Source organism: Ciconia boyciana, chromosome 23, assembly GCF_034638445.1.
Source record: "Ciconia boyciana chromosome 23, ASM3463844v1, whole genome shotgun sequence".
NCBI classification, from domain to species: domain Eukaryota; kingdom Metazoa; phylum Chordata; class Aves; order Ciconiiformes; family Ciconiidae; genus Ciconia; species Ciconia boyciana.
The window spans coordinates 5954559-6055579 of record NC_132956.1 but is presented as its reverse complement, the minus strand read 5'-3'; the positions used below and the strand labels follow the sequence as shown (position 1 = coordinate 6055579).

The following is a 101021-nucleotide window of genomic DNA, read 5'->3' as shown; positions in this document are numbered from 1 at the left end:
AGGGTCACTGTCCCCAGCGCTGTGGGGTCCCCTTTGCAGGACCTGTCCCTCGGCACCCCCAGGAACATCAAGGAGAGCTCTGGCCCCAGTCTGTGCCCCCCGGCCGGGGGACAGTGGGTGGCCACGGTGTGGTTGGTGCTGGCCGGGGGTCGTGTCCGTGGGACCGGGCTGACCCGCTGGCCCTCCTTCCCTCGGCACAGCGAGGTGGGTTTTGGGTTCATTTTGAGCCTTTTGGCTTCTCTGGGCTGGTCCTGATGCAGCTTGCGGGGGATGATGGGTTGGCTGGGCTGTGGCCACTGTGTCCCCAAGGGTCCCATCTGTGCCCCCAGCCCCGCAGGCTGTCACATCCCGGCTGACCCTCTCTCTCCGTTTTCTTACCAGGTTTTTGGGCCAAACTGGTCCCACTGCAGAGGGACCCCGGCATCGCACCCCAGGGCATCGCACCCCAGGGCATCGCACGGAGCAGGCGGTGACGCCCCTTTGGGGGTGCTCGGGGACCGTCGGTGGACAGGTACGAGCAGGGCCGGGGGGGGCTGGGAATGGCCCCAGGGAGCGGGGAGGGGGTGTAGGGGTTGGGGTCGTGCCTCAGTTTCCCCATTTCAGGGAGGGGCAGGGTGCAGTCCCACCTCCGGCCACCAGGGGGCAGTACGTCTCCACGTCACCCGGTGCCCAGACGTGTGACACCCCCCAGATGTGTGACCCCCCCAGATGTGTGACCCCCCCCAGATGTCCACCCCCCCATATGTCCCACATGTGCAGGGTCCCAGATGTGCCCGGTGCCACCCCAGGTCCCGCTGGCACAGCCGACCCCACCGGAGTCCCTGGTGCTGGGGACATCTGGGTGACACTTCTCGAGGGGGGGGATCCAAGCGGCCGCCTGTCCTGTGGCCTCACGCTCCCCGTGGGAGGTTTGGGGTTACAGCCCCCCAATAGCTCAGCCCCCCCCCAGTAGATATACTGCTGTGGAAGGGAATTGGGGGGGGTCCCCTGACATGGTCCCCCTGTCCCCTCCTCCTTAGGGACCTGGCACCCTGCCTGGAGTGGGGAGGGCATGGGGAGGAGTTTGGGGAGCAAAGGGGGGGGTCTCTTGGGATATGGGCCAAAATGCCCCCCCCAAACCCCTCCCCCCCGAGGGCCCTGTCCTGCTCCGGAGGGGATTTCAATGGCATTTGGGACCCATTTAGGGTCGTGGGTGCTGGCTGGACGGAGGGTGCTTGTCCCTGTGCTGCTCCCCACTTCACCTAGTGCCACCCGCCAGCCAGCGCTGGGCCACGTTGGGGTGCAGTGCCACCACAGCACCCACAGCACCCGCGGGGAGCCAGGGCCCCCAGCCCCCTTACTGGGAGCACTGGGGAGCGGGTAACTGGGGTGCCACAGCATCCCCAGCTCTGCTGGCTCCCTGCACCGCCCAGGGTGCCCGGGTCCTTCCTGGTGACAGTCCCCAGCACCGGGGTGGCCTTGAAGGTGTGACGAGCTGCGGGGAGGAAGCCAAGTCCCTGTGACAGGGACGACAAACCCCGTCAGGCACTTGTTAACCGGGGACGCCGGCGGCACCGGCTCAACCCCAAATTGTGCACCCGGGGGTGTCCCCGGCCACCCCAAGCTCCCCCCGCACCCAAGCCATGTCCTGAGGGCTGCACCAAGGCACCCCGATGCCCCCCGCCCCAGCGCTGCCGCAAGCTCGGCTGTGCCTCAGTTTCCCCAGCCGCATCCCGCCGCCTCTCCGGGCTTGGCTGTGGCGCGGGGGCTACGTCAGGCTGGAGGAATCCGGCTCCTTCCCCGCCTCTTTATGGCACCCGTGGGTGTGGGGTGCGCTTGATCCCCCCCTGGCAGCACCCACGGCATGGGGAGGCCCGTGGCCCATCCATGTCCACCCCTCCGCAGGGACAGGGTGCTCGCCCCGCCCCTTCCCAGCTCCTCCCAGTCACCCCACTGGGTAAGCTGGGAATGGCGCTGGCTGCAGAAATGTTATTACAAACCCATTTTTATTTTTTTTCCCCTTGATTCCCGGCCAGAGGCGACACCTCCCTGCGCAGCTCCTGCGCTGCCGAGCCCCCTCACCCTCCCCAGGCTCGGGAAGTCCCCAGGGGCCACCAACCCCCTTGGGAAGAGCCGGGAAGGGGCTCGGAGGCTTCTCCCACCCCTCCCGCCCGGGGTAACGCCGAAGCCTTTTGCCATTTCAGGTTTAGAAACCCCCGGCATCAAAATGTGCTAAATCACTGAATTGACCCCAAAACGCAGCTTTTCTGGGGAGGAAAATGGCCTCATCCTGCACCCCCTTTTCTGCCCTGTGAAGCTCCTAGGTGAGGGGACACCCACACCCGCCAAGGGGACAGCCCTGGGTACGCAGCCCGATGCCCTGCACCAGCCATCAGCCACCCACCCCGTCCCCCCTGGGGACGCAGGATCAGGCCCTACCCCAGGGGCAACATGGGGTTGGTGCAGATTTGGGGGTACCCAGGCACAGGGGGACTGCGGGGCCACCAATTCCTGGAATTACCGGTGACACATCGCTCCCGGCCAGGTGCCACCAGGGTTGCAGTGCCGGAAAGCAGCTGTGGCTCTGGCTGCTGGGTGCCAGCCAGCGGCGCAAACCACCGGCCAGCCTGGATCCGTCCCCACGTCACCAAGGCGAAGCGCGGGGCGGACGCGGTGTACCCAGACCTGCCACCTAATTGCTGGGGACCAGCGGCTCCCCGTCATTTTGGGGACACGTGGGGATGGTTTAACCCCTTGGGGGCTGGGAAACTGTGTCAGATCATTCTCCTCGGGCTGGAGGAATGGCATGGCACGGCACGGCACGGCATGGCATGGCATGGCACGGCAAGGCACAGCTCCCCAGGGTCAGGATGTCCCTCTCGGTGATGCCCAAATCCACAAGTCCTTCTGCCCGCCGTGGGATCTCTTTGGTGGTGTCGGTGACAAGCCGATGTCCAAACCGTCACGGCAGCCAGGCTCAGATGCTGTTTTGGGGTGACAGGGGGGAACAGACGGAGACCTGTCACCCTGCAGCCCGCTCGCTGTGTCCCCGTCCACGGTCACCCCGCTGCCTTGTCCCTGCCTGTGGTTTTAGACCCGTCTCCACCGAACGAGTGGGGCCGGAGCCGGAGCGGGGGAGTCCCAGGTGGGTGCTCGGCCGTGGCGGTGCCTGGGGGATGCTCCTGCCGGCACTGGACTGGGGTCGCATCCTGCCAAGGGGCTTAGCACTCGCCTGGCATGGCCACTGCAGGAGGGCATCACGGAGCTGGTGCCATGCCGAGAGCCACCGCGGGGTCCCTGTCACCCTGCTGGGTCTCTTTGCCGTGGGGGCTGCGTCTCCCCCTCCGCCATCCCCGGAGGTCCCAGCTCGGTGCCGCCACCAAACCCTTCGCTTCCCCAGGAATATCCTGGGGGTCACCCAAAGGGAGAGGCCCCTTGGGGTCCCAGCCCCAAGCCCAGTGCCCCGAGCTCCGCGGCTGTGGGGTGTCCTGGCCCTCGTTGCTCTGGGTTATCCCAGTTTTGCCAGCGTGCCGCTGAATCCCATCTCTTCGGCAGAGCGGGAGATCTCTGGGGCTTTTCTAGCCCATCGGCTTTCCAAAATCGCTCCAGCAACATCCTTGAAGGCTTTTCAGAAGCAGCACCCCAGAAGCAGCACCATCCTTCTCTGCTTCTTAACCTGCTGCTGATTTTTTTTCCCCCTCTCTCATTTCTGGAGGATGATGAAGATGCTGGCGAGCGGGTGATGCACTGGGGGTTACGAGGGCGGCAGGCACCCGTGCCTGGTTCAGCTGGGCATGCCCATGGCTGGTGGCTCCCAGCTGAGCTGCAGGGACCTGGCTGGAGACTGGTGACCTTCGTACCTTGAGGTTTTTTGCTTTGAAGAGGCTGAAATGGAAAAGAGCAGCAAGGGAGCTACCCGTGCTGCAGAGCATCGGGGATGCAAGCATCACATGGGTCCCTCCAAATCCTGAGCCATCATCCCAGCCCACGGACAGGGCAGGAGCCCCGTGGAGGCACAGATGGCCACATGAAAAGCTTTTTTACCTCCAGAGAAGCAGCCGGCCCCATGGCTTTGGCCACAAACCTGCAAAAAGCATCTTGCTTTTGGGGTGAAGAGGGAAAACTGGCATTCCCGGGGCCACCTCTCTATGCATGGGACCCGTCCTGCTTCACTCCCCACCACGTCTCATCCTGGTAGCACAGCCCAGCCATGGCCCGGGGATTTCCAGAGGTGGTGGTGGCCAAAAGGGCACTGGCAACACACATATTTAATTAGAGGTGATGAGGGCACACAAACAAGCAGGTTACAGCCTGTTCGGTGGTGGCCGCGTTGCTGCAAATCCCTGGAGGCTTTGGAGGTTCTTCTCAGTGTTTCCCATGCTCTGGATGCCAGGGGAAGGATGGTTTCGGGGTAAGCACCGGCTGGGAGACGCGGCTGGGGGTGGGAGAGGGCAGGGGGGTGGGTCGGGGAGGTCAGACCTCCAAAATCATCCCTGCCCGTGGACATGTCCCTCTCCGGGATGGGGAGTGGGTCCCTGATGGGCAGAGTGCAGGGAAGCCCAAGCAGCCCGGGGACCCCAGCGAGCCAAAGGAGAGCTTGGAAAGGGGTTTATTCTGCTCCGGTTTTGGCATTTGGGATGAGTTCCCCCATGGGAAGAGCTGGTGTCTCCATTGCCCCGGTGCTGCCCCTCCACCCCGCTTCCCACCCCAGCCATCCTCATCATCGCTGCCCAAACCGGGGGTGAACCTAACCTGAAAGCTGCCCAATGTGCCCTGCCAGAGCAGCACCCTCTCTAGCAGCAGGATCTGGCCCTTGGAACTTTCCTCCACCCCTAAAACCCCACAAATTCAGGGGTGAGCAGAGCTCAGCCACCAAATCCCTCATCCTGGGAGGCTGAGGGACCCGACGGGGTCTGGGCACGGCAGCAAAAGGAGCTCAGCAAAGCCCCGGAGCCCCAGCTTTTCCCTCAAAGAAAATGAGCTGAGTTTCTCACCTGGACGGAGCAGCCAGAGCCGGTTGGGGACCCAAACCCATCACCATCAACCGGTGCAGCTGGGCTGTGAGATTTGCCTTTAGATATCAAACCTGGGGCCACGACGGAGAGGAGGACAGGGTCAAATGGCGCAACTGATGGTGTTTCCAGGAAAAACACATTTTTACCGGCATCTTCCCAGGGAGGGTGATGAAGGTGGTGAATGAGGCAGCCCACGGGTGATGGCAGCACATGATGCTGAGCTGGTTCGGGTGCAGAGGGCACAGCCAAAAAAGGCCGCGGTGGGTTGTGATGGGTGGTTCCCTTCCCGAGGTGATGTGCTGCTGAGTCAACGTTCAAAGAGACCTCGTGGGTGGTGGCATCGATTTGGGAGCCACCCGTGAGGTCCCTGGCCGGGGACAGGCGAGGAGCATGCTGCCGAGCACGGGTTCATGGTGTCTTGCTTGATGGAGAAGCTCGGAGGAAATTGTGAAAGGGTGACCGGATGCCATCTGCATGGGGCGGTGGAAGACGCAGCATGAGCTGGGTGGGAAAAACCCACAGCAGGAGGTTCCCAGGGCATCAGATGGGGTGGGTTTCTCCTCACACGTCATCAGATGCATCCTCAAAGTAGTGTCTTGGGTCCTTCCTACCCTCGGGGGTGGGAGCTGGGTAAAAGGTGGTTGCAAAAGGACGCAGAGCTGGAAAGGGGGGAATTGGAGCAGGATTAGGAGCACTATGAGGTGTTTTAAGCAAAATCCCAACTGCTGCTCCTGTCATCAGGTGGCATCTCCCACACTTCCCCATGCTCCCCGGTCCCACGAGAGACACGGGGCTGGAGTCTGGGTGCCCCAAGTCCCCCAGTGCTGTTTCCAGACTGACACAGTTGGGGCTTGCTGAGACACAAGCGGCTGGTTTTTCTGCCAGAAGGCAACTGTTTCCTGCCAGAAAATGTTGTTCCATCGATAAATAATTGGAATGGAAAGTGTTTGACCTTCCCCATTGTTTGGCTCCAGTGGGAAGCTGGCAGGGGAGGAGAAACCATTGGCTCGCCCATCTTATTCAGCCCAGTGCAGCTTCTGCTGGACACCGGGAGGGACGTGTGCCTGGATGCCATAAGCATCTAGGACTGTTTGCCAGCTGGCAAGGGGTTGATCAGGTCCTAAAATTGCTCTGCGAAAGCTTGCGGAGAAGAGTATCCAAATCCCTGAAGGCTTGGACACACTCTTTCTTTTTTTGGCATGCCTCTGGTCTCTTCCTACCTGCAAGCCCCAGGCGGCACCTTCAGCCTGAATTCAACCAAAAGCCAGTGCCTTTTTCTCCTGGTTTGGAAGGTGTTCCATGAGCATGCCACCAACGGATGCGGCAAAGGTAGGGGAATAGCAAACGCAGGTGATTCACCGATGGTTTTGGGAATAACTCATCCCTACGAGTCCTCAGGTCCCCCATCAGCAAGGGCTGGAGAAGCCAGCGGGGCTGGGGAGAGGAGCTGCAAGGCTCTGCATCCCCTGTGGGTGATTTTTGCCATCTGAGCATCTCCCAGTGCTTAGTTCAGCCTCCAAAGTGGCTTTTAAGGGACAGGCAAGAGACGAAGGCCAAGGTCCATGAGGCTGGGAGATGGCTGATGCCTCCTGAGATGCCTCCAGCAGCTTCCTGGGGTCACATCGCTCATACGGGATGTAGATGGTCCTAGAGGGATGTGGTGGGTCTGAGCTGGTGCCTGCAGATTTAGACCTCCTTGGTCTTGGCTGGTCTGGTTGGAGACACCTTGGCCAAGGCCAGTCTATGGCACGTGAGGGAGCTGAGTGTCTCTGAGCCATCTCGGGGTCTGGCAGATGGAGATGTCGATGGAGGAGCTGGGGTTCGGCTCGCTCCAGGTGGGGGCTGGTGCGGTGGTGCAGGACGCTCATCAGGTCCTTCCGAGGAGGCCACGGTGAAGGGCTGGACCTGGGGCATCCTGAACCGGGATGGTTCAGGCTTGTAGGCACCCCGGCCCGTAAAAAGGGACCTTCTGGCTCCAGATGCTGAAATCGGGCAATTGCTTGAAAATGTCAGCTTGCATTTAAATAAAATAAAATAAAATAACAAAGCAGCATGCTTCTGGCTTTCAGGGTGGTGCAAACCCAGACATCAAGAGCAGACTGCAAAGACCCGGGGCCATGGGCAAGTCTGGGGCAGAGGGAGAAGAAAGCCCTGCTCCGCGGTGGCTCGGACCCCGTAAGGAATACTCCATACGGCACCGTCCTCGCCGTTGCCCCTGCAGCTAGGTTTTTTTGGCTATTTGTTTTGGTTATTTATAACTTTCCCCCTTTTGTTTTTAATTTTCCAGCAGCATCTCGCTGCTCCGGGGAGGACTGAGATACACCCGGCCCCGGCATGCAGGCGGTGGCTGCTTCGCAGAAGAGCAGAAATGGGGATTGCAGGTCCTGGGGGACCTCCTGGGGTGCACAGCACCCGCCAGCACCTAGGGGTGACCCCATGCCAAGAGAAAGGGGCTCGGGAAGATGCATTTGAGAAGGAGCCTAGCTCACTGGAGGGGTTAAAGCTCTGTTCCCGGGAAGATCCAGCTCTTTTCCAGCCTGAGTAAGCCCATTGCTCCTGCCAAAACCCGGCGCTGAAGGCCGTTGTGGGGTTTTTTTCGGCTGTAAGCAGCATTGCTCGATGGTGCCGCACGACCCACGGGGCCGGCACCGCTCAAACCAGAAGGCGTTTTGATAACATTCGTTAATTAAGAGCTGTCAAGAGGTGCTACCCAGATGCTGGGATGGGAACCTGCCATGGAGGAGGCACTGGGGGGCTCTGCAGCCGCCCCGTCCCCGCCACCGTTTTGGGGTCATGTTTGGCAAAACCCCTCGGAGGGACGGTGGGGATTTGTGGCTGCAGCGAGGACGAGAAGCACCACGGCAGCGCCGGGCAGTGTGTCTGGCCAAACCATGCTGGCTATTTTCAAATGCCCATGTGGACCACCCGCCTGGCCCCAAATTTTTGGGGCATGGAAAGCAGCCGGTTGCATTGCACTGGGAGGGGGGATGCTGGTGTCACCTCCGGTCCCTGGCCAGCGCCGCGGGATGGGCATGGAGAGGCGAGATGGGGGTGGCCGGAGGGGTTAAATCTTCCCTGCTCCCGGGAAGGGCCGGCTCCTTTCCAGCCTGAGTAAGCCCATCACCCTGCCAAAACCCTGCTCAGCGCTGAAGGCCAGCGTGGGGTTCTTCCGCCTGAAGAACGATGCTCGATGCCTGACGCACTGGCTGCAGGGGCACGGAGCAGCACGGGGTGAGGAATACATCCCGGCATAACCTGGCCTTGAGCCAGCGATGCCAGCACTCCAAAATCCCACCGGATCTGGCCCCAGGGCACCACCCAGCACGCAGGGTACCTGCCCTGGCTCCAGCCTCCGTGGCTCCATCCGGCAGCTCCGGCACAAGCTGCACCGTTATTATTTACAAGAGGAGTGGGAGTTTCGCCTTTGCTTCCCTTTATTTTTAAATTTATTTATCTTTATTTTGGATTTCTGACTCATCTCAGACTGTTGCCGGGAGGAAACTGGAATAAAAAGTGTCCCAAATATCGTTTATATCAGCTAAATAAAATCCTCCCCCAAATACGCAGGGAGGAAAGTAAAGCAGCAGCTCCCCAGGGCCGCCCAGGACCCAGAGCCACTTCTCCTTCCCCCAGTCTCATTCCTACGGAGGAGGAAAACTCAAATTTTCCTCTTTTTTTCCAAACCGCAGCTGGTTTCCGGCTCTGCAAGCACAAAGCCAGACCCGGAGCTGCTCACACGCTGGGGGGACAGAGAGGTGATGGATGCTCCCCAGTCCCCGCACGCTCTGGCTGCCTTTGGGGTACCCGCGGGGGTCCCAGCCCCAATGCCCACGGGATGTTCCATGGGGATGCAGCACCCTTGGGGCTGCCGACACAGGGCGTGGGTGGGAGTGGGGGGATGCTCTGGAAGTGGGGGTGCCCAGGAGGGGAGGGTGTCACATAATGAGGGTGCCCAGTTACTACTGGTGCCCAAGAGATGAGGTTGCCCTATTAATATGGGTGCCCGGTTAATAAGGGTGCCCCAGAGATGCTGCTGCCCCTGAGATGAGGGTGCCCCGAGGTGAGGGTGTCCCAGAGGTGATGGTGCCCTATTAATGTGGGTGCCCTGTTACTAAGGGTGGCATGGAGGCGAGGGTGCCCTGGAAATGAGGGTGCCCCGGAAATGAGGGTGCCCCAGAGGTTCGGGTGCCCCAGAGGCGAGGGTGCCCCATTCATAAGGGTGTCTTGGAGACGAGGGTACCCAGAGGTGAGGTTCCCCCATTAATGTGGCTGCCCCGTTAATAAGGATGCCCTGAGATGGTGGGTGCCCCATTAATGAGGGTGTCCCAGATATGCTGGTGCCCTATTAATGTGGGTGCCCCATGACTAAGGATGCCATGGAGGCGAGGGTGCCCCAGAGACAAGGGTGCCGCGTTAACGAGGGTGCCCTGGCGACGAGGACACCCCAGAGGTGAGGGTCCCCCATTAATGGCTGCCCCATTAATAAGGGTGCCCTGGAGACGAGGGTGCCCGGTGCTTTTCCTCCCTGGAGTGGTTTTGATGAGTCTCAACTCGCGAGGGGGGGCAGGCGGTGGGAGGGTCCCTTGTCCCCTGTCAGGTCCCTTGCTCCTCCACCAGCCAAGTGTGATTCAGCAGCCGAGCCCGGCTGGAATGTGTGAAGATCAGGGAAAACAGCCCAAAAGCAGCATCCTGGGGGGGCGTGGGGGGTGAGTTGTGCCTCTGGCAGGCGAAGCATCCACCCAGACACCCCCAAACCCAGCCGCCCGCCCCGTCCCTCCGAGGGACGTATCCTGCCCTGTGACAGCAGCAGTCCTGCTGCATGCACAGCCCCGTCATCCAGCCTACGGGAAGGAGGTGGAAGACACGGTGCCACCGGGGAGGCTGAGTTCATCCCCCCACGGTGTTCCTGTGCTTTGCCCCAGGAAATCCCCCTGCTCAGCCCTGCGGCAAGCCTGGATCCGCTTTTCCCTTTCCAAGGGGAAAAAACTGCTTGGCTGGTGCTCGGCCGTATCCTGCACGGCCGCCCTGGGCTGGGTGAGCTCTGGGAGCTGAGAGAAACCGGCTGCCAAGTGTTGGCCCTGATATCGGGGAGGATAAATTTACCACCCCGGCTCAATAAAAGGGTTTTGGAGGGATGGAGGGAGGCTGATGGGCTCTCATCCCAATCCCAATCCATTTTCTCTCTATTGCAATAGCAGCTCAAGTCCTGCTTGCTCCCAGTGCCAGGCGCTGTACAAAGAGGAGCTGGCAGCTTGTTTGCACCCTTGTAGGTAGGGATTAAGCTTTTTTCTTCTTAAATCCGCAGCCTGGAGGTGATCCTGCTGCCAGTGCCTCCTGCCCTGAAATAGGGGGGGATCCTCTGGCTTTGGGGGTGGCGGTGGGTACGGCACAGGGCAGAGGCGCTCGGAGCCGTGTTTGTCCTCACAGCACCCGGGCTGGGGTCTGGAGGTTTGGGGACAGGGATGAGGGCAGCGCAGTGGCGGAGGCCCTGAGGTAGGGATGGGGCACGTGCTCCCTCCCTCCCTCTGAGTCACTGGGATCACCCGGTGTCACCACATGGCTAGTGCCGGGGTGGCTCGTGGGGTGCTTCTGGTTGACACTCAGGCTCCGTCTGCACCCTGAGGTGCTCAGCCTGGGAGGTTTGGGCGAAGCGAGATCCCCCCCAGGACAGGGGCTGGGGCTGCAGGGAAGCACCCCACGTGCTGCTCAGCTCCCCTTACTGTAAACCTCCCCCCAAAAAAAGGGATTTCAGCCCATGAGCGGCTCCAGTTTCATTTTTCCATGCTGGGAGGGCTGCAGGGCAGCCGCGGCTCCAGCCACTTCCCTGGGATTTGGCTCCTTTTCCCCCTGCTGAAGTGAAGGTGCTGCCATTGGGGTCAGGTACTTCGCGGTGATGTTGAGCCTCATCTGCGAGGGGAAGGGCTGAAGTGAAGCCAAACCACCCCAGGAGCTCCCAGCCAAGAGACCTGGCGCTGGGCAGGAGGAATTAGCAGCTCTGAGTGGTTTGGGCTTTTCCCAGGGAGCTGATCCCAGCTTTTCCGCAGCGTTTCCAGCAGCTCGGGGTAACCGAGGGGTCCCCGCTCCGAATCCTGCCCAGGTCCCTGCTGCAGCCAGGTGTAATTTTGGCATCCCTGGGGACGGAGGTGGGCTCCGTCCCAGCGCTGTGCCACTCTCGCCAGGAGGAATTAATATTTTCCTTCTTTTTAATTGGCATTTCCCTTCCTGTAGCTGCTGGTGGCTCCAGCATCGGCCCTGGGGTGGGATGGGGATTCAGCCGATGGCTCTGCCCTCCATGAGCCGAGCCCTGGGGGACATCACCATGGAGGTGGGAGGGGGAGGATGCGACCCATGCGGAAACCACAAACGGTTTCGATGTGTTTATTAGCCCAGGCACAACTTCCCCTGGCCTCGTTTCCCAACACCAGCTGCTGCATTGCAAAGCCGCTCAAGCTCGCCTCTACACGCATCAGGGACGTGCAATGGGTGGGGGGTTTGCAGCACCCATAGGTGCACAGTGACGACCCTGTCCAGTGCCTAGCGTGGCCCTGAGGGGTGGCTGTGCCCCTGGGACAAGGCAGAGGTGGGTCTGGGGAGGTGGATCGCAGCTCCAGCATGGCTGGAAGTGACGTCCCTGTGTCTGTGCCCACGGCCTGGGGACGCGGGAGCGGAGCTGGAGCAGCACGTGGGCTGGGAGGGTTTGCCGTCACCCCGGGGTGATGCTCGCTGTCGTGGAAAGGGTGAGTGGTGCTGGCTGTGGGTCACACTCTCTCCCCCAGGAAAAGCTCGGGCAAAGATTATTCTTAAAAAAAAGATGTTTCCTCTTTTCCTTCCTCATTGGAGGCACGTGGTGGTGAGGTCATGGAGCGCCTGGGCTCGCGGCAGGACGTGCTTCCAGCTCGGCGTAATCCCATCCCCAGGGCCACGGCGAGACTGTTCTTGGCAGGGTCTGGGCGAGTGGCGGGGCGAGGTTTCTCCTGCCTCTGCCCCATCCAGCCGCGCTCCCCCACTGCCCCTCCAGCTCCACTTTCCTCCTGGTCAAGCGACCACATCCTGAGCCAGCCCTCGGGCTGTTTCCTTTGCTCCCGCGGGGTTTCCCGGAGCAGCTTCTGCATCCCAGAGACAAATGTGGCTTTGCATGGAAAATCGGCCCCAGATGTGGCTGAGCCGCTGCTCCGCAGTGCCATGAACAGGGACGGGGCCTGGGGAGGGCTTGGGGACACGGGGACAGCAGAAGGGACCTGTTGGGTGGCTGGGACCTGAGAGCCAGTAGCTCCTGGAGGGGTTTATCCCACCCATCGGGGAGCATGGACAGGGGGACAGTGTCCCCTCTGCAGCTGGGTGCTCCCCAGGGAGGGGTTATGGGGGCACCCAGGGGCTCCCCCACCCTTGGGGACAGTCACTGGGCTGTGGAGCAGTGCCACCAGCATCAGGCTGAGCAAAGCCCTGGTATTTTGGCTGCGTGTAAGAGCCTGGCGCAGCCTCCAGCTTGGCCGTGCAGCCCTTGGCTTGGGAGGACGTGGGGCAGCTCCCCTTTGATCAGATGCCGATTCCCATCCCGGGGTTGTTTTCTGGGAAGCGGGATCGCTTGCTGGCAGGAGGCAGGTCCCCATCACCGTGCCACCACCCTCCCCGGCAGAGCCACTGGGAGCCGGGCTCTGTCCCCAGCCAATGGCACAGCCATACCGGGGGGTCATCATGTATTTTAACAGACCAGGAATGTTTGGGGACCCCTGGGGACATCGTGGCCAAGGTCCCCGGCTAAGCGTGGGGCTGCTGGCCCCGCTCGGGGCAAACTGGTGGAGGGCTCTGGGGTGGGAACCGCACGCTAATCAAAAGAGGATGGAAAACTCTTGTGGTTGCTTAGAAATGAAGCACGGATACGAGCAGCCCACACCAGCCTCCAGATGGGACAGCAGTGGCTGCGGGATGAAATTCCACTGGATTATACTTAATTATGAGTGCTGGGGGGGTGGCAGCAGCAGACTGGCCCCATGGCATCGCCGGGCAGGGGGAGCAGCGTGGAGCCCCTTCCCCATGGCTGGGAGCAGGTTTGGGGATGGATGGGCCCCGGCTCACGCCCGGGTCTCCTTGTTGAGCTGGGACTTGCCTGGCTCATCTCAGCCCCTAAATTTAAGCCTTTCCAAGATCTTCAGGGATCCTTGGTCCATCCCATTGCGTGGGGTGGGAGGAATCTTGCCAGCGGCTGCCGATTCTCTCCATGACTTGGAGGCACTCAGCATCCTGGCGCCCATCCTGCATCCTCCCTATGCAAGGACATGGAAGATGAACCAAACTCAGGGTCCAGGCGAGGGCCCCCCCCCAGCATCGCCCGCTGTCCGGGGCCACAAGCACCCTTGCAGGTTCCCTATTGCGGTTGCGTGCTCTTCAGCCTCATCGGGTACCGTTTCTGCCCACCCTGTTGCGACAGCGTGTTGCTCCACGGGGTTTCGAAGGGGCCGTGGGGCTGTTTTTGCCGGCGGTCCCACGGGCTGGAGGGCTGCCGGGTGGGACGATGGGCGGAGACACAGCACCGCATGCCAAAATGCATCAGCCTGTGTTTTTCTGGTGGCGGCTGAAGGTTGTTTGTGCTGTCTCGGGGATGATACAATACTCTTGGCGTAGGTGCACGACCCAGCGGCCGGGCACACGCCGTGCTATCGGCTGGGAGAAGGGTGATCTGGGCTACCCTGCGGCATCTCCTCCTCTAAGTATGAGCCGCAGCCCCTGCAAAACTGTTGTGGGACCCTATTTTTGACCAGCTTTGTTGCATGCCTGCATGAGCACCCCACTTTTCAGTTCTGCTCAACCCCCTCCTTGTATCCGTGGCACGGCCGATGCTTCCCGGAGCGGGACGGGGCGTTGGCTCCCTGCCTGAGCAGGGCAAGAGTTCACCTGCTGAAAGGACCGTTAGTTTTCTTGGAAAAAGCAGCAAATGCATCAAAATTGGAGTCTCCAACCACGGGCAAACAGCTGGAGTTGGTTCGCCCCATCGCTGGGAGCTGCTCGGCTCCGCTCTTGGATGGGGATGGAGGTTGCGATGGGTGGGAGGAAGAGGATGGGGAAAAGGGTGAAGGTGTCAGGATGAAAAACGTCCCCTGGGAGGGAAGCCGAGGCGGCTGGGATGGAGGCAGGAGCATCTCGTCCAGCTGCGAGGGAGATGGGAAAGGCCTGATTTAGCATCAGCGTTGGCCAGGGAGCGTGGGAGCAGTGGGAGCGGGCTGCGCTCGCCAGCCAGTGGCTTTTCACCAAGAGATGCCGGCACGATGCCGGCTGCGCTCGGTCCTGCCGCGTCCCCTCTTGTGATGCCGGACCCGGGCTGCCTGGGAGCAGGGGGTTGGAGTCGATGTTTGTAACACATTGATTTGGTTTCCCAGAGCCCAAAAGATGCTTTTAATAAACCCGAGTGGATTCCAGACCCTTCCCAAACGCAGAGTTTGGCCGGAGAAGTGCGAGGCTGGAGAGCTTTTTGCAACACCCCCAAACTCCTCTTCACCTCCTTATCGCCACCTTCACCCACACCAGCCATTGCAGCGGGTCCAAATCTCCTGTTTTCAGCCCAAAATGAACCCACTTGGCCCCCGGCCAGGGCACGGGGCTGCCAGCGCAGCTCAGCTGGGCTTGCAGCATGTGTGTGCCGCAGCATCGGTACACCCGGCACCGGCATCTCTCCCAGCACCACGATCCCTCCGAACAGCCGCCTGAAATGCATCCCTGCGATGGAAAAGGGCCGGATCCAGGTGTGGAGCCACAGGGAGCTCTCACGGCCAAGGCTCATTAGGGCTAAACCACTGCTGGCTTCCCTCGACCTGCTGTCGGCATCCCATCCCCCCAGGTAGAGCTCGGGCACTCGGGGGCCAACCCCGAGCCGCAGGCAGGAGGGAGAAGGCAGCTTTACGGTGCTAAAACCTCTGCTGCTAATGAAAAACAGGTTCTGCGCAGTCAAAACAGCTGATCTGTGGCCGATGGGCTGAGTAATGCCTCGAATTCCTGGCAGGAGCCACTTCCTTTCGGGAGGCGAGGGCTCCTTCGCCGGCGAGTGGGGCCCTTCGTGTCCCCCCCGGGCACGCGGCTGTCCCAGGAGCTGAGCCCCGCTCGGGGACCAGTCACCCCCAGCCGCCCCTCGGGGATCAGGGCTGGTGTCAGGCAATAAAATTGCGGGGTTTTGCACGCTGCAGGGGGTCTGGCGGGTGATGGTCCACCTGTCTGTCCAGCCCCCTGCCCATCCCTCCATCCAGCCGGCCCCACAGGCACTTGTCTCCGTCTGCCTCCATCCGCAGCAAGGAAGATGATGGGGGCTGAGCCCCGCTGCACCCTGCAGCACCCGGGGACCGGCCCTTGTCCCCCAGGGAGTCACTTTGGCTGGCAAGGATGTCCCTTGGGACTGGGGGTCCCCTCCCGATTTCAAGGACGGATGCAAGCAGGGGAAGGGGCTCTGCAGCTCCCGGGGACGGATCCCGTGCAGGGGAGAGCTGCTGCCGGCGGCGGGGCAGGACAGCCGCTGGGTGTGGAGCGGGACGAGGCCGTGACTCAGCCCTCGCCAGGGCTCTCGCACACCCCAATCTGTCCCCTCTCCCCCTCCTTCCCCGGCAAAGCCTCGGCGGCACCTGGGGACCCGGGGACGGGGCCCTGCGTGTCTGCATCCGTGGTGGAGATCGGGGCCAGTCGCTGATGTAAACAGCTCCGGCTGCAGATAAACAACCAGCCCCGGCGGGGAGGACAAACAGCTCCTCTGTTTGTGGCCGGGGTGGCTCCAGACCCTCCTCACGACGCCCCAGCAGCATCTCCATCGCTCAGGGTCGGTGGCTTGAAACACCCCCTCCATCCCCGCATTTGTGGGTGGCACAGAGCTGCCACCCTGCCGGCCTGGGGCTGGACCCACATGGGGTGCAGATGCCCAATTTGGGGGGGCAAAGGAGGGATTTAACCACCCGGACATGTGCCGAGGTCAGGGATGATGCTGTCTCCATCCATCACGGCAGCCCGAGGGCCGTGGCATCCCGGCGAGGGTTTGGCAGGAGCTCGTGCCCGGCCCCGGCGGCAGCCAGGGACCCCCCAGCCGTCCCGGGACGGGTGCCGCTGGCCCCCCCTGCCACGGCGCCAAGGCCAGGCTTCCCTGGAGCGCTCCCAAGCCCTTTGCCCATCCTGCCCCTGGTCCTGGCACAGAGCCGCGCTCCCCCCGCCGCCGCTCGGCCGCCCGTCCCCACCTGTGCCCAGCTGTTCCCGGCGCAGCCCCCGGACCCCCTGTGGGTCGGCACCCGCTTGGCTCCAGCCAGGCTGAGCTGGAGGGTGCCGGGGCTGCACCCACGCGGCACCGTGCCACGAGCACCAGGTGATGCCAAGCCGGTGGGCGCTCCTCGTGTGGGGCTGAGCAGGGGATGGGGCACACTGGGGGCTGTGACCCCCCCCCAGCGCTCTGGTTCAGGGTATACTGGGGGTGCTGGGGAGCCCTGGGCACCCATGGGTGCAGCCCCCCAGAGCGTGGGCACATGGAGATGCCACGGGGTGGGCAGCCTCCTGCCACCACCCCGAAAGTGCTGCAGCCGAGGGGCTGCCGGTGGCACCTCCTGCCCCCCCTTGTCCCCCCAGCCTCGGTGGGTGCCAGCAGGCAGCCACCCGGGAAGGCTTTTGGCTCCGGCTCCGGCTCCGGCTGCATTCCTCGGTGGAGGGAGGAGCGGAGCCGGAGCCTGGTGTGACTCAGCCGAGGCTGCGAGGGCTGGGGACGCGCTGGTGACCCATGTGGGGCCTTAACCCGTCCTCTGTCCCCCCTCACCGCCTGACATGCACCCCTGGCATGGGCGAACCCTCCCCGAGCCAAGGAGCTGAGCTTTATCCCTGCCCAGGGACCCCTCAGCATGCGCTGGGGGGGTGGCAGGTCCCCCGGGAGCCTCCGCGGTCGAGGACAGCCAGACCCCGGGTTATGATAACTCTGAAAAGGGACTTTCTCCGCAGGCGCCGGACACGACTTGACCCTGCGGTTCCCTCGCTCCCAGCCTGGCCGGCTGACAGCCACCGATTCCCCTGCACCCGGATCGGGCCAGCGCTCCCCTTCCATGGGTGCCCACCCCATGGGGAGGGGGCTGCTGCTGGGGCACCCCGAGCATGGGGGTGATCGGGGCTGGACGAGGGGGTCCAGGGCAGGACAGAGGGTCCCGGTCTGGAGCAGGCAGCATGGAAGGGACGGAGGGGAGGAATCAGCGGGCTTGCTGCGGGATGAAGGCTCCAGCCTCATCCTGCCGCCTGCTCATGACATCTCGAGTCCCCGTCGCTGGCAGCGGGCTGGGGGGAGCGCCTGCCACCCACATTCCTCCGCTCCTCAAGGAACCAGCTCGGGACCTTCCCACGGGGATTTCCAGCCTGGGCACACACCGCTCCAGCCCGGATCGTGCTGGGGGGGCCCTGCGGTCCTGGCTCCGCTGCAGCGCCCGGGGAGACTCGTCCACCGGCTGCGGGGAGAGCGTCCCGGCTTCGCGGTGAATCACCAGGGAAGGAACTGATTAAGAGCTCGCAGCACTTTCTTGCTGGAAATAACTTTCTCCGCAGAGGCTGTTTGCAGCCCAAGGCTGGTCCCCCGACACAGCCGGGGGGGCCTCGGATGTGCTGCAGCTTTTAGACCCCCTTTGGTGCTCGCTGGCCTGAAACAGCCTCCCAAAATGAGGCGTTGGGTTGGGATGTGCTCCTGCTCCCATCAGGGATGGGAAGAGAGGGAATCGCTGGAGCTGAAGCTGCCCGACCAGCGTCCCTCCAGCTCCCTGAGCGGGAGGGTTGAGGTCCAGGGATGCCCTGACCTCAGACATGGAGGAGATGTGGTTGCAGGTGGGATGGTCCCGGTGTCTGGTCCAGGCCCTCGGGAGCATCCTGCGGCCCCTCTGCCTGCATCCCTGTATCCCCCTGTGCTGGGGGCCAGCAGACCTGGGGACCCCCCTGGGATGCCCACGAGCCCCCACGGCCTCATCCTGCCTTCCCCCCATGGGTGACAGCCTCAGGGCTTGGAGATGGCCGCGGGGGAGATGGGGACAGCAGCCCCCAGGCAGCACCAGAGCGGTGACAGCACCACTGGGCCCAGTTTGCAACTGGGAGAGGGACAGCCAGGTCCCCCCCACCCCAAATTTTGCCTCATTGAGGCTGGCCATGGTGCAGGCACTGGGTGCTGCCGCTGCTGTCACCCATCGCTGCTCTTGATGTCTCTATTTCTGCCGCGTGACTCAGGGATTTCGGCAGGTTTGGGAGGGGAGGAGGGGCAAAAGCCACTTCCCTGCCAAAAAAGAAAGAGGCGGCTGCTGCTCTCGCTGTCTGTCACCCAGGGAGTGAATTATTAACCCAAGCGCTGCGCCGTCCCTCTGTCCTGCCATCCCTCTGCCCCCTTACTCGCTTGTCCCATGACTTGGGGATGTGACACTTTTCCGGTCACTTAAAAGGAGGAGGGGGGGAATGAATGTGCGGGAGATAAGAAGGAGCATGGTTCTCAGCCGGTGTAAAAGAGCCTCACGCGCTGGCACGGGGTCCCCGTGAGTCACCCTCCGGGGCTGGTGTCACCCAGCTGTGTCCCTTGGGTGCCCACCCCGGCATCCTCCCACTGCCAGGTGCTGCTGAGGCTCCCAGGACAGCTCATCACAGAAAATGAAGACAATCTCTCAGCATTTGTGGGGAGAAAGGGGGTTATTTTGTGAGTACTGCTCATTTTTAACCCCAGCGTTCTTCCTCCCCCCATCCCATCGCCCTCAGTGTCAATATTTATCCATGTGCAGTTGCTAAGAGCCACCCATGGGTGATAAGGACACACGTGGCACCCATAAACCAGTGCAGATTTGATGCCGTTGCAGGGCTGTCACTGCTGTCCCCATCTCCGGATGGCTCCCAGCTCTTCCCCAACCCCAAATCCCCATCGTTCCTCTGCCAGGTCCCCGATCTCGACCCTCCGCTTGCTTAGGGTTATCTCAGCTCCAAGAAAAACCCTCGGCAGCTTCTGAAACCCCGTCGACATTTCCGGCCCCGGGGAGCAGATACCGCTGCTTCCTCGAAGCTCGGATGTGGCGGCTGTCACCGACACGCGGTCCCGTTGTCACTGTACCCTGGTCACAGCTGCAGCCCGGGGCCACCGCTTGCATCTAGTTGCGTTTGAGGAGTATTTTGTTTTTCTGCTTCTGTTGGGGTGACGAACACTTTGCAAGGCAACAGTTCACTTCGTGGCAACTAATTGTTTCCAGTCGCCTGCAAACAAACAGGCAGCAAACAGGAAAATCCCCAAAGCAGAGGACGGGGCTTTCTGCATGCCCAGCGCCTCAATGCCAGTGGTTTTTCTGTCCCCACATCTGTCCCCAGATCATAGAGTCATAGGATCCACCCGTGCACTCACAGATCCCTTTGTGCACACCCATGCAAATGGATCTGTCCACGCACACGTGGATCCATCCACGCACACGGATCCGTCCACGCACACGTGGACCTGTCCACGCACACATGTGCGCACAGATCTGTCCATGCGTGCCCATGCAAAGGGATCTGCTTGTGCACATGTGGATCCGTCCGTGCACATGCGGATCCATCCACGCACACGGATCCGTCCATGCACACCCACGCACACGGATCCATTCACACACCTCTGTGCCTGCTGCCTGCCCGGCACCAGCAATAGGACAAGGAGCCTGAATTGGCCGCTGCGGGAACACCCTGGGGCCTCTCACCATCCTCTTGTCCCCGACGCCTCAACTCCTGCCCTGCTCCCACACGCTGACACCCCAAATTCCCCCCCCGCCGCTGCTCCCAGCACCCAGTGCACCCACGAGCCCCGGCACGGCGAGGGCACCCCGGTCCCGAATCACCCGCAACCCTCTGCACAGCAGAAACGTCTCTCGAAGGCATTTCGGCTGCGGTGGGCTGCAGGCGGTGGGGTTTCGGGGAGGAACCGGGCACGTGCTGCGAGGGGAAGGCTGTCAAACCCATGCGGGATTTTCTGCAGGAAAACTTACGGCACGGACCAGGAGCAAGGCACAAAGTTGCAGCGGGGCTGCGCGTCGGCATCGGCATCGCCGATGCACTGGGGTGTGCGTGTGAACGTGTTTGCGCGTGCTGCATATGGGATCGTGGGTGCACCCCTGCGTGTGTAGGGGGGGTGCGTTTGTGGTTTGTGCGCAAATATGAACATGCAACCCTGCGTGTGCAGAACACATGCGTGTGGGTGGGCATGCACAGCTGCCGGGTTACACAAGTGTGCGTGCATGTCGGAGTTTATGCGTGCGTGCACTTTGGGCGTGTGTTTGTGCGCACACATGCAGTGTGTCTGTGGGTGGTGGGCGTGTGCGTACGTGCGTGGGTGTGCCTGCATGTCTGTCCATGCAGGTGTGGGGTCTGTGCATGCACCCACATGTGGTGTCATGTGTGTGTGTGCATGTGCCTGAGGGTAAGTGTGCACACATGTGTGTGTGCAAGCCCCAGGGCATGTGTGTGTGTGTGTGCATGGGTATAAGTGCCCAGGCGTGACCATACACATGCACGTGGGCAAGCCCCAGCGCTGCGCATACACTAGCGTGTGTGTGTGCATACGTGCAAGCCCCAGCGTTGTGCATACAGTCACGTGTGCGTGTGTGCAAGCCCCAGCGCTGCACATAGTCGCGTGTGCGTGTGTGCAAGCCCCACCACTGTGCAGTCATGTGTGCGTGTGTGCAAGCCCCAGCGCTGCGCACACAGTCGTGTATGCGTGTGCATGTGTGCAAGCCCTAGTGCTGCGCAGTTATGTGTGCGTGTGCATGTGTGCAAGCCCCAGCACTGCACACACAGTCATGTGTGCATGTGTGCAAGCCCCAACACTGCACATACAGTCGTGTACGCGTGTGTGCAAGCCCCAGCGCTGCGCACACAGTCATGTATGTGTGTGCATGTGTGCAAGCCCCAGCACTGCACAGTCATGTGTGCGTGTGCGTGTGTGCAAGCCCCAAGCGCTGCGCATGCAAGCGTGTGCGCACATGTCCGTGTTCCAAGGGGTGTGCGTGCACATGCGTGGGGCTGTGTGCGTCCGTCCGTCCCTGGCGCGTGCACATATGTGCAGATACACGTGTGTACGTCTGCATGTGCCCAGGGGCACGCGTGGACATGCAAGCGCGTGTGCCCAGGGGTGTGCAATGCGTGCGTGCGTGCGTGCGTGTGTGTGTGTGATGGTGCAGGGGGTGGGGGGGTCGCGCACACAGCACCCAGCGCTGCAAGGCTGCCGAGCCGAGCCGAGCCGAGCCGGGCTGGAGCCGAGCCGAGCCGAGCCGAGCAGGGCTGGAGCCGAGCCGAGCCGAGCCGGGCCGGGCTGGAGCCGAGCCGAGCCGAGCGGGGCCGGGCTGGAGCCGAGCCGAGCCGAGCCGAGCGGGGCCGAGCCGAGCCGAGCGGGGCCGAGCCGGGCTGGAGCCGAGCCGAGCCGGGCCGGGCCGGGCTGGAGCGGAGCTGAGCCGAGCCGAGCGGGGCCGGGCTGGAGCCGAGCCGAGCCGAGCCGAGCGGGGCCGAGCCGAGCCGCGGGCGCTGGCCGGCCGCCAGCCCTTTCTCATAAACCACATGCTGCCGCGGCCCTATAAAGGCGAGCGCGGCGGCAGCGGCGGCTCAGCCCGGCCCCGCTCGGCCCCGCCGCCGCTTCGCCCGCACCGCCCGGCCCCGCCGCAGCCCCGGCCCCACGGCAGCCCCCATGCCCCGCCTCGGAGCCAAGGTACGGCGGCCCCTCCCGTTACAGCCCCCCCGCCCGCTCCCCCGCTGCCACCTGTGCGGGGTCCCCGGGGGGAGCAGCCCCCGCCGCTCCGTCAGCCCCGGTTCTCCTCGTGTACCCCCGCCGCGGTCACGCAGGGGGACCACGCAGGGGGACGTGGCGAATCCCTTCTTCGGGGCTCCCGGCGGGGTGGTGCTCCAGCCCCGGCTCGGTTCCCGGACCCGCGGGTTGAGGGTCCCGTCCCGGTTCTCGGTTCCAGCCCCGGCCCGGCTCCCGCCCCCGGCGGGGTGAAGCCCCGTCCCCGCCCCGGTTCTCGGCTCCAGCCCCTTCCCGGACCTGGCGGGGAGAGGCTCCGGCTCCAGCCCCGTCCCGTCCCCCGGCTCCAGCCCGTCCCCGGCGGGGTGAGGCTCCGGCCAGCCGTGGCCGCGTCTCGGCGGTGGCCCCGGGCGGCATCTTGGAGTTTCACAAGAGGGGAGGATTTCTGGACAACCTCCAAGGGAAATTTCCCCCCCCCACCCCCCCCGCCCCATCACCCAGGCACCCTCTCGGTGCCAGTGCATCGGGGAGGGGGGGGGGCACACGCACCCACCCCGGGGGTCTGCTCCATCCCCACCCCGGGGGCCCTTGGCCCTGGGACGAGCCCCGTTGCCCACCGGGGTCCCACCACGGTTCAGGGCCTCCCTGCTTCTTTGCAGGGGGATTGGGAAGGGAATTTGGGGTGATGCCAGAGCCGCTGCATGGAAAGAGCCCGGTGGGTGCAGGGACTGGAGGCTGGGGGGGTCCGGAGGGTGGGAAGAAGATTTTTAGGGATGGGTGGGTCAGTGTGTCAGATAGCTCCCTGGAGCCAGGGCGGAGGAGAAGACTTGCAGGAGAGACAGAGAAATGGTGCGGGAGAGGGAACAAGGACTGGATGGGGACTGCGGAGGTGGCCGAGAGCCATGTCCAGGCTCGTGCCAGACCGGGCACCAGCCACGCAGCCCCCACGCCGGGCACTGGGAAATTCCCTGCTGACCTGGCACTGCTAAAAATAGCAGGATGGGGATGGGCGTGGGGTTGGACGACTGTGGTGGGGTTATCCCACTGGACCGTGGTCAAGGCCTGTCCACCACAAAGGTGGCCGCTCTGGGGGGTGCTGGGGAAGGGCAGGGGCCTGGGGGGGTGTTAACCCTGCTCCAAGCCTTTGCTCTGCCGTGCTCAGGTGTGCCTGCTCCGCTGCACCCTGCTGTCATCCCTCCTCCTCCTCCTGGTCTGCAGCATCCATGAGACGGAGCAGAACAGCTACTGCCAGCAGATCATCACAGAGAAGCACCTGGCCGAGCTGGAAGAGCTGGTGAGTGCCCTCCCTGGGCTCTGCCGTGGGACGAGGGCTCGTTCGGGGCCGGGCAAGTGCCAATCAGCCCTTATTTAGGGCTGAAAATCAGCAAATCGGCTTACTTTCAGCTCCACCAGCAAAGTGGTGGTACCCAGGAGCCGAGCATCTGTGGGCATGAGGGACAAGCGGGCGCCGGGGCGGGGGGGTGACGGACCGTGGTGGCTTTAGCAAGGGTGGCCACGGAAAAGTGCCAGTGGGAGAAATGGAAGAAGAGGGGAAGCGGGAGCTGGCAGGAGTGTGGCTGAGAAGGGAGCACGAGTGGGGCTGGATGGGTGCAGGGGTGATGGGGAAGCGGCAGAGGGGACCAGCCGTGGGGCCGTGGTGTTTTCCGGGCGGCTGCGCAGGGGTTAAGCCGAGGAATCCGGCTGCATTCCTGAGTCCAGCTGCTTGCCTGGAAGCTGGGCTGGCAATGGGGCTGTGGGTGGGTGGCAGGCAGCAAGGAGGGCCGCCGGCCAGGCTAGCCCCGTGCTGGAGCCAGCCGGGCTGGGGCAATGGGTGCCTTCATCCCGCGTGGGCAGTTCCGGGTCCTCGCACCCACCCCACAGGGAGGCAAATCCTGGCCCCATCCCAGCTCCTGGGGCTGTATCCCGCCCTGGCCCTTGGCTCACCTCCGAGCGGGGAATCACGCGGATGCTTGGGAGAGAAACGGGAATCGGGGCACACAGGGATTTGCACAGTTGTCACAGATTAAATTCCGCTGTTGCAGTGAGCGGGGTACGTGGGCGAGAGGCGATAGCGGCGCCTCCGAATCCTCGCCACCCGCTTGCTTTGCATTGCTGTGTCCGGGCTTGCTTTACCTCTTCCTCTTTAAGCACTGAGCTGCGGTGCCGGGAGCTGGCAGATGTGTATGCAAGCTCAGCTTCCTCTGCCTGAGCTGTCCCCGCAGCCCCAGCACCCCACATACCCAGGGAGCCTTTGCTTTGCAACCCCTGGGGATTAAAAGTGGGTGCGTGGTTGGGGGGAGAAAAGGGATGGAGCAGGTTTGAGTGGAAATCGTGGTTTCCTTGCTGGGGATTGCAGCCCCTTCCCGCTGGCGGAGGAGCTGGCCCTCGCTCCAGCCCCTGCGGCATAATGGAGCAATTGTTTCCGGGCCGGCATCCCAGGCTGGGAGGGCGAGGGCTGCCAGAATTGCCGGCCGGCAATTCTGGCAGCCCTCGCCCTCCCAGCCTGGGATGCCGGCCCAGAGGCAGGGGGCTTGTTTGGGGTGGGTTTTCACCTCCATTGGAAAGGGTTGTGGTATGGGGGGAGCCAGCAGCGCTGTGTGTGGGACCCCAGCGTTGTGTGATGCTGGGGGATACGTGACCTCGGTGTCACGACCACCTCCTGCATGGCCGGATGCTCTTTTGCAGCCCGGCTTTAGTGGAGCGAGCAGTGCAGGGGAGATCCTGGGAGAATCAAGGAGGGCTGGGCTCTGCTGTGGTGCTGGGAGGAGGAGGAGGAGGAGGAGGAAGAGAGGCGGGGTGGGAGCAGGCAGGGGGAGGCAGGCATCCCTGGTATGGGGAGCAGGGATCCTGGGCTCACCCTGCCAGAGGTTCAACCCTGGGGAAGTGTCTGTGCAAGGAGGAGGATGGTGTGGGATGAAGCAGGGGTGGGAGCAGAACCCCCCAGCCCTGTGGATTCGGGGGGCTCAGGCACCCCTTCGTGCCCTCGCGGTGCCCGTGTCGGCTCCGCTGCCCCTGCCCGCTGTGTTATCCCCCCAGGGCCGCGGGGTGACATCCTGCTCTCTCCTTCCAGGCTGACACCCAGATGCAGCACCCGGGCAGGGTCTCCTTCAAGTTCATCAATAAGACGCAGTTGGTGAGTGGCTCCTCGCTGGGTGCCGGGGGACAGACGGGGACAGGGACCAGGGCTGGCTGGTGCACGGGGGGGTCCCCGGGTCCCCAATCTCCCCTCTCCTGTCCCTCTTTGCGGGAGGCAGCCCAGGAGGGACCCATCCTGCCTGGCCAGGTGGCTGTCGAGTCCCAGCTTGGGCAGCCCACAGGACTGTAGAAAGGCATTTTGTGGCTCTGTGCCTCAGTTTCCCCCAGGCCGAGCGGAATGGGTGCTGCTGCCTCTGCCCAGCCAGTAACCAGTCTCACTTTTTGTGGGGGTCTGTGTCCTCGCAGAATGACTCCGTCTGCTACGTGAAAGCCGCCTTTCCTCTGCTGGGCAAGATCCTGGAGCGAACGGAGTTCAAGGAGAACTCGTCCAACGCCAAGAAGATGCAGATGGTGCGCAGGATGTACAGCCGCATCGATGAGAACGTTGACCCCTGCATCAGGGAGGAGGATGATGAGGAGAGAAAGGTACGGTGTCCCCTGCCTCGTGGGGTGCCAGATCTGCAGGGCTGTGGGTCTGAGTCCTCATCCTGGAGTGAAATGGGGTGTCCAGAGCATCCCGGGGTGGGTGCGTGGGCAGGACCTTGAAGTGGAGTGGAGATGGGGTGTGCATGGACACAGGGAGCCATGGCGGGGGTCAAACCCTGCCCTGGGTGCAGCGTGGTACCCTGTGGCGGTGACACCGGGTGCCCGGCACGGTTGTGGAGCCGATGCTGAGCCTGGCTCTTCCTCCAGCTCTCGCAAATGTGCTTCGAGGAGTTCACCACCTCCCCCTACGAGATGCTGGTGCTGGTGAAGCAATTCTTCCAGGACATCAACCAGCTGCTGCAGAACCAGGAGACCTTCGAGAAGGATTGCAGCCAGGTCTACCGCAGGACCTGCTTAGGACCCAGGAAGGCCGGATCCTCACCAGGTGAGATGCCAAGGCTTTGCCTCTGCCCGGCAAACCCATGCCGGGCTGGGGGGTTTGGGCTTGCCTGCATGGAGCAGCTTGACAGCCACGTGTCCCCGTCCATGGGCACACGTGGGCACCGTGGGCACGGCATGTGTCTGCATTGGTCCCCGTCTCTCTTGCTCGGCTGGTGGCCATCCCCGTGGGGTGGCCTTGGCGGTGTGTTGGCGAGCTCTGCATCTGTGTCTGGGGAGAGCCGGGGTTGGGAGAAGGGGCTGGCCACCCTTTGGAGGTGGGATTTGGGCCGAATCCTGCTGGAAACAAGGCCAGAGAGAGATGCTGAGGGGGAATAAGGAGGCATCTCCATCGGCCCGGCTGGAGGCGTCAGGCTCGGCTCCGTCTCAAAGCCCCCGTGCCCGGCTTGGGCGTAACACGGAGAAATCGAGGTGCTGGGACCACTCTGCCACCAACCTGCTGCATGACCTCAGCCGTGTCACTTCAACTGCCCCGTGCCTCAGTTTCCCCGGGGAGAGCATTGCCCACCGGGGTGGAAGAACCCGGGTTGCCGTCCATGCTTTTGCAAGCGCCCGTGCTGTGTGTTTGCATGCCTGCGGAGGAGACGTCTCGCTGTTGTCCGTGTGTCGGAGCTGTGCCGTGTCCCTGTGTCATGGGGGACGTTAAACGTGGCTGGCTGGCTCCTGCCAGTCATGGATAACCACTGCCATCAGCTCAGGGGACCTGGTGATTCGAGTTTGCTTCATCCTGCCCACTGCTTGTCATCTTTGTGCTGCCACGTCCGTCCCTGCCTGCTCCCTGCTTCACCTTCGCTCTCCCTTTTTTTTGGGGGGGGCTGTTTGACCCGCTTGCCCGGGGCTGCGGGGAGGGACGGGGACACTGCCCCTGACCTCGGATCTGCTGGCTGTGCCCCTCTTGGAGGCTGGTGACCCTACGGCCGTCTCTTCTCTCTGCTTCTTTCAGGTGTGGGGACAGATCCTGACTGCAATTGCCTGTCCCCTGCCCTCCCTTCTGCCACCCAGCCCTCCCTCTCCGCTGCCACTCATGCTGGCAGGGAGGTGGCACCCGCTAGCACCCAGGTCCCTTACAGCCTCCTCCATGCCACCCTCGCTGACTTAGACACCCCATCTCAGCCCCCCAGTAGCACGGACGGTGGCTCGGGGACCGAGGAGGTCCTGGGTGCCGGGGTAGGTGACACGGCATCGGTGCTGTCCCCCGTGATGCAGCAGACAGCTCCAGCTGACAGCACCAAAGCCCTCCTGGATCCGGCCAGGACCGTTAGCCTGATGGCGATGGATGTCTCCATCCTGCGTGGGGATGGAGAGCTGATGGAGGGGGGCACCGAAGAGGTGGCCGGCCACCCGCCGCAGGATCCGGCCCAGCAGCAGGGAGCCTCCATCCTCCCGGATCATCCCGGCGGGCTCAGGACCACCACGCCGGCAGCATCCCCCAGCACCGGCTGGGCAGGCGGCAGAGCCAGGATCCGTTCCGCCAAGGCATCCGAGCCCATCATGCAGCTCCATTTCTCCAGGACGGCCCCAGGGATGTGGGGCCGAGCACCGGGCGGCCCCGGTGACGGGGCGAGGGTGCGAGGCTGGGGGCTGAGCCGGCTGCGGGAGCCTGAGGACGGCGGGGCCGGCCCCAGCTTTGACTCTGGCTTTGTTCTGAGCGCAGAGCAGCGCAGGAAGGAGCCGGCCATCAGGGAGGGCCGCTGGGAGCCCCTGATATACATCACGGTGGCCAGCGTGGTGGCTGTCTTACTGGCCATGGGAGGGCTGCTCTTCTACAAGTATAAATCCAGGGTAAGGATTTACCCCCCGCCCCCAGCCCATGCTGCCCCCTCCCCGGGCGCGAGCATCCTCTCCTGCCTGAGTTTCCCCACTCATCTCTCGGTCTGTGTGGGTTCACCCCCCCTTTCCCCATCATTTCGGGATGGGGGGGAACAAGTGGTGGTGCTGAGTGGGGTGGGAGGATGTCATTTGGGAGGATGTTATTTGGGAGATCCCCCCCCCCCACAATGGGTTGGGGGTGAGAGCCCCCCTGCTGCAGCCCCTTCCCCAGGGCTCATCTCCCTGTTCCCCCTCTCTCCGTGCAGGTCCTGGAGCGGCCGCTGGAAGATGGAGGCTGTGACCCCGAGGAGCCGGAGAGGAGGTGGGTGTGACCCCGTCCTGCTTGGGGGGGGCTTTAGGGACCCCTGCCCGCGGCCACCCTGCCCTAACCCCCCTGGCTTTCCCTCACAGGGCACTGCAGGGAGCAAGGGAATGTCCGGAGCTGGAGACTCAGGACCTCTAAGGTGAGCAGGGGCTGGATGGGACCTCAGAGGGCTCCAGTCCAAGCCCGCGGGGACAGCGTTGAGTCCCCGACCGTCCCCACCGGCACTGACCTCGGCCACAGGCAGGGAAATTCAGCTGCTGGCAGGGGGTGGCTGGGGTGGGAAGACACAGAGAGGAGCAGGTCTGCGTCCCAGCGCTGCCAGCATGCGGTTTTGCAGCCCATTAATCCATTACCAGCACTTTCTTAATATATATAGTATTTTTTCCTGTGGTTTTTATGTGTTGCTCCCCCCCGCCCTCCTTGGCAGAGCCTCAGCTCATCTTTCTCCTCCTTTCCCCAGGGCCCGAGGCGGGATGTGAAGCTGCTCGGGGGACGGATTCGGATGCTCCTTGCCGTGTGAAGGAGGCTTGGCACGCACCGGCTCCTCCACGGTCCCGCCATGATGCTGATGCTCCCTCTTCCCTCGCCCCACACCGGCAGCCAGAGACTGCAAAAAAACCCTCCCAGGCAGGGATGAAAGGATGGGGGGATGTGCCCCGAGTGGGACCCCCGGGCACTGGGAAGCGAGGGGCTGGAAGGTGTCGGACTGTAACCGAAGGACTTTGCTGGGACGGCAGTGGTGGCTGACGTGACACCGTGGTGCGGAGCAGGACGACGGAGAGGCTGGCGCTGGATGTGGGATGATGGATCTCCCTCGGGCATGGCCGACGCTGGCTGAAGGTGGAGGGGACCAGCTCCCCGAATCCCCTGGCTCTTTCCCACCCCAGCACAGCGGGGTTTGGAGCAGCACCCATCGCCCCCCACCTTCACCCTGCCTTTCCTGAGGCTTCAGCCAGAGCATCCCCGATGCTGGGGGGGGGGTCAAGTTGCCGGGACTCCCACCCCCCCGAGCTGCACGACCCCAGCCCCGACTTGCAACTTCAACCCTCACACTGTGAATATTTAAAGCCCACCGGTGCCCGTGTCCCCACGCGGGGCCGGGCTTGGGGGTGATGCTTGGCACCGTCCCAGTCCCCATCCTCCTGCCACTGGAGATCTGGCTCCGGTCCTGCATGCCCGAGCTGGCCTCGGCTTGCCGTCGTGCCGTTAGGGTTTTATTTTAATATAGCAGATGAAAGTCTTTATCCCGCAGAATTATTTTACGGGGGGCCCGTCCTGCCCCCTTGCAGGGTTATTGCTGCGAGCTGGCCTCGCCTGCGACTGGATTTCTTTTGTGACTGCGCTTTAGAGAAGGGAAACGGGGCCAGGGAAGGACTGGATCGATGTGGGTGAACGAGGTGGAGAAGCCCCAGCCGGGTACCCGGGGCTTTTTGGCTCAGCCCCCTCCCTGGCTTTGGGAAGAGCCTGGTTTGGGATGCACCAGCCCTGCAGATACCCCAAAGCCCGGGCTCGGGCCGCATCCTGCCCCACCGCAGCATCCCTCTGGCCCCAAATGTGAAGCGTGGCCCGCGCTGCTCCTGGGTTTTGAAGTATTATTTTTATACGATGGAAGAAAGTGTGGACAAACCAAACTGTTTTTAAAGAAAGCATTAGTATTAATTTTTTTATGTATGTATTTATGACTGCTAAAAGGAGGGATTTCCAATGCAAGGGACTAGTGTAAATCAGGAGGAAAGCCCTGACTGCAGTAGGCCAAACTCGCTGCTGGTGTAAGCCACCGGCTCGGCACTGATTTGCACCGTGCAGGAGATGCCGACACTGTGCTGGCCCCGCTCCTGGGGGAGAAACCTTGCCTTTAATCTGTGTTGGATTTATTTTACCTTTTTTTTTTTTTTTTGATACAATGAAATGTTGAAATATTTTATACAAAGTCATTTAAAGAAGTCTATTTAAAGAAAATAATAGAAAACAGCTTGTATATTTAATAATATTAAACAGAGACGTGTAGCACTGTGTAAGTGTGGGAGCTGGTGGGGGGGTATGGGGTGGGGGGGGATGCAGCCTGTGACCACCCCGTCCCAGCCCTGGGGTCCCTCATGAGGGGGGGGACACACGGACACATCTGGGGGGTGTGGGGAAGGAGAGGGGATCCATCCCTCGTGTGGCTGCACTGGGGGGCAACACGGGGGTCCTGCTGGAGCTGCCCCCATGCCCTGGGATGTGCAGGAAGGGGGGGACAGAGTCCCCCCATCCTGGCTCCAGGATGTTCCTGGGTTCCTGTTTGCACCCTGCACTGGGGCTGCTCTGGTGTCCTGCAATGGGGGGGTCCCCAGGAGCTGTTGGGGGGTGGGACCCAGGGGAAGCTGCTGCAGCCCCTGCTCGGGGTGGAGGTCTGGGTGCGGCCGGTGGCGTGGCGAGGGCTCGGGGTCAGGCTCCCGGCCCCGCTGACCCCCTTTCCTGTTGATGCGCGCGGGAGTTCATGGTCATGGCATGAGGGCAGAGGGACGGATCCTGCCCCCAGCCCGCCCCCAGCCCTCCGGCATTGCCGGGGTGAGGGGCTCCAGGCATGGGCTCCCCTTGCTGGCGGCGGGGCCCCCCGAAATCTATGCGGAAGGTCGGGAAGCAGCTGTTTAACGCAAACGTGCTGGAGGCTGCTCTCGGCAAAGCTTCCTGCGAGCGCTTCACTTGGAGAGGCAGCGCTTGAGGAGGCATTTCCTTCCTCCCCCCCGCCGCCCCCCACAGCTCCCCTTGCCTTCCAGGAACGGGGGAGCCCCGTGTCCCGCTCCCCCTGCACGGATCCAGCATCTCCGGGGAGGTACCCGGGGCACGAGGGGGCTTCGATGCCATCCCCGAGCCCCTACCAGCATGCTCACGGAGGGGTTCGGTGTTGGGGGGTGCAGGGTTAAGCCCCCCCATTGCTCACCCAGGGAGGACGGGAAGGGCAGGATGGGGCCCAGGAGCCCTTTGCGGGTGTCGGGGCTGAGCCCACTGCTGCGTTTGCTGACAAACAGGATTCCTCGAGGGGAGCTGACTCAGCCCAGCCCTTCCTCTCCCCAGCAGCAGCCGGGGGTTTCCCAGGTCCACATCCCCTTCCCAGGGAAGTGGGACCTATATATATCCCGCCGGAGTCAGGCCACAATCATTATGGTTGGATTTGGGGGGTGTTTAAGGTCAGAGGCTGCTCTTACGGGTGGGCAGGGTGCCTGGGCTTGGGGGTCCTGGGGGCAGCGAGCCCCTGCCCTGCAGGCGGCTCCAGGTGGAAGCTGGCTGCACAGGAGAGAGCGTTAACTCTGGAGCTGAATGATGGCAAGGCTATGACGGAAGCTTAATACTTTGGTAGAGCTCGGAGGAACAGAGGTGGGAGCGTCCCTGGCTGCTGGGGGCGATGTGAGGAGCGCTGATACCTGCCCCCTCCGAATTTACAACTGGGGGGGCAAAACCTGCTCTCAGCCCCCCACATCAGGGATCCCATAGCTGGGGGGGAGACGGAGCCGTATCCCTATCCCTCCACACTTGTAGGGGAGGGTGGAAAAGAAATCCCACCCCCCCAGGGTTGAGTGGGGCACGGGGGGTGGTGGCACCCCCGGGGTCCCTCCTGGGGTGTAAAATGGGTGTTTGTGCCTTAAAAAGCTGCCTCGACGGGGTGAAAAAAGGTGATTTTGGGGGAAAAGATGGCTGGCGGAGGGGAAGGCATGGTTGAGTGGCCCTTGGGACCTGCCGGGTAGTGGCACTGTGCGGGCACAGGCTGGCATGGGGTGGCACGGGGTGGCACAGAGCAGGGGCACCCTGCCCCAGCACCCTCCCCAGGCACCCCAGCACCGAACCCAGGGTCTCCCCCGCATCCCTGGTGCTTGTGGCATTGGGGGGGGAGGCTGGGACCTCCCAGGCTTGTCCCACTGCCCCAAGACCCCCCCCAAGCACCCCAAGACCCCCCCCCAAGCACCCCAAGACCCCCCTAAGTGTCCTGAGAAGGCTCTGCCCACCCTGGGAAACCTCCCCCAGCGCCGCTGCGGGCACCGCAGAGCTGCTGACGGGGCAGAGGCGCCCGGAAAGGGCCCCAGGGCCGCGGTTCCCGGGGCACAGCGGGTCCAGGACAGGGTTTTGGCCAAGGAGCTGCTGGAGGATTTTGGTGGCCAGAAGCCGTTTTGTGGCCAGACGCAGCGATTTTGGTTAAAAAATGTTATCTGCACCCCCCCCTCCCTGGGGTTTTAACCCAAATGCTGATGTTTTCCCAGCTTGTATTTTAAGGGAATGCCCCGGGAAAGCGGGGCTTGGACCCCCCCTCGCTGCCCGTGGGGGGTTTGGGGATGGGGACAGGGTCAGGGTGCCCTGCGGGCAGGGCTGCTGCCTGCTGCCTTCCTGCCTGTGCTGGGACAGAGGCACAAACCTGTCCCCAGAGCCAGTTTGGGGACTCTACGGACCTGGGGGTGATGCTTGGGCATGGTGGGTGAGCACCCATCGGTGGGGCCAGGAGTGGGGTGATGCCCAGCAGGACAGACGGACACCCATCGGCGGGGACAGATGCATGGGCAGGACAGTCGGACACCCATCGGAAGGGTCAGGACCCATGCCCGCACGCTGCCTGCACCTGCACCCTCAGACCCCCCCGCCCCCCGCATGCTGCCGGAGGGGTGTGGGTGCTCTCAAGGGTCCCGGGTGGGTGCCCGGTGGGTGCTTGTCCCTGAGCCCCGGCTGTGGTGCAGGATGCGGCCCCTCAGTATCTGTGGCCCCGTGGGCAGGGTGTGGGTGTCCCTGCCAGAAAAGAAGGGGCCAGCGTGGACGCCACGGCGGGGGACCCCAGTGAGGAGGAGGAGGAGGAGGAGGCGGGGAGGAAGGCAGCCCTGCTCAGGCCCAGCACCCCCAAACAGGGCTGGGGATGCAGGCAGGTGATTCCCGGGGACCTCGGGGCCCCGCTCGCCTCGTCGATGGGTGACGAGGGCCGGGGAGGTCACGGACCGACCCCACGCTGGCACTGAGCCGGGGGGCTGCCGTGCTGGTGGGTGCTGGCACCCACTCGGGGCCGGGCACCCGCCCAGGGCTGAGCACCCACTCGGGGCTGAGCACGCACCCCCACACCCCTACGTCCCCCCCCTCCCTCTGCCTCCCCGGGCTCGCAGGCGAGAGCGGGGCAGGATCGGGCCCGGCATGTCCCCTCCCCGGCCGCTCCCCCCGTGTCCCCGCTCCCACGGGCCGCGGGGCTGTCTGCCGCATCCAGCTCCTGCCGCCACCCCGTGTCATTTGACTTTTCCCCGTGATTTCTCCATTTTCCTGCATTTTTTATTTTTTTCCCCGATTTATTTTCTTTCCCCGTGATTTATTTTATCTTTTTCCCCTGATTTATTTTAAATTTCCCCCCGATTTAATTTTTTCCCCTGAATAAACATCAATACTTTTTCCTGACAAATCTCGTTCTTTTGTTTTACCTTTCGTGATTTAATTCGGATTTGTTCCGTCATTAGTGTCCCCTGCCCCGCCCCCTGCCCCAGGCTCCGCCCCTCCCCGACTCCGCCCCCCGCGCCGTCCCCGCTCGCCGCCGCCAGGGGGCGCCGCGGCGCCGCGCCCGTTCTTCCCGGCGCCGCCGTGCGGCCTCACTTGCCCGGCGGGTGCGCGCTGACGTCTGTACGCGCTGACGTCACGGCAGGGCCGCCCCTGGCGCCGAGCGCGGCGGCCGCAGTCCCCGCTGCAGCGCGCTGGGAGCCGGCGGCGCCGGAGCCTCCGCCGCGGGACCGGCCGGGCCCAGTCGAGCCGAACCGGGCTTAAGCCGAGCCGAACCGGAGCGTTCCCGCCTGCCCGCCGTGCCCCGCCCCGCCCGGTACCGCGGGCGGCCGCGGCCCGCCCCGCCGCCGCCTCCTCCTCCACTTCAGGATGTCGGTGCCGGAGCCCGCGGGCGGCGAGGAGGTGAAGCAGGCCAAGGAGGTGGAGGACGCCGAGAAGTACTCCTTCATGGCCACCGTCACCAAGGCCCCCAAGAAGGTACCGGGACCGGCGGGGACCGGCCCGGGTCGGCGGGAGCAGCCCCCGGTTCGGGGGCGGGGGGGAGGCTGGCCCGGCTCTGGGCAGAGCAGCCCACGCGTGGGGGAGGATGCTGGGAAAGCGGGAACTGGTCCAGTTCGGGGGTGACTGGGAAGGGGGGGCTGTCCCCATTCAGTGGAGGAGGGGGAAATCGGTACCGGCGAGGGGGGCTGGCCCGGCCTGGGGGCGGCTGCTATCAGGCGTCGGGGGCGGAGGTGCCCGGCGGGGATGCTGGCCCAGTTTGAGGGGAGTGGGGAGGGGTTGGGTACTGGGGGAGAGGGGTCTGTACTGGGGCACGGCCCTGGCCCGGCTGGGGAGGGGGTGCTGATGGGGGGCCGGTACCAGCAGTGGGGAGACGTCGCCCGGTTCACGGGCGCTGGGGTCAGGCCTGGTCCAGCTCTGGGGGGTGAGGAAGCCGGGGAGCAGAGCGGGGGGGCTTGGCTGTGGTGTAGGGGTGCCTGGGGGACAGGGTGACCCTGGGCGAGGGGACGGGCAGGTCAGGTCGGGGGAGCAGGTCTGGGGACCCTGTGTGTCGGGACCATGGTGGGTGCCGTGTGCGTGGAGGTGACAGCGCTCTGCGGTGGGGACGGAGGAGGGGGACCTGTTAAATAGGACGAGCTGGCAGCAGTGACCCGGAGATCCTGCTGTAGGTCACTCTGAAGGGCGGCAGGAGGAAATTCGGAGTGTTGAACTCTTTTTGGGGCAAGGGGTCTGGTGGCGGTGTGGGTGGGAGCACGTTTGGGCTTGGGGAAGAGGCTGCCAGAGCGGCCCCCGGGTCTGAGCTCTCCCGAGTCACCTCTTTACCCTTTCATCCTTGAAGGCCTTCTCGCAGGAGCTCCTGAGATCTCCCGGTGCCGCTCCCCGCTGCCTGCGGTGCGGGCCCTGCTTGCGTAACCCTTATGGGGTGTATGGATGGCACCATGGGTGGGCGAGTGCTGGCCATGCTGCCGTAGCAGGGTGCAGGACCTCCACTAACTCGGATAACCGGCTTTTAGATGAGCTAGCGTGCGGAGACCTGCGCTCCTAGCTCGGGGCGGACCTGCCGGGCTCCGTAACGTGCCACTGAAGTCCCGGTCCTGCCAGCGAGGCGGATTTCTGCTCCGAGCACTGCATGGATCCGCGCAGCTGCGGCCGGAGGTCCCCACTGTACTGAACACTGTGTTCCCTCCGGGGCTGCAGCCGCCTGCCTCCGTGCTGGAAGCAAAGGCAAAGCAGTCGCAGTGAATGCGAACATCCCCCTTCTCTGGGGGAAGGTCTGTCTTGCCTGCTCCGGCCAGTGGTGGGATTAGGGGAGCGCCCGACCCTTGTGGAGGGGCTGCCGTCAGGCGGCTGGGTTTTGGAGGCATCTCTCCTCGCCCAGGCTCACGGCTGCTGCCAGGGAGCAGGGGTCTGGAGGCTCTCCCTGTGCCCTAGCCCTGTTTATCCGGGCTGCGGACATAGCCTGGAGGAAGGAGCAGAGGAATGCAGAGCTGGGATCTGCCTCTTCCAGCGGTGGCTCAGCACAGCTCAAACTTGGGAATTGTTTTTACCTTTTCATTGCCGTCATCTTTCTCAAAGCTGGGAAGCTAACAGTGCCAGGCTGCAGCCGGCTGATCTGAGAGGAGAGAGCAAACTACTAATCCTGAAGTATCCTATGGGGCCAAAATAAGAAATGCCATGTCTGTGTAGGAGGGAATCGACCCAGCATCCTCAGAGGCGAAGTTGGCTCGTGTCTCGGGGGTTTGGGATGTTGTACCGCCTTGGATTTGCTGCTCTACGCACAGGCTTGTTGTACAGCGTGAGGAGCCACAGTCAGACTCAGCGGCTGCTGCAGCCTTTCCTGGCTGGGTAATGATATTAAGGGTGCCCAGAGCGACATACGACATTTGAGGCTGATAACATCAGCAGTCAGCGAGATCTTGGGGAGCATGCGATGCAGCTGAGGTCAAGGAACAGAATGCTTCGGGCCACTGTTTTCCTTGCCTGGCTAGTTACTGCGAATAGCGCTCGGTAATAGCAGAGGTGTTGGCAGAAGGATAAAAGGACAAGGAAGGGAGATAAGATGTTGAGTGCCCCCAGCTCAGATGCCTTCGAAGCAGGATCGCAATTAAACCATTAAAATGCCTTTCTGTTTCAATGCAAGTCGAAGTGACTTCTGTGCTCGCTGTCCCCGGAGCGCTGAGGGTGGTCAGAGGCCAGCGAAGAAGATGGTTGAGAGAGATGATTTACCAGCATTGAGGTAGGGGAAATCGTGGCGTGCTGCTGAAGCAGCTCCCTCCCTGGGTTTTTAGGCTCCTTGAACTTTGCCGATGCAGTTTGCGTAAGGCGTTTGGAGATGGGGAGGGTGGGAATGTGGCCAAGCTTTGTGCAGGCTCCGTCTCCTCCATCTGACGTGCCGCTGAATAGCTTTTCAAAGAGGAGCCTTAACTTGTGCTGGTGCTCGGGGAAAGCACCAGTCAGTGTGCAGCGGAAGAGCTGGCGTGAGCCCGCCAGCGTTCCGTGCCCAGCTCGGACCTGGGGGAGCAGCTCGGACGTAGCTGCAGGCACGTCGGCCCCACGGGTGCTGTGAAGAAGTCGGTGTCCTCCTTGCCGTTGGCAGGCTGCGTCGGGGGCACCTGGAGCAAGCCTGAGTTGTGCGGCCAGCCCGGGGGATCGCTGACGTCTTTGTTTCTTCTCTTGTCTGTGACTTGTTTAAGGTGAAAAAGTGAAACAGCAGGAGGTAAGAGATTAAGAGATTAAATATGATCAACTCTGGATTTAAGTAGGAGCTGACACAGTTGAGGTGAACGGAGCTGTAGCCTTTCTGCAGAAATGGGGTGGTTTTCCCCCAAGAGCTGGGGTTGCCTGGCTCTGCCAAAGCTCCTTCTTCGTTGCAGTTTATGGGAAATTGGGTTGTCAGCAAAATAACACCAGCTTTGGTCAGAGCGAGGCGGTTCCTTGGCGGGGAGTGGTTTAAAGGCAGAGGTGAGCGATGCTGAGCCTTCTGCTCTCTCCACTGTGTGCCTTAATGTTGCTGGGGGGGTTGGAAACACTGAGGCTTGTGGCTTGCCCTGGTTAAGTGAATAGGGGTGTGGGGATGAAGGGAGAGCTGAAGGGCAGGTAGTGCTCTTCCAGATTCCTGTGTGCCATCACCATTGCATCTGGGCATCTGCTCTTCTGCCTCCCTGGAGACTGTCGGTGCCCTTGACAGCAGTTGCTTTCCGAATCCACGTCAGCTGGTCGACGGAGCCTTAAACTCCCGGCTGAGCCGAGCCGTGGGTGCCCTCGAGCAGGCAGGACACATTGCTGTGCTTAGAGCTGGGTGGCAAGGCGGGGAGCTTGGCAAGTGCTGTCCCTCTCTGTCACTTCACCCGATCCCCGTTGCGTCCTTGTCGCGTGGGGATTGCTGTCCGGTGGGCTCCTTCGCACCTGGGTGCCGGCAGACAGACGGACGCTCTGCAGACAGATCTGCTTACTCATGCAGCACGCCTGGAGTGTGAAATAGGCTAAAGCCTCGAATTTGCTTTCGGGGAGGTGAGCTACCTGGCATCTCCATGCCCTGAGAAGCCGGCGAGCCTGCGGCCGGTGTGTTTGGGTTGGTGCTGTGCCCCTGCGGATGCCGGCGCCGGAGGAATCCCGCTGAGGCTGTGCGGCGGGGAATGCTAATGCACAGCGCTGCAGCTTTGCAGTGGTAGCGAGCCGGAGCTGCGTGCTGGCTGGCACAGGGGTGGCCGGAGATGGGAGCAGGGGAGGGCTGGGGAGAGGGGGACAGAGCCCGTGGGGAGCTGCCGTCCCCTGGGGAGGGCTGGACGCCGTCTCCGGAACATCATTTCTGCTGCTGCTTTTTGCAGTTGCCTGCGGAGCCGTTCTGCTGCTGCCTGAGCAGCGTCTGACCTTGCTGCAGTCTGCTGCTTCCCTGCCCTGCACACAGCCCCTTCCTAGAGCCGGGTTTTCTGCCCCATTTTTCTCAGTCCCGAGTCATCTCGGGTCCCTGCAGCTCTGCCAGGCCGGGTGCTAATAAACCACCTTCCCGTTCGGTCTGTCAGGGGGACGAGACTGTCCTTGTTTGTACTGACAGAGCTCCTGGAGTCGCTCGTTTTTCCTCTTCCTTTAATTTCATCCCTTAGACTGGCTGCTCATAAATCCTCCTCTGCCTTTGTGTGCTTGTCCAGGGCAGTGGCCACCACCTCCTCTCTGGTTGTTTAGCCGGACGCCGTACACTCGACTGTCTTTGCTTCCTTGCCCAAATCCTCTGTTCTTTTGCTTTCTCGCTCTCCTCTCCCTGCAGTTTTTCCTTCTCATAATGAGAAGCCTGGGCTGGGATGAGTTGAATGGCTCATCCTACTCTGCATGGACCACCTGGGATGGGTCTGGCCTTCCTTGGGTTGTGGGAAAACCCGAATAAGTGAACACGTTGCTGTGGTTAGATGGTCACAGCCTGAGCTGGTCATACCCTGAGCCATGGTGAGAGCAAACCACAAGGGTGTTTTGAATGGAGATGATTTACTGGGGGCTGGGAGCAGACAGGTCACTGGTGGTGCTATATTAAATGACAGGATCGTAATTATTTCTGTTATAAGCCGCTCTTGGGTCCTTCTCATCACTTTGTCTTTTTGGAGGGTCTCATTGCTGTCCAGAGGGGAGGCTTGTCCTTGTGACCCAGCACTACTGCAAGGCCAGAAGATGCTTAATTAAGTTATTGAACTGGAGAGCAGGAAGAAAGGAGATTTTTGGGGTCTGATGGACACAAGCCATCTTCAAAACGATGTGCGAGGGTGTGTGGCTTTTGCTTCTCCGTTCTCGTCCTCCTGCAGTCCTGTGAGGTAGGCTGGGTTTCCACTGCGATGTCTGGCCTTTGGAGATGGGAAGAGGAGTTGGATATTCATTCTCCCCAGCCTTCAGAAGCATCTCTTGCCATCTTTTGATGGTGTGGGGACACCCATCTGAGCAGCGCTGGTTCTCCTGCGAGCCCTGCTCTGCTTGGTGGGAGCCTCCTTCCAACGTGAGCAGCCAGGTCTGGAGCACAGGAAGTCTGCTGGCGGCAGAAGCGCCGTGTTTTCTTTAGGCCTTTCCCAAAACGCGCGATTATCTTCTGCTAGGGACCAGCCTACCACAATACTTTCTTTGGGACCTGAACAGTTTGCACCGTGCTTTCCAGCCCATGCAAATGTTGGAGCCTGTTCCTGTGCTCCCTGCTAGAGGTTGAGGCTGGGATTTTTTGCTCTGGAAACCAGCTCTTCAAGGCCAAGTTGGAGTTGATCCTTTCGGATAACCAACTGGCTTGATGCAGGGCTTTGTAGATGAGGATCCTGTCCGTGTTGTTACTCCGAGGAGTCGGCAGTGTCTCGTCCCAGATGTTTGAGCAGGGGAAGGTGTGGGACTTGCCTGCTTGGAGCAGCACTCAGCTGAAGAGATTTGCTCATGCCTGGCTGTGTCTTTTATCATCAGGAGTTTCCTGCAGGTGACGTTCGCGTTTGCAGAGGGCTTGTTGCGTTTCCTGCTGAGCCCTTTGATCAGGGCTGCTTATCTGGGGACTCTGACTCACCTTCACTCAGCAGATGGTGGTGACGTTTGAGGTGACTGTCCCAGGGCCTGCCACTGGCCCCGCGGAGCCGTGGGTGCAAAGGACCTTGTGCTGACACTCCTGCAGAGCATGGGTCTGCTCTTTCTCAACGGGACCGTGGGTTGGATCAGCGCAGGGCTGGGGGCTGCTCTAGGAGGGTCAGGGAGTCCCACCAAGGAGGAGCATCTTGTTACCGTCTCAGCAGGGTACGCTGGAGCCCTTTATCAAAGCCCTGGGGACTTGGCCACCCTCAGCAGCGCCTGAACCTGGTCTGCACCGTAGCCCTCTAACCTTGGGCTAAGCATCATCTCGGCATGCTTCCCTGGCGTGGTTAACCCTTGGCAGGGCACGGCATAGGGAACGGGCGCTCTGGTGCATCTCGGTTGATGGCCCAAAGAGAAAGCTGCCACTTGGGGTGTTTTTTGAGCAGCCGGTCTTGCTCCATGGGCCCCCTGCCTCTGAGAAAGCAGGATGTGGAAGCTGGGGCTATTCATGCCTTTAGGAGGCTGCCCCGGTTGCCCTGTCGCATTGGGCTGCTTGAACTGTGAATTTTAATTACACTTCAGGATCAATACGGTGGCCTTGGTAACGAGCTTATTGCTGCTGCAGAATCTGTTTACTTCAGGTTGGTGACAGCCAAAGAACTTAGGTGGCCGAGGACATGATGTTCCAGCTCGTCAAACAGGCTGCATTGTAATTCGGGTGAGGCTCCCGCGGCCCTCGGAGGTGGGTACAGCTTCCCCTTGGCTGCCTCCTGCGGACCTGGAGTTCGCTGGCAGGACCCGTTCATGCCTGGTGGAGGAGCCACCTTAATTCAGGAGCCGTGATTTGGGTGGGGGTGGCGGGAGCCTGGTTTATCTACAAGGTGTGGGCGTAGGGAATAGCTCCTTCCAGCCTTTTGCGGGGAGAGAGAAGGTAGGCAGCCTGGAAAGGAGGTTCCTTGGGGCTTTGCCTTGCTGAAACTCATGTTTTGGTTTCCTCCTTCCAGATGGCCTGGGGTGAGGTTCAACCTGTGTCTGCTGTTTTCTGTCTCTTCTCCTTTCGCCTCCCCACAGGGAGCCCCGAATTTCACACATTCTTGCACCGTGGGGAGAGGCTTGCATCCAACCTGGGCATGTTTTGGAGCGAGAACATCTGGCTGATCCCTGTTGACCTTGGAGCTGTCAGCCTCTTGCAGGCAGCACAGCCTGCGTCTCCCTACATTGACCAACCCCTTCTCCAAATATTCTCCGAGCTCGCCATCCCCGCAAGAACATCACTTCTTATCCCTCCTGCCCCACTTAAAAGAAAGGGGCTTAATTGAATCAACCCTGTCTGCAGGAAGGGCTCGGCTTTGCTCCAGCATGAGGAGTTGGTGTCCAGGAGGGTGATGTTTGTCCATCCTGGTAATAATTCCTCTGAGTCCTGAGCAGCAGACAGCCTAAGCTGAAGCCTGGGGTTTCTCTCCTTCCTTGCCTCTAATCAGATGCATTAAAAGCAAAGTCTTTTCCAGGGCTGAAAATCAGGTATGCTGGTGAATGAGAAATGGGCAGCTCTAGGGGATGCACTCGTGGAAATACCACTGTGAGGGGCCTGGGGGGGATCAGCCAGGGCTGGAAACACGGGGAGGCTGTATTTCCAATTTTCCGATGGCACAGCTGTATTTCCTGACTCTCTGGGATGTATTGCAAACAGGCTGCTCCTGTTTCGATGCTGATCCTGCCGGGTGTTTTCCCTTAGAGCCGTGGCATAGGGATGGAGGGTCTTTTAAGTGTAGCTGAGAGTTGCCGGAGCCTTGCCTGGGTGGTGGTTGCTGTATTGGTCTCTTGAAAGACCAAAAGAGGTCTTGAAATGCTGTGATTCTGCAAGCCAGTTCTGGGGGAGAAGAGGAGGCAGGTGGGGCACCCAGGGTGCCGGGTAGACTGATTCCTCCCCCAAAACGCAGGGGCTGCTTTAGTACTACAGAGGAGAGGTTTGAGGTTTTCAATTTGGAGGGTGGGGTTTTTTTTGTGGCTAACCCTCGCTTCAGACCCATGTGGTAGAGCTGAACAAGCCCTCTGACAGCACTCCCCAGTGTTCCCTTGGTCTTGCACAGCTGTGGTTGTAGAGGAGTTTTCTAATTAATTTAAAAATCAATGCTAATTAAAGATAATTCCCTATCAGCTATGACACACAAACATATTTTCATGGGCTTCCAGCTCCGGAGCAGCCAGCTGGCCCGTTTGAGCCCTTAGCCCTTGGTTTGCCCCACAAGCCGCTGCCAATGATTTAACCCACAGTCCTGTCCATGCAATGCTCCCAGCAAGCTAACTCCAATTAACACCAATTATCCTCCTGCCCAAACACTCGGTCTGCCACAGGCGCACGACCGAGTAGCCAGCCCGGGTAGCCGTGCTGGGTTCATAGGGTTAATCTGTGAAACACGATGGGAGTTCCCTGCCCTTAAGAAGCCCGGGTATCGGAGTTTTGCTGTTCCTGCTCTGAAGGAGATGCCCCTCTGCGTTAAAGCCGGGAGCAAGCCTTTGCCTCCGTTCCTGGAGTCCAAGGACTAGATGCCTTATCTGCTGGTGGGGAGCTTTCCCTCTGCTCTTGCTGGAGGCAGCACACCTTTGACCTCAAGGTGTTTATAAGGCAGTAGTTACTCCCAGTTACTATTTAACAGCTGGGCACTCAAAATCACATTTATTTTATTTAATCCTGCCTTCTGTTTATTTTTCCTTTAACTAGCATTTACAGTGATTCTCATGATGACTGAAATCTTGCGGTGGTTTCCAGCCTATTAACCTTTGGAATGGGCTCATTTCTTTCCTGGTGTTCCTTCTTCTCTGCCGAGCTTTGGGATTCGTGTGAAAGTCCTCAATTCTCCTCTTGTACTCACGGAAACTCATGGGTTTTTTTTTTTTTTTTTCCCCCCCCAGTGCTTTACCCAACCAGCCCTTCTCTGCCAGCGAAGGATGGAGGCTGGTATCAGGGCTTGGCCGGTTTACTTTGCCAGGACCTCAGTGCCCTTTATTTCCTTCTTGGGAACGATGTAAAGGTTTACGGGCAGAGATCTGGCTGTGGTTCCTGCTTGGGGAGTTGGCGGGGAGAGTGCCAGGCAGGTCTCTGCCTCTCTGCGGAGAAAAGCCTGCCCTGTGAACCCTCGGGGAGCTAAAGGTATAGATCCAAGTGGCACTGAATTCAGCACTGATCGTGCTTCGATCCACAAAGCAGAGCAGCACCCTCGGGCAGCTCTTCCCAGCTGTGTTGTCCGAACGAAGCCCTTTGAGGTTTCTTCTAAAGGTTTGGGTTGGGGAAACCATCAGGAGAAAGTCCTCTTGTTGCAAAGGCCACACCTGGAGCAGAAGCAGGTCCTGTTCCTTCATATAACTTCTCTAGCTGGGGCTGTGCCACTTCTAGCTCTCCCCAGGGCCCTTGGTGCTCTGCCAGTGGGTGTGGAGGATCAGAAGATGCCTGCTGAGCGCCTGGCTGCCGACCCGCTCCTCCAGCATCCCTGCAGCACCGTGGGGCTGAAGCCATGGGCATTGCTAATGCAGACCCCCCCGCCTATGCCCGGCCTTGTGCTCTGGCTGGGGTATCTTTTGCTGCTGAGCTGGTTTGAATTGGAAATGTGGTTGTCCCATGAGCTTGGCTGCAGCCTTGTGTGAATTCATGCAGCTGCTTGTCATCTAGGGGTGTGCTGGCTCGCTTGGAGGTGGTAAAATGGGGTGCTTTATGAATCACGTAGCCAAATTCACCTCAAAAACCTCCCCTTGGTAGTGGTTTGGGGGTGAGGACAGTGAATGGTCAGGGTGGGAGCCTTACTGATCCCCATGCCCCCATCCCTCTGCTCCAAGTACCTGATTTTTCCTTTCCTTCAATCCTTACGGGATGCTGTGATCCAGAAATACCCCTCCAGGGCTGGGTAACCTCAAAGGAGAGGAACCTTAAAAACATCCATGTCTGCCTTGCTGATTTCCACCCCAAAAATACACGTGTCCTGTTGGGTCATGGAGAAGGAGCTGTGTCCCCATGTGTGCCAGAGGGCTGGGGGCTGCCGGAGATGGGTTCCCTGTCCCTCGTCTAGATGCTGTCCTGCGGAAGGCTGTGGGAACCGGGGCTTGGCTCTCCCAGCCTGGAAGCAGGGCAGAGGGGGTCTGAGGACAGCGGCAGCCAAGTCCTCTAAACAAACCAAGCGCCCTGGCATGGCCACGCTCGCCGGTTCCCCCGGCCGCGGTGGGACTGCTGCCAGCCCCGGGGCCAGCGCAGGGGAGAGACACTGGGAACCTGCAGCGAGCAAGCTTGGGGTGGCTTCAGCCCCTCGTCCCAAGGCGGGCAAATGTGGCAGGAGGCTGTGGGTGGGTTTGGGGAGGACTCTTTCTCCTGGTCAGGATGCGTGGGGTCCCCTCTGGAAGCCGGGTGGCTGCAGGAGCAGAGCCCAGAAGAGTTCTGTCCCCTCTCTGGGGGGGTGGCACAAGTAAACCTGCTGCTTGGCTCTTTTTGACCTAGAATAGAAGAAAAGCCTCATGCTGGTTATTTTATTTTTTTTTCTTCTGCTGATGCATGGCTAAAGAGACCTCGGCCCCTGGGGTGCCTCTTCCCTCCCTCGCTGCTGCATTGACTGAACGTGACAACTCACTTCTGCAAATAAGTGGATTAAAACAACTTGTGCTTTAGAAATGCCTGAACTCATCAGTGTGGCAAGACCCGGCTCCTCGTGAGAAACCCGTTGTGGCTTCCCAGGAGGAAATGGTGCTGGGGAAAGGGTCTTTCTGCAGATAACGAATCCTCGGTGTTTGAAGCCTGGGTGTTTGAAGGTGCCCACCTCCAGGTCTGCAAAACTCAGCCCTGGTACAAGCTGCTGATCACGTCTCGTGTGCAGGTGGGGCTGGTGAAGAGGATGAGCGCTGATTTGAGCTGTAAAGCATTTCTAGTCTGGCTGAATTTCCAGAAATGACAAAGAAATGATGAACTTAAAAGACAGGTCATGTCAGGGCTGCCTTAGCAGCCTGGGCAACCGGCAGTGCCCTTCCAGCCTCTGCCAGAGTTTTTGTTGGGGAGGGGAGATTAAATAGGGGGAATGGGCTGCCCTGAATAGTCCTGATCTCTGCTGCTGGCTTTCTGCAGTCAAAGGAAAGGTCCCAGGACCTTTCAGGCTTTCTCCTCAGAGGGCAGAAGTGGGTTACAGAGACTTTCTTGCTTTCCAGGTGGTTGTGTTGCTGTGAGAACGTGCTCTGCTCCGATTTTGCTGTTTTTCCCTGGGCAACTGCGCTGTGTCATCACGTCCGCGGACGTGGTAGAGGAAACTTAGGAGGCTGGAGGGTCTTAGGTGGTTCACTGCTTCCTTCTCATCTTGGGTGATGTGCAGAGCCTGCTCTTGTACCCCCCTCAGTTACTCCAGGACAGAAGTGGCTGTAAGGGCAGGTTTTTTTACACCACTGTGGATGTGCCATCACTCGCATTGTCCCTAATTATTATTATTATTATTAATAATAATAATAATAAAGGGTTGCTAAGGCAAATCTGGTGGTGGTAAGATTGGAGCCTGGAGCCGCTCCCTGGCATGTGTCCTTTCCCCCGTGGAGCCTTGGTGAACCCAGCCAGCATGTGGCCCTGGGGATGGCTGTGAGTTGGTGGATGCTTTCCAAATCCTCCTCTTCCTCCTTCTGTAGCCTGCTCCGCCGCTGTCCCCCAAGGCCGCACGGGATGCAATTGAGGATGCGTAGCATGGCGAAGGAGCTCGAGCATCCTCTCTGGAGCCGTTCTGGGGATGGAAATTTTAAAATTAAAAGTGGCGTTGTCTTGTGTGAGAGGGATGTGCCTGGCTCGTCTGTGCCCGTGGTAAATCCAGCTGGATTTACAAAGTCCTCTGCAGCTCAGAGGCGGCGGGGGAACTTCTTGTACTTGGTAAGCTCAAAAAGCTGCTCTCTAGCCTGACTGCTGGGGAAAAATGCAGGATAAATAAAATTGAGGATGGCACACCCAGCCGTCACGAGCTGCCGGTTTGTTTAGATGGTAGCACTCCGGATCTGGAATCTGTTTGCCCTTCGTATGTTGTAATAATCAAACAAATGAGGCTGTACGTGCTGGGGGAATGTGTGCTGCCGGGTTCGGGACTGCCCGGCCGATGTGCCCACGTATGGGCAGGTACCTTATAACGTAGGGAGAAGCTTGTTGAAGCTGATTGTTTAACTTCACGGGGGTTTTGGGATGGACCAGGCAGTGCAGCCAAACAAGGTGGCCGGCATTTGCCTTGGGAGAGCCCGGGGGTCCCTCGCACCTCATTTGACCTTTGTTGGGATGCAGTGCTGTATTGGGAAGGACGATGTTCCCGCACCTCCCGCCCGGGCAGACCCAGCGCCTGGAGGGGTGGTTTGAGCTGAAAACGAGTGGCGGTTGTTGGGAAGAGTCAGGTCTGCGTGGGAATGGGCACGGTCGTGCCAGGTTTTGCAAGGGGAGAAAGCGTACTTCTGGCTTGGCAGGTGCGATTGGGAGCAGGCAGCGTTCAGCGTTGCTTCGTGAAAACTTGGCGGGAGATGTCGGATCCTGGTGTTTTCCTACAGGGCATCTCCCAAAAAAGCCCCTGCTGTACCAAGCAAGGAGCTGCTCATTTGGCACAGGGTGCCAGCAGGACCCCGGCCCTATCTCCTCCTGTAAGGGGGTAGTGATGCTAGAAAACACCGTGGCTCTGTTTCTGTGCAGAGAAATCAGTGCTGTGTTGTTTTGCCTCCTTGGTCATGAATTGCTGGACCGAAAAAATATTTTCCTTGCTCTTAAACCCTTGTGGTCCACCCAGTTGGAAAAGCCGCTTCCAGCAGGATGAATTTTGGGATGTGATTCGCGATCGTGCTCTCTGCAGCCGGATGGTCCCAATCCCGGTTCCCTATTGCCGCAGCCAGCCCGGCTTTGGTCAGCCACAGCCGGCTCATCTGCAGCCCCCGGCCGGGGATGCCGTTCATTCAAGTTCCCATGACAAGCTGAGGGATTACGAGATTTTCTCCGTCGCCTTAATGCAGCTAGAGAGCCCGGCACGTGGAAGGTAACGCGGCCAACAGTCGTGCACGTCGCCAGTTGGCTTGGTCGCTTTGCCTGACTGCGGCACCCGCCGTCCTCCCTCATCTTCCTCTCGGCTGGTTGCCGGACGCGGCGTTAATTTGTCGAGCTTGGAGGGGGTTTGATGTGTGAACGGTTCATTCGATTCGGAAGCTGCTTGCAATGTTTGATGATAATTTTAGACAGGGCAGATTTTGCTAAGCTGCGGAGTTCAGATGAGCTCTGGTAAAGCCACGACAGGGATTACTGTGGTTAATTCAGCACTTGGTTTCTTTAGCCGTGATTTTTTTGACCCTTGAATTCAAACCCCCCATTTCTAGAATGGCTGTTTCCCCTAAAAAGTGGGACCGTGCCTTGGAGCTGGCTCAGCACCCACGGCCGGTCCCCCAAAGAGGATGATGGTGTCCAGTAGATCTCGGTTGTCTTAGTGGTGTGGGGATGGCGTGGAGCTGGGGAGCGCAGCAGCCCTCCATCCCCACCCTCTCCTTCCCATCACATCCCAAACGGAGCTTTGCTCCATGAGACCATCCAGTTTCACTGCAGGGAAGCGCCCTGGCCCGGGGTTCCCATGTCCTGGATGCTGTACACAAGGACAGACACCCACCTGCACCCTGGGCCGGAGCAGCAAAGCCTGGGTTATCTGTCTTTTTTTCCCTCCTGGGTTCACCTCTTCCCTGGAAACCTTTCCCTGAGATGGAGAAAATTCCTCAGCTAACACTTTAAGCTGTTTTAATGCCAGCAGCTGTTTTATGGGACATGTTTACACCCTCTGGTTTGATGAGTTGCCAGAGGAAAAGGTGGGTGCAAAGGAGTAGAAATCTTGCTGCTTCTGAAATTGCTGATCTCACCCCCGCCCCGGAAATGTCCATGAGCAAGGAGCCAGCGCGGAGGTGGCACAAGCCTTTCTCAGGCTGTCCAGGGAAGATTGATCCAAGCAACAGACCTTGAACAAATTCCAGCAATATCATTCCTTGGTTGGGAGACTGCTGTGGCTACCAGCTCTGGCCCCGTGCCCTGTTACCTGCCTGGCGTTGCTTGCTACAAGTGCTTCTGCACCTCTTATCTCTCCCAGCAGTGCTGTAGGTTATGATGCCCTGCAGTTCCTCCCTCTGCACCAAACAACCTAAACCAGTTGCAAAACCAAACCTGCAAACTCCATTTAGCGCTCCTACTCCTTCCGCTAATGCAAATTCATGCAATTTGCATCAGAATCGCACGGCATCTGCTGGGAAGTCTGCTCTGGGAAGCAGATACCAGGCTGTAACGTATCCAGTAACAGAGGAGCTGGCTAAAAATCTTTTAGCAGCAGCACCCACAAAAATGCCTGGGATGCCTGCCTGGGTGTGGTGATGGACTTGATCTGGTGCTAGCCTGTTCCCGGAGGGGATGCTGGAGTCACCTTCATCGCCCCACATCACCCCACATGTCCTCCCTTGACTGAGCGGTGGGTTTCATGTCCCTGTTTCCCCTCCTGAGCAGGATACCAACGCTGCTTTTGGCCCACCAGCTGGGTTTCTCCAGGAACCGTGGCTCCGTTTTACAGCCCAAATAGCCATTCTAGTGCTGCCGACACCCCAGACCCAGACTATGCAGATTCCTCCTTTCTGGGATGGATCATCTCAACTAAATAGTTTCCTTCTTCTCCCCTTGAAGGCTGTTTCCCACATCAAAGCTTTCAGGGAGCTTTTGGGATCGTTGTGGCATGGAAAACCCCTCCTTGAGGCCACTGTGGCCTGTCTCTTTCCATCAACTTGATTTCTTCAGGACTCTTCTCGAGGTCTCCTGGGTCTGTGGGGATGCTTTGTTAATCCCACTCCCTGCGATGACGTCTCATCCCTGTTAAGTGGCAAAATTAAATCCTGCAGCGACGCAATCAGAGGGAAGAGGCCGCGCCGGGGCTCTTTGTCAGGGTCTCCTGCGTGGCAGCGTGCCGGGCAGGGGGGCATCAGGCTGAATTCGCTGGAGCTTTTCCTAATTCCCTTTCATCTCCGTTGTCTTTCTCTCGCAGAAGCAGCAATAAGGTTTTTTGCTGGCCGGTCACACGGGATGAGTGCAGCGGCTGAGCGGTTTGGGGCTATTTTCCCCCTCCTTTCAGCCCAACGCACTTGAATTGGATGAGCCGGTGGTAGGTGCCGGAGCCTTGAGTTGCCTCTGGCCGAGAGAGGAAGGAGGGGCGGCTGTTTTAGGGCTTCTCTTACAATGGAAACATCTGTAACGCAGGGGAGACTGAAAGGCAATGCAATGTCAACTACTTTTTGTTAAAATGTTCTCTCTTGCTGAGTTTTTTTCCCCCTGCTTTTAGTGTTGCTTTTGGAAGGATGTGCTGTGTTTTTAACCTGCGGGATGCTCTGCTCCTGGGGAAGAGCCTGGAAGCACCAGGGATCTGAGTTTCTGCTGGGACCACCCCAGCTTTCTTGCTGCTGCACTTTTGGGCAGAAATCAGGCGGGACTGGTTGGGGTAGGAGCGGGGGCTCTGCCTGCACAGGGCTGGTCTGGAGGGCTGCGTGGTATTTGTGTTGTACAAGCAGTCTGACTTTCTTGGAGGAGCCTCAGGGAGCCAGACCTGGGCTAAAGGGGATGTTTCAAGCCTCACTGGGTGCTTTTTTTTAATCTTCAGGTGTTAGGTGTAAAATCTGCTTTAACCTTCTGGTGACAGAGATGATCAGGCAGAAGCAGGGGTTCGATTTTTGGCATCTGTAGCCACAGATCTGTTCCTTGATGCATTTGGTGATGCTGATTTCTGCAACTGCAGCAGTCAAGGTGGACTGAGGGGAGCCACGGGCCCATATAGCCTGGAAAGATGATGTGCTGTAAGGAGCACCTGCTGATTTAGCACTTCTCTTCCTTTGCACTTCTCAGCAAATCCAGTTTGCAGATGACATGCAGGAGTTCACCAAGTTCCCAACCAAGACGGGCCGTCGGTCCTTGTCCCGCTCCATCTCGCAGTCTTCCACCGACAGCTACAGCTCCGGTAGGTGCTGGGCTCCTTGTCTGTGCCTGATCCTCTCCCAAATCCGGCATTGGTGCCACCGTGAATGTGCTGCTCACACCGCATGTCAGGATGCTCCATGCTGCTGCATTGTACTCGGAAGTGGAGGGGATAATTCTGGGGGTTCCTGAAGCTCAGGCATTGATTACCAGTTGATAACCCAGTTAGTTCTGGGTTGTTTTAGGGAGCAAGAGTGCAAATTCCTTCTGGACGTTGGCTTTCCTTAGGAGATTTGTAGTTTGAGCCATGAGTGTGTGTGTGCGTGAAAGCTGGGAAGCGAAACGGAGCAGAAACCTGAAGGGTAGGAGGTCCCCGGGCTCCTGAGACCTGGGGTAACAGGCATTCCTCTCCTGGCTTTAGCTGCCTCCTACACGGACAGCTCTGATGACGAGGTGTCCCCCCGAGAGAAGCAACAAACCAACTCCAAAGGCAGCAGCAATTTCTGTGTGAAGAACATCAAGCAGGCAGAGTTTGGGCGCCGGGAGATCGAGATTGCTGAGCAAGGTAAAAGTGGAGCGTGGGGTTCGTGGGGCTTACGGCCGGGTGCCGTGCTCTCCAGAGGCCAGGAGCTGAGCCGTGGCAATTCCCACAACTCATGTTACAGCCTCGGATACCCTGTCCTTCCCCCCCCAAATCAACAGATTATGTGGGGAAGAGCTAGACGCGACAGCAAACGTTAATGATGTGTGGCATCCATTTTCTAACGACAGCAGGGCTCTTGGAGGGTTTAATGTTCCTGGTGGCTTTGGATGAGAAACCTCAATGGGCAATGAACTTGCAACGCCTTTGGAGGCATGAAAACTGACGGTCCCAACCCCTTCCCCTGGGGCTTGTGGGAAGCTGAGTTACCATTACCAGTGGGGTGATTGGGTAACTTTGCTTTCGGGCTCCTTTTACACACACGCTGCCAAAGCCTTAGAAGGGGAAGATAATCCAGGCACGTTTAGAGCAGCTCTTCGGAGATGTGGCAGCCCTGTTTTCATCTTCTTTAGGTGCTTCTCCTTGACGCTATTCTGCTGCAGCGCTGGTGACTGTCCTTAGCTGGCGCACATCAGATGCCTGCCTTGGGCAGTGCCTGTCCCAGACCTCTCTCCTTATGTGATCAAGTGACAAATGACACCAGTGTTTTGGTCCCATTTTGGACAGACCTGCCAGGCTAGGGATGAGGAGTTTTCTCCCTGGCTGTGTAACAACTATAGCAAAAACTGTGGGGCTGGATGTAGCCTGGGAGACCCCAGAAAGGAGAGCAGGTCTGGCAGAGAGAGGCCTCTCTGGACTAAGCCGTCATTAAAACCCCTCTGTTCCTTTTGCAGACATGTCTGCTCTGATTTCACTCAGGAAACGAGCTCAAGGGGAGAAACCTCTGGCTGGAGCTAAAATCGTGGGCTGTACCCACATTACAGCACAGACTGCGGTGAGTGGCTGCTTATTTGGGGCATCTGGGGTAGGAGAGACCATTTTTTCCCCGGGGAAGAAAATCTCTTAAGTTTCCCAGCCTTGGGCAATTGGAGGAGGCACCTTCACTTTTCTGGAAACATCTTGGAGAGGTTCTGCCGCCCGCATTTCCCCAGGGCAACGTTCGCTGGAGCCGATCTCTGCTCGGTTCCTCGCTGCCCGTTGCACAAGGCTGTGCTTGTGGCCCTGTGCTGTTGCTGGCGTGCTTGTGCCCGTCACCGCTCCCCCAGGCCTGCCGCTCACCCTGCTGTCTCGCAGGTGCTGATCGAGACGCTGTGCGCGCTGGGAGCCCAGTGCCGCTGGTCTGCCTGTAACATCTATTCCACCCAGAACGAAGTGGCGGCTGCCTTGGCAGAAGCTGGTGAGTACAGCTGAGCCTAGGGACGCAGAGCCCTTCCAGCCCCTCCTGGCTCTGCAGCTGTGTCCCAGTCCCATTTAAGGAATGGTTTAGACCGCATATCTTTTAGGGAGGAACAAACAGGTCTGATCCTGTTGTGGGCTGTGGTTTGATCTCTGCATGGCCCCTTGGCCCTCCTGTCTGTGGCTTTCCTGAGTTGGCCAAGCAGGAGAGAGCTCTGCCAAACTCAGCAGATGCCAAGGATGCTCCTCTTCTTCTAGGTGTTGCCGTGTTTGCCTGGAAGGGGGAGTCAGAGGATGACTTCTGGTGGTGCATTGACCGCTGTGTTAACGTAGATGGCTGGCAGGCCAACATGGTAATGAGCCTTCTTCCAGCCCTTTCTCTTCCTCCGTGGAGTGGTCACTGGGTGCTCCTCACCCTTCCCTCCCTGGGCCTGTTCCTGGGAGCCTGCTGGGGCTGCCTGGGCATCTGCTGGCATTGCAAAAGCCTCTTAGCCCCCGTTAAAGTGGGGGTCCTGGAGCACAGCAGCCGGCACTGGGTTGGGGGCCACCGTGGGTGTTGTGGGAGCTGCCGAGATGGTGTCCTGAGCTGGTACAGCGCAATGGCATGGGAGCGTCTCCTGCCAGAGCTGCCAACGAGTCGAGAAACCACGGGACCTCTTTCCCCCCAGGGTCAGCCCTACGGGAGCTGCCCCAACCGCTCCTCTCTCGACACAGATCCCATCCACCCTCTCCCAAAGAGAGAGTGGTCTCTGCAGGGGACCTTTCCCTTGATGAAGGCAGATGACGCCTCTCACTGCCTTGATGCATGGTCTGTGATCGCTAATGATGTGATAGCAGCTCCCGCCGCCTTTCCTCTCGACTGTTTGCTTTCAGGGCATGAATGTCGTGGCGTCTTTCTGATCTCAGCCTGTTTAGTTAGGGCTGCCTGTGGTCACGTTTCCAGGCTGCAGAGCAATAGCAGGGGCAGAAAACCCTGTTAGGATCCATCAGCTCCACGCAGGGGATAAAAAATCCTCTATGTTTTGGAGGAGAACCCTGAGCTGCTGGCAACTAGGTGAACCCAGGAGTCCTGGCCCCCAGGCCTCTGCCCAAAGAGCCCTCCATCAGTGCCTGAAGATGCTCTCCATCTCTTTTTCCCCATCCTGTCCCCAGCGAGTGCTTTTCCCAGTGGAAGGCCTGACTGCTCCTTGTTCCTCCTTGCCTGTTCTCTAGATCCTGGACGATGGTGGGGACCTGACCCATTGGGTTTATAAGAAATACCCCAACGTATTCAAGAAGATCCGAGGGATTGTGGAGGAGAGCGTGACTGGTGTGCACAGGTAGGAGGTTTGGAGATCTGGCTGATTTGGAGATCTCCTGTTGGGTTGTTGCTCTCTGCTCTGACCCGCCTCTGTCCTCTTCCAGGCTGTACCAGCTCTCCAAGGCCGGGAAGCTGTGTGTCCCAGCCATGAACGTGAACGACTCCGTCACCAAACAGAAATTTGATAACCTATATTGCTGCCGGGAATCCATCCTGGACGGGTGAGTGCAACCCTTCTCCCCATCCACACTGTCACTCTCACACCGGTGGATTTGGCTCTGGCTCCTCTTGAGCAGAGATTGGGCTCTTTGCTGCTTTGCCCTTGCTGTGTGCTTGCAGGACCTGGTTTTGGGGGCTCTGGCAGCGGAGCGCTGCCCTGTGCCATCAGCGGTGTGCGCTTGACTAATCCCAACACAGGTCTCTCTCTGTCCCCCAGCCTGAAGAGGACCACGGATGTGATGTTTGGAGGGAAGCAAGTGGTGGTTTGTGGTTATGGGGAGGTGAGTTTCGGAAGCGGCAGTCGGTGGAGCTGAGTCAGCCTCCCCCCGAGCCATCCTTCCCCTGAGCTCAGCATCCTGCTTCTTCCCTGTGCAAAGACCACGTGCCCTTGATATAGGAGTAGATCAAACCTGGTGAGCGATTACCAGGGAAATCTTGCTAGAACCTGTTGGGAGGCTGGAGAACAAGCATCAGATTTCCCAGTTTGCCTGCAGATTAGCTGGGCTGCAAATACGACAGTTGCTGGGAACGCTGGCCTGAATTATAACTACCCATGGGTGCTCCCATCTGCTGTCCCTGGACCGAGTTCAGCATCCAGCCCGGCTGTCACCGAGCCTGTGACAGAGGAGGCGGAGGGGCCCGCTGCATCTCGCTGGTGGATAATGTTCTGGCAGAGGGGAATCGTATCACGAACTTGTAAATGATTCTGCCCTGGAAGAGCACGGAGCTGGGAGCTGACACCTTCCCTCCATCTGTGCACTGTCTGCGTGGGTGTTTATCTTCCCGCGCTGCGAAGGGCCTGGCAGTAGCTGCAAATGCTCTTCCCGGCAGGAACGCGCTTACTAATTTATTTAGACACCAGTGGAGCCCAGCTCTGCTCGACCAAGAGGCTGCGCTGGCTCTCGCCCAGGCGCTCCGGGGTGGCGTCTGATTCTCCAGCCATGAGTTGTGCTGGTAGTTGTAGTCTCCAGGGCTTGTCCTGAGTTTTACCAGACTTCTTCAAAACAAGGGAGTCCTTCTACCCTCGCTGTTTTCCTGTTTGTATGTGGGTTGGAGTCCCAGTTTGCTCTGCCTGGCTGTTTTCAGTAGACGTGAGGTCGGAGCTGGGTGATAAGTGAGGGTGTCTCTGGCGATGTTTCTTACCCGGCAGCGTCTTGCCGGACAGAAAACAGGGCTGAGCATGGGTACGTGCAGATTAGCCCAGGTGTTAGTGTGGGTAAGTGGCATGGAGAGACAGACTTCAGCTGAATTTTGTAGTGAGGAGAGGGATAGAGTCAGAGATGCTGTTACAGGAGCTCTGCTCCCCCCCGTGCTGATGTGGGGAGTGTGGGATGGAGGATCTGTCCCCCGGTCAGTGCAGGACAGCTCTGAATGCCAAAGAAACCCTTTGGCTTAAAGGCAAGTGGAGGAAGTGCATGCTCGTCCAGACTGGCTTTAATCTCCTCTTGGAGGAGAGCTCAGAAGGGCTCTTGCGATGCTTGGGGCTGCACGGGCTGCGAGTGTGTTGGTTTTGGAAAGCTCCTGCCAGCTGGCGGCCACGCTGGAAGGCTGGTGGCCTTGGAGGGGGAGCTGGGCTTGTGGCAGAAGTGCCGCTCGCCAAGTACGTGGCTGAGCTGCTCCTGGCATCGGGCAGACGGCCGGGACGAGCATCTCCCAGCCTGGGATGTGCTCGGGCTGTTTTAGGGAAGGGGTTGTAGCTCTCGGCACGTCCCGTGTTCAGCTTCACGCTGACGCTTTGCCTCGGCAGGTTGGCAAGGGATGCTGCGCCGCTCTGAAAGCCCTGGGAGCGATCGTCTACGTCACGGAGATCGACCCCATCTGCGCTCTCCAAGCTTGGTAAGATGTTAGTTGCTGCTTGTGAACATTTCTTTCTCTGCTCTCTGGCCGTCTTTAAACCCTGGCAGAGGCTGAAACAGAGCCAGGAGGATCTGTGGCTCATCTCAGAGAATATATATCTTGTTGGGTTGTGATGGGGAAGGGCTGGGGCAGCTTTCAGGGTTATGGGGTACCAGGCGGTAGGCACCTGCACCAGCTGGCTTGGGAAGGCTGCTCGAGGGTTCATGCAGGGCTGGCTGAATGCTCCACACGTCCCCCGGGCTCCTCCAGCATTTGTGAGAACAGGTTTGATGCCGCATCCTTTGCACAGCCCTTCCTCTTGCATCTGGCGTCCCTGGGGGTGTGGAAGGATAGCCTGGCTGCTGGGTGAGCAGTCTGGAGCTGCTGCAGCAATACAGCGCTGAGATCCCTCCTGGCCTGGGGCAGAGAGGGAACAGGGTTCTCCTCCTCATCGTGGTCCCTCTCCCCCTTTTTTGCCAGCATGGATGGATTTCGGGTGGTGAAGCTGAGTGAAGTAATCCGTCAGGTGGATGTCGTCATCACCTGCACAGGTAGGGATGGAGAAGCTTGTGGGCGAGCCTTGGAGCAGGCTGGGAAGGAGCAGTCGTTCCCAAGCAGGTGTCTCAAGGGCTCTGGGGGAGCTGGGCATGGAGGACGCTTCGCTGCCATGTGCTGCTAATTTTACAAGAGCAATAGCTGTGCTCTGGCAAGAGCTTTTCCTCCTACCCCCCAGCCTGCTGTTTGGCCACAGTCCTCCTCAGCCCCTGGGAGGAGGGACATCACAGCCACGTGTCCCCAGAGGTATTTTGGGGTCTCCTAGAGCCTGGTTAATTCATGGGACCAAAGATCAGCACTCGTCCCGTGTGTTTCTCTGTTGTCACAGCCGGGAGGGCTCTCCTTCTGGTTGAAGTTCATCTGATGTTGCTCCAAACTGAGCTTCTCTGACCCAAGTGCAGGGAAGGAGAAATCAGAGGGTTTATATTTCCACTGCCTTGGGTTCATCTCTGCCTTCTCTGCAGGAAACAAGAACGTCGTGACCAGAGAACACCTGGATCGGATGAAGAACAGCTGCATCGTGTGCAACATGGGCCACTCCAACACCGAGATCGATGTGGTGAGTCCGTGCCCGCAGCCTTGACGGCTGCGTCCGCCCCGCCGTCCTCCCGCGATGACTTCAGCCTCTTCCTCCTGCTCTTGCAGACCAGCCTCCGGACCCCGGAGCTGACCTGGGAGCGGGTCCGCTCCCAAGTGGACCACGTCATCTGGCCGGACGGGAAGCGGGTGGTGCTGCTGGCCGAGGTGTGCTGAGAGCTGTGCCACGACGTTGCTTTGGGCCTCTATTGGGAAATCACTGCCTGCCAGAATTGGTAACAAAGATTTAACCAGGCGGAAAGGTGCTGGGACGCTTCGTACCTAGGAGGAGGTTCAGAGCTCAGGAAAGGGTTTCCTGATTTATTTATTTTTTTATTTTCCTTTTCTTGAGGAAGGGAGCTATCGTACCACATGCAGCCACAGAGGTGCCATCTGGCCCCCTTCTTTCGAGCCGGGAGCCATCCCTATCAGCCAAACGCCGTCTGCTTCTGCCTTTGCCAGGGTTTCCTACGCAGCAAACTGGCTGGGTGTCTCCTCTTCCCACTTGAGCTCTCCTGGCAGTAGGAGGGACTGGCTCTTTCTAGGGACCACAAAATCTCCCTGCCTTAAAGCTAAGGGTTAGGGTGGAAACTGAGGCAGAGTTTGAACTCTCTGGTCACATAGGTGGCCCTTGAATCACTGCTGTGGTTGCCCCCTGCCCCAGGGAGGGGGTAGAGGTGGATCCTGTCTCGAGACTTGATTCGGTTTGGCTTTGGGGGCAGGTTCAGCTCTCTGCAGACTCCTCCTGCTGTCTCCTAGGGCCGTCTTCTCAACCTGAGCTGCTCCACGGTTCCCACCTTCGTTCTCTCCATCACAGCCACCACTCAGGTCCGTACGCTGCAGGGCCGGGGCGCGAGGGGTGGGGGATGCTCTGGGGCCTTGCACGAGCCTCGGGGTGGGGACGGTTTGGAAGAAGCTGGGAACACGCAGTTGGATGGGTCCTTGGGATGGCTCCGGTGCCAGAGATACCATAGCCACCACCTCTTGGCTGGGATGCAGTTAATGATGATGGGAACTTACTACTTTGGCTACAGCTGGGAGAGCGCTTTTAAATGAGCCGGGCTTTGTGGCAGAGCTCCTGCTGTGCTGCAAGCCACTGGAGAGCTCCCCTAGCACATGTTTAAGCTTACCTCAAAGCAAGGCTTTGCTTTGTCTTCGGATTCTTGATTTCTACATCACTAAAAAAAACCCCTGGGGTGGGTTTTGGGGATCTGGAGGCCAGTGGATAAAATGCTCCCCAGCATCAGTGCCGGCTCAGCTGGGCGGACACGGCTTGTGTCTTGCACTGTTTGCGTGACTCTGCCTTTCCAAAGAAAACGATGATTGAATTTGGCTCTGCTCTGAGATCTGCAGTTGGTGCTGGCTGTGCGAGCAGCCGAGGCCGGCACAGCCCTGGGTCTGCGAGCGATGGAAGAAACCCGCTGGGCTGGAAACATGGAGGGGACTGATAGCTGGGGACTGCGATGGTGGGGGAGGACAGCCACGCTAACGGTGGGGAATTTCCTTATCCTCACGCTTGTCGGTCCAAACCGATGGGGACCGGGGCTGTGTTTTGGACCTGGCTCTCAGCTCTGTGAACCGGCACCTGGGGGAGATGCAGTTTTATTTTGGCTGAAGGAGTGGCCATGGTTTTTGAAGCGATGCTGCCAGTTTAAAACAAGCAATCCTTTCATTTCCGCATGACGCGGCAGCCGTACGGTTTAAGAGAATTAGAGCTGCTCCCCTCTCCTCCATCCTTGTGTTCTGGTTTTCCCCGGGGCGTTAAGCCCAGATGCTGCAAACAAGCTGGGTGGCATCTCATCTCCCACCTCTCTGGTCCTCCCCCGGCCTTAGTGGGATCATGGAGACCCAGAGAGGGACGTACCCGTAGGCGGAAGCCTTTCCTTCAAGGCATTTTGGAAATGCTTGCCCCCTCCCTCAGGCTCCCAATCCCTTATCTCCGCTGCCGAGAGCTTTGTGCCATTGTGGGTGTTCAGCGCTGCCCGGCTTGGTGGCCGTCCCTGACTGTCCCCGGGCTGTCCCCTGTGATCTCTGCAGGCTCTGGCTCTGATTGAGCTCTACAATGCTCCCGAGGGCCGTTACAAACAGGACGTGTACCTGCTGCCGAAGAAGATGGGTGAGTGAAGGGAACCCAGAGTGACTTATCCCCTGGGCTGCTGTGGGCCAGCACTTTTGGATGTAAGGAGAAACTCAGACCTGGACTGGACAGAACTTTCAGGGAGAGGATGAGTTCGGGGAAGCCATTGGAGGCAGCAACCTTAAAACACTTGTGGGTTTTTAGACTTATTTTCTTAATGTTCTGCAGCATAGCAGGCATTCCTTATCCTGCAGTCTTCTTGCTCCGAGGGTTTTCATGCAGCCCCTGTGCCTTTTGGTGCACATCCAGCCCTGCTCAGCACCGGGGCTTGGGCTCAGCTCTGCCGTAGGCTTACGTGACGGTGAATCCACGGTGCTAGATGGCAGGGACTGCCTAGCCAGACGCAGCGTGGCACCCTGGCCCTTTTTGTGCCATATGATGAGTCCATACGTCACCTTCCCAGCAGCGTAGTGGGGGACGTGCACCCCCCGATCCCCTCTTTCCTCTCCCCCTTCCCAGACGAGTACGTCGCCAGCTTGCATCTGCCTTCGTTTGACGCCCACCTGACAGAACTGACGGACGATCAGGCGAAATACCTGGGACTCAACAAAAATGGGCCTTTCAAACCCAATTACTACAGGTCAGTGCCGGCCGGGGCAGGGAGCCGCCGCCTCCCCACCCAGTGGGTGCCGTTGGGGGCATCTCCTTGCACTGGGACAGCGTCAGCTCCCAGGGGCTGTGTCCCCAAGCACCCATGGCCTCACCGTCCCCTCCCTTCTCTTCTAGATACTGATGGACCATACCCATGAAGGACCAGACCACACAAGGCAACATTAGAGAGATTATTTTTAAAGATCATTTTTATTTTGGTTTACCTTTTTTTTTTCTTTTTTTTTTTTTTAAAAAAACCAACAAAGGAACCTGTTTTTACATTTATCAGTGTGATTTTAAGGTCACTTTTTTTTTTCCCCTCAGTTTCACCCTTTTACATGATTACATCTCTGTCTGATCTTGGCAGACAACCTGGGATTCGCTTCTTGCTTTCATGTGGCTGAAGCCGCTGGTGGCTCCCAGCCCTGGCTCCCGGAGAGGGTTTCCCTTTCCTGATGTGCCAGGGGCAGTTCATTCCTGCAGCGATGTTTTTTTGGTTTTCGTTTTTGTTTTTTCCACCTTTCCAGCCCGCGTAAGTCTCGGCTGGGATCCCTGCAGATACGGAGATGCTGTTCTACCTTATCTTACGTTTCTTTCTTTGTGTGGATTATCTGCAACTTCTAAATTGCCTTAAAGAGCCCAGTTTTAGCTGCTAGATCAATGCTCCTAGCGCTGCTTGGGAGCAGAGTGGCGCCTGCTGGCCACCTCGCGAATAGGTGACCGTCCCCAAGCCCGGCCAAGGTCCCTGCGCTGAGGTGGCCCAGCTTTGGTGGCCGCCGGCCCAGGTTTGGTGGCCGGCCGGATACGGGGGAGTTCACTGTTTCAGGGTGCTAATCTGAATTTGGACGGGGGTCGCTTACCCAGCATTATCCTCATCTCTCCTAGGTTTTTTAGCCAAACTGCACCTTAATTGAGTTAACTTTTTTGTTTGTTTGTTTGTTTGTTTTTTCCTCTTTTTCCTTTTTGATCCTTAAAGAGATGTTTTAAAAGGGGGGGAAACGTCGGGGATGCGGCTGCCTGCCAAGTCCGGGTGCTCACTGCGTCCGAGCGGCCCCATCTCCCACCGAGAAGCGCGGGGTGGTTTTAAGGGTGTCTGGGGGGTTTTTTTGGGAGCGTTTCACTTTTTATTTTGAGACGGACGCAGAGATTGAGCCTTCCCCGTACCCCAGCCTGGGCCCTCTGCGCCGCAGACCCCTGCGCAAAGCCCTCAGCTCCCCGTCGCTGCCCCGGCCCCTGAGCTGGGCTTTCTCAGCTCTTCCCTGCCCTCTCGCAGTGCGTTTCAGCCGCTCTCATCGCCTCGTTCATCCCTTTCTCCCCATCCTTGGTGGTGACGTGTTTCTCTTTTCCATCTCTTGCAGCTTGTCCTGGGACGGGGGAAGCTCCTTGCAACCCAGTGAGGTTTCTCTTGGCTTTTTTATCCTCCCCGCAATGCCTTTTTCTTCCCCCAGCCAAGGCCAGAGCACGGAGGGAAGGAGGACCCCCGCTGCCTGCGTCTCCCGGTACACGGATGATGGAGATGCTGTGGTACCCACGACCGGGGCTGCTCCTTCACCTCCGGGCACCCCGTCCCGCAGACCAGGGATGCCTTTTTGGTGCTGCCTGGCTGGGTCCCCCCCCAGGGCTTTGCAGGGTTGGGGGTGCCGCCGCTTCCCCGGGGGCTGCAAAGCTCCTTCGTGGGGTTGAGAGGGATGCTCGGGGCTCTGATCACCCTCCTCTTCTCCCCTCCGCCACCTTCTCCTTTGACTATTCCTCTTTCTCACCCTGCCCGCTCTCCTCCTGGACTGTCGCTGGGTCGCACGCTCTCCCCACAGATTTTGGGGATCACCTGCCTCGCAGGGACCCCTCCACCATCCCTCAAACTTCACGGGGGGGCTCACGCCTGGCTCAGTGAGCCAGGATGGGCGTCTGCAGGGAGGGAGCGAGCGAGAGCGTCCCCCCTTCCCCGTGAGGGGACCCAGGCCGGGACCCCTGCGCTTGGGGGTCACGGTCCCCCCCTTTCCCATCCACGTTAGGGTCGAACCTCGGCCTAAGGGCTCCATCTCTGTATAAGCCATGTTGCGGGGGGGGGGGGAGCCCGGGGATGGCGGTGGCAGCGTCGGGCCGGGAGGGAGAGGTTTATTTTGTATATGAATGATTTTTAATGAATGCAATATTAATCCTTGCAGATGAGCAATAAATCATTAAAGTCTAATTAAACTATTAGGAAAAATGAAGCGCTTTCGCTTGTGGGCAGTTTATTTGGAAGAGCGAGCGAATGCAATCCCTTGGGGACCCCGAGTTGTGTCCGAGCCCGGGGCCTGGGCTGGGATCTGCATTTGGCCACCTCGAGATGGGCTTTGGGCCCCACCAGGACCCCCTGAGTGTCTCTAGGGCCCTGGATTTTGGGGTCTGCCCCCCTCTAAGCCCTGCTGGAGCCTTTCACTTGGGGTTTAAACCCCATCAGGTCCCTCTGTCAGGTCTGGCTTCCCTCTGAGCCCTATCAGATCCCCTCTCTTTGGGGTCTGAGACCCCCAAACTCCTTCATTTGAAGATTCACTCGTTTTAGGCTCCTCAGGTCGGGGTCTGGGCCCCTCCAGCCGCGCCCCGACAGCCCTGCCCCTTCCTGCCGCTCCCAACATGGCGGCCCCAAGCGGCCGGGCTCCGCCTCCCCGGGCCAGGGGAGGGCGGAAGTGCCGCTCCCAGCATGGCTGAGGCCAGCGGCGTGCCACGCCTAAGATGGCCGCGCGGGGGCGGAGCTCGCCGCCCGGCCGGGTGCCGCGCCGGCCGTGGACGCCGGGGGCGGGCGGCGCTGGGCGGTGACGCGGCCGGGGCGGCGGGGCCGGCGGGCGGAGCCACATCGCAGCCGCCCGGACGGCCGGAACCACCCCCCGGTGCCACTCCCAACATGGCGGCGGCGCTGCCCCGGCTCTCCCTGCCGCTCCCGCGAGAGGGGGGGGTGAGTCCTCGCGAGAGCTCGGCACGGTGGAGGGCGGCCGACATGGAGCCGGGCGGCGGCGGCGGCGGCGGCGGGGGCGCGGGGCCGCTCCCGGGCAACAACAAGGCCCGCGGCGGGGCGGCACCGCCCGGCAAGGCCCGCGACCTGGGCCGCCCGCCGCGCAAGGACTCCGAGGTCAGCGCCGCTGCCGCCGGGCCCGGCTCCGCGGGTGGGGCGGCCTTCCCGGGCGGGGCGGGCCGGGCCGGGCCGGGCCGCGTCGTCCTCCCCGCCGTGGGCCCGGGGCCTGGCCGTGAGGTGCCGGTCCTGCGGGCTCCGCCGGCCGCTTCAGTCCTGACCCGCGCGGTGTTTCCCAGCCTGCCGGGGCTCCGTCTTCCCCCGGGCCGGCCCTGGACCGGCCGCTCCCGCCGGAGCCGGTGCTTCGGGACCGGTTCCCCTGGGGCCCAAAGCCTTGGCCTGGCTCCTCAGCACCGGGGCTGCGCGGGCCGGCACCAGCTCTGTGGGGCCGAGAGGCCCCTCTCTGCCGGGCCGGTTTGGTACCGGCTCTGCCCAGAGCCTGCCTGGGTCGGTACCGGGCTCGGGTGGGTGCCGGTTTCCCGTTCATCCATCTCTTCCCCAAGAGTGGGTCGGTTTGACCTGTCTGGGGCGTGAGGGGGGCTCGGTCCCAGGTCCCCAGACGGGCCCGGCACCGGTCACCCTCCTTCCAGGGCTTCTCCCCAGCTTTGCCGGTCAGCACCAGCCCCGTGTGACGGTGGCCGGGGGCTGGGCTGTCGGGTCGGTCCCGCTGCGGTGCTCGGTCCGGGGATGGCTCTGCCGAGAGGTGACCGACCCCTCCGCGGAGACGCTGAGGCCCCGGTGGGGACCCCTGAGCCGTGGGGGATCAGGAGGGCTGCGTGGCACTGGGTGGAGCTGATTTATCCCACAGCTTTTCCATTGCGTCCCCCAAATCCGCTTTCATTCCTGGGGTGGCTCCAGAGCCGTCCGCTTCCACGGGTGTCCTCACCCGGGTGGGTGACCCTCCCCGAAATGACAGGGGAGGACTGCGAGGAGGTCTGCGTGAGCCTGGGGTGCCAGGGAACGGCTCGCAGCCCTGCAGAGCGGCACAGACCCCCCGCCCTTCATGGAGCCGGCGGGTCGGATCTGCCCCTGCTTGGGAGTGGGTGCCCTGAGATTCAGGAGGGTTTTGCTGTGGGTCCACGGTGATGATTTCCTTAAAGGGAACAGATGTTTTGTGCTCTACGGCTTCTCCTGGATGTTTTTCCAGCCTCACCAAAGCTGCCTGGAGTTGTTTCATCCTCACTGTTCACATCTGCTGGCATCCCTCCCATCGGCACTGGGGGGGATAGCCCAAATTTTCACACACCTATGCGCAATGGGTGAGCTCTGAGAGCTCCCTGGTCCCACATAACCCACTCCCCGCCCTGAGATTAAACACGCCCCCTCTCCTGCTTTATTTTTTGGCCTTTTGGGGCTCCCAGAGTGTTGTAGAGGTGGTGCAGTGGCAGGGGCTGCCCACCAGCAAAGCGCAGCGTGGCTCAATGCGGCGGAGCTGGGATGGAGATGCAGGAGGTGGGTAGGAGTTGCCTTGGTAACGTTTACGCTGCTGCAGGTACATTTTTGGTCTCTTAAACAGAAGATACGGTCCTGGATTCGCGGGAGGATGAGGTGAATTGTGAATGTCTTGGGGATTTTAGTTTTCCTGAAAAACGTGGTAATGTAATTGAACTCATCCTCTGCTTTCAGGGCTATTCGGAGTCCCCAGACCTGGAGTTTGAATATGCAGATACCGACAAATGGGCAGCAGAGCTCTCTGGTAAGGAACTCGTCTTGATGGATCAATTAATCAGCCATGATTTTCTTTCCTGGTAGTAATTAAAGGAGCTCTGTCAACTCCAGTATCACTCTATTATTGTCTTTAAACACCTTATTCACGTTAAAAGGGAAGTAATATCATGTAATTAATTTTTTTAGCCTTATGCTGGGTCTGTTTTTTGCATTTCCCTCATTTTGGATAAAACTGCAATTAACGTGGCCAAGTTGCAGCGTTCTCCGATGGCTCAGTGCAGGTCGTTGGAGATTTTCCTCTGTGCTCTTTTGGCAGAGCTGTACAGCTACACGGAAGGGCCGGAGTTCCTGCTCAACCGCAAGTGCTTCGAGGAGGATTTCAGGATTCACGGTAAGACCCTTCTCTTGGACCTCTCGCACCTCTGGGGAGGGACAGGGATCTCCCGAAGGAGACACGGGGATTGACGCATTAATGCTGCGTCAGAAAGCTTGAGCTGCGCTCTGACAATCTTCACGTGGTTTGTACTGGAGACCTCGTTAGCGTGCGTGGGCTGGCCCCGGAGCGCAGCTTGCTGCTTCCAGCGCCTTCAGTGTTTGCTGATGTTGATGTCCGAGGTGGTTCATTGACGCCAGGACGGCTGTGCTGGAACATACTGGCAGCAGCAAGAGCATCCAGCTCATTTCCCATCAGCTGCCAGATGGATGTGATTCATCTAGTTGTCTGATGGAAGGCAGGAGACGGTCCATCCGGGCCGATCACGCATGCCTGGGCGTTATCCCCAGGAGCACAGTGTTCCCTGGGGCAGCCCTGTTTTCCGTCATGCGGAATCCTTTTGAGCTGTTCCTGTGACGTTTGTGTCCATGGCAGGCAGAGGTGCCCCGTGCCCTCAGCCTGCCTGCTTTGGCTTTTCAGTGCGGGACAAGAAATGGACCGAGCTGGACAAGAACCAGCACCGCACTCACGCCATGCGGCTTCTCGACGGGCTGGAGGTCACCGCGCGGGAGAAGAGGCTGAGGGTTGCCCGAGCCATCCTTTACGTTGCCCAAGGTGACACCAGGCCTCTTAGTTTCTCCATTGCTAAATCTGGGTAATGGATTGGAGACTACCAATTTAAAATATTTAAAATAATTTTCTTTCCTTACATTTTTGATTTCACCTGGGATGTCTGGAAGGAAGGTAATTCTTGTGGGAGCCAGACAGTTTATAGGAGTTTGGTCCAAAATTTGGCCAGCTTCCCCGTGCTATCCCGGCTCTGCCAGACCTGGGCCGCGTTACCCACAGGAGGGCAGTCCCGTCCTCTGCGTCCGACTTTTTGCCTTAAAATTAAGACTGTGTTCTTCATTCCCCCTGCAGAGTGCTCTGGTGGTGTGGGAGGGCCTCGGGATCCCTATGGAGATGGGATCGAGCGAGGGTATCGTTGCAGGCACGTTTGGGGAGTGCAGCTCTGAGGCCGAGGTGCAGGCTTGGATGAGGTATAACATCTTCCTCTTGCTGGAAGTGGGGACGTTCAACGCTTTGGTGGAGCTGCTGAACATGGAGATTGAGTGAGTACTGGGGGAAAGCACTTCAGAAATGGCCCTGGAGTGCCTCGGCAGGAGTTCTTCCAGTTTGTGGCAGTCCCATTCCTGGTCTGTCTATCCCTAATCTGATTCCTGCAGCCACTGGAATGACTCTTGTTGTTCTGGGGGGATATATAATGTAGAAAATTATACCTGATTTGTACAGAAATTCACTATGAGCCATGCTGCCTGGCAGCAAATAGAGATGGGTCTGTTCCTCCTCCCTCCGTTGCACTGTGAACAGGGGACTCGTTGCAGCAGTATCTATTCCAGGGTTTGGCTCTGGTGTGTGGGTTGCTCGTGGCAGAGTTAAAATGTCTCCAAAGGCCCCTCTGAGACTGTTTTCCCTCCGCAGTAACAGCGCGGCTTGCAGCAGTGCCGTGAGAAAGCCGGCCATCTCCCTGGCTGACAGCACAGACCTGAGGTACGGAGCAGGGCTTGGGAGGAGGGGATTCTCTGGGAGTGAGAGGGGGACCCCGTGTTTGCTGGTTTCTGTGCTGGGCTGAGACAGGCCAGCAGGCACCGGAGGGTGTCCCAGGGCCGTCCCAGCTTCTGCCCCGGCTCCGTGAGCATCATCAGGTTCACTCGGGTCTGCTCAGCCAGTAAATGCCTCTTGTGTTCAGCCTGCACAGCAGGCATGTGGCTGGTCGGGGTTATGAAAGCAGTAAAGTATAGGAAAGCAATCTTTTTTCCTGCTTTGACTTGCAGAGACTTTTTTTCCGCAGTGCCTGAGCGCTGATCCCGTGGTGTGGAGTGGGTACCTGGAGGCTGGCTGTGCTCTGGGCTGATCCAGCCTCCCCCCAGAGCCCTGGGTGCCGGTGGTGCCTCCATAGCTCATCCCAACCTCTGGTGATTTGCCTGACCTTCTGCTTTTGCAGGGTGCTGCTGAACATCATGTACCTGATCGTGGAGACTGTTCGGCAGGAGGCCGAGGGGGACAAACCCGAGTGGAAGGGCATGAGGCAGACCTTCCGAGCAGAGCTGGGTGAGGACCAGGTGCTTGGGGGTTGATGGGATGGAGGTTTCCAGGGCTGAAGAGTGAGAGAGAGATCCAGTTTGGGTCTAGGCCTCAGTTAATAGGAACTGGCAGCACTGGGTTGGTTTCTGCTAGGCTGAACCTTGCTGGTGGGGCAAAGGGAGATGAGCAGAGGAAGCCAGCCAGCCTTTTCTGCTGTCTGGATGCTCTTTCCCTGGGGAAAAATTTGAATATTGGGGCTGTTGTTTCTTCTCAATGCAGAAGTAAGAAATTATGGAGGTTACAAGGCCTTGGGAAGGAAGAGAGGAGCTGTCTGGGGTGAGATGAGGATCTTGGAGATGGGGGGTGCCAGACTGCAGAGGCCATAGGAGGGTGAAGGGGCTGGTGGTGCAGGTGGTTGGGGTGAGGACAGGGACGAGGAATGGCTGCCTATCGCTGCCATGTGGTTCCAGGAGCCCCCCTGTACAACAACGAGCCCTTCTCAGTCATGCTCTTTGGGATGGTGACCAAATTCTGCAGCGGCCATGCTCCCCACTTCCCCATGAAGAAGGTGTTGCTCTTGCTCTGGAAAACCGTGCTGGTAAGGAGAAGCCATGGGGTGTGCCAACGCGCGTCTTGCGGTTTGATATGTGGCAGAGGAAGGAAGTTCTGCCCTCTGAGCTGCCTGTAATTGCTCCATCCTCTTTTTCTGGTGTTCAGCCGAGTAGTTTGCACCCTATTAAACCCACCTCCAGGTTTCACCCCATAGAGGAGCATTGGATATTGGTGTCTGGAGCTGAATACCAAGGATGGACCCAAAGCAAGGTCCCCGGCTGGGGTCTGCATGAAAGAAAAGGTCCAGACACTTCAATTGTGGATGCCTGAACACCCTCCTGTCCCTTCTGCCTTTCACAATGACAAGAGCAGCATGGGGACAGGCAGCTCTTGTTTTACACCCTGGGGAAGGATTTGGGACGCCTGGAGCGTGGATCTGGGGAGGGCAGGTGGAGAAGTCCCCAGTGCCGTGTGGTGAGGAGTCCCCCGTGCTCAGGGTGCCGTGGTCTCCTTTGCAGTGCACCCTGGGGGGCTTTGAGGAGCTCCAGGTCATGAAGGCAGAGAAGCGGGAGATCCTGGGCCTGCCGCCGCTCCCGGAGGACAGCATTAAAGTGATCCGCAACATGCGAGCTGCCTCCCCGCCCGCGTCTGCCTCCGATCTGATCGAGCAGCAGCAGAAGCGAGGCCGGCGGGAGCACAAGGTGAGGCCGGTGCGAGGAGCTGGGGACGGTGACATTAACGAGGGGGCTGGGGTCTGGGCGCTGGCCTTGGAGCAGCTTGTCCCCAGGGACACCTGCCCGCTCTTCTCCCTCCAGGCCCTGATTAAGCAGGATAACCTCGATGCCTTTAATGAGCGGGACCCTTACAAAGCTGATGACTCCCGTGAGGAAGAGGAGGAAAATGATGATGACAACAGCCTGGAGGGAGAGACCTTCCCCCTCGAACGGGATGAAGTGATGCCTCCCCCCACCCAGCATCCCCCCAGCGACCGCATCACCTGCCCCAAGGGGCTGCCCTGGGCCCCCAAGGTCCGGTGAGTCCGTGGGGCTGACCGTGGGCCAGGCTGCGGGGAGAGCTGGAGCGGGTTAAGGAAAACAGAGGCTGTTAAATATTGAGAACTTCAGCAGGGGTGTGGGGAAGATGGGGTGGTCGATCTGATGGTCGCTTTGGTGGCTGTTCTCGCGGTGGAGTGGGCTCAGCACCATCTCCTTTATCTGACCGCGAGGCTTTTCCTGACACCCCGTGCCTGGGGCTGTGGTGCACCCAGGCAGACAGGAAGATGTGACTCTTCCCCTTGTCCCTTTGCTGCAGAGAGAAGGACATTGAGATGTTCCTGGAGTCCAGCCGCAGCAAGTTCATCGGCTACACTCTGGGCAGGTGGGTTCCTGCAGAGCCAGCCTGGGGGGCTGCCGATTTGGGGGGGTAGCGGTAGAGGCTGGTAGCGTGGGGGCTGCCGTTGCCCTCCGCTTGGCAGCAGAGAAGTCCTGAGCTCGCTGGCTGCTTCTTAGGGTGGTGGTCTCTGACTTGCCCCTGGGGGTGGCTCAGGTTTGCTCCTGCCTCCACCCAGCCTGGCTCTTTCCCTTCTCTCTAGCGACACCAACACCGTGGTGGGCTTGCCCAGGCCCATCCACGAGAGCATCCGAACCCTGAAGCTGGTGAGTACACTCATGAATTCCTCCAGCCCCTGCTGTTGTGTGGGTGCCCCTTCCCCATCCCCCTGCACCGGTCACAGGCCAGGGCCAGTGGTGGTTTGCCAACCCCTCTCCCACTTGCTCAGCCCTGTGACGGGAGCGCCCTTAAGTTTTCATCCCATCCCTGGTCTCCTGGGCTGGCCGAACCTCTTTCCTCACTGGCTTCATCCCTTTCTTACTGGGGTTGTCCCAGAGGTGAGGCCAGCAGCCGCCACGCTGCCCATCGACATCGGTCACCACTGGGACAGGAATAACAGAGAGGGACTTAAAAAGATGATGGGACCAGGCTGGGGCTGGTGGCATTGATGGGAGGGGTGTGAACCCCTGCTCTCTCCCTGTGCAGCACAAGTACACGTCGATCGCGGAGGTGCAAGTGCACATGGAGGACGAGTACCTGCGCTCCCCGCTCTCTGGGGTGAGTGTGGGGATGAGGATGGGACGAAGCTCCTGGGCTGGGAGCTGGGGGCACAGGGTCCTGCCAGGCCTTTTGGCTGTTGACAGGGCTGGGGGTTTGCTCCGCGGGGGAGGGAGGAGCGATTTTTCTGGGGCAGAGAGTGGGGTGTGCTTCGGGCAGGCTTCGGGCAGGAGCTGGGGGTATCCTGCCCTTGGGGTTGGAGAGCCTGGGGCTGAGCCAGGCCCACAGCGCTGGTGGCAGCTTCTGGTATGAGGTTTTCTGGTCTCTTCTGGCACCAGGGGGAAGAAGAAGTGGAGCAAGTCCCTGCGGAGATCCTGTACCAGGGCCTCCTGCCAAGCCTGCCGCAGTACATGGTGAGCTGGGCAGCGCTGGCGTTCCCCGGGCTCTGTTCTGTCCTCCTGGAGCTGATCTGGGGGTGCCTCGCCCCGGGGCCTCCCTCCACTGCTCTGTCCCTTTCCAGTGATGCCCCCCAGGTTTTCTTCCCTCCCCACATACACATCTCTGTTACTCCCTCCTGCGGTGGGGAGGGGGGCCCGTGGCCAGTCCCCCTGTTCCCATCCCCTTTGCCATCTCTCCCTTCTCCCCAGATCGCTCTGCTGAAGATCCTCCTTGCTGCAGCGCCCACCTCCAAAGCCAAGACGGACTCCATCAACATCCTGGCAGATGTCTTGCCGGAGGAGATGCCGTGAGTGACTGTGGAGGGCGAGCAGAGGCACTGGGTGATGCTGGGAGCCAGGCAGAGTGGTGCGGTTTGGGCCGGGGCTGGGCTGAGGCCTTCTGGGTGATCTGTCTTCTGCTCGGTGGCGTGCCAGGAGTTGTGCGTTGCCGCAGGAGCTGGCTGCAGGTGGCTGCTGAGAGCCCAGGGGATGGCAGGACTGTCCGCTGACACCTTCAGGGCTGGCCGGGTGCGGACAGTGCCCCAGCCCAAGGATCCCTCTGTGTCCCCCAGGACCACAGTGCTGCAGAGCATGAAGCTGGGGGTGGATGTCAATCGGCACAAGGAGATCATCGTGAAAGCCATTTCTGCCGTGCTGCTCCTCCTGCTCAAGCACTTCAAGCTGAATCACATCTACCAGGTGAGGTGGGCCAGGATCCGGCCGCCCTGGATGGGGCTTTGGGGATGGGCAGGACCCAGGGTGGGTCCCCGTTCACCCACCTTTCTCCCCAGTTTGAGTACATGGCCCAGCATCTGGTCTTCGCCAACTGCATCCCGCTCATCCTGAAGTTCTTCAACCAGAACATCATGTCCTACATCACTGCCAAGAACAGGTAGTGGAGGGGGCTGCCCACCCGCATCCCTGCTGGGTCGGAGGGAGGGGGGTCCCTGCTCGCTTTGCCCCTCCACGATCCCTGCCTGGCTCTGCCTTGGGTGCGGGTAGACCCGGGGAAGTGCCCACCGCAGCTGATCTCCGGTGGGTGGGAGGTGTGGGGCTGCGTTGCCCCCAGGCCAGGTCGGATCTGCGGGAGCAGCATGACACCCCCTCTCCTTCCTGCAGCATTTCCGTCCTGGACTACCCGTACTGCGTGGTGCACGAGCTGCCGGAGCTGACGGCAGAGAGCCTGGTGAGTCACTGCCTTCTCTGCCAGGTCCTGGCACCCTGGGGTGCTTCCCGGGGGGGATCACGGGTGCGGGGCGGCAGCAGGGCTCCAGCACCCAGCCCCGGCACCCTCAGCACTACTGTGCTCGACCCCTGGTGCTGCTGGGGCTTTGGGGGACGCATGGGGCTGGCAGACGTCTCCTTGCCTGCATGCTGTGCCGTACCCCTTTGGGCAAGGGTCCTTAGACCAGGACGGCCTCTCCTCATCCCTGCTCCAATCTCTTGCCTGACCCCTGCCTCTGCTTTCCCGCAGGAAGCCGGAGATAACAACCAGTTTTGCTGGAGGAACCTCTTCTCCTGCATAAACCTCCTGCGCATCCTGAACAAGCTGACCAAGTGGAAGCATTCCCGCACCATGGTGAGGGCCGGGGAACCTGCCGGGGCTCAGCCCAGCCGGACTGGGCTGTCGCAGGGCGGCTGGACTGGGTGAGGGGGCTGTGGGTACCTTGGGGTGCCCTTTGTGCTGCACCCCAGACCTCGCTGGGGAGCGGGAGGCGAGGGTGGGTGGAAGGGGTGAGGGAGAACGCACGTGGCAGGGAAGGGTTTGTGTGTGCTGGAGGGGAGGGGGTTGGCACGTGTGTGACGGGAGGTACCCGTGTACCCATCCCAGCCATGTCACCCCTCTGTCCCTGGCTGCCGGGCGGCTGTTCCCCACAGATGCTGGTGGTGTTCAAGTCAGCACCCATCCTGAAGCGGGCGCTGAAGGTGAAGCAGGCCATGATGCAGCTCTACGTGCTGAAGCTGCTCAAGGTACAGACCAAGTACCTGGGCCGGCAGTGGAGGAAGAGCAACATGAAGACCATGTCGGCCATCTACCAGAAAGTGCGGCACCGTCTCAATGACGACTGGGCTTACGGCAACGGTACGTCCTTCGCAGCGGCTGCAGAGCATCCCCTTCCCTGCTGTCCTTCCTGCTCCGTGCAGTGATGTGTCTGTGCCCAGAGCTGTCCCTTTGCTGCTTAGGGCTTGTGCAGCCCTTAGGTCTGGGGTGCGAGGAGGGATTTGGGGTGGTGGCATCGCGGGGAAGAGGGAAAGAGCTGGCAGTGGCCGGTGTTGGAGCTGCTGGTGGCTGCCTGCTCCATGCCCTGCCTGTTGCTCTTTGTAAGGACCCGTAAAGACCTTTCCTGAGGGATCTGGGCTGGCTGAAGAGCCCCCAGCTCTGCTCTGACGCCCCTCTTTCCCTCTGCCCAGACCTGGATGCCCGGCCCTGGGACTTCCAGGCAGAGGAGTGCGCCCTGCGTGCCAGCATTGAGCGCTTCAACTCGCGTCGCTATGACCGAGCGCACAGCAACCCCGATTTTCTGCCCGTGGACAACTGCCTGCAGAGCGTGCTGGGCCAGCGCGTGGACCTGCCCGAGGATTTCCAGGTCAACTACGACCTGTGGCTGGAGCGGGAGGTCTTCTCCCGACCCATCTCCTGGGAGGAGCTGCTGCAGTGACGGATGACGGGGAGGCAGGAGGGGATGCTTCGGGGAGATCTCGAGGCTGGCCCGCTGCTGAGGGGCAGGGGGAGTGAGGCTTTGGGGGGTCTGTGGGTGCCTGGACCCCCTGTGGCAGGCTTGGGGAGAGGCTGGAGCTGCGGGGTCCTTGCCGAGACACCATCCTGCCCCTCTGCCTCCTTCCAGACTGTGCCAGGCTCAACCCCGAGCTGAGGGTGAAGGCTTGGTGGAGGCCATGGTGCCCCGGGAGTTTCCCCGCTGGGTGGGGGGGACGATGGCAGCGCTGCCGTCACCCTCCTCCTGCCCCCCACCAGCTGGAGCCAAGAAAAGGGGGAGCAGGCGGCGGTGCGGGGAGCAGGGCAAAGCGGGGCAAGGTCCCCTTCGGCGCTGCTGCAGGACACGGGGAGCGGAGGCTGCTGTGGCAGGAAAACGGTCTGTCCCCCTGCCCAGACCCTGCCTGGGGACGCGGCGGTGGGGTCGGGGGCGCTGGGAGGGCGATGGCGGGGGGGGGTTGCGGGGCTGACCTCTTGCCGACGGGCTGGGGAGGGCTGGAGACTGCAGTCTTCCCTCGCCCCGCTGGGTGGGGTGGATGAGCTGTACATATAAATATATATATTTCGCGATATCTCTGACCCGAGCGTGTCCGGACTCTGTCTGTGTCCCCATCCCTCCTGCCCCTGGGAAGCGGCAAGGGGTGAACCCAGTGATGGGGTGGGCTGGTGCACGGGGTTCGTTGTCTCGTGTCCTTGACCCCACTCAGTCCTCAAGTCCCAACGATTTCACCTGTCGCCCAAAGATTTAATATTTATCTTGCAACCGGCTCTCTTGGCTTGGGGGAGCTGGTGCCCTCAGGGGGGTGCGGGCAGGAGCTGGCAGGTTCAAGCGGGCATTTGCCTGTCCCCTTCCCTGAACCCTCCCCAGTTCTGCCCTGGGATTTCTGACACTGGCATGGTGCTGTCACTGGGATTTTCTTTGGCCTCTGCTCCCAGCAGAGGAGCCGGGCATTGAACCCCCCATCCCCAAAGCCTGCCCTTGACAGAGCTCGCCCTTGCACCTTGCCGTGCCTCAGTTTCCCTGGCAGAGAGGCAGCAGCAGCCCTGGCCAGCTCAGGTGGGTGAAATCCCGGGAGGTTCACCCCTGGTTTGAGGGGGAGAGGCAGGGCAGGGGCAGAGGCCGCTGTTTTTCTCTGCCCGAGGGTGGTGGTGGTTGTGGGCAGAGGGAGGCTGGGGCAGCCCCGATTTACCCCCATCGCCTGCCGGGATGCGTCGGGGCTGAGCCCGTGGTGCTCCGGGAGCGACCCCGGCTGCCATCCCTGCCCCGGGGCTCGAGGCCACTTTCTGGAGGGAGAGGTGGTGTGCGACGTCGGGGTGGCACAAATTGTGGGGGGCTGTGCTTTGTTCCTGCCCCCCACTCCCCACCCAGCCTTGGGGATGCTCAGCCCCTGCCCTGGAGAGCACCCCACAGGCTCTGAAGGCAGGAGGCAGCAAACTCAGCCCTTAGTAGACATCAGAGAAGCCACACGGGCTCAGCCTCGATAGTAACGTGTCCTTAATAAGTCCCGTGTCCTTAATAAGTCCCCAGACCGTGCGGCCACGAGACGGGCTGTGGGACCCGTCCTGCCCTCCTCCCTCATAGCCACGGGCAAGGGACGGGTGGTGACGTCGAGCCGGAGCCCAGCGACCCCTCCAAGGTCCCCAACGCTGCACCCTGACCTCGTCCCCCCATGAGCAGCACAGATCAGGGGGATGGGTCCTGAGCAGGATCCGGCCGGGGGGCTCAACCGCCACCGTCACGTTGCAATGGGTGAAGCACGTATTTCCAAAGCGTACTGAGCCCCCGCCGGGTGCTTTCCTTCCACCCGGGTGTCCCCAGCACCCACCCTGGCCCCCAAAACCCTGGCCCGGTGCAGGAGCCGGCCCGGGGAGCCCGGCGGGACGCTCGCAGATGAGGTGTGAGCCGCGCCGAGCTCTCCATCACACCTCGCTCCCCTCCGCCTGCTCCAAAATGTTCCCCAGCTGTGCCGGGCGATCACAGACTGCGGCTTTTACAGCGCTGCTGGAGCCATAAATAACTTATTAAAAATGTGTTTTATTGTTTATAAATGAATAACAAAATCCCCGCTGGTGGGAGGGGGGGCTGAGAGAGCCAGGGCGCGAGATGTCCCAGGCGAGGGTGGGCACCCACTGGGTGCGTGGCCGGGCTGTGGGCCACGGGGGGCACCCACCGTGGCCAGGCTGTGCCGGGGGTGCCAGGCTCGGTGGGTGAGGAACAACATCCGCACAGGTCTTGGAGCATTTGGGCTCCCTTTGGCTGGAAACCTTATTTTTTGGCCCAAATCGGGCTGGACCGGCAAGTTGGGTGCCTCCCCGAGGGGGTCCATGGTGCCCGACCGAGGTCCCCCCCCCCCAGCATCAGGATGCAGGAGACCAGGAGCTGGGAGCAGGGCGGCATCGCAGTTTCTGGGTTTTTTTGGTACGAGGGGGCCCTCGGGGGTGTGACAGCATCTCCTGGCGCTGGGGTGAGCGGGAGCAAGGGGAGATCCCCTTCGTGACTTGATTTGGGGCATTTGCCTGCGGTGGGGGTCACGCTGGCTGGAGGATGGGATGGGACGCGCTGCCGCGACCTGGCACTTGGAGGGACTCGCGGTGCGGCCCGGGACCCCCGGAGCAGATGAAGCACGTTGGATGCGATGAGGTGATCCCCCCTGGACGCCCGGGACCGGCCATACGGGTACCACCACCAACGGGCTTCCTGCAGGCCCCTAAAATGGGGAAAACCCTCCAAACTGACCACTTGTGCCCCCAACACCCCAGCTGGGATGGGGGTCCCACCCGCTGGGATTAAAGCACCCCCCCCCTTATCGATCTGAGGGGTAACAGGCATGGGGTGGCTACGGGTCACCCCACAGGGGCTTCAATTTAGGTGTCTTTATCCCCACGGCCCCCCACCCCAGACTGGTTTATTGCCCATCCCGGGGGGCTCCAGCGTGGCAGGAGCTGGCGGCTGTGCCACGGGGTTGTCCTGAATCTTATTCCCCCTCCGGTGGGGAGCAGAAAGGGCTGCCGGTGGTCTGGGGGGGCTTTGAGGGCTCCTGGAACATGGCTGGGGGTTTTACTCTGTCCCCAGTAACCCCCCCCGAGCACCAGCAGCTGTCTCAGCTTGCGTGGGTCTTCCCAGTATGGTTGGACTGGGACATGAAGAACCCAATTTCTGCCATTGCTGGCTGCACTGGGGGAGGTTGGCAGCCAAAGTTCAGCTGGGGAGGGGAGCGCTACCCCCAAAACAACCCGGTGCCCCCCCCAGATGTACCCAAGGCTGGTGCCTGCCAGGTCGGGCGGGGGGGATGCAGGCGGGGGGGCCAAGAGGCTGCAACCCCGCTGCAAACCGCCGGGTATCTCCATCAAGTCCCATTCTCTGAAGGTGCTCGGGGGGGCTCAGGTTTTCTGAGAGCCACTTTTGGGGTCCTGAGCTGCCAGGGCCAGCCCCGCTGGGGTGGGCTGGGTTTGGGGGTGACCTTTTTCCCTCCCCCAGCAGCCCCGCTTTGACCCCCCTCATTCGGGGGGAGCGATAGCAGTGTGATGGAGCGGGGTGGGCTGCAGGAAGCTCACGGAGATTGGGGTGCACAGGGAGAGGGGTAAGGGTGACCCCACCAACACGCTCCCAAACCCTGGTGCTGGGGGGGGGGGAAGGATGCGCTCCGGGGGCGGCGAACGGTCCGTGTCCCTCCCCGGGGGGATCACGTAGCCCAGTTCAGCAGGCTGCTGGTCGCCTCTTTGCTCTTCATCCTCAGCGGCACCAGGGTGGGCGACTTGTAGTCGTGTTCGGGTGCCGGCTCGAAGGGGTGGGTGCCCAGGGCCGGGGGGGGGAGGCTGTGCAGGGAGTAGAAGCTGTTGATGCCGGGGTGGGGGCCGGGAGAAGCAGGGATGCCCATGAAGCCGGCGACGTTGCTGTGAGCGTGGGGGTACGGAGACATGCAGGGGGACGGGATGCTCTCGGCGGGCAGGAGCCCCGCAGGGCTCCCAGGGCCGGAGCTTGGCCACAGGTTGTTCTGCAGCTGGAAGAAAGGACCAAAAAAAAAAAAGGAAGCTAAAAGTGAAGCGAGGGGAGGCCAGATGTGGGTGGGGACCACGTCGCCCCCCTTGGATCCCACCCACCCACAAAGTGCAAAGCGATGGATGCCTTTGCTTTATTTTAATTGCCTGGGGGGGGTTGAATCCTGATTGAAATCTTCCTCCCCCCCACCTCCCCGTGCAGGGCGGCCGTGGGAGAGTTCGGCATCGGGGATGCGTGGGAAGCTGAGTTTTAAATTATTTTTACGCTTTTCAATGTGGTGGAAAAAGGCAGTTTTGCAGAAGAGGGGGACAAGAAGCACTGATGGATGTGGGGCAGCTAAAGGGGTTTCTTTGGAGTGGCAACACTCCAAAACCTGCCCCGAGGGCACGGTCCCACGGGAGATGGAGGGGGACATAAAGCAGCATCTTCCTGCACGTGGCAAAATGTGACGCTGCATCTTTCCCCCTTTTCCACCCGGGGCCACGTGCTTTTCCCAAGGGTGGATGGAACCGCAGGGCCCGTGGGAGAGAAGGGGCAAAAATGGGTGATGTGGGTCACCCCACGGGGACCCTGGGTGCAATGGGACGGGACCCCTGCCCTGGGGGGCAGACAGGGCTGGGGCAGGCAGCCGCCGCGGCATCTCTCACCTCCTGGATTTTCCCGTATCGTTCCCGTTTCCGCCATTTGGCCCGTCGGTTCTGGAACCAGACCTGGGGGATGGAGGAGGGGGCTGAGGCGCAGGGACCCCTGCCCGCCCGGGTGAGATGGGCAGCCCTCTGCCCAGGTCCGCGCTCATCTTCCCGGCAGGATAAGAGCCCTAACACGATGCCCCAGCGTCCCGGTAAACTGGAGATGAACGGAGGAAGCTGCCCTTGTGCACAGCCCTGTTTGAGCTCACCAGCCTTTTTCTCTACCAAGAGCAGAAATACCTTGGAAAATACGCAGTCCTGCTGCGTGCAGGGTCCTTTTCTCTCCCTTGTGCTTCTGGGCTTCGTTTACCCCAGGTTTTGATGCCGAATGAGGCTCTTTGGGTCCTGCGTGGCCATGATGACCCACCTGCACATCCCCTCTGTGCTGCTCGATGGGGCTGGGGACCGGAGCTGGCTGGGGCGGTGATGGCTCCAGCAGCATCTCCCGGAGAGGAGGAGGTGGTACTGGGATGCTCGCCACAGGGCTCTCGCGGTTTCAGGTAATTTCATCTAAATCCACCCCAAATCAGGGCTCGGAGATGGCTCAGAGGCCTCGGCGGGTGAGGGGTGGTTGCAGGCTCGGGGTGCGTGTTCCCTGCCCGTGCCTTATCCATAGCTCCTGCCCCATGGGGAGGGCAGCACCCAGGACACGGTGGCTTGAGGCACCCAGCACCCAATGGGTGCTTCCTGCTGGCTTCATTACCCACCCGCCTTCGCTTTCCTCCCCACCATGTGCCCCCTCCAGCCCCCTCTTCCCCCCAGGAGCCTCAAACCACACGGAGACGCCTCTGGAAGGAGCTTGCTGGCCTGACGTAGGCATGATGCCGGCGGAGCTGGGGCAGCAAGGGAAGGCCTTATCCTGCCCCACGTCCTGGGACGCACTGTCCCCAGCCCCATCCACGCTTAGCCCCCGGGGACCCCTCTCCTGGGATGGCAGCTCCATTGCTGCTAGTCCTGGGCTGGAGGGAGCCGAGCTGGGGGAGGCTGGCGGGGGAGGTTGGCAATGACCTCCCAAATTTTGGCTCTTCCCACCCCTTGGGTGCTGCAGAGAGGGGACAAGGGGAGAACTGGAGAGAGCTCAGAGAGGCAACTGGCACCCGCACCCTGTGGCGGTGGGTGAAGCGAGTGCTTGGGCTGGGATTTCCCCTCTGGGGCTTAGCAAAATCCTCCTGGGAAAAACAGCTTCTAACTCAGCATCACCCTGTGGAGGAGGAGAAAGCTTCCTCCAGCTCTGCCCGGCACCGCCCGGGGCGGCCGTGCTCATCCCTACGGGAGCCAGGGACCCGTGCCCGTACCTGCACCCTGGCTTCCGTCAGGTCTGTCCGTAGTGCCAGCTGCTCACGGGCGTAGACATCGGGGTAATGTGTCTTCTGGAAGACCTTCTCCAGCTCCTCCAGCTGGAACGTGCTGAAGGTCGTCCTGTTCCTTCGCTTCTTGCTCTTGCTCTTGCCCAGGGGCTCGGGGAGCTCGGGGACCCCGTGCTCCCGTAGGCTGCCCAGGGGTGCTGCCAGCGGGCACCCCAGCTCCCCTGGGCCTTTCACGGGGACCCGGCAGGCTGCGGGCATCGCCTGGTACCCGCCTTTGCATCCCTTCTCGCTGCCTGGCAGGGCGAGAGGCACAAGACGGGGTGGTGTTAATGGTGTTAATAAAGCAAAGAGTCCCCCGAGCCCGCGGCCCCAAACCTCCCCTCCCATCCCTGCAGGACCCGAGGCCCCGGGCACAGTCACCCCGGGGGGGATGTGGGGGTACAGTCCCAGGAGAAAGGGGCTCGGTGCAGGCACACAGCGGTCAAATCAAGTGCCGGGGAGGGGAAAATCCCTGCTCCCTGGGGGAGCTGCGAGCTGGTGCTGCTCCCCGAGGGTGTGGGAGGGAAACCTGGCCGGAGTGGTGGGTGCGTGGGGACCCATGGCTGGGGCTCCTGCTCGGGGACCCTCTTGGATGCTGCTACCAAGGGATGTGGGGTGGGCGAGGGGGAACAGAGAAGGTGAGCACGGGATCATCTTGCGGACAGGGCTTTGCTCAGCTCTCCTTGTCCCTCTCCTCGTCCCTCTCCTCCCGCTCCCTTCCAGCACAGGCTGACGCCTCCGCCCTGCTCAGCTGCGCCTGGGGCAGAGACATCGGATCCACCAGTAACCCCAGCCCGCCCCGGCGCTGGGCCGTATCCAGACCCCCGCACTTGAGCTCGGTTCAGGGGGAGCCTCTGCCTGCCCCCAGGCCAGCACTTCCCTGTAGCTGTAACTCTCAGGAAACCATTTGGAAAGGAGTTAAAAATACCCCCCCTCCCTTTTTTGCTCAAGAAAAGCTCCCCTTCCCCACCCTCCCATGGGGCCGGGGGGCTAGAGCAAGAAATCTGGGGGTTCCCCCCTTCCCCTCGCTGCTGCAGCGTCTCTGGGGTGTCTCATGAAATGGGTTCAAGGAGATAAGTCACTGCCATGCGTTTCAGAGGTCGCCTTTGTCCCCCCGGAGGGATGTTTGTCCCCGTGCTGGGACACATGGAGCTCAGCGGCTCTGGCCGATGCTGGGTGCTGCTGGGACCCTGCAGAGCTGAAGTGGCGAAGGGAGAACCGAAGGGGAGACTTAGCAGATGGGGGGGACAGCTTGGGGACCCCAGCAGCCAGGAGGACACAGGGGCTTCACCCAGGAAGGAGATGACCTGAAAATGCTGGGTTTTGCCCTTGTTTCACTCCCACCCCGAGCACCATCTCCAGAGATGGGCTTGGTGCAGGTGGAGATCACTGGCACCCTCGGAGCGGCAGGATCAGGCCCACGGCCAGGCCCTGGGCACAGCGCAGTGCTCGGGGCCGGCGAGGGGGGAAATCGCCTCCTTCGGGATGGATCCTCCTTCCCAGCCCGTTAACCATCAGATCCCGGTGGAGTGGGGTACGGGGTCCCCATCCCTGCAGAACCACCCGCGGCTCCGCACCCCCCAAACCAGCCCCCGCCGTGGCCTTTTCCAGACTTTCGGTTTTGATTTTTCGTTGTTTCCTAATTAAGGCAATTTGGGGGTTACGGCATGGAGCCGAGAGCTGAGGTCCAGCTGCTTTGAATTAATGGGAAAATGTTATCTGGGGGGGGTTGGGGGGGCGATTGCTCCCCATCACTCTTGGTAGCGACCTGTCTACATGCCCGGCGGTGGGTAACAACGAAGGGATGAGGCCAAATTGCCCTTTCCTCCCCGCTTTGTCCTCCAAAAGGCTCGGCCGCCAGGCCAGTGGGTTTTAGTGATAAAAAACAAGCCCCACCAAGGAGCGGAGCAAAGACAAAAAATGCCAACGTGATCAAAAATAAGGAAAAATGACTGAAAAAAAAAAATCCCGCTGCACTAAGTGGTCCGATAAATGCGTCAGGTTTGGGGTTTTTTCCCCCTTTTCAAAGGCCACATGCCGCATTTCCGAGCGACCCGCGGGTTTCAGCGTCGGAGACAAATAAATAAATGGCCAGAAAGAAGGAGAAGGCAGGAAGGGAGCAGGATATGGGCGCATAGCTAAATAAACACGGCGTCGCAGGGGGACAAAGAGGATGGGAAAAAGGGAAGACATAGATATTCCCCCCCCCCCCCCCCCAAACTGACACCCCCTGAAAGATTTGACGGCGCTGGGGAAGGCAGCAGCTGGGGAACAGCTGTACAATTCTTGGGTTAAACGGGAGGGGAAAGGAGAACTCAAAGGGATCATTAGCGAAGGGATGGGGGCACTGAAAGGGCTCCCGGGAACCGGGGGGAGACACCGCAGCCGCCAGCGAAAGCCACCCCCGGGGACGGCAGCATCCCGCCCGCCGCACCGGGAGCAGGTAAGCGCGGTGGAGGGCACCGGCCCGGTGTCCCCGGGGCTTTTTCTACCTGTTCCCCCCGGCCGGGAGCGGGGCGGCTTTGCCAGGCCTCACCTGGTTCCCATTACACCCGCGGCGCTGCCTTTTTCTTCTTATATTAAAGCGAAAGGGGTGTGGGGGGGGGAATACAAGGCCCGTGGGAGCGGGGAGCCCCGGAGGGACGGGACGAGCCCGGTCAGCCCCGGCCGGAGCCCCCGACGGCCCCGGCCGGGAGGGAAAGTGCGAGGGAGCGGCGGGTGTTGCTCGGCCGGTGGAAGCGATGGGGAGAGCCCCGGGGAAGCGCCTCGTCCCGCCCGAGCCTGGAGAGGGGTGCGGAGCCCCGGCGGGCAGCGGCCGGGAGCCCCGGGAGCCGGGCACCGGGGAGCGCTGTGCCCCGGGAGCCCCGGAGCTGGGCACCCCGGAGCCGGGGAACCGGGAGCCCTGGAGCCGGGCACCGGGGAGCCCCGTGCTCTGCAAGCCCCGCGGCCCGGCCTCCCGGGCCGGGAGCTGCCGGCGCTGCCGGGGCCCGGAGCCCCGGGCCCGTCCGTGCGGCCGGTGCGCCGGTTGCTCCCGCCGGTCCTGCCCGGTGAGGCCCGGGCACGGGAGGCGGCGGCCGGACGCGCCTTTCCAGCCTCCTCCGAGGGACGGGGCCGTTCTCCGTCCCCGGTACCGGGCTCCGTCCCCGTCGGGACCCGCCGCTCCTCCGCCCGGGGCGAGGCGGGCCCGGGCCGGTCCCCGCCGTCGAGGCAGCGGGGCCGGGTCTCTCCCACCGCCTCTTCTCCCTCTTTCCTTCCCCCCCCCTGGTTCTGGAGGGCGGGAACGATCCCGGAGACCCCGGTCTCTGTCGCGACACGGTCCCGGCTGCCCGACACACGGGAGCACCGGCCCGGCCCTTGCCGGCTCCCCGGCTCCCGTCGGGGGATGCCCTGGCGGTGTCCGCTCCGACGGGGCCATGTCGCGACAGCAGCCGCCTGGGTGAAGCCGGGGGGGAGCGTGTCGGCGACAGGACGCTCTGGGGGGGGGTCAGGGCTGGGGGTGCCGGCAGGTCCCGAGGGCAGCGGCGGGATCAGGCCCCGGCCGGGGGTAGAGAGGAGGAAAGAGAAGCAGAAGGGGCCGGGGAGGGGGATGGCGGCCCCGGCTCCCCCATCCACCCGCCGCTCGCCCCGGTACCTGCAGCCCCGGCCGGGTAGAAGGGCTTCCCATGGACGGCCGCGGCGAGGGGGCCCGGGCTGGCGACCCCCAGGTACCGGGGCTCTGCCTTGTCCGGCGGGCAGCGGGCCGGGCGGGGGCTGAGCGGCGGCGGCTGCCGGGGGGGTCCCGGTGGACCGACCGTGAAGGCGGTGGGAGCCCGGGGGAGCCCCGGGGGGGGTCCGGCCCGGCGAGGCGGGGGAAAGGCCGGGCAGCCCGGTGCCTCCATGCCGCAGGTTGGAGGGAACGGGGGGCGGCCGGCGGGGAGCGGATTTTGTGCGGGGGGCCGGGGAGGAGGGGGATGGTGGTGATGGGAAGGGAGGGATCGCCAAGCACCCCCCCCCCCTTCCACACCCACACCCACTCGCACACCCCAGCCCACTTCCCCCACCCCACAGCCAGTCACGTGCGTCCTCCCAGCCGCTTCGTTAACCCTCTAATCCCAAATCCCCCCCGCCCCACGGTCCCGTTCCCGAGTGGGTCGGCCCACGGCAGCCGTCCCCCGCCATCCCCGAGGCAGGGGCCGCGGGGGGAGCCCTGCTCCTCCCCTCCCAGCGCTCCCAGTGTCTCCCAGCTACAGGAAATGCCCAGGGCCCTTCCTTGATTTAGTTTCACCCCCAACTGCTACGAGCAGCTCAAAATCCCAGGCAGGGGGAGAAACTGCCATTTTTCAGGGTTTTTTCCCCCCTTCCCAAGCTGTACTGAACCCATTCGTAGCCTTTCCCGCCGCAAGGCCGGGGCTGAGGCCTGGGCAGGTCGGTTCAGGGATGATCGTGACCCTGGGACGTGGGATCCAGGATCCCACGGAGCCTTGTCCGCTCTTGGAGCAGGCGCTGGGCTCTGCTGGCGTGGGTGGTGTTTGCTCCCAGCACCGAGAGGGTCCTGTCCTGCTCCCCACGCATCCCTGATGCTGGTCCCACACCCCAGGATTTGGGTCCCCCCATCCCAGCAGCCTGGCTTTGGCTCTTGCAGCGGGCGCCGGTGTTGGGGCAGAGCGGATCAGAGCTTGCCTGGACTTTTTTTTTTCCTGTTTCACCCTCTCTCCTCCCTTTTTGCTCCTCTGCATCCATCTGTTTTGGAGCCGCTTCGGCTGCTCCCCGGGGCCGGGTGTTTGGCTTCGCAGAGGAGGGGGCTGTACAGTTTTGGGGGTGTTTGAGTGCAAAATGATGGGGCAGGTTTGGCGATTCAAAGTCTCGGTGTCCAAGAGAGGGGATTAAATAGCAGGCATGGAGAAATGAGCAGATATCTGGGCTGAAGGGTGATGTTTTAACGCCTCCATTTGCTGTTTTCCCCTACGCACAACACATACCGCGGCTTTTAACTCATCCTAGGGCACCGCTCCTTGCTCTAGGTCTAGGAAAAAATAACCCACAGGTATCGGGGCTGCAGGGCAGGGGATGAACTGCATGGGAGCAGCAACGAGAGGCGGAGAAGGACCGGGCGGATCACAGATGTGTGATGTTAAATAGCGGAACAACAGGATAACACTGACCATTAAATAACATTATGCAGCGTGCTATCACTTTTATTGGCGGTGCTGCGGCAGTACTTTGTTATCCCAGGCACGGTGCAAATCTGGAATCACAAGACAATCTTGTTTCAAAGAGCTTATGACAAAAATGTAATGTAACCCCTATGTCTTGGCAGCAGTTGCAGGACGGATAGGACGTTGTCGGGTCATCGCAAAAACCGATGTTATTGCAGGAACGCCGGGTTTGTGGCGTGTGGTATAAATCACGGCTGGATTTTCCAGTCCCTCGTTAGGGAAACGGTATTTGCAGGAAAAATAGTGGCTGGGTTGCGAACCTGGGCTCAAACTTATTCTGGCAGCGAATGCTGCGAGGGGCTGGCTCTGCAAACGGGGGTCTGAGCGTGCGGTGCCCCCTCCTCACCCACCCTTTAAATGCCCACGACGGCTCCCTCTGCATCCCGCGTCCCGCAGCGTTCCCCGACGCTTTCCCTTTGCAGCAGCTGGACCTGCCGAGATTTTCCCTGTTCGACTGTCCACAGCTCGCTGCGTGTTGTAAATTATTGCTAAATAGGGACTATGAGTCCTCTGGCACGCAACAAGTCATTAAATATTATTAAACATAGCATAAATCCTGTAAAGGCTTATTAGTTTCAACGTACCTCTCTCAGTTTTACTGCTGGCATTTAAAGGATTTTAATAGCAGAGGGATGAGTCTATCCATGTGTGCCGGTGGTGCGGAGGGGACGGGCAGGCTGGTTTGGGATGTGCTGGTTTTCCGGGCTGGAGCCATCGCTGGGACCCTCCTTGGGCAGGTGGAGAGGTCTTGGGAAGGTGTTTGGTCTCTGGGATTGGGGGTATTTGGGAGCTGAAGGCAGCATGAGCAGAGCTTTGTGAGCTCTTTTGGATCTTTGTGGTGTTGGTGTCAGTTCGTGGCGGTGCTGAGGGGTTTGGTCCCTGCAGTGAGCAGGGCTGAGGACCAGGACTCCTGGGGTCTCCTTCTGAACCTGCCACCAACCCTCTGCCCTGGGTTTTCTTGTGTGTAGAGCCAGACCAGGGTGCCTCATCCTCCTGCCTTGGTGGATGGATGTGTTGGGTGCTTTGAGATCAGGGGCAAAGGCTGCCGGGGGAGGCCAAGGTGGGTGCCTCTTCTATAGGGCACCGTGGATGGGTGCCAGTACGGCACTGACCGGAGCAGGGAGGTCCCTGTGGTGCTCCTGGGGCTCGCCGGGGTTCATTTGCCACAAACCAGATTATTTGTGGGCAAAGGATGATCCCAACAAACTCCTCGGCTGAAAAGCTTCCAGGAGAAACTTTTCACAATGTCACGGCGTCCAGCTCTGACATCTCCGCAAGGGGAAGCGCCGCTGGGTCGGCCCTTGGATTGAAAGGACCTTTTGTGGCCCCGTTTTAATTGCATCTGCCACCAAACGAGCCATGCAAGAGAGCCGCCAAGTGCAGCGGGAGGACTCCAGCGGGATGCTCTGTGGGCAAACGTTTTCTGTTTTCAGTTTCTCTCTTGTTTGCTGGGAGGAGGAATTTTTTTCCCCCTCTTTGCATCCCATTGGCTTTCCCGACTGTCTCCAACCATCCCAGCGAGCTGCTTCGCCTCCTCTGGGATCACGAGATGTCACTGAAGAGCTCGGCAGGAGGCCGGGAGGGTTTGCATAGCTCTGTGGTTTGTATGAACGTCCCTGCACAGTCGAGACTTTGCAACGTTACCCAGAGCCTTGGAAATGCTGGCGAGGCACGGAGCAGTGCCTAATGCACAGGACCAGGAACGAGCTTCTCCTTCTCCAAGGACATGCTCTCCCTCCCAGCCTGAAGGTCGAGCAGCGGGCAGCGTAGATGAGGACCAGCAGTCGTGGTCCAGCCCATGGGCTTTTTCTCAAGGGGGCTGATTTTTATTATTTTTTTTCCTCTGCGATCTGCAGTTTGGGAAGAAAGCCTGTTCCTGGGAGCCTGCTGAGAAAAAGCTATGGCTTCCTCTGGAAAGCAAGGAGGTGGCTCAGCTCAACGTGGTTCTGGCACGTGAGCTTCAGGGTCAAGGCGGAAGGGACAGAGTCTGGGGACAACCGTCCTCCTGATGACACTATTAGACACCGAAGCCCCCTCCAGCCTGTAGCATCCCCAGCCGTGTTGGGTGACTGCTGACCAAGCTTGGACCAGGGCCTGGAGGCTGTTCTTGGAGGCTCTACTGCTTCTCTCCATGCCCAGGCCAGGTCCTTAGCCTGGAGAAACACCACGTGTGGACAAAAGGAGCTGGGACAGTACAGCAAAGGCCGTTCCCTCTGTCCTTTGCAAAGACATGCATTTTGGGGAAGCCCATGAGGTTCTTCCCTTGCCCGAGGAAGATGTGGGACTCGGTTGGCCGCGCTGGCTGCTTGTGTCCCCAGCCTGGGCTCCTCCAGGCTCTGTGCCCCACGGCGAGGACCTTCTCCTAATCCCCAGGGGAGATTCACCCCTGGTTGGTTTACACCCCTTGCTAGGTGCCAGCATGGTCTTCTGGTTTGTCTTGGGCACGTCCTTGCTTCTCTCTGTCACGCAGGGGCAATAATCTCGGCCCTGAGCAGCAAAGGGAATCTGTGCCCTTTGCTTATGTGGTTTTTTTTGCTAAAGCTGCAGAGCTATCACGGGTTCGACCCTCAGCCCTCGTCCATCTGCACAACCCTCTCTGCCTCCCAAATATCCCAGAAAATCCTCCAGTTCCTAACATCCGACTCATTGTAGAGCTTCATTCCAAGCTACGGTTTGATCTCGCTCAGGAATGTGCACGCTGATGGCAGGAAAAATGACTTTATTAATTCACCTGGGGAAATCTCCCTTGCTGATCGCAACCCTGTTTTGCATTAGCGAGTGGGAGATGAAGCCCCTCGGTCTGACCCTGCCGGAAACCCATCGGGTCCACCGAGCCGGGGCCAGATTTGTTATTTAATGAGGCTGACGACGTAGGAAACGGTCCCGTTTCCAGGTCTCACAAAAGCAAAGCACAAACACAAATACCCACCCACGTGTAAGAACGATGCACAAAGGCAGGCGACAGCCTCCGTGTCACACACGTGCTTTACATGCATGCATATATATTTATATACACGTATGCACATTTATATACACATGCATATTTATAATGCATGCACATGTATATACGCATGCATATTTATAGCCATCCAGATAGCTGCACTGATAATTTAATCCCACGCAAATGTGTGTTATAATTTTGCACACAAACACAGTGTATTTCTGTATCGGTTCCTGTTACCAGCACACAGACACTAAAATCATATAAGTTCGTGTCTAGATTGCAGAGAGGTACAGATGAGCATGCAGAAATCGCACCCACATAATCGCATAAATACCTACATTTGTACAAATATATTACGATCGTACCGTCTGTACGTACAGCCCTGCGGAGCTGGGTTAGAGCCCTGTGGATGCAGCGAGGAGGGATACGCGTCTGCTGCAATAACACACGGACACCCTCAGCGCTGGCAACAGGGGGGATTTTTTCTGGAAAACAGTGAATTTATTGAAAATGCAATTTTTTGGCAATTTTGGGGGGGTTTTTTTTTGGTTATTGAAATCTCTAAATTACCATTTTCGTCCTGGCGCTGCTTTCCAGCGCTCGCTTCAGAGCAGCGTTCGGTGTCAAAGCGTGCCGTAAATTAATGATAGCAATAACAATCGAGGAAACAAAACCCGTGAAAACAAACTGCGGGGCTGTGGATGGGATTAAACCCGGCGGGAAAGCCAAGCCCCATCGCTTTTGTTTTCGCTTGCATTTCATGGAGATAGATTAAGGGGAAAGAAAAAGAAAAAATAAAAAATCAACATTATTTTGGCTTGATTCAAACCAACATAAAAACTAGCAGTTTTGTGCAGCTGCTGAATAAAAAACCCAAGTGTTTATAAAGTGCTTTGGAGATGTAGTGGCCTTTAGAGGAGCTGCAGGAATAAATCAGCTTAATTCCCTCGGGCTGCTTTAAACGAGGATCCGGCCCCGTCCTTGCAGTCAGGGCCACGGGGTGGATTTCCACCACCGGTTAATTTGGGCTCTATAAACTCGATTTTATGCTGGGAGGCGGAGGGGACTCGTGAGCCCTGCGTTGCCGGCTCCCAGCCGGAGGGATGGATCCCTTCTCCCATCGCCGTCCCGATGCCGTGCCGTTACGCCGGGCGGCTTTCTGCTTTAATAAGGAAAGATTTGTACTTTGCCGATGTGGGGGATTTTCAGGCTGCTTTGGAAAGTGCTTCAGGATGCCAAGTTCAGGCTTGTTTTTCCTTCCAGCTGCTCCAAATATATATATTATAAAAAAAAAAAGGGGGCTGAAATGAAGCCTGGAAGCGGCAGCAAGCTGGCGGCAGCCGGGATTCGGGGGAGATGCTGGGCTGGATGTGTGTTTATGGCATTAATCCCAGTAAAAGATATGTAACTGGGAGCCGAATGGGTCTTTGGACTCCTAAAAATCTGATAACGATTGCAAAATCAGGAATACATCTAGGGATTAAAGGGAATTTATTCCAGATTTGCTCCACTGGGAAGCGGTAGGATTCGAATCGATTTGAGTTTCTCATTTTTAGAGTCATGCCGTTACATGGCGTAAATCTGAAATAACAGCACTAAATAAGCGGGGTCACTTTGGATTTAACATATACGTAACCGGGAGCAGGATCCGGCCCCTGAATTAAGGCAGCAGCTGGTTAAATAGGTGTAAATCAGAGTAAGTCGGTGCTGGGTGTTATTGCGGATTTATGCTGGAGGTCCAACAGCCTGGCCGGCTCCGCGGCCGGGGGAATTAATTCCCGGTCGGTGCGGGGCTGGGCTGAGCCTTTCGCAGTCGGCTCAGTTATTCTGGGTTTGCACAGGGTGACCCTGGGCAGAGTTTGGTCTTTATCTGAAAAATGGCTGAAAAATGGTGGGAACGGGGGGAAAAAAGTGAAAGGGAGGTGATGTGGGGCATGTTTTTGGGGTGCTGGGAGGGGGTTTAGCCCAGCTCCTGTCTGTGCAGTGCGAAAGGGCTGAACCGACCCTCTGATCCCGGGAGGGATCGGGAATAAATCCAAGCCCTTCCAGAAATCCGCTTTGTAAGAACAAATGCCTTTGGCTCCTGTTTCTGCTGCTTGTTCGGCATCCGTGGAGCGGGTCCCAGCGCCGTGCTGGGGGGCTCAGCACCCCCCGATTCACACCCGGCTGTCACGGGGCAGCAGGACCCGCACCGTGCCCGGGGACGCCCCAGGATGCTTCCCCCCACCTTGGGGCTCATTTCACAGAACCGTGTAGGTTGGAAAAGACCTTTAAGATCATCGAGTCCATTTGACCCCCTCGGCCGGGACCCAGCCATCCCGGCAGCCGGCTGTGGGTCCCGTGCCGTGCCGGCGGTGCCGAATTTCCCCAGCGAGGACCCTGCCTTGGGATTTTCGAGCTGGACAAAGCTCTTCCCCTCCCCGGGGGATTGATGGATTCATTTGTCTCATCCCCTAATGAGCCACTTCCAGATCCCAGTAAATTATACGCACCGGGACGGATGAAATCTTGCTCCATAAATCAGATCTGAGGCTGACAAGTGCTGCCTGCATCATTATCCCGGTGAGTTTCGGAGATCCCAGGTATCGCCGCCTCCTTTGCAAATCCCAATAAATCTGGGAGTAATCATTCCCGACAGAGAGCCAGAAAAAGCACCGGAAAACATTTTCTTCCCTTAAAATGTAAGTGGAAAATTTATTGCAAGGAAAGGAAAAGTTTTCTCTGGAGATTCTGTAACAAACAGCGATGCAAGTAACTCCCTGGGGCCGAGCCGGTGGGGTGACATCGCCTTGTGATTACTGGGATAAATTCGGAGCAGCCCCTAAAAATTAGGGAAGATTTTTTTGGGGGGTGAAACAAGGGGAAAAAAATAAAGCCAAGTGTCTCCAATTGTGTCCTGAAAGGACAGTGGAGCCAACGTGCCGAAGTCCGTTGCCTTCTGGTTTGCGTTTAGCCTTTGGAAAAAAAAAATCCCCCCTTGCAAACCTCCTCTTTCCTTAAGGGGAAGATTTATTTTATTAACTGGCCGACACCTGAAAGTAATCGGGGTTTTTTTTGGTGGCTGGTGGCAGGGGGGAAGGAGCCGTCCCTGGGGGCTCTGCAGGGAGCAGAGCTGCATTTTCTCATTGCTGTTGCTCCCATACCGCGTCCGTCCGTCCATCTGTCCAAGCGGGTCTCACCCAATGGCGGGTGAGACCTACTCAGACGGACGGACGCGGTATGGGAGCATGCATGGTGCTCTATGTACACGGGATGCTCTGGCTCATCGGCGTTCAAGGTGGTGGGTGCTGGTTGTGTCCTTACCCTCATGGTCCCATCAAGGAGAAAACACCAGGGGACAAAGTGCTCCTCTTTGTCCTCTTTCCTGGGGAAACTGAGGCACAGGGCACCGACATAGGTGTTAAGGGTTGCAAACATCCCACCAGCTCTTCCTTGGGTGGTTTTGCTGATGGGTTGGTGATGCTTGGCTGTCTCTACAACTGGAGGAAGCCAAGGGAGGGGAGGCTGACCCCAAGGAGCCACCTTCATGCATCTCAGGGGGTGTTTTTCCCCTCCTTGCCATGTGGTTTCTCCTCCTCCCAGCCAAGGGCTTTGCAGAGAGTTTTGCTTTCCCCAAAGGCACGTCAGCAGGAGCTCTTGTATTTCTGTAACAGGATTGTGCATGTCAAGACTTCAAGAGATCGGGCTGGTGGTGATCTCTGTACCTGTCAGGATGAATGAAAGGTGACAACGCCAAGAGCGCCGGGGAGCTCGCGCGAAAACCAGATGGGCTGTCAAGGCTTCTTGCTTCCCACCGATTTGTTTCGTCTGCCCCGGCTCCCAGCCGGGTTGGGTTGGCTGATTTAAGGTGTGTGAGGACCAGCTCATGTAGGGAACGGGAAAGAACAGGCAGGCAGGAGCAAGCAAGGGGGAGATCGAAGTGCCCAACAGCTTGGAGCACTGGTTGGATCTGCAACGTGGTGCTATGGTCCAGGATGGATGGATGGATGGATGGATGGATGGAAAGAGGGGTATGAAGACTGAGAACAAGGCAGGGTTGGGTAAGAGCTGAGCCCAGAAGCATTTAAGCTTTGCTATCGCTGGAGGATGCTTCTAGCACCTGGTTATTTCGGTCAGGAAGGCAAAGGTGGTCGGGTGGGACACTCATCATGTCACTTGGCTGTGGAGAAACTTGTCCCTCAGAGCCAGGTCTCTGTTTAGGGTCAGGAGACCTTGGTCTTGTAAAGCAAATGCTGCTTCTGGCTTGCTTTGGGGGGTTTGTGCCTGGCCACCACCATGTTTCTGCAGAGCCCTGGAGGGGTCCCAGCACCCGAACCCAACATGGGTCCTCATCCATGTCCTCATCCATGGCAACAGTGCAAGCCAAATCAAACCCAGCAGTGCTGGGAAGAATGTGGAGCAGGTCCAGGGAGCTGAGTGGCCACCAGTGGGGCCAGTCCCATGGTTGCAGCGGCCAAATCCACTTTGGGCAATGGTGTCCCCCAAACCATTGCATCCCACTGCCTTTAGTTTTCCAGCGGATGGGACTGTGGGGCCTGCCAGGGTGGTGGGAAGGGTCGCCTTCCCCTCCGTGGCCTTGCTGTAGGTCTGGAGATAGGGCATAATTCCTGTCTCCTGGGTTTCTTCCCACCTTCTGCCATCGGTGCCTCATCTCCGGATCCCCGGTGCCCTGGTGCTCTGTCCCCGGCATGACCTCCCCTACCCGACACAGACGGCGAAAGGTTTCCTTCTTGCTCAGCCAACGCTGATAAGGAGAACCAGAAACAGCTTTGACCTTTCAACTGCAAATCTCCCTGCGAGGAGCCGTAAGCTGTTCCATATCTCAACAGTGCCTTGATAGGAAACAAAACCCGTGCCATTGAACTTCTAAGCCATTTCACCCAAAAAACCTCTTAGGCACCCAAAAAAAGCTCAACTGAAGAGCAGTGGGTGGTTTTAGCCCTGCTGAGGAACGAGGCCAGCACGTGCAACTCGTGCAAGAGGTATCTGTGGAGACTCACCTGTGGAGATCCACCAAAGGGGTGCAAAGGCTTGGGGGAAACTTGGCACCTCCTTTCCTCTTCTCTGAGAGTGAGAGACCCTGATTATGCTGAGACCTTTACCTCTGCTGGCCCCAGGAGGACTGCGGACAGACGGACGGGCCGTCACGGTTGAGAAGTGATGGTGCAAGTCTGCATGAGACAGGCTCATGGGGAAAGGATGATTTAGCCCCTGGGATTTCAGCAGATACACGATGCGCCTATAGAAGCAAATCTCCATCCTTGCTTTCTTTGCCATCCCAAAGCGGGGCGGTCCAGCTCGGTGACGTGCCCTCTCTTTGCTTACACCCTCTGGGCCGCCGCTATTATAGGAAGGCGATGGCTGGAGGTGTTGGAGCTCATTAATTGCTTTCAGCAAGTTAATTGGTATAAACACAACAGCAGGAGATGTGGCGGCTCTGCAAAGGGGAGTGTGCTCAGCTCCGAGGGGGGATCGGGCAGAGGTCCTGCGTCTTGGTGGATGCTCATCCCCCCGTAACTGGGTTAAGGCTCTCGGGACCACGTTCCCCTCGCTGCAGCGTGGACGTGCGCTGCGTCTCACTGCGTGTGAGCCCACAGGGTGGAGAAGAGCAGCGTGCCATGATACTTTCCCCCAGTACATCCCCACTTGGTTTCCACAACTTGAGATTTTCCATTCTGGGGTTTTTCCCTGCATTGGGTGTTTATCAAGAACAGCTCTATGGCATGAAACGCGGGGCTGTCCCAGGTGATGGAGAGCCTGAGCATCCCGCAGAATCAGGCCCTAAACACCAGCAGGCTCCCTATATTTCCTCTGATACTAACCCTACATTTTCCCTGCTGTTGCTTAACCCCATTAATGGGCTCTGAGCCGGTTCAAAGCCTTCGGAGCAGCAGGGGGGGAAGCTCGGAGCAATAAGTGGAGGCGACCCCTGCCAAATTGGAGTAAAAGATGTCTTCCTCCCGCTTCCCAAACAGCCCACAGCATTTTCATATTAAATCTCTGTGCCCAGAGTAGTTGGGGAGGAAGAAACAGCCAGGATCAGCCCTTTCTGCATGGAGCCAAGGGTAAAAGGGGCTGTTGCCTCCCGGAGCAGGGGGTAAGGGCTCAGCAGCCGACCCCGTGGTCCAGCACCCAGGAGAGGACGCTCCCGGAGGGATCACCCAGAGAACTGAGATCCCAGGATGTGCAGCCTGTGGGAAAGTCATCAAAGGCAGGTAATTTTGGGGAAAATGAGTGTTTTAGGGGGTTGGGTCAGGGGAAAAATTATGATGGGGTCTGGGCACCATGTTCCTCATTTGAAATGGGTAGAATGGGCCGTTCTGGGGGAAAATTGTTGATCTGAGATTATCTTTTTTTTGTTGCTGCTGCTTCTGAGCATCTTCGAGGGGGATTCCCCACCCCAGCGTGGCTGTGCAGAGCCCCAAAAGCTGGAGCGAGGAGCTGGAGAGGGGACCCACGTGGCGGAGGGAGCTGGGGATGGAGCCCCTTGCGCTGGGCACTTGGGAGGGACATGGGTCTCGAGGTGCTGGGGTCTCGGGGGACCCTGTGGTGTGGGGGGGCCTGTGTACGAGGTGGTTTCACTGGGGCAGAGGTTCTCGGAGCACAGAGACGCTCACAGCTTGAGTGACCATTGTATTTGGGCCTAAATCTGCTAATTTGGGTAATACAGGTACCAGCATGTCCACTCTGAGGGTGATGTTGTTACTCCACGAGCAGGATCTGACCTGCACCAGCAACTCCCCTTTCCTCCCCTCCTTCCTTCCCAACAGCGTCTTTGTCCGTCCCTCCATCCTTCCCTGCTCTTGGGGTTTTCTCCTGGCCCCATTTTCGGGAGGACATTGCTGGGGCGAGAGGAAACAGGGCCCCCACCCTCTCCCAGGGACACGTGTGACCGGTGGGACGGCACTGCCTCGTCCCCAGGATGGGGTTTAATGGGTCCCACCTGGCTCCCCGGCGCAGCGTGCCCTGCGGCAGCTCCCACTGCTCTTCCCTTCAGCTCGTCGAGGGGGGAAGTAAATTCAATAACTGCACTGAGGGCATGAGCTCAGCGGAGCCGGCCGAGGCTTTCCTCGGCATTAACCCCGCTTCCTCTGCCACACCGAGGAGTCACGGTTGTTAGCCGAGGCCGGCGGCAGCGGAGGGGAGGCAGAATACCCCTCTCTGTGCCTCTGCTCCCCGAGGAGCTGAGAAGGGGCTGCCCCGTCCTCGCAACCCAACCCAAACCGTGCCTGGGGACCTGCTGGTCTGGGCAGAGGATAAAATTGCATGGGAAGGTTAATTGGCAGCAGGGAGTGATGAGGTTGCTGCAGCATCTTTCTTCGCTGTCTGTTTTGCTGTCGCGCTGTTTGATTTGCTCTCCGTCCCTCCGGCACGGCAGCATCCTCTCTGCCTGTTGGACCAGCCCATCCAGCAGCACCCACCAGCCCAGGCAAGAGCAGGGCACCGAGAGCGGATGCTCAGGGGGGGATTTTGCAGCATCCTCTCACTCCTACCCTGCGTAGCATCCCCCACGGGTGCCGTGGTCCCTGGCACGGGGACAATATTGGTGAGCTGAATGTGGGAACGCTTTTCCGCGGAGGAAGGCACAGAGCGTCCTCTGTGTCCCTCCAACTTGCAGTAATTTCATTAACTTGTTTCATTCAAAGGAAGCCAGACCCAGCAGCGTGGGACACGCTGACCCTATCGAGGCTGCGACGTCTTGCAGGCTGAAATCCATCCTTTCATTGATTCCAGCAGGGCCATCTCCCAGCCCAGCCGATTCCCCTTGGCTGTGCACGGAGGATTCATCCCCCCCCCACTTTTGCCCACTAACACAACAGCTTCTGGGTGAGAGCACGGCAGCCTTTTACCAGCCACTCAAGGCAGTGGTTTATCCCAGGAAAGAGTGGGAGAGTTGTATCCAGCCCCAAAACGTGAGGAAAGGGCAGCAGAAATACCCTCCCTTGGTGGGAATGGGGCAGAAAGAGCATTTGCTATAGGAAGAAAAATGCATCTGCTCTGCAGGAATCGGGTGCAGGAGTCGTGCCCCACTCTGAGATCCATCATCCCACCACCCCTTTGCTTCTTGCTGGGACGCTCTACCTCGATGGCACCCGACGTGCTGCCACAACCCCCCTTCCCACGGGGAGCCCCATCCCACGGGCGGCTCGGTAGGACACGGGGCAGCCGGGTTTGGGATGATGCTTTTTTCCAAGGCACCCGCCACCGGCTCCGGCTTCTGCCGGCCCCGCAGGAATGCGCGAGGGCATTTGGAGGCAGAGCCCCTTGTTTGTTGTTTTAATAAATACAGAGCAGACGGATCTGGCGTGGGGTAGCTCTCCTCCGCGGAGCTGGATGGGCTGGGAGGGAGGGAGAGCAGGGAAGACCCCGGCGGAGGGGCTCAGCCCCATCCTGCGCTGCTGTCAATCACTGTCATCAGCTGTCCCGAGTCAGGGTGATTGACAGCAGGTGGAGAGGCTCCTGTTCAATAGCTGCTGTCTCCTGTTTTCTTCTTGGTTTAGGGTAGAGGCTGAGGGGTAACAGGACATGGGGTCGAACCCTTGGGGTTTCTTTTCTTGGAGGTTCCCTGCAAACATCTTTCCCTCCTTCTCCTGCAGCCTGGAGAAGAGGAGGAGGAGGATGAGGAGGGCTCCTGCCATGTTGGCTGCAGAGCCCAGCGCAGGCTCGTGTTCTCTGCACTCCCCTATTTCACTTACCCATCCCAGGACCTGCGTGGTGATGCAAGAAGGCAGGAGGTGAGTGCTGTGCCTGCCCCAAACAAGCAATCCCTGGGGTAAATCCCAAATGCCCCCCCCGGGCTGCACCCTGATGCGTCTTACCCAGCCCATAGGGCTACTGCCCCAAAGGGACCTGGGCTCTGTGCCTGTCCCAGCAGCAGCCGGGACAGCGGGCGCCTTCAGTCTGAAGGCATTAGCCTCCGAATCCCCTCCTGGCTCCCAGGGCCTCCCATCAGCCCCAATTTCCTGCAGACCCCGGTGATAAGAGGCTGATCCTCAGCCATGGAAATCCGATGCCCCGGTGTCAGGGAACGCAGGTCCTGGGGGACTGTGGAAACGCAGCTGAGAATGAGCAGATCTTGCTGCTTTCCCTCCTTCTCGCTGCCAAAGAAATAAATCCCTGTGGTCTTAGTGCCGCTCTCTGGCACCATGGCTGGACTGCATCACCCTGATTTCTGCCAGCAGTGCTGGCTTCTGCGTGGTTAAAAGCTGCCAGGCACGCCTGCGCCCACTGAAGCACCCAATAAATAAGTGCCTGTTTGTCGTGATTTAATGTCATCCCTTTTTTTAGGCTTTGCTGCGGTCGCTGAAGTCCCAGGGACTCGTGGATCCCACCTGCTCCCTGGTAAGGTTTGAGTCAGGACTTGCAAAGCAAGGCTCTGTCTGGTTTTCCCATCCCTCTTCACCTCCCCTCATTGGGGGTCTGGCCTGGCCATGCCCAAAAGGAGGGAGAAACCCTAAAAATCTCTCTTCCGAGCTGGTCTGGGAGCCCATATCGGGCAGGTGGTGGGTGCTGTGGATTTTGCCAGATGAAGGTGCTGGTGGGCTAGTGGTTTTGCTGGGCTTGGAGGGGATGTCTCATATCACACCAGCCCTGCATCTCAATGCTCTCTGCATAGCGTGGACCAGAGGAGCTGAGCAATTCTGGGTTATTTATTCCCATCCTTTATCCACCCGGCTGAGGATATGTCCATTCCCTGACCTCACCCCCATCCCTGCACCCCGGTGCTGCGGTGTCCCCTGCCTGCGCTGTGACATCCCTCTGCTCTGCTGGGTCTGGGGGCTTTGTCCTGCCAGCTAGTCTTGAATTTAGGGTGAATTTCTCCCTTTTCAGGTGTTCCTGTGCATTTTGACCAGGTGTTTCAGCCCGGAGCTGCACGTCCCGGACCTGACCACCTTGGAGAGAGACCATCTCCAGGTTTCGCTCTCTCTTTCCCAAGCAGGAATTGATTCAGCGCCAGGACTGCCCCAGCCCGGCCGTGGGTCGTGGGCAGAGGGAAGGTGCGATGCTGAGGCAGGAAAACCAGACATCTCCAAAAGTTCACTCCGCTGTAGATGGAGTGCCCTGCTTGAAGGACTGTAAAACCAGAGCCGATGCATGCCCGGAAATTACACTGATTTAACGGAGCTGGTTTCTAGATTGGTTGGTAGCCACGTGCCAACCGCTGCAGCGATTGAACTCAACTGATGTTCTTGAGGGATTCCTCGTCTGGGAGTGCTGGCGTTGGCTGCTCTGCTCCCAGTCCGGCCGGGCAGTGTAATTCCTCATTCCCACGGGATTGTGCCTGGGTTAAAGAGTCTGTTTTTACCCCAGAGAGATGGTAGCCCAGGATGGGGATGGCAGCTCCAGGGTTCGTCTTGCCTCCCCTGTTTATAGCTTGTATAACACGGGGTCCCGGCATGTGGCCCTGTCCCCATGGCGAGGGGACAGCCGGGGTCTGTGCAAGGGCTGGCGGTTATATCACAGCGCTGGGACCAAGCGGGGAATTTGGGATCTGCATCACGCTCGCGCCTGGGCTCTGTCAGGCGGAAACGTGGGCAGCGCACGTGAGTCCAGAACCGAGACCGTTGCAGAAGAAATCCCTGCTAAGCAGCCAAGATCTTAATTTTTTCCACCCAAATAAAACCTCAGCCAGCGAACGGGCTGTCTCCAGAGCAACGCCGATGCCTCGCAGCTTGGGTTTGCTGGGATGCAATCTGGGATCCTTTGGCCCAGCACTGGGATAGGATGCCTCCGGGCATCGCTCCGGGGTCTGCCCGGAGGGGATGGGAGAGGCTCGGGGGGGTCTCCCGGGGCTGCGGGCTCCCCCAGAGCCTCACGGAGATGCTCCGCTGCCATCTAGTGACAACGGGACCCGGAGAGGGAAGGTCGGTGGCACCGGCCCCGATGAGCCCAGCCGGAGGCGGGGGTCCTGCCCGCTCTCCCCGGGGAGCGCAGCCGCCGGGGCCTGGGCGCGGAGCTGAACCCTCTCCCCGGTGGCAAGGAGGTTTCTCTATCGCGATTGATTTCCCCCCTGCGAGGACAGAGTGTTTCCCCGCTGTCCTCCCCTGGGCAAGCCGCTGCGGGCACCTGCCCGGGCCAGCCTGGCATCACTGGAGGGCAAATGGCTTCTCCAGCCCTGACTGTCCAAACACAACATGCTCAGGCTCTAAACATCTCTAAGTCAGGCTGTTACGTTTTAAAAACTTGCCTTTTCCAAAGGCGCTGATGGGAACGAGGTGCCTGTGCATCTTTGGCTGTAGGTACCCGATTCCCTCCAGCACCTTGGAGGCCACAGCCTCCGGGAGCATCTCTCCACCACCGCCTCCCTCCCTTCCCTCATCAACACAGTGAAAGAATTTAGTGCCTTTAACGTAATTAACACGTTGCAATCCTAAACTGCTAGCAGCTGCCCAGCCTTGCAATTTATCCTTCCACCCGGCCATTAATGCCTCCCTCCGGGCAATTATAAAGCAGAAAAATGCCACAGACCTGAGCCGTGCACTGGAGGAAAAGGAAGAAACGGGGCAGAGGACCTGTGTGCGTTAATATAATTAACCCACCACAATCCCAAATTGCTTGGTGGCTGCCTGGCTCCGTAATTCATCCTTCCACCGAGCTGTTAATGTGACCATAGGGGCTGTTAGTGCACCCGCGTGTGCAAACGTGTGCGTGAGGCTGCTGTGTTGTCCCCATTCCCCGCTTTTTGGAGATGATTTCCCTCCCAGCATTGTCTCCCCCAGTGCGTCTCGCTCCAGTTCGCCACCTGAAATCACGGCAGTCGCTCTATGATTATACGCCTCCGTTCTGTAATTACCTTTGCTTACGCTAATTGTGTAATTGGGAGAGGCAATTACCTGGTGAAATGAGATAGGAAGAAGGGCTGGCTCACTCTCCCAGCACGGCTGCTCGTGGGATCCCTTCCCGGCTGGTCCTGGGGTAAATCAGGAGTAGGGTCCCTGTCTCTCTCGGGGAGGGGATCCCTGTGTTTGCAGTACGGTGCCTCGGCTGCATCCTGCTCACGCGGCAGCTGAAGGCACCCCTTTCCAATCACCCTTTTCCCCCCTTTTAATGCTCAAACTCCTGACCCTCGGGGTTTATCCCAGCAGTGGTGGCTCTCCCCAAATATCAGCCTCTCTCCCCGACCCCACGTGTGCCAGCTGCCGCCTTACCTGCAAGATTCCCCGTGTCAGGGTCACAAAGCATCTCCCATGGGCTCCTTCTTGCCTTTCTCCGTGTGTTTGCAGACAGATGTCCCCAGCGCTTGGCCTGTCCCCAGCCTCACCCGGCTCCCCATGTTCCACATGGATAAACCCTCCTGGGATGCTGGAAAAAGGAAGGTGAAGTCCCAAGGGGATGGATGGGGCAGGGAGGGGAGAGCTGGTCTTGGAGCAGGATTTGCTCCAAGATTAAGGATCTGACTTCTTTCAGCCGCGGCTTTTTCTCGTTGGTGCTCTAAGCTGATTGTGTTAAGCTGCTTGGTGAGCGATCGCTTTGGATGTATCTTCCCAATTTTGCCTGGGCTGTCCCTTATGGACAGGTTTTTGGAAAGGAGCTGCGTGGGCTCAGGCTCTGACGGGGACCTGCTGGCTCCCCGCAAACACAGGACACTGATTTGGCTCCCAAATCCCCCCCACTGCCCTCAGCTTCTCACCTCCACCAATGCCCCCAGGTCTGTCCCCAGCTTTTGGCTTTACCAGGATGATTTCACCCACTGAGGCTGGCGAGTGGCTCAGAGACCGAGCACCAGCAGAGGCCTGACAAACTCCTCACAGCTGGCACCCAGCACTTGGATGCTGCAGCTTGCTGTAGCCTTGGATTTTAATATCAAACTTTCCCAAGGAAGGAAATTAAACCCGAGGCATGGCACGTTTAATCTGCTGGCAGCACTAATCCTGTTTGTAAACACTCGGGCGAAGGACGCACGGCTCCGGTGCTCGGCTGAGCCCCTCGGCTTCCCGACCGGACCACCCCGATCCGTCCCGCCCAGCACACACCTCCGACGTGGGGAGACAGGCTGCCTTTTTCCCTCTGAATCCTAACATGCAGCAGTTTTGCAGGATACAGGTAATCCCTGTTGCAAGACAGCACGAAGAGCTCAGCATTCCCAGTGCTCCCAGTATGGAGACACTGGGATCCCTCATGGAATCCCCCTGCAAAACCCCACGGTGCCGGGAGCCGGGATCCACAGCTCCTGCTGGTTTATCCTGGCGTGCGTGGAGATGTGCAGGTCGCGGGGCAGCATCGTCCCCCTGTTTTCCTCCCGGGGCCATCCCCGCTGCGTGCAAATGATTAACAGGCCCCGGCTAATGGGATCAGCGGTGGTGGGGGGCAGGTCTGGACCAGCCCAGCGAGGGATTTGGGGCCTTTTGGGAGCCTGGGGATCCCCCAAAGGGCAAGTGATGCCCAGCCTGTAAATCACTGCCGGCCGCTAAGCCAATGGGAGAGCGGATGCCGCATCGTGTGAGTAGATTCATGCGGTTCAGCCAATGGGCAGCTGGCTTTTTGCATATGTGATGAAGGGATAATTAACAGCTGGGTTTTCCCTCCCACCCTGACCCCTCAAATGGGGGATAAAAGGGCTGTGGGGAGCGCAGTGGCTTGTTGTTATTCTTTGTATTATGGTAGGGCCGAGACAAAGACCTTGTGGGCTACAGCTATTGAGATGGTGGGGAGCCCCCCCCCAAGCCACCCAGAGTAGGCTGCAGCGTGGCAGGGGCCGGTGGCCTTGGCCACCAACACAGTGCTGGTCTCCTGATGGGGGTTCCTGGCCTGGCGAGAGAGATCCCACGCCGAGGAGGGCAGCGGATGCCCAAATTTACGGCTGCTGATTTTTGTTCCTGCTCCTGCCGGTTGGCATCAAGCTGGCATAGGTGATTTGGGGGTGTGGGGAAAGCAACGCTGCAGGGATGGGGACCCCTGGGTGAGGGGGCCTGGGGGGGGACAGGCAGGAGGGCAGTGATGGGAAGAGCGAGGGAGGTGTTGGGAGGTGCAGATGGTACAGAAGGAGCTGCTGGAGGAGAGGGGGGGATAATTATAGTCTGGAGCAGAGCTCAGCAGCCCCAGGTGCACGTCCCCTCCTCAAGCACAAGTGCTTGAATTGAGGCATCTTTAAAAAGCTGCGAGGGACTGGGGCATCTGCCAGGCTGTGCAAAGCATCTGCGGCTGCTCTGAGCAGCTTTTCCTTCCCCTGCTCCAGCGTGGCTCTGCCGGTGCCGGTTGCCGGAGGTCCCTGGCCCCAGTGGGTGGTTTGGTGGTGGAGCCCTGCCTGGTCCCATCCTCGGCACAGATGCTGCTTTCCCTAGCTCAGCCCTGCAAAACGTGGCTCCTTTCTTTCCCCCCCACCCCACCTGGGCTGCTCCGGGGCTGGGTCTCATCCTGTCCCATCCCTGAGTGTCCCCTGCAGTCCAGGCTGGTGCTGGGGACCGGCTCCCATCACTGGCAGCTCTTGCAGCAAAGCCAAGGCAGAGGAGCTGAAACGAGCCCAAGCAATTAAAAGCACCCGCGGCAGATGGTCGGTGCAGTCTGTCTCCCTGCCACCGCCGCCTCCTCGCTCTTCCCTTTCCTCATCCTCTCTTCTGACTCCTCTTATTCTTGCTTTTGCTGACTTACCCCCCAGGACCTCCCAATCCTTCCCCAAAGCAGGACCCCCACCTTCCCCTGCACCCCCAGCCCCTATTTCTACCCCGAAGGGAGGCTCAGAGTGCAAACCTAAAGCCTAATGCACTGAGCTCAGGTGTTCAGATGAGGAGTGTATTGGGTTTGCATGGAAAGGTTTTGGTAGCATGGGGTGGCTTTTGTGAGAAGCTGCTGGAAGCTTCCCCCATGTCCCATAGAGCCAATGCCAGCTGGCTCCAAGACAGACTTGCCACTGGCCAAGGCTGAGCCCATCAGCAACGGTGGTAGCGCCTCTGGGATAACGTATTTAAGAAGGGGGAAAAGTGCAACAGCAGCAACTGCAGCCGGAGAGAGGAGTGAGGATGTGTGAGAGGAAGAGCTCTGTGGACACCAAGGTCAGTGGAGAAGGAGGGGAGGAGGTGCTCCAGGTGCCGGAGCAGAGATTCCCCTGCAGCCCGTGGTGAAGCCCATGGTGAGGCAGGCTGTCCCCCTGAAGCCCGTGGAGGTCCACGGTGGAGCAGATATCCACTGCATCCCATGGAGGACCCCATGCCGGAGCAGGTGGATGCCCGAAGGAGGCTGTGACCCCGTGGGAAGCCCGCGCTGGAGCAGGCTCCTGGCAGGACCTGTGGCCCCGTGGAGAGAGGAGCCCACGCTGGAGCAGGTTTGCTGGCAGGACTTGTGACTCCCCATGCTGGAGCAGTCTGCTCCTGAAGGACTGCACCCCGTGGAAGGGACCCACGCTAGAGCAGTTTGTGAAGGACTGCAGCCCGTGGGCAGGACTCACG

At 59.9% G+C, this 101021-nt stretch overlaps 4 protein-coding genes across 7 annotated transcripts; 3 read left to right on the top strand and 1 right to left on the bottom strand.

Moving 5' to 3' along the window:
- The first annotated feature begins 21546 nt into the window (after window positions 1-21546).
- CSF1 (colony stimulating factor 1) lies at window positions 21547-29914 on the top strand. 2 transcript variants are annotated; one of them, XM_072844744.1, is made up of 9 exons: window positions 21547-21672; window positions 22868-22999; window positions 24776-24838; window positions 25147-25326; window positions 25594-25771; window positions 27440-27567; window positions 27861-27916; window positions 28006-28058; window positions 28380-29914. In XM_072844744.1, the coding sequence occupies exons 1-8, from the start codon at window positions 21652-21654 to the stop codon at window positions 28055-28057; spliced, it is 810 nt and encodes a 269-aa protein (XP_072700845.1). In that variant the 5' UTR covers window positions 21547-21651; the 3' UTR covers window position 28058; window positions 28380-29914. The 2 variants fall into 2 exon arrangements, with proteins under 2 accessions (XP_072700845.1, XP_072700844.1); XM_072844743.1 differs by having other exon boundaries at window positions 26729-27567.
- Window positions 29915-33561: 3647 nt separating this feature from the next.
- Window positions 33562-60617, top strand: AHCYL1 (adenosylhomocysteinase like 1). Of its 2 annotated transcripts, XR_012039537.1 has the most exons (18): window positions 33562-33892; window positions 49323-49434; window positions 49813-49956; window positions 50766-50866; window positions 51166-51268; window positions 51526-51620; window positions 52480-52586; window positions 52672-52788; window positions 53004-53067; window positions 54534-54622; window positions 55103-55173; window positions 55642-55736; window positions 55823-55921; window positions 56513-56581; window positions 57791-57869; window positions 58350-58470; window positions 58617-59013; window positions 59840-60615. XR_012039537.1 is itself a non-coding variant. In XM_072844705.1 (17 exons), the coding sequence occupies exons 1-17, from the start codon at window positions 33785-33787 to the stop codon at window positions 58621-58623; spliced, it is 1581 nt and encodes a 526-aa protein (XP_072700806.1). In that variant the 5' UTR covers window positions 33562-33784; the 3' UTR covers window positions 58624-60617. The 2 variants fall into 2 exon arrangements, 1 of the variants encoding a protein (XP_072700806.1); XM_072844705.1 differs by having other exon boundaries at window positions 58617-60617.
- Window positions 60618-61329: 712 nt separating this feature from the next.
- Window positions 61330-71911, top strand: STRIP1 (striatin interacting protein 1). Of its 2 annotated transcripts, none has more exons than XM_072844779.1 (21): window positions 61330-61416; window positions 63157-63226; window positions 63515-63589; window positions 64112-64246; window positions 64623-64743; window positions 65114-65182; window positions 65637-65743; window positions 66187-66314; window positions 66787-66969; window positions 67084-67301; window positions 67580-67645; window positions 67860-67923; window positions 68303-68374; window positions 68653-68727; window positions 68962-69059; window positions 69324-69450; window positions 69543-69643; window positions 69871-69937; window positions 70226-70330; window positions 70630-70834; window positions 71164-71911. In XM_072844779.1, the coding sequence occupies exons 1-21, from the start codon at window positions 61366-61368 to the stop codon at window positions 71409-71411; spliced, it is 2385 nt and encodes a 794-aa protein (XP_072700880.1). In that variant the 5' UTR covers window positions 61330-61365; the 3' UTR covers window positions 71412-71911. The 2 variants fall into 2 exon arrangements, with proteins under 2 accessions (XP_072700880.1, XP_072700879.1); XM_072844778.1 differs by lacking the exon at window positions 61330-61416 and adding an exon at window positions 61437-61590 and having other exon boundaries at window positions 71164-71910.
- A 3236-nt stretch (window positions 71912-75147) lies between these two features.
- ALX3 (ALX homeobox 3) lies at window positions 75148-81657 on the bottom strand. The gene is made up of 5 exons (XM_072845042.1): window positions 81639-81657; window positions 81131-81493; window positions 77449-77753; window positions 76112-76174; window positions 75148-75465 (listed from the first exon to the last, which is right to left on the bottom strand). The coding sequence occupies exons 1-5, from the start codon at window positions 81655-81657 to the stop codon at window positions 75148-75150; spliced, it is 1068 nt and encodes a 355-aa protein (XP_072701143.1).
- Window positions 81658-101021: the final 19364 nt, after the last annotated feature.

Excerpts from the sequence above, each read along its gene's own strand:
- CSF1 (XM_072844743.1), top strand. The coding sequence starts at position 21,652 with ATGCCCCGCCTCGGAGCCAAG. Across the intron at positions 21,673-22,867 it reads TGCCCCGCCTCGGAGCCAAG|GTGTGCCTGCTCCGCTGCAC; the intron begins GTACGGCGGCCC and ends TGCCGTGCTCAG. Across the intron at positions 24,839-25,146 it reads TCATCAATAAGACGCAGTTG|AATGACTCCGTCTGCTACGT; the intron begins GTGAGTGGCTCC and ends GTGTCCTCGCAG.
- AHCYL1 (XM_072844705.1), top strand. The coding sequence starts at position 33,785 with ATGTCGGTGCCGGAGCCCGCGGGCGGCGAGGAGGTGAAGCAGGCCAAG. Across the intron at positions 50,867-51,165 it reads ACATTACAGCACAGACTGCG|GTGCTGATCGAGACGCTGTG; the intron begins GTGAGTGGCTGC and ends GCTGTCTCGCAG. Across the intron at positions 51,621-52,479 it reads ATGGCTGGCAGGCCAACATG|ATCCTGGACGATGGTGGGGA; the intron begins GTAATGAGCCTT and ends CCTGTTCTCTAG.
- STRIP1 (XM_072844778.1), top strand. The coding sequence starts at position 61,459 with ATGGAGCCGGGCGGCGGCGGCGGCGGCGGCGGGGGCGCGGGGCCGCTC. Across the intron at positions 65,183-65,636 it reads GCTGACAGCACAGACCTGAG|GGTGCTGCTGAACATCATGT; the intron begins GTACGGAGCAGG and ends CTGCTTTTGCAG. Across the intron at positions 68,375-68,652 it reads TGCGCTCCCCGCTCTCTGGG|GGGGAAGAAGAAGTGGAGCA; the intron begins GTGAGTGTGGGG and ends TTCTGGCACCAG.
- ALX3 (XM_072845042.1), bottom strand. Across the intron at positions 77,754-81,130 it reads CTACCCGGCCGGGGCTGCAG|GCAGCGAGAAGGGATGCAAA; the intron begins GTACCGGGGCGA and ends TCGCCCTGCCAG. Across the intron at positions 75,466-76,111 it reads GATACGGGAAAATCCAGGAG|CTGCAGAACAACCTGTGGCC; the intron begins GTGAGAGATGCC and ends CCTTTCTTCCAG.